This window comes from Neovison vison, chromosome 12, assembly GCF_020171115.1.
Source record: "Neovison vison isolate M4711 chromosome 12, ASM_NN_V1, whole genome shotgun sequence".
Taxonomy (NCBI): Eukaryota; Metazoa; Chordata; class Mammalia; order Carnivora; family Mustelidae; genus Neogale; species Neogale vison.
In genome coordinates this window covers 103,717,202-103,852,775 of record NC_058102.1, presented here as the reverse complement: position 1 = coordinate 103,852,775, position 135,574 = coordinate 103,717,202, and the positions used below count along the sequence as shown (strand labels likewise).

At 40.8% G+C, this 135,574-nt stretch overlaps 3 protein-coding genes across 4 annotated transcripts; 2 read left to right on the top strand and 1 right to left on the bottom strand.

Moving 5' to 3' along the window:
- Window positions 1-22,404: 22,404 nt before the first annotated feature.
- On the top strand, window positions 22,405-50,744 carry DYRK4 (dual specificity tyrosine phosphorylation regulated kinase 4). Of its 2 annotated transcripts, none has more exons than XM_044226949.1 (11): window positions 22,405-22,537; window positions 24,212-24,375; window positions 27,276-27,412; window positions 27,732-27,872; window positions 29,783-29,921; window positions 33,945-34,026; window positions 36,594-36,766; window positions 43,030-43,090; window positions 46,657-46,786; window positions 49,609-49,784; window positions 50,500-50,744. In XM_044226949.1, the coding sequence occupies exons 1-11, from the start codon at window positions 22,420-22,422 to the stop codon at window positions 50,742-50,744; spliced, it is 1,566 nt and encodes a 521-aa protein (XP_044082884.1). In that variant the 5' UTR covers window positions 22,405-22,419. The 2 variants fall into 2 exon arrangements, with proteins under 2 accessions (XP_044082884.1, XP_044082885.1); XM_044226950.1 differs by having other exon boundaries at window positions 49,609-49,805; window positions 50,515-50,744.
- A 2,080-nt stretch (window positions 50,745-52,824) lies between these two features.
- Window positions 52,825-76,348, bottom strand: AKAP3 (A-kinase anchoring protein 3). The gene is made up of 3 exons (XM_044227788.1): window positions 76,253-76,348; window positions 68,347-70,668; window positions 52,825-52,980 (listed from the first exon to the last, which is right to left on the bottom strand). The coding sequence occupies exons 1-3, from the start codon at window positions 76,346-76,348 to the stop codon at window positions 52,825-52,827; spliced, it is 2,574 nt and encodes an 857-aa protein (XP_044083723.1).
- Window positions 76,349-85,665: 9,317 nt separating this feature from the next.
- On the top strand, window positions 85,666-121,206 carry NDUFA9 (NADH:ubiquinone oxidoreductase subunit A9). Its single transcript, XM_044226544.1, has 11 exons — window positions 85,666-85,759; window positions 92,719-92,889; window positions 93,234-93,331; window positions 97,521-97,612; window positions 98,749-98,890; window positions 104,612-104,714; window positions 108,816-108,883; window positions 110,071-110,147; window positions 115,503-115,598; window positions 118,223-118,289; window positions 120,911-121,206. The coding sequence occupies exons 1-11, from the start codon at window positions 85,711-85,713 to the stop codon at window positions 121,079-121,081; spliced, it is 1,134 nt and encodes a 377-aa protein (XP_044082479.1). The 5' UTR covers window positions 85,666-85,710; the 3' UTR covers window positions 121,082-121,206.
- The last annotated feature ends 14,368 nt before the right edge of the window (window positions 121,207-135,574 follow it).

Genomic DNA, 135,574 nt, shown 5'->3' with positions numbered 1-135,574 from the left:
CTCTTCAGGAAGCTTAGATGTGAATTTGTTATAAATAAAAATAGTTATAGATGTTTTACATTTTATGGTGAGAATTTCAACCAGCTCCTGATCACTGTTTAATAAAGACTCTTCAAATCACGTTGACGATTAGGGGCACCTGGATGGCTCAGATGGTTAAGCATCTGAATATCAGTTTCAGCTCAGTCATGATCTCGGGGTCATGGGATTGAGCTCTGCCCTGAGCATGGAATCTCTTGAGATTCTTTCCCTCTCCCTCTGCCTCTGCTCCTCCCCTACTCTTCAAGTTCTCTCTTTCTTTCTCTTGCTCTCTCTCAAATGGATAAATAAATAAAACCTTTAAAATCATGTTAACCATTAAAACATGTATAATATTATTAGTTTTGTTTTTTCCTTGGTTTATAGAAAATCTGTTAATGTGAAAATAAGGAATTTAGGATTATAATTAAAGTGAGCATTTGCAGGGGCACGTGCATGCCTCAGTCAACATCTGCCTTTGGCTCAGGTCATGATCTCAGGGTCCTGGGATCGAGCTCTTTGTTGGAAATCCATGTGCAGCAGAGAGTCTGCTTCTCCCTCTCCTTCTGCCCCTCCCGCCCCTGCTCATGCTCTGTTTTTCTCTCAAATAAATAAAATCTTAAAATAAAGCGAGCATTTGCTTATTGCTTGTATGGTTTTTTTTTCTTGTGTTTATTTTTATATTGTCATATACCACCTCTCCTACCCCACTGCATCCCTTTCTTAAAACATGTATTTAGTTATAAGGTATTAAGGTGCTCTATATGGTACAGTTTAACAGTAAATATTTGTTAAGAGCCTACCCTGTATTCGGTACTGATATCACTGATTAATCATCGGGCACCAGCCTGATGAACCTGTTTCCTCTGTGTTATTCCAAGTAAGTTTGGGGGCACCTGTGTGGCTCAGTCGGTTAAGCATCCAACTCTTGTTTTTATTTTATTTTATTTTATTTGTTTGTTAGAGAGAGAGTACAGGCAGGCAGAGGCAGAGGAAGAAGCAGAGTCCCTATGGAGCAAGAAGCCCAATTCGGGACTCGATCCCAGGACATTGGAATCATGACCTGAGCTGAAGGCAGCGGGTTAACCCATTGAGCCACCCAGGCATCCCCCCAACTCTTGTTTTTGGCTCAGGTCATGAGCTTGCATTGGGCTTGCACTCAACGGAGAGTCCACTTAAGATTTTCTCCCTCTTCTTCTGCCCCTCCCTGACTTGTACTTGCTTTCTCTCTAAAATGAAGTCTTTTTAAAAAAGCAAAATCTTTTTAAAGAAGTAATAGCCTGCACTGAAAATTACCTTAAATAATATTAAAACTGGCCTTTCAGAAAGCACGAATGACCTTTCTGTTGTCAAATCCAGTGTACATTTTCTCACCTAATTTTATAGACCCTATTCATCATACCCTCCCTATTAATGCATTTTATTTCCTGGGCTCACCTGACACTTTTCTCTTGTAGTTTTCTCACCTGCTCTTAATTATTTTGCAGCCTTATAAACTTGTGTCACCTACATCCACTCTTTCCACCATTGAGCCCTATTCTGTGTGATTCCATTCCATTCTTTTCCCCTGCCCGTTCCCCCCCCCCCCACTTTAAGCTTAGGTGACTTCAAACTCCAATGGTCACATATATGACAATGACTGCCAAGTCGGGATTTATTTTTAGCCCTGATCTTGCTCTACGAAAGAGCCTGGTCCGTTGATAATCTGATGCAGTAAGTAATCAGTAAATCAGTAACATCCTTCCTACCCTCCGTGTTTCCCCCACTAGATTTTCTGTAAGTAAAGGGCACTGCCATCAACTGGAGGGCAGGGGGCACTTCCACCCTTCACATCCAGTCACTGAGCTCTTTCCCATTTTGGAACTGTTCTTCCACCTGCTGTCCCTTACTCTGAAACATTATCACTCACTACTAGCGGGCATCTTTGCCTTGATATTTAACCTACTCTAGCCTACCCTCCATTACTATATTGCCAGAAAGTTTTCTAAAATCTGAGCATGAACACCCCTCACCTTAAAATCAAGGTACATACACCCTAGCCTGTTTAGTTCACGAGCTACTTCAAATCTGCCTATCCCCTGTCTGCTTCTTCAACTGCTCGCACGCTGCCCATAGGCACTTTTGACTCCTGCCACACCAAACGCGGCCAGCATCCGCGATACCACGTGGCCCCCTAGTTCCCGGCCTTTACACTGGCTCTTATTTGCCTGCTTTACGTGGCTAATTCCTATTTGGCCTTGAAGACGCAAATTCAACTCCGATCTTTCTAAAAGCTTTCTCTGAATGTCCGTTTCCTCCAGAGACCAGACGCTATTCCTCCAGGTCACTCTACTGTCACTCGGCTAGAACTTTTGTTTTCATGCATTTAAAACCTGATTCAGAGTCAATGCTCAAACAGTGCTCATCTGATCACTATTTTATATCCGGAACTTTTGCTATGAGCTACCAGGAACCACAAACGTTTTGGAGGAGGGAGAAAAGTGGGGATAATTTCATGAGCCTGGGCAGTTCGGGGAACTCCAATCTGCCTATCCTTGGGATGTCCTTCAGCTCTACCTGGGGCGAGAGAACGGGAGTAGGGCGGAAAAAGAAGTGTTCTTTATACCGCTGTGAACGGTGGTTAGGGACGGGACTCAAGTCCAAGTCCTTTCGCTGCCGAAGTCACAAAAAGGGCTGCCCGAGTTTCTATGGCGACGGGAGGAGGGCGTGGTCCCCCACCGGCGCGGGCAGGGAGCCCCAGCGAGCGCCCCGAGGCGGCCTCCGGGCAGTCTGCGCCAGCCCAATGCAGCTCTTCCCACCTCCTGCCGGCGCCCGAACCAAGTAAGGCAGTGCGGGGCGCTAGCGGGGCAGAAGGTACCGCGGTGAGCCAGAAGCCTCTGGGGCAACGCGGGAAGAAGGAGGGGGAAGAGGGGAGAAGGGAGGTACAGACAATGCAAGATAGTAGGGGGAGTGTGGTCGGAGGAGAGAGAGGGGCGGGGTGTGGGCGCGGACCGGAGGAAAAGTGCTCTGAACCGCTGCATCCTCACGACTTCAGCTGAGTGCGGGGTGGGGAGCGATGGGATTTTAGGGAACTCATAAAGACCTGAAATTGCTTTCAGCCCTGACCCCGGCAACATGGGGCACAAAACTTTCCTCCCCCTTTATCTCCAGGGCGTGACTGGTCCTTTGGGAGGTCAAAGGTGAGCCTACAACCCCACACCTGCTGGTTGTCCTAGGATGTGGCTGGTACCAGACTATCCTGGCTCAGCCCATAGGTTTGCAGCCTCCATGCTCAACCAGAGCCAAGTGCAGGACATCTTTAAGCTGTGTATGGATCATAGGTCCGTACAGGGCGTCACTTTCCCTCTGGGTGGTCCTTGCCACTTTAAGGTAATACTCATCCTAGGAAATGTTTTCCTTAAAAGGGGGATGAACAATGCAAAATTTGGATTTTTAAAAAAAAAATCTGTAGTTGATTCGTGGTGCTTGCTATATTTGAAATGTCCATCCGCCAATTCAAGGCTTATGTAACTTGTGACCCCTCTGACCTCTATCTTAATTCAAGCTTCACTGTTCAGGCTTCAGTGGAGACAACAGAGAGTTCAAACTATGAAAGGAAAAACGTGTCCCTTGCTGCCATCTACATGTGTTCAGTATGTAAAATCCAGGATTTAGTCGTCTACATGTGTCAATTACATAAAATCTAGGAGTTCTGAGGAATTCTTCAAACCTGGACTTTGCCTAATTGATTCTGGGACTTAGGTGTATTCCTTCCGTCCTTGGTTTTAGTCCTTATCAAGAGGATAATGATACACCTGAAAGGCATCTCCCGCGGTGTGGCAGCCACTCTTTGACTTCTGCCTTCTCCAGCTCCATGCTGTCGCCAGCAACTTGGCTACAACACATGCTTTGCAGACTTGTGGAGGACCCTGTGCTGGGGGTCCATGGTTTTAGCCGATCCCAAATCCAACATGACTGTGTTGTTACAGCTGAAAAGGGCAAACACCAGTCTAGTCTTCATTAATAGAAACAGAGCAACCAGGCGAGTGATGTGGAGATCTCACTGCCTGTACATAATCTAGACTCTAGAAAACTGGAGCCACTTAAAACAAGGTCATAAAAAAACTAGGAAGTAGAGAGGGACAGTAACGGTACAAGTTCTTTTTTTCCCCCCAAAGATTTTATTTATTTATTTGACAGACAGAGATCACAAGTAGGCAGAAAGGCAGGCAGAGAGAAGAGGGGGTGGGGGGAACCAGGCTCTCTGCTGAGCAGAGAGCCTCAATGTGGGGCTCAATCCCAGGACCCTGGGATCATGACCTGAGCTGAAAGAAGAAGCTTTAACCCACTGAGCCACCCAGACGCCCCACAGTATAAGTTCTGTCATGCCTGAATACTCTGTCCTACCAAGATGTACTTGAAATAAAATGACAGAATGCCTGGTGATGGGTGGGTGCGGAGGCAAAAAGGCACTGTTCTGAATATTCAAGAGCTCTTGGGGTAGAAGGGTGGGTAGATGTGTTCTTTGTTGTTCTGCAGAGGATAGCAAGTATCCCTGGAGGACATGTTGCTCAATGTAATTTCTTCCCACCAACGTTTGCTGAGCACCAGCCGTGTGTATAAACAGCCCGATGGGAAATGGGTTGCCTAGATAAACAGTGAGCTCTGTCACTGGAATATTCAAGCAAAGACCCAGTGGTTGCCGGGAGTGCTCTAAAGAGGATTTCTGCTAGGGTGGGAAAATGGATGAATGGCCCCTAACACCTCTTCCAGCTCCAACCATCCATGGACCATGAAGGGTTTCAAGGAAAACGGCAGAAGGGCCAAGGAGTTTCCTTGCGGCAGTGAGAGTAACTTACATACTTGAGTACGTTATCTCCTATTCACAGAAATGCAAAGGGAGTCCCTGCCAGTCCCACACAGCCACAATTTCTGCCCCAAACATAGCTCCCCAGGGTGTAAAGATCAATCTGCTCGGCAGCTGCAGTAGAAATACTGAAATCGTAACAGGTGACCCCTGTGCTGGGCCTTGAATATTGGTGTACATAGATAACACATTATGTAAAAATACTATGTATGCAGAATGCTGGCCCCAGTGTTGATGGGTCTGTCATGCCCACGAGACCTTGAACTCCTTGAAAGCAAGGATTCTGTCTTATCTCTCAGTTCCCCATGCTTAGCATGGTCTCTGGCATTCAGATGGTGGTCTCAAGTTTTTTGATGAATTAACCTAAACTATCTTAGATTTCTCTTTCTTCAACACATTTGTACCAAGAGCTTTCAGTAGACAAGCCATGGTCCTTGTCCCAAGGAGGACTATAAGAAACAAAATAAAATCCAAGCTCATCATTCTTGCCTCCAAGAGATTCACAGTCAAGAAGAGATGAAACATATGCCCCTAAAACAATTAACACTCAAGTTGTTGACCAAGTGACAAAATGATCTTCACACACAAAAGTGCTGAAATCTGGAGGAAGGAGATGGGTCTGGGTTGGAGAGGAAGGTAAACTGATCTTGGTGTGACATAATAGGAGGAAGTTTTTAAATTTTAGTTTCAGTTCTCAAAGCAGTATTCACTTTAGCTCTGAGATGCGTTATCTTTAACCCTTCATGCAGCAGTTATAAACAAGATATAAATATTCTCCTGGTTCACCATTTATTTTGAGGATAAAAGGTGGCATTTGGGAAGCTTTGAATATAGCTTCTGTGTCATAGATTAAATTGAAGTCAGATTGAAAACATTATTAGGGGAAATGGCGTAAGAGAGTCTGGTGACCGTAGAATTCTCCAAAGGAGGGAACTGGTGGCATAAGTCACAATAGACCTTTTCCAATCTGTCAGTATTTAATACAGTGTAGAACTGGAAGGGACATCAGAGGTCATCTAGTCCAGTCCTGTCATCTTGCAAATGAGGAGACTGAGTATAGACAAGGCGTAGGACTTGCTCAGAATCTGAGGGCAGAAGGGAGAATAGACTCCAAGATCCCTCAACGTATTCTTCAGGTCTTCATGTTCTCTTCAGCTACATGTTCTCTTCATCTGGAGCGCTACCAGAAGCTGAAGACAGAAAAGAGCTCCACTTGCTGGCAAAGATACAGGGGGACTTGCACTGTCTCCCACATCCCTGTGAAGTAGATGGAGGAGGCCTTGTAAGGAAAAATTGTATTCATTCTTACCCCATGTTTGAATTTGGCAACCCTCACATCGAACCGATGGCCCAAATTCTACCAGTTCTTTCTCCGCAATTATTCCCAAGTTCCCACGTCCACTGTTTCCTCATCCTCATGGCCTTGATTGAAGGTCCTCATCATCTCTTGCCTGGATGTTCAAGACAGCTTCCTACTTGAGCTCCTCCGAACCTGGCTCCATAGTATGGCCAGAGAGATGACCCTAAGTACAAATCTGATTTTGTCAGACTTAGAATGGCCCATGTGACCCTTTCTTTAGAGTCTAACCACATCTCTGGCCCTCCACCGGCAACGTCCGTGTGCTCGCACTTTCTGAAGAAGACAGAGCTCTCTCCTACCGTTGTGCCTGCAGTCTCGTCCATCAGCTCTGGACTCCATGCCTGTCCTGTTTGTTCTTCAAGGACAGTTCTGCTGTGCTCAGGTGTGAAGGCTTCCTCAGCTCTTCTAACAGATTCAGTCACCCCCCTGCAGTGCGCTCCGTTAGCTCTTTGCACTGGCCTCGGTTACTGCCCTGATTGTAGGCATTGTACTGGCCTGTCTCCATGTGTCTCCCTCCTAGATAAGGACAAACCAGAGGCTATGTCTGGTTTGTCAGAGGAATTATCTCAGCAGATGTTTATAGAAAGGAAGGAAGGGAAGAGAGAAGGGACATTATGATCATTTGAAGAGAAGCAACTAGTACTTTTTGTTTACTTTTGCGTAGGATTTTTTCATATTGTGTGTGTGTTAAAATTCATGTTTCCACTCACCTCTCCCTGCTCTACCCCTCAAAGGTAATTATTTTTAGTTTATGTTTTTCTTTATTCTTCAATATACCTGATTAAGACATGCAAACATCTTTTTTTTCTCTCTTTTTCAAAGATTTTATTTTTTTGAGAGAAGAGAGAGAGAGAGGGAGAGAGGGAGAGAGAGAGAGAGAGAGAGAGAGCATGATCAGGGGGAAGGGTAGAGGGAGAGGGACAAGGAGACTCCCCGCTTAGTCCCTGCCTCAGGGCCCAGTCCTACGACCCTGAGATCATGACCTGAGCTGAAGGCAGAGGCTCAATGGACTAAGCCACCCAGGTGCCTCCGTCTTGTTTTTTTCTTAAACAAATGTGGAATCATACATATTGTTCTGTTGTTAATGAATACATTACAAGGTATACATAGAGACTTACTTCATTTTTTAAAGTGCTTGCATCATATCCTATAATACATGTGTACCATATTTTTTTAACTTCTTATTTATATATAGACAAGTAATTTCTGGGTTTTCAACATTATGAGGCCAAAATAGTGGGAGGAACTTGTCTTGAGTCCTTTGAATAACTTCAGAATTGTGATGCTGTCACCATTTAGTATAGGATCTGCAAGAACCTACCAATGGAGTGGTTCGCGGGAGCCAGGATAACGTTTGCACCGATCCCTGTTCTGTCCTTGTTCATATGTCCTTGGCTCCTTTGGCTCTTGCTAGAGTTAGAGGCTGAAAGGAGCGTCAAAGGGACACAAAGCAGAACCCCAGTCGCTGTCTGTTAATGAAACAGGCTTGTAACAGTGGATTGAGAGCCTCTTAGACTCTTCCATTTACATGAATTCTCGCTTTAACCAGATTCCGTATACTTAATGGGAATTAGTTTTTCATCTTGCAGTGAGTTCATTATTCATACAGATCTGCTTTGAATAAAGAAGGTGCAAAAAAATGGCTAAATGAGATTGAGGCAAAGCACTTCTACCCATTGTTCCTTTTTCTTTTTCTGTAAGCAGTAACCTACCAAGTAACCACTAATATATTTATCTTTCAGAGCAAGAGGTGGTTGTGGGAAAAGAATGGTTTACTTTGCAGTGAGCTGGAGGAATTGGGTCTTTTTGTTTGGTGTCCTAAACTGCTGGCCACCTCATTAGCTCATCTTCCTCCTTTGGCTGCTGTCTCCCTCTGCCCTGAGCACCCAAGGACTATGTCAAGATGCCCTCTCTCCTGACATCATCAGCCACCAGGACAGAAAAAGGGAGTTAACAGATAATCTGCCATTGCTTTTAGGCCTGCCACTGTATTTTTTTTTAAGTATTTTTATTTATTTTTGAGAGAGAGAGAGAGAGAGAGAGAGCACGAGGACAAGCAGGGGGAGCCGCAGGCAGAGGAAGAAAGAGAAGCAGGTTTCCCCCTGAGCAGGGGGGAATGCAGGACTCAATCCCAGGACTCTGGGATCATTACCGGAGCCAGAGGCAGACCCTTAACAGACTGAGCCATCTAGACACCTTAAGCCTGCCACTTTTTATCTCGAGGCCTGCCTTGCGTTCTTCCCATCCTTGGGTGCAGGGGCTATATTATACTTTGCTCCTGCTGCCAATGCACTTTTTACTGTTCTTCCCACAGGACTATCATGGATGCTAAAAAACCAAGGAATAGCAGTTTGACATCCTTCCCAATTTTGAAAGCAAGAAAGAAACAGAATCTCAACCCTGGGAAGGTAAAGATCCTTGATTGTCATTGGGCAGGGGAGGTATCATCATGAAGACTTGGGGACCTGAGACTAGGAGTGACTGTTTTTTTCCTAGCACCTTTGATGACAGGATGAGGGGAAGTTCTGGTGTGGAGGGACCAGGCTGGTTGGCAGAGACAGGTCTGGGTGGGCTTGGAGGGATATTGGCTGCCGGGCCAGGGTGTAGTTTTGTGAACTCCAGAACTGCAAGGCCTTCATTGAACAGGTGGCTTGTGTTTGAGGACACCTTGGATTGGTGTCTGTACTACAGTCTTTTGTATTGGGCTCTGTATTTCTGGAACCACATAGGAGGTGTCCCAGAATTGTCCCAAACATTTCCAGAAAAGGTCTGTGTGTTTTGTTTTGTTTTTCCCTAACACAGACATAGTGTCTTTCTTTTTACCCAGCCTCAAAAACTAGTGAAACACTACAGCATAAAGTTAATTTTGTTATGTGGTCACAAGATTACTTCTTAATCAGATGTACTTTTCATCTAATGCCCTCAGTTTGAATTTCACACCTGACTCAAAAGATCATATTGGATCTTTGCTCTGAAAGTTCTGTGGCCGACTTGAGCCCATGGCATTCAGGTTTGACTTTGAATCCTGCTTGTGTCACTGAATGGAAGAGCCAGAGTTCAGTAGCCTATCTGAGATCCGATAAAAATTCTCCCCCCTGTAGATCACACACCACTTCCTTAAAATTAAGATTCTTACATCACCTCCTTCCAGCAGTGTTCCTGATTTAGCCTTAACATTCTCTCCCTCTGGGTTATAACTCATAAAAATGAATCCTAATGCAAAGCCCACTGCCCCCCAACCCTACCCTTGGCATTACCACATACAACAGAAACTATTATTTTGTGATTCACAGTCACAAAAATTTACTAATTCCTAAAACATTTCTTTTGACAAAACAATATAAAATATTTAAAAGAATAAGTCTACACCAAAACAGGATAATATAATAAAGACAATGTTCTGTCCAAATTTAAAAATATTGTGCAAACAGATGGTCTTGGTTACGAATTAGAAAAATCATCACAAGTTTTACAAATTGTATCTATTTTCTTTCCTTCTTGAGCTCATATTTATTGAGTGTTTGGATGTCTCTCACATGAACTTTAGAGTCAAGTTCAATTATTATCCTCATTTTACAGATGGGAAAGCTGAAATTCAAGTGGATTTAACCAGCCATTGCCATACAACATTGTGTGGCAGATAGAATGCAAACCCATAGTCTTAACTACTCTTTTCCATGCCTCTTTGTTGAGTAAAGTCATTTAACTCTGTTAAATGTTGTTGTATAAAATTCCATAATATATTTATATTAATTTTAAGGAAAGCATATTGTGCTATAGTTGCTATGATAGGAATTTTTAAAAAATAAAAAAAAAACACACTGAAAATAAATTCATTGATGTTATATTTTTTTAACTGCCAACAATTGCCAGTACCATTTAAAAATACTCTCTAGGGGTCCCTGGTGGCTCATTTGGTTAAGTGTCCCACTCTTGGTTTCAGCTCAGGTCATGATCTCAGGATCATAGGATCAAGCCCTTCGAGGAGTCTGTTTGAGATTCTCCCTCTCCCCCCTCTCTCTCTGCCCCTTCCCTGGCTCATGAGGACGTGCACATGTTCTCTCTCTCTTTCCCAAAATAAAAAATAAAAATAAAAAATGTTATCTAAACTTACTGCTATTGTCTTTACATTGGTAATTATTCTTATGGGCCCTAAATAAATGTCTTTTCACCATATGTTCATTTTTCCCAATGGACTTCTCCTCTAGTTGAGCTGAATAATTCTAAGTAAGGAAAGACAAACAAATCAATAACCATTCTCAGCACATGAAATCTTGGGTTTCAGTGGATAGTTACAATATTAATTGGAGAATGAAAAGAAGAATGAATTATAATCTCTTCACCTTAAGAAACTTGGACGATGAGAGTACTATGGGTCTCAGCATATCAACTATCCCAAGCAAGTGTTGAAAAAATATTTTACGTAAATTGATAGTAATTTATATTTACGTCATGGCATTTAATGTTATAACATTAAAGTTATAACTATAATATTTACAATAATAAATACTTAAGTATTTTAAATATAGATCTTGGGGGTGCCTGGGTGGCTCAGTGGGTTAAGCCGCTGCCTTCAGCTCAGATCATGATCTCAGGGTCCTGGGATCGAGTCCCATATCGGGCGGGCTCTCTGCTCAGCAGGGGGCCTGCTTCCTCCTCTCTATCTGCCTGCTTCTCTGCCTACCTGTGATCTCTGTCTGTCAAATAAATAAATAAAATCTTTTAAAAAAATAAATAAAAAAAATAAATATAGATCTTGGTAGTGTTTCAGCTAAGGAAGTTTTAAAAATGTTGTTTTAAAACAACATGTGTGATCCTCTAGATAGTAGTATATGCTTCTATAAAAGATGCCCCCATTCATTTGGCTAAAACACAGTGAAATATCAAAGAGCCATCTGCAACAGAGAGATCTCCACAGGGAGTGCTTTGTCTTGGATGCCTGTGGAGAGTCCACATCCTTTCAATTAGCCGGCAAGGATCACAGAGTCTCCCAGTGGCTTCCAGTGACATAGGTTCTCTGTGCACTTGAGGAAAATGGCCTCACGGTAGCGTTTATCCGAACTGCCAGCAGAGGGACCGTCCTCTCTTCCGGTCCTCATTATCTCAGTGAGTGAGTCCATTGCACAGCATTTGGCTTTTCTGTCACTCTGTCCGAAGGAAATGTGTTGTCTCGTGGCCAGCTTCTGGGACTGAAGACTCTGTTAATTTAGAGTGTGACTTTACAGTTTTTCTGTCAATTAATGAACAAGTGCTAGAAAATACATCCTAAGCCCTCTAAAGGCACGCTTTCTATTTTCAGCACAGGGATTTCAAAACAGGGATTTGCTCTTTCATTTCTCTCCTACTCATCCAACCATTTAACTGCTGAGTACCGCCTCCTTGGACGTGCCGCCGCTCACCATTCTTTCTAATTATATTATGTAGTTGTTTGTTTAACTTGTTTACTGTTAGCCTCGCCCTCTGGAACCATAAGGTCCAGTATTGCAGCCACTGGCCACGTGAGACTGCGGAGCCCTTGAGCTGGGGCTCGTCCAACTGGAGCTGTGCTGCACATGAAAAATACACACCACGTTTCAAAGACTTGGTGTGAGAAAAGGAATGTGAAATACCTTATTGATAGCTTTTGATAATTGGGTGAGTTTTGTAGTATGTTAATAACTCAATGACATGGATAATCTTCTTAACTTCCCTTTCTCCAACTAAAATGAGGGCATTTGATTACAGATTCCTTAAGGTGGCTTCCAGCACCATAAATGTCCAAGCTCCACTCAACAGAAGTCTGGAAGGGGAAACGTCACCCCCAAGGCCATGCACTGGGGACAATAGAAAATGTCTCCAAGTACTTGGGCTTTCGGGCTCCTGCTCTTGCCCTCCCTTAAGCCCTAAAGACATCCAGGCTCTCCTTCCTCCACCTTCACCAGGGACATAGCCTGGTGGGCAGGGCTCCAGAGAGGACACTGCATCAGTGAGATGAAAGCCTCAGTCTTCCCAAGTGGCTGGCCACATTCACTCTGTTAATGGGTCTCCTGAGTCCAGGCTTGGCTGTGGGTATAAGCAGGAGGCTACTCTTTTCTGTCCAGACATCCTGGGCTTCTTCACACAGCAAAGGGGCTTTCATGGCAGAATCTTATTTACAAGTGGCCATGGAGAGATGCTGCAGTTTGCTTAGGCTCTGTGCAGCGACAGTAGCTTAATGCCTTAGCTGGGGATGTGAGGAGCCTAGCAACTGTCTCCCCCAGCTCTCTGCAGTGCTCGGATGATCCTAATTGTCAAACTTGTTGTGTTCTGTTGCGAGTCCCCAAAGATTTATTTTCTCTCTTCTTGTCACACCTTCTCTCTGCGTTAAGGCATTTGTTTTGGACTCTCAGTTGCTCTGGCTTCTGGGAAGGGATTATGGAGCTTACAAGGAGGAAGCTGTGATTTGAAATCACAGAACTTGAGTTTCATCTGCCCACCCAACCTTGATCATGCGCTTGGAATTTTTTTTTTTTTTTTTAATTAACAAGAAGGAGGAGGAGACAAGGAGGAGCCAGCTAAGAAAATAGAAAAATAGCGGTGAGGTATGATCGAGGCAGGTGTTTTGATAGAGGTGTCTGCCTTTCTGAAACATCTGGGTGGCCCAGGGGCAGGAGACCAGGTTGGCCTTGATGCCTGCTGAGAATCTGTTTGTTTTCTCCCCTGAACTTTGCAGATGAGGACATCTGGGGCTCAGTCCAAGGTAATAAGACAAGACAGTGTATCTCGAGATTCTGTTCTAACTAACCCTACAAGGAACCCTATCAATGAGGGGGCAGGAAATGTACTCCCTTGTGATTCATGGTTAAACTGTGCATGTTGGGGATGGGGGCTTGGCATGAGGAGAATGCAAAGTAGGGAAGGGGAAGACACAGTGGTACCAGGGAGAGGACACCGATGCAAGACACGGGATTGGTGCAATTCTGTCCGCCATTCGGACGTAGAAATTACATGTCTGTGTGGTTGATGATGAGAATGTGCTCCTGTCTGATAGGATTTGTGAAGACCTTCTTTCCTAAAATGAACGATCTCTTTCACCTAGCTCCCCAGCACCAGGAAGCCTTCTGTGAGTAGAGATTCATTTATTTGCACCAAAACACTTTCTTTTCTTTCTCTTTGAAAAATGCAGTTACCTTTGAGAAGAGGGTATTGGCAGGGGAATTCTCTTATGTGCTTTTGCTGATTAGGAGGCATTCCTTCCAAAAGGAAGTGCTGGGGAGCAGGACAGCACTAGCTCCCCTGGTGAGAACTGAAGCCACTAGAAGAGGGAATATGGAGATACATGGGGAGAGTGTGGACTACCAACCAGGAACAGAGTCTTTGAGGACAAGGACTAGGGTTTCCTCTTCTTCAGTCTCTCCCTTTTCTTTCCCTTCCTTCCTTTGGCAAGTATTTAAGGCTCAGAATTCTGAGATAAGACTCCTATTTTTTTTATTAAAGGGGACCATTGCAACAGCCGCCTAAACTAGGGATATGGTGGGCAGAGTCTTGGAGGAATATTTATGGAGGAGCATAATTATGCTATCCATGGTAGGAAACCATAGATGACAATTAGCAAGTTTGTGAAAACATTCTCATTCAGTCCTGTAAGTGGGAGGTTGTGCTAACTGCAGCCAGCTTGTGTTGAATAATTTAGATTTATAACAAAGGCACCTTCCTGTGACAACATACACAGAGGCAGCCTTCATTAGAAACAGCCTATAACTAATCCTATTATCCCAGCAAGGAAGATGGTATGCGCAGTCTCTGCAGGTGGTCCCAGGTCAGTCCAGGCTCCTATGACTATAGATGCCATGGATGTTGACACCTGGCTAGGCACTCTGGGGAGCCCTAAATGAACCAGCCAGAGGGAATAATCTTGAGAGGCCTCCTGTTTCCTGCCATAGACTCTTGTTGAGGGCAGATAAGAATTCACAAAAAATTAGGAAGTATACATACACATCAAGGACATAAAGGAAAACCAAGTTCAGAGTGGGAAGGGATTAATTCCAAAGGAGGGGATGTCATTAGAGTGTGGTTTCCATTCTGGCTGCAAATTACTCACTTGGAGTGCTTTTTTTAAAAATATGGGTTTCTGGGTTCCACCACTAGTAGTCTGGGGTCAGGTTGGAGATGATGTATTTTAAGAGCTTTTCAGGAAATTTGAAACGCCTGGACTCTGTGCTTTAGCATACTGCCTGCCACATGGAGGTGCTCAGTAAATTTGTTAAAAATGAATGCGTCACAAAGGTCCATCCAAACTCTGTGGTTCCAGGTATCACCCCAGCTTGGGGAGGCAGGAAGCAGGTGTTCCTGGGATAATTCTTGAGTCCAAGTCACAGGAATCAACAACCGGAATAGTTTGGCATCTTTTAACTATTTTGCCCGATTGTTGGGGACAAGGCTGGGGGGTGCAGAAGCTGGGTTTCAGCTTTCCCACCTTCCTCTGAATCAGGTTTTAAGCCAAACTCAGCTTTTATTTGAGCTGGCTTTTGCAAAGTAGTGAGATGGAATTTGCCTTTTCTTTTGCTGAGAAAACAAAAGAAGTGTGAGAGCCCAAGGGATTCCAGTTCAAAAGCACAAGAGAGGTGGAGGAGGGGCCCAGGGTCAGAAGTTGAGACGCCAGGCTTCTGATCAACCTCCCTAGTCACCGTGCATGTTGGTGCAGGGCCTGGACCCTCTGCGGTCTATTGCCAGTGATGGCAAGCTTAGCTGGAGACCCTAGGGGAATCCCAAGATTCAAATGTGGGCCTTGATGTGGAGAATCTTAGCAATCTGAGCCCACTTGTGAGCAGAGGGGTCTACCTCCCTTCGTGTGATCTGCACAGTGCAGTGACCATGCTCTGAGATTCTGAGTCCAGGTTCCTTGACAGTGTCTCCTCAGATCTAATTTTCTATGCTTCAGGCTCTCAGGGAAAGAGTGCGCCCTGCCAATGTCACTCTCTTTCCCCACTAGTGTTGCAATGAACCATGTAGACTTCTGTGTTGTAATATTGCTTTTTAAAACAATGATATTTTCTGTGTTATAAAAGCAGTACATGTTCATATAAGAAGCTTGGAAAATAAAGGAGCCTCACAGTTCAATTCTGGCTATTGAGGAGACCTCCAGGAACAGTGATGCACACAGAAAAGAGCCATGAAAGGACCCCGGTGGCATTCTCAGATGCCCTGCCTTTTTATCTCCTGGCTCCTCCAGAGGTTTTCTCCAGCCCCAGACCAGTGTCCAGGTCTTAGACAGCATAGGAATCACTGCCTATGCTAGGTACCCCTGTGCAAAAAATCTTTTTTATACTGAGGACTCTAAATTTGGATAGAGAGCTCATGACTATTAGAGATTCCCATTGCAGTGACTCAAAGGTCAGTGAGGGACCATAGTACAGTGTTACAAAGCTCCTGGTCTTAAAGGAAAAAGTCTTTTTTGCCACTGTGCATGTGGGAGATCATACTCTCTTCTTCCTGCCTTCTGGGGATGTTGTGATAGAATGAAATGTTGTTGTGGGACATCAGGTCCCTCTTGAGGAAGCTGCTGGAGACAAACAAGCAATGAGTTGGTAAAGTTGTGTGACCCACTGGTAGAGGTGTGCACGGATATAAAGGCCAGCAACCCTTGGGGCAGACAAGCCTCAGGCAGCATCCTGTGCTGGTAGCATCTGTCTGTGAGTTGCCTTCTCTTTTTACCCTGCGTTGTCACACAAAGGTAATTTTTTATAGTCTGTCATGACGTAACAAAGTTCAGGAGGCACTCTTCTATACAATGGTTCTCAGTATTGGTTCCATGAGAGGATTAAGGATCCATTCAAGACACTCCCAAGGACCACTTAAATGAGTCTTCCAGACAAATGGGACTTTAGAGGTTGCATCTTGTCCAACCTTCTGAGTCCATGCATATTTCTCACAGTGGCTTATTGGTGGACTTGGCCTTTCCAGTGATAGAGAGCTCACTAGCTCCTAAGGACTCCCACTCCATTTTTGGACAGCTCTAAGCTCTAGAAAATCCTGTATATTGAGCTAGAAACTACCTCTCTATAAATTCCACACTTTGGCCTCATTCTGTCCTTCAGATCATGTAGAACAAGCTTATAGTGAATCATAAACTATAGCACTTCTGATACTACCCCTCCCCTCAGGAGTTTTGTTTGTTTTATTAATACCCTTCTCTTCTTTTTAAGATTTTATTTATTTGACAGAGAGATAGTAGGCAGAGAGGCAGGCAGAAAGAGAGGAGGGAGTAGGCTTCCCGCTGAGCAGAAAGCCCGAGGCAGGGCTTGATCCCAGGACCCTGGGATCATAACCTGAGCCGAAGGGAGGGGCTTTAACCCACTGAGCCACCCAGGCGCCCCATTAATACACTTTTTTAAGAACAGTTTTATACTTGTAGAAAAATTGAGCAGATAGTACCGAGGCCCCATATATCGCTCTATACCCCACACCCAGTTTCCCTTATTATTAAAATCTTGTATTTGTGTTGTACTTCAGTTGTAATAATGAACTGATAGTGATACACTTTTTTACATTTTTAAGATTTATTACTTATTTTAGAGAAAGAGAGCATGCATGGAAGTACAGAGAGGGACACAGGGAAGAGGGAGAGAGAGAGAGAGAGAGAGAGAGAGAATCTCAAGCAGACTCCCTGCTGAGCATCAGCGCCCAACATGGGGCTTGATCTCACAACTCTGAGATCATGACCTGAACTGACATCACAAGTCAGATGTTTAACACACTAAGCCATGCAGACACTGAATTCTTATTTATTTTTATTTTTTTAAAAATTCAGATAATGAGGGCACCTGGGTGGCTCAGTTGGTTGAGCAGCTGCCTTTGGACTTCTAGGACTTCCAGGATTGAGTCCTGCATCAGGCTCCCAGCTCCCTGGGGAGTCTGCTTCTCTCTCTGACCTTCTCCTCTCTCATGTTCTCTCTCACTCATTCTCTCTCAGATAAATAAATAAAATCTTTAAAAAAAAAAAACTAAAACAATCTTCTAAAAAAATTCAGATAATGATACTTTTTTTAGAAGATTTTATTTACTTATTTATTTGACAGAGAGACAAACAACGAGAGAGAGAACACAAGCAGGGGGAGTGGGAGAGGGAGAAGCAGGGTTCCCACCAAGCAGGGAGCCTGATGCTGGTCTTGATCCCAGGACCCTGGGGTCATGACCTAAGCTGAAGGCAGACGCTTAATGACTGAGCCACCCAGGCGCCCCAAGATAATGATACATTTTTAACTAAACTCCACACTTTCGGCAGATTTCCTTGTTACCTAAGGTCCTTTGTCCACTCCAGGTTCCTATCTAGGCTGTGACAGTTTCTCAGACTTTTGTTATTTTTGATGATCTTGACAGTTTTGAGGATTACTGGTCATGTATATTGTAGGATGCCTTTCTGTCAGAATTTGTTTTTCTCATGATGTCATTGGGGTTGTAGGCTTTGGGAGGAAGCCTACTTGAGGTAAAGGGCCATTTTCATCCATCATATCAATGGTCCATGTTATCCACATGGTTTATGGTCGCTGATGTTGATTAGATTACCTGGCTAAGGTAGTCTTTGTCTAGTTTATCCTGTAAAGTTGCTTTTATTCCCTGCTTTCCATGCCATACTTTTTGGAAACAAGTCACTATGCACAGCTTAAAGGGTGGGGAGTTATGCTCTCCTCTTCCAGGGTGGAATGTCTGTGTAATAGGAACTCTTCTGCATGGGAAACTTGTTTCTTCTCCCCTATTTATTTCTTTATTAATTTATTTACATCAGTATGGATTCATAGATATTTATTTTAAACTTTGAGTTATATCCAACACTACTTTATTTTTTTTGTTATAATTTTTCCAGCTTTGGCCATTAGGAACTCTTTCAGTTGGTGCCTGTGTCCTTTTGACACACTTTCATCAATGTGTTGTAATTTAATTTTATTTTTTCTGTGTTCCAAGATTCATTGTTTATGCACCACACCCAGTGCTCCATGCAATACATGCCCTCCTTAATACCCACCATCAGGCTCACCCAACCCCCACCCTCTCCCCCTCCAAAACCCTCAGTTTATTTCTCAGAGTCCACAGTCTCTCATGGTTCATCTCCCACTCTGATTTCCCCCAACTCCCTTCTCCTCTCCTTCTCCCAATGTCCTCTTGTTATTTCATATGTTCCACAAGTAAGTGAGACCATAAGATAATTGGCTCTCTCTGCTTGACTTATTTCACTCAGCATAATCTCCTCCAGTCCCGTCCATGTTGATATAAAAGTTGGGTATCCATCCTCTCTTATGGAGGCATAATACTCCATAGTATATAGGGACCACATCTTCCTTATCCATTCGTCTATTGAAGGGCATCTTGGCTCTTTCCACAGCTTGGTGACTGTGGCCATTGCTGCTATGAGCAATTGGGGTATGGATGGCCCTTTCTTACTTTACGTCAGTAGAAGATTCTCCAGGCTCATCTTGTGCATTTCCAGACCCAATCCTAGAATCAATCATTTTTCCAAGGAGCCTTGGTTCCTTTTACTAGAGAATGGTATTAGAAACCAAGTTGTGAGTGTTGTGAGTGTTAGGTGTGCTTGTTCTGTACATTGGGGTACAGATGGCCCTTCTTTTCATGACATCTGTATCTTTGGGGTAAATACCCAGGAGTGCAATTGCAGGGTCATAGGGAAGCTCTATTTTTAATTTCTTGAGGAATCTCCACACTGTTCTCCAAAGAGGCTGCACCAACTTGCATTCCCACCAACAGTGTAAGAGGGTTCCCCTTTCTCCACATCGTCTCCAACACATGTTGTTTCCTGTTTTGTTAATTTTGGCCATTCTAACTGGTGTAAGGTGATATCTCAATGTGGTTTTAATTTGAATCTCCCTGAGGGCTAATGATGATGAACATTTTTTCATGTGTCTAATAGCCATTTGTATGTCTTGATTGGAGAAGTGTCTGTTCATATCTTCTGCCATGAGAGACTATGGACTCTGAAAAACAATCTGAGGGGTTTGAAGTGGCGGGGGGGGTGGGAGGTTGGGGTACCAGGTGGTGGGTATTATAGAGGGCACGGCTTGCATAGAGCACTGGGTGTGGTAAAAAAATAATGAATAATGTTTTTCTGAAAATAAATAAATTGAAAAAAAAATAAAAAAATAAAAAAAGAGGAAAAAAAAAAGCACACTCTCTACCCATCCTCCCAGATAAAGCCCAGAGCAAGCCAAGCCCCTTCCACAAAGCCTCCTCACATCCCTTCTATCAGATGCATTTGCATGGATCTCTTCCTTCTTTGTCGACACTCATTATTCATACCCTTTGTTTGGTATTTAGTTGTGTTTTAATAATATACTTTTCATTGGTGTCTCCAGTCTCCCTAGTTGTTTTCAATGCCAGCTTGTCATTGTTGATGACTGTTATAAGTTTAATTCCCACATGACTTATTTCATGAGAAGTGGGGACTTTGTGAGATTTGTGATTGCAGTATTTGCTCAGATATCATCATTGTCCATTCAATAGATAATTAAATCCTGCATTAGTATATGTTAGCCAATCAAATTAGTTTGGTCTTAGGCCATGAACCATGCTCTATGCAGCCCCTACTCCCTCAGATCATGTCCCTATTCTAGGAGGTCAAGACAGCCTATTCTACATAGTTCCCATCATTACAGCTCTGTATAGGGCTTAGATATTAAGTGGAAGAACTGTCCCCAGTTCCTATTTCAATGTGGCTAGTATGCCAGGTTTTACAGGAGTGGGTCTGGCACCAGCTGTGTCTCAGATTAATCTCATTCAGCTCCCTAAGAGGGGGCTGGAAAAGAAGGAGCACCCATGAGTTCTGCTTCAAAGAGAAGAACCTAAATTCAAACTGTAGTCTATACTTGCTAAACTTTAGTAATTTTAGTGCCACCTTCATGGTTTTTGCCATATCTGCATAATGCTCACATTTTTCAACTTAAATTTTGGTCTCATTTTACATAGTAAAATTGTATGTTCAATAAGTTATAGTTTTTCAAATGGATATTAAAATAAATGTATAAACATTAGATAGCTGTTATCTTGTATCACATGCAATTATGTCACATCCCTTGATGGTGTGTCTGCGACACTTTGGGGGACACAGCCCTGCTGTTTTGGTTTTTCCTCCTGACCCCTTTTTAGGTGTGAAGTCTGTTCTGATCAGGTAACAGGTGTTCAGGCTGGGCTCCTGTATTCTAGTGGGTTCCACAGGGGCAGAGCCACTTCAGAGACACTCTGAGGGTAGAGAGAGTCCCTGGGCAAGACTGTGGGCATTTTCTTCTCTTCAGAAAGAGGAGCTCAGCTTTTAGTTCTTCCCCTGTCCAGGGTGCCTAGTTAAGATTTTATTTGAAGAAAGGCTTCCATGGATTTTTTTTTAAAGTTTGAAAACCATAGGACAATTCACTCTAGGATAGGTACTGCCAGAAAGATGACTTCATCCGTATATTCATTCAAAACTTCTCTAGGCCTCTCTTAGCTCTTCCTAGCTTTGGCATCAAGAGAGCTGGCTCCAACTGTGTCTTGATTGTTGTAATGAAGCAAAATATTTCTCCAGATCTTGAGATAATAGCATGCTAAATACTATTCCAATACTGTTCTACTTGACCTAGGTTGAGAGTAAGCCTTTGGTTCAAGCCCAGAAGCCACCTTCCAAGATCAAGGACTTCAGAATGACTCGATTCTTGCCTAAGGTGGGAAGTGATGTTTAGTGTCTTTTTTCTAGGAAAGGTTGAAGATAGGTGGGTGGCTAGGATAGCTTTTCAGAGGCATTTTTCATCAACTCAGCATAACATGATGCATATGTTCTTTCCACATCTCCACACTATTTTAAATGTTGCTATTCACCGACAGACTACCCCTCTTGTAATCAATCAGTGTGTGAGGGCAGGGATCCAAGTGAGGTCAAATCAATAATATAAAGGAAATGTGAGCTTATGTTGCACCAAAGGAGATGTACATTATATAGCAGGAAATGTTTTCCCATATTAGGATGATAAGACATTGGAATGATGATAATAATGGCTAACACTTACAGAATACTCTCCATGAATTGCCTCATTTACCTCACAAAAGCCTTATGAGGTAGACCCATTTTTGTCCCCATGGTAGTGGTGAGATAACTGAAGTTTAGAGCAAGAGATGTGTGGCCTATTTAGGGTCTGCAGTCATATGTGGTGGAGTAGAGATTCAAACCCAGAGCTCGTCTGCTTGACCACTCTGCTTTTCTCTACAAGAGCTTTGAAAATAGATTTAGGTCTGGATTTGGTTCAGACTCATTCTTGCTGTAGCAGGGGAGCTGGGAGAAATGACTACCTGGAGACATAGATTTCTTGCCTGAGGCTTCTGCATCTTATCCACTTTCTCCTTAGAATCCAAACACCAGCATTGCTTCACTCCCTTTTGTGGATACCAAGGGGAAGAAGAACATGGTTAACTTTCCACGCATCAGCAACAAAGTCTTGCTAAAGCCACCCCTCCTGTATCAGGTGAGTACAGGGCAGTGGACATGGCCCTGAGCAGGCAGGTCAAAGAGTCTGGTCCGGAACCAAGTTTAGAAAGGCTGAGGATGGTGGGAAAAGCACAATGTCACCTGAAGAGTTGGGTTCTCGTCCTGTTCTTACTCTACAATGAATGTAAACCTTAGCAAATAAATCACTGACTTTATCTACAAAATGGGCTCTCCATATGGTTGTCTTGAGGATTCATTGAGGGAAAGAAGAATGAAATGTCTGGTATATAAATGGTAGAAGCATATGAAATGATTGTTTTCCTCCAATGTCTCCTATATTTTTTGATGGAAAGACCAAAAAGAAAGAGTATAAGAACGTGCCAAGTTAAAGAGGTATTACAGACACAAAAGTTGAAGAGTTTGTGCCCTTGGGCAAATCACTTTATCTAGTTATAAATGGCCTTCTTAAGAGCAGTAGTAAAAAAAACTATTCCTATTTTTTCCTGGAGTAAGATGTCACTGGGGCTATCAACTGCATAAGGTATTGTGAATGGCCTCACAGAGAATAATGTGCGTCAGACAGATTCTTCCTTTGAGAGGAAGACTGAGAAAACCTAATGCCTGATGATTATCATTTTCTCCCTGGAAAGCTAGGAGAAGAATCTGGCTGGACGTGGGTGTTCTTGGACTGATCAATGGTTTGTGACACCCAAAAGTCTAATCAGTCCTTTATTTCAAGTCTCTTTGTCTGGACAGGAGAATCAAAGTCACAATCAGATGCCAGCTTCTGAGCTCAAGGCTTCAGAAATGACTTTTCATTCAAGCATTAAAGCCGAAGATCCCAAGCCAGAGGAGAAACCACCAAGAAAGCACAAGGTGCCTCTGACAGCGGCAGGTATACCTTTTGGGAAGTAGCAGGTTATAGGGGGTTGATTCTAGATGGTCAAGTTGTCCTGAGCTGAGCTGAACCAGAGAGGGCTAAGCTTCGAGGTGTTGGAAAAGTCAACTAAGACAACAAGCCAAAATGAAAGTGACAGTAAGCTTCTCATCACTTACTGTGATCACTTACTTCTCATCGCTTACAGGGGAAAACACCAGCTCCTCAGTGTTCCATTTTCCCTGTGGACTGGCATCACTCCAGGTCAGATGTATGAGCTCAGTCAGAGTTCACTGCCTAGGGAGCTGAACAAGCCTCCTGTCATTTTACGCAGGAGAGGGAGGGAGAGGTGGAGGGGAAGGGTTCAGAGTGGAAATGTACTGAGTACTGAGTCAGAGTAGGGCAACTGTCTTGATGTCTCACTTCCTCCTCTTGATAAGGAGGTCTTGGCAGAAGTACCTGAGGAAGGCATCTGAATAGGGGCTCCTGGGTTAGAAATGTAGATGTGCATAAGTGCATGGTTGCTTAGGGGAACCTGAGCCCTTGACCGCAACTTCTCAGAGATTTCATGCACTGGCTCTGCACCAATGCTGGTATGGGGAGGGCAGCTTACCCATGAACCCTGCCAGGAAGCCTTTATAATTACCTATTGTTGGGCCTGAAAGAGCACTCATAGTTTTTGGTCAGGACTCCAACTCCTCACAAGGTTTAGAGATGCATCCCCTATTAGAATTCAAAGGAAGAAAACCAACACCCACTTTGCCATCACTATCTTAACGCTTGGAGCTCTTTACCCACAGCCTTTAAGTCGTTGTCCTTCCTCTTCTTAAACAATCTGAGGAACTACCCACAAGGAGACCACTTCAATCTTGAGCTAGTTCTGCCTTTATAGAGCTCATACCTGCTTCCTTGCTGTCTTAGGTCTTGGTTCTGTCTTCTGGGCTAAGAATATGCCTTACGTAGCTTTCACATGACTGACACAGGTCTTGCCTTTATGTCTTTCTTCCTCCTGGCAGTTCTTTCTCCAGCTCTTCAGCAGTTTGTCATATAACATGGTGCCTTCCCCTCCCACTCCCAATCCTCAGGACTCTCTCTCGGCACTCTCCAATTTAACTCCTTCAAGTTTGAACCCCACCCTACCTGCTGCCAAACCAAACACCAGACACCTGATGGGGGCTGGCCAGAAGAGGGTGGAGAAGAGCAAACACAAGTTTCTTCCTTGCAGTCTGAGCTGCAGATTTGAGTGGGTACTACCTCCTGGGCCTTTCAAGTTGCACTTTAGTAACCTGCCTGGCCCTTGAGGACATTATAGTTTGCAAACCCTCTTGGGAAAAACTGTGTAGCCCCAAACCATATCAACTTGGAAACTGCTGCCAGTAGTTTCATACTACTGTTGACACCAGCTTTACTTCCTGAATTTTTTCCCATGCTGCTGCAACCCATAGCTTTTGGGGGCTAAATTCTCTCTTTCCTTTCCTTTGTGTTTCCCTCCTGATTTGTTGAAATCAGCACAACACCTTAACATTTATCCTTTACATTTCTACCTGTGAGATTCGAGACATGTGGTCCTTAGGAAGCCACCTAGTTGAGGGCAGGAGTGACTGGCTCATGAGCTAGAAGGCGTGCCATCATCAGGACCCTGGGCAAATCCCCACGTTGCCTCAACTGACAACTATAGTGTCTTTCACACAGAGGCTCTTAAGTTTTTTAAGAACGAGCTATCTTCATATGAGCAAAGTGAAATCCTGGGCTACACGGAGCTGTGGTTCCTGGGGCTTGAAGCAGAGAAGCTCCACGTGACTCCTGAGAAGTTCAGCAAAACGAGTTTTGATGATGAGCACGGCTCCTATATAAAGGTGATGGGGAAATATGTGGTGGTAACTCCAGGGGCCTGGGGCTCAGGGACAGGAAGTAGTCTGGAAAGAAAAAAAAAAGTGTGGGTTTTTTTCTTTTTTTTTGAAATAACATTTGGTGATGATACATCTCAATCTAGGCATCCTGAAGGATTCTAGTAGGTGCTAAACCAAAGAAATGTCATATTTAAACATGGGAAAACATGCAATTAATATACAAACTACTCTGCTAACAGAGTACTGATTTTTCTCCAAGAGTATTTGGGGAACAGGCTTGCATCCTGAGCAAATTCCCACAGGTTCTTTTTTTGCACAACCTTGTACCCATTGGAAGAGCCAGACTCCAGGGGAAAAATGCAGTCTCCACAACATCCTCTTTTTTGTCTCCTCCATACATTCCCACACATGGACCTCTTTTTATTTCATTTTAAATGCCATTTCTCCACAACCAGAAAAAGTTCTTGTCACTGTAGTCCCTTGACTCCTTTCAATTTCCCAGAGATGGATCCTGGGAAGGGGATCTCTCCTTCTCCTCTTCTGATTGCATCTCTGGGGTTAACCAGGACAGTGCCTCTTATCAGCCTGAAGGCAAAATCTGGGCAGTGGAAAGTGTCTCTTTTGCTTCAGAAAGCAATTTCCACTTCTGAAAATGTCCAGATACATGATGCTTAGTCCACCAGTTATAGGCTGCTGGGAATTTCCTCCTCTGGACATTTCCTCACAATGTGGTTACATTTAAAGAAGACAAGATTGGTCTTCGATAGCTTCAGAGAAGAACATATTTCTTATAAGTAATTAGAGCCATGTGTCTCAAGCTTTACTATGCACACAGTTCCCCTGGAGATCTTGTTAAAAATGTGGATTTTTATACAGCATGTGTGGGGTGGAATCTGAGATATTGCCTTTTTCAGAAGTTTCCAGGCAATGCCCACACTGCTGGTCCTTGGGTCACACTCGGAGAAGGAAGGCTTTAGAATTTCTGGCACAGATTCTCATCTAGTGCCCTGGTTCTCAACATTTTTAGGCCAAGGATCCCTTTGGGAGTCTGATATATGCTATAAGTCCTCATCCTAGAAAAGGCATCCTGAACATACATAAAGTTTCAAAGAGGAGTGGATTGTTAAGGGATCCTTAGTTAAGAATCTCCAATACAAACCTTAGTTCAGTTCATCTGGACACCTTTAGCTCCTCCACCCCGACCCCACCTGGGCGTAGGATCTCTGGGAAATTCCCCAGCAATGTCAGCAATACCTTTATATTAATTCACTGCAGTTCAGTTCCTCAGTCTCAAATATTAGGGATCAATGTTACTGGTGGAGGCAGGCACGGGGATAATGCATGCTCACTGCATAATCAAAATCTCCATCTCCATTTCAGTCCAACGCATGCCAAATTCCCAAACAAGCAGCACAACTGCGTTCTCATTTCTATTCTGTCAGCCATTATTAGCTGAATACTTGTTTGAGAACCTTTCATACACTTGAGCATGTGCCAGACTCTGGAAATATAAAAGGAACTACAGAAATGAGTACAACCTGGTTCCTGGCCTCAAGTAATAACAATCAATGTCAAAGTTGACATGTAGATGAATAATTATGATACAGCCAAATTGGTGACCCGTGCAAAATACCTTTATGCCAACATGTGCAGAACTTGTCCATTGCCCTTTCCCTGTACATTGTCACGACAAACTTTTGCAAGTAGGGTAATCCATGTCCACGTATTAGTAACATACCTGTTGATATGCATGATCCTGATTCTTGCTGTATAAATGAACCAGCAGCATGGAATCACAAACACACCCTGAGGACTTGTGCACAAACACATGTCTTTCACCTCTCCCAAATTCCTGAGGGCAAAGCTGGGAATCAGAGATTCTCAAAACTAGAAGGCATTAGAGGTTGTTATCTAGGACCTTCAGTTACAGATGAGGGCACTCAATTCAGATTGGGAAAGTGACTTGTCTGAAGATATGGAGATAAAGTCTTTTTAATTAAAAATTTCCTGTTGCTTTGAATAAACACCTGTTCTCTAGTTCCCAGCCCATGGAGGGGCGTGGGTGACTCTGGCTCTTGGAAAATCTTTCTCCTCTTAGTTCAGGAAGGTTCAAGTTCTGTACTGCTAACTCTCACATCAGAATTAAATCTGGGTAAGTCAAGAGGAGAACCAGATCTGACCAGGAAGAGGCAGAACAGACAGGAAGCCTTGTTTGATTGCTGGAGACACACCTAGGGTCTGAAATAGAACTTTCCCCAAACTGAGGCTGCTGCTCAGCTGCATTCAAGAATTATGAAATATCCAAACTGAAAGGGACCTTAGAACTACTTTGTTCACTCATCTTAACTTTACAGGTTCCCACATAGGTGGGTTGTTTCCCACCGACCAGAGATGATAGCAGGACTGGGACTAGAACCCAGTTTTTCCTTTTAAAAATTTTTTATTTTTAAAGATTTTATTTACTTATTTGTCTGAAAGAGTGAGTACAAGCAGGAGGAGAGGCAGACAGAGGGAGAAACAGTTTCCCCATTGAGTAAGGAGCCTGATGTGGGACTCGATCCCAGGACCCTGAGATCATGACCTGAGCCCAAGGCAGACACTTAACCAACGGAGCCATCCAGGCATCCCTAGAACCCAAGTTTTCTAAAGACCATCCAATGTTCTTTGCACTGCCTGACATGGATAGGGCCTTGTGGGACCTTCCTGATGCCACATTGGAAGCCTGGGATCTGAGCAGCCACCTGACCAATGCAGCAGTAAGGAGAGGTGGTTTGGAGTTGCACAAACACCTGGTGCAGTTCAGAAAGTTCCCCCGGGGGTAAACCAGGGCCTGACACAGGGACACCACTATCAGGGACACCCCAGAGCCTACGGCTCTGTTCCTTACCCTGGTCTGGCTTCTGCAGGTCCTGCATGACCACATTGCCTACCGCTATGAGGTTTTGGAGATGATCGGGAAAGGGTCCTTTGGACAGGTGGCCAAGTGCTTGGATCACAAAAACAATGAGTTGGTGGCCTTGAAAATCATCAGGAACAAGAAGAGGTGTGGTTTGGTAGATGGCCTGGGCCATGGGAGGGGTGGTCTACATGATTCTGGCCCCTTCACAATGCCAACCCTTCCTGACTCTGCCTTTTTCTCTGATCTTCCTTGTCCTTTCCTCTTTCTCTAATTATCTGATTCCACAATGGGGCAAAGAGGAGACAAGAATATGATGCTTTAGTGCTTTCTACCCACACCCCCTGGACTCTTGTTGGTGCGATGGGGAGGGGCTGGAGAAAGGGGCTAACAGCTGCAGTATGACGTGACTCTGTGAATTTTGTCCCCATTCCCTATCCTCCCTGCCACTCCCCTGCCACTTCAGATTTCACCACCAGGCCCTGGTGGAGCTGAAGATCCTGGAAGCTCTCAGAAGGAAGGACAAAGACAACACCCATAATGTGGTGCACATGAAGGACTTTTTCTATTTTCGCAATCATCTCTGCATCTCCTTTGAACTCCTGGGGTCAGCTGCTTTTTCTTTTAATTTATTTTCTTTTGAAAAGTTGCTTAAGGTGACAGAAGAGAAACTTTGAGGACAGAACCCTAGGTTTTTCTAGATGTGGGCTTTTGATGACTAGAGTGGACACGATGGGCAGGGAGCCAATGGAGCTGACACAAAGCTGTCTATCTCACCCCATCCCTCAGTCACATCTGTCGCCTGCCAGCATACTCAGGATGTGCTGCCTCAGTTTTGGGTGCCAAACTGGGTGACATAACCAATACAAGTCCTCTTCCCTCAAGACTAAAACAGAAATATATTGAAAGGGATTATCCTATGCCACCATGTCCCCACTCACTGGCTTTATAATCCTGTGGTGCTGAGTTTGGAACCCAAGGGAGCAGGCAGCTAGTATTCCCGGGGGTGGGGGGGGAGGACTTTGATTTTGAGCAAATCAGGATAGGAGCAGATATTTTTGGTCAGGAAACAGAATCTGACTGAAATAGATTAGCATCACCTTTCTGAATATTGGAGCCAGAAGGGTGTGCTAATTGGAAGGGCATGCTAATTTAATTACTTGTCTCTCTGAGAAGATCATCTTCCATAATTTGAACAAAACCAAAAACCCAGAAAGAATTTAGCAAAGGGGCATAATTAGGGTAGACTCCCAAGGGGCTCAGTAGTATGGGATTCACTGAGCCGGTAGCTTGGTGCTCCCATGACACCACTGCTGTTAGTAAAATTCTAGGAACCAGGGAAATTTGAATCAGAAGGAACATTGATACTTTTCTCAGCACCTCTGATGACTACAAAATGTGGTCCACTTTCCAGTATGCAGAGGTGAATTATCTTTCTTCTGTCAAAATGAACAAGCCAGGATGCCTTTCTAGACCATTACTCACATTCACAGTCACAGTCAGATATCTTTGTATTTAAAAGAGCTTTGAGAAGTGAGGAGGGACAGGAGTGCAGAGGGAGAATCCAAAGACCAGAGAGGTTAGGAGTTTCCCAAGGTCACACAGGTAGTCAGGATGAGGCTAGAGCTTCACATCTCCCCTGTGCTCCTCAAGAATAAATGGCTTCCTTTTTTTTTTTTTTTTTTTTTTTTGAATAAATGGCTTCCTAAATACTTCCAGAGTTCAAGAAAGCTTACAAATGGAAGATCGGGGGAAACTGGGAAGAAGTTGATGCAGAGTTGTCTCTGGGCTGTGCCCTTCTTTCTCTCCTCTTCCGATCTTAACAGTTTGCAGAGTCACAAACTGGTAGCCCACAGAACCGTTTTTCTTGTTAAAATGCTTTGCATTTGTTTCCAATATTTGTAAGTCATCAGATTTCACATAATATAAAAGGTTTTTATACAATAGTGCAGGCTTCTGCCTGTCTAGAAAATTTTAGGATAATCTAGCAAGAGTAAATCATTTCTGCAAGGCTATAGTTGGATGGGACCAAGCATCCAGGCTCACTTGAGATAGGGTAGGGTTTCTCCATTTGCCTTAACCCCCACCTGCCCACTCTCTTATCCCCTTACCATCAGGAACCTTTAGATGTTTTAGATAGCCTTATTAGCTCGGGGGGTAGGAGTGGCCACTTGTTTGGGTGGTGGAATTCCTGGATCTCTTTGAAGGGCCTGAGAAACTACGAATATCTCAGAAGTTTGGCCCAACCTTTTAACACCCACATGTGTAACAAAGTGGTTAAATGATATTGCCACATAAGAAACAAGGGGACATCTGAGAGGCCAGCACAGTGATTCTTGGGTCCCCCAAGAATCATGGGAAAAGTTGAGTATGTAGGACATGGAAAGCCCTGCCTCTGGTCTGAGGCTTGCCTACTCCCAGAGGGAAACAAGATGATATGGGATTGCTTGTAGACTCAAACTCAGCAGTATATCTTCTGCACTGATACACACACCTCACGTTCTCTCCCTTTTTCAGAATCAACTTATATGAGTTGATGAAGAATAACAGCTTTCAAGGCTTCAGTCTGTCGATAGTTCGGCGCTTCACCCTCTCTGTCTTGAAGTGTTTGCAAATGCTTTACGTAGAGAAAATCATTCACTGTGATCTCAAGCCTGTGAGTACAAGCTCTGTCCTGCCAAGGGAGCGGTTCCGACCCTCAGAAATGGTTCGCCCCATTCTGTTCTCCAGTGGTAACTGGGAAGCCATCATGGCCAAGGTTCCAGGGCGGCAGCCAAGGAGTTATGTTTTTATGTTGTGTAATCCAAGAACAGTGCAATGAAGACTAAGGGGCAGATATCAGGACAATGCTTTATCATCATCAGGGCAATGGTTTATCATCAAGACAGACGGGAGCAGGAAGGTCTGAGGGCTTTCCTACAGGGAGCTTAGGGGTGTTCAGAGACATATGTTATGTGGGTAGATGGAGAACCTCTGTACTAAACCCTGACTTTATCCACTGTACTCTGAGTTGGTCCTAGGGTATAGCAAATCCTTTGCTCCAAATGACGTGCCCTTCCCACATGTCCTGCTGGTGTTCTATTCTTAGCTCTATTATTGCTCTGGTTGCTATGTAAGGATGCTTTCTTTATCTTCCACTGACTGCAAGCTCCCCCAAGGTCAGGGACCATGTCTTCTCACCATTTAATTCCCAGGATCTATCATGGTACCTGGCAATAGTAATGGTAGGCAACAAGTAAATGCTTGTTAGAAGGGTTAATGACTGCAGACTTGAGGAGTGTGGGGAGGTAGCTAGGGGAAAGGGATAAGGATATGAAGTAGGCATTCAGGATCTGGTTCCAAAAACAACATGGCTCTCACAGATATGTAAATATCCCTTAAATTTTCCTCATTCCCTCCCTTCTCCTCACACTCCCTGAAATAGTTAATTTTTTATTATTTTCTGTTCCTGTATAGTTTATACAGCATTATATCAGTTTCACGTGTATAATATAGTGACTCCAACATTTCCATACTACACTGGTGCTCATCATGATAAGTGTACTCTCTAATCCCCATCATCTATTACCCCCATCCCTGCACCCACCTTCCATCTGATAACCATCAGTTTGTTCTCTGTGTTTGAGTCTGTTAAGAAACATCTTGGTTTGTCTCTCTCTTTCTTCCTCTCGTTTTTTTGCTTTGTTTCTTAAATTCCACATGTGAGTGAAATCACATGGTATTTTTCTTCATCTCACTTATTTCCTTTAGCATTACACTCTCTAGCTCCATCCACATTGTTTCAAATGGCAAATTTCATTCTTTTTTATGGCTGAATAATGTTCTATTGTGTGTGTGTAATATCTATATCTATATCTATATCTATATCTGTATCTATATATCTCCCACCTTTTCTTTATCCATTCTTCAGTTGATGGACTCTTGGGCTGCTTCCATAATTTGGTTATTGTAAATAATGCTGCTATAGACTTAGGGGTGCATACATCCCTTTGAATTATTTTTTGGTAAATACCCAGTGGTGGATTATAGGGTAAATCTATTTTTTTAAATTTAATTTTTTTCAGTGTTCCAAGATTCATTGTTTGTGCACCACACCCAGTGCTCCAATGCAATACATGCTCTCCTTAATACCCACCACCGGGGTCACCCAACTCCTCAACCCCCTCCCCTCCAGAACCCTCAGTTTGTTTCTCAGAGTCCACAGTCTCTCATGGTTTGTCTACCCCTCCAATATCCCCCAACTTACTTCTCGCCTCCTTCTTACAAATGTCCTCCGTGTTATTCCTCATGCTCCACAAGTAAGTGAAACCATATGATAATTGACTCTCTCTGCTTGACTTACTTCACTCAGCATAATCTCCTCCAGTCCTGTCCATGTTGATACAAAAGTTGGGTATTCATCATTTCTGATGGAGGCATAATATTCCATTGTATAAACGGACCATATCTTCTTTATCCATTCATCTATTGAAGGGCAACTTGGCTCTTTCCACAGTTAACTTTTTGAGGAACCTCCATACCAAAACAATATATATATTTTTTTAAAAACTGTAACTCATTGGGCAAATTTGGGATATTTTTACAATCCAATATTGACAAGATAGAGATATTCTCTCAGGGCTTACTGGTGGAGTCTCACACGACTGGTGATACATTGTTTTATTCTCACATTCAAGTTCCTAATCCTCAGCTTTGTCGCTTCAAAGGGTCACTACATCCATGGTTTTGGGCTTAGAAGACTGACCTTAAGCAAGGAAATTCACATGACATAGTGGATTTCTTTGAGAAATAGTAAACTAGAATATACATACCCAGTAAAAAAGTGTGCATGCAACCAGGAGAGTGCTTGGTGATGGTAGATCAAGAATCGGGGGGTTATACAAAGATACAAATGTAGTGTTGTGAAGGGACATCTGCACCCCAGTGTTTAGAACAGCAATGTCCACAATAGCCAAACATGGAAAAAGAGTCCAGATGTCCATTGACAGATGAATGGATAAAGAAGATGTGGTTTATATATACAGTGGATATTACTCAGGCATCAAAGAAATGAAGTCTTCCCATTTGCAATTATGTGGATGAAGAAACTAGAGGGTGCTAGGCTAAGTGAAATAAGTCAATCAGAGAAAGAGAATTATATGATTTCATTCAATGTGGAATTCAAGAGACATAACAGATGAGCATAGGGGAAGGGAGGGAAAAATAAAACGAGAAAAATTAGAGAGGGAGACAAATCATTACAGACTCTTAATCATAGGAAACTGAGGGCTGCTGGAGGGGTGGGGTGTAGGGGAATGCAGTAGCTGGGTGATGGGCATTAAGGAGGCACTTCATATAATGAGCACTGGGTGTTATATACAACTGATGAACCACTGAACTCTATTGGAAATGAATAATAGACTATATGTAAATTAATTGAATTTAAGAATTTTTTAAAAAAGATTCCAGGAGTTATTGACTCAAAGGATAGTTTTGATGAGCTGTTACGGCTTGATGCATTGATCCCCTCTCTAGAGCTATATTCTGTCAATATGATGGGAAGGCCTACGCCATTCAGTTACGGAACATTTGCATTGGTCTGGAGATACACCAGTAATGTCTGTTTTTTACAGACTTTGGCTGATTGAAGTCTTCCAGTTAATATAGATATTCTTTAGGAAAGGAATATGGACTAAATTTGATTTGTGGTGCCAGAGGCTTCAGACCTGGCCTGCTGGGTCATATCTAGAAAGTTAAGGGACTCAGTAAACAACTAATTCATCTGATACTCATGATAGTCGATTCATCTGATATTGAGAACTGTGAAAACATGACTTTTAAACTCCAGCCCGAGGTAGTACACCCTCGTGCTCGGAAAGCCCAGGGGCTATGCTTCCTTAACCACAGCTCTCTGGGGACCCTGGTTTCACATTTTCCCCAAAGTCAGTGAAAGAATCACAACTCAAAATGAATTATTGACTTTTTTTTTAAATCCATTACTGACATATCAGTATGTTGGAGGAACATTTACTAGAAACATTAGACTTAGGCAATGATATTTCTAAGGCCTTATGCAAGCAAGAGATAGAGTCAGGTGCTAAGGAGATAAAAATGGGGTTCAGGAGTTACACATTCTCTATGGGGAAGGAGACAAAATATGTTCAAAAGAAATACTTCCAGGCAGTCAATGCTGGGTCAAAATAAGAGGTACAGACCACAGATTGAATGGAGTCAGAGGAGCGGGGAGAACATGGTGTCTGGAGATATGGGAGGAGGCCAGCTTGGAGCTAGTCACGTTTTGAACTGGGTCCCAGAGGATGGTAGGCATTCTGGTAAGTAGCTTGTGTAGAGCAACATTATTAAAACCTGACATCTGGGCAGCTGCATCTCTGCCTGCCCACGGGTCCTGTCCCCGTGCTCTAATAAACCACCTTTTTGCACCAGAGACGTCTTAAGAATTCTTTCTTTAGGGGCGCCTGGGTGGCTCAGTGGGTTAAGCCGCTGCCTTCGGCTCAGGTCATGATCTCAGGGTCCTGGGATTGAGTCCCGCATCAGGCTCTCTGCTCAGCAGGGAGCCTGCTTCCTCCTCTCTCTCTCTCTGCCTGCCTCTCTGCCTACTTGTAATCTCTCTCTGTCAAATAAATAAATAAAATCTTAAAAAAAAAAAAAAACTGACATCTGTCTTTCTCCTTCTCTCTAGGAGAATATAGTGTTATACCAAAAGGGCCAAGTCTCTGTTAAAGTCATTGACTTTGGATCAAGTTGTTATGAACACCAGAAAGGTAGGCCCATTCTGATCCCTTTCTGAATTTTCCTATTGTGATTTCTTTCACTTATTGAAGGACCACTTCTGATGTGGGGTCACCTGGGTTCTAGTATGGGCTCAGCCATAACAATTGCTGGTGTGATTTTGAACACAGTGTTTCACTTCTCTGAACCTAAGTCTCCTCATCTATAAAATGAGAAGATTGGACTCAAATTCTACAAGGGTCCTTTGCAGCTCTTAAATTCTGTATCTGGAATTACCCCAGAGCCCTGACCCCCAAAACTAACTAGATGTGCATCTAAATTACTAGAGGCCTCTGAAAACTTACAGCTCCCAGGGCCTCACCCCAGATGTACTGAATCTAAATTTCTGGGGGACACCTCAGCAGTCTGCACTGTAGAACACACAGCTATTCTGAGGTTTGGGATTCATGGCCCTAAGCTCTCAAGACTATTTTCTCCCAAGCTAGAATGCAGAAAACAGCGTTGGGGTACCTTTGCACAAACATCACTGAACTTGATTTAAGTGCCTCTTCTTTTGACTTCTATCAAGTTCAATGGCAAGAACATGTACCATTTAATAAATGCTGATGGAGTATCTTCTCCAGGTCTGTTACCATTCTGGTTACAGGAACAAAAAAACCAAACATGTCCTGTGCTCTGTTTGCTTACAGTTCAGTGGAAGAAACAAAGATATGAAGGTAACAGGTACAGTGATTATGAGTATGGGCAGACTGTGCTAGGAGCAAAGCAAAGAGGGGCTTGGGACCTGCCTTCAAGGTGGCAGGGCATGTCAGAGGAAGCCTCCTGAGGCCAAAGACAAGACTACCAGATGGCTGTTTCCACATATTCTGCAGTACTACTTTTGAAGACACACATTTGTCTTTTATGTATAGAACCCATAAGAAATTCCAGCTAGAAAACAGGCTGCCTCCCACAGAGTACCCGTCTGCTTACTCTTCTCAGCCACGAAAGCTGTGCAGCCTCTTGCCTTGGCTGCCAGGATGCTCCGAACAGAATGTGTAATGATCCTGTCCTTCCTTATGGATAGTCATTTCCCCCTTTCTGTATCTTTTGAGTTCCCTTTATCTTTATTTTAACCATGAGGCTGTATAGAGTATGGATACTAGACTTGAACAGCCTGAGTTCAAATCCCAGCTCTGCCACTTATCACTGAATGACCTTGATAATTTCCTGAATCTTTGTATGCCTCAGTTTTCTCATTGTAAGATGGGGACAGTAATAGCACCTACTTCACAGGATTGTTGAAAGACTGAGAGTTGCTTTCTATAAAGCACTTGGAATAGTGCCTGGCACATGGTAAAGATTTCTCTTTTAAGATTTTATTTATTTATTTGACAGAGAGAGGGAGTGAGCACAAGCAGGGAGAGTGGCAGGCAGAGGGAGAGGGAGAAGCAGGCTCCCTGCTGAGCAGGGAGCCCAATGAGGGACTGGATCCCAGGCCCTGGGATCATGACCTGAGCCGAAGGCAGATTGCTTAGCTGACTGAGCCACCCACACGTTAAGGATTATAGGAGTGTCCATTAAATCTATTTTTCAAAGTTATGCTGGGTATATATGTCCTTTGATTGCAAGGTACATCAAATGCATTTTGTACATAGGCAGCATGTTAAAGTCATTTTTGTTATATCTTTACTTTGTTTTAAATCACAAAATTGTTGTATTTTACTGTAACCAATCCAAACAACAGAGAAGTGACTACAGAATCCTTGCCCTGCCAGCATCTAGGTAAAGAATGTTAGCTTGCGGAAGTAACTATAGTGTCCCGTTTCTCTCACCTCTGAAAAATCTAGGCTTCCCACCATACTGTCTTCTGTACGGCTTCATCTGTTGAGACTCTGGGGCCCCTTCCTCCTATATGTTATACAACACAATGCACACAATATACTGAAGACACACTAGGAGAGTACACATTTTGTGTGTTTCTTTTTCCATTTTACTATGACTCTTTCCTTGCCAAATCACAATACTTCCAGAAGATAGCTACCCAAAATTAACATGATAGTTTGAAAATTTAGCATTATATTAATCTGTTTCCTTTTTTAATACAGTTTGGTTGATTTAAATGTCCTTCCCTAGAACAATGCCTACGTTAAGAGTTCTTGACCAATAAAGTGAGCATAGTAACACCATATGATATTCAGGTTGCTATGAAGATTTGATGAGATTATACATGTACCTTGACTCAGAAGTGCTGGTCAGGGGCTCCTGGGAGGCTCAGTGGGTTAAAGCCTCTGCCTTCAGCTCAGGTCATGATCCCAGGGTCCTGGGATCGAGCCCCACATCGGGCTCTCTGCTCAGCGGGGAGCCTGCTTCCCTCTCTCTCTCTGCCTGCCTCTCTGCCTACTTGTGATCTCTCTGTCAAATAAATAAATAAAATCTTTAAAAAAAAAAAAGAAGAAGAAGAAGTGCTGGTCAGCTGTACTTCCATCTCCCTGCAAAGCCTGGAGAGTGAAAAGGGGAGGGGAGTCTTAGTTATCCTCGACCTTCACCTGAGAAGGTATACTGGAGAAGTGTGTTTTGGAGAGAAGGATTTTACATGCTGGTTCTCTTTCTTTCCCAGTGTACACCTACATCCAAAGCCGGTTCTATAGATCCCCAGAGGTGATCCTGGGCCATCCCTACAACATGGCCATTGATATGTGGAGCCTGGGCTGCATCATGGCTGAGCTGTACACCGGATACCCTCTGTTCCCTGGGGAGAATGAAGTGGAGCAGCTGGCCTGCATCATGGAGGTGAGGGGAAGGCTGAAGTGCTACAGGATAGTAGATAGCTTGCCCTCCCAAACACTGGGCTACATCACAGTCGTTGTAGGGCAGTGGCCCGTGTGCTTTTTTGTTGTTGTTGGATGTTCCCTAAAAGTATCTTTGGAATTACGTGCACCTCTATACACTTTTGCCTTAACATCAAACATTTTTATCATACATTTAAGTAGTTGCAGAGGATGAAACTTCCACCATATTATGACATTTTATTTTTTTATTTCTATTTGTTTTTATTGTTTAATCATTTCAAAAATCTTATATAATTAACATACAGTAATATATTAGTTTCATGTGTAATGACTTAGTAATTCTATAGATTACTCAGTGCTCAACATGAGAAGTGTATTCCTTTTATTTTAATTTATTTATTTATTTAGTTTTTGGGAGAGAAAGTACTCGTAAGCATGAATCGAGGGTGGGTCGATGGGGAGGGGCAGCGGGAGAGAGAGAGAATCTTTTTTTTTTTTTTTAAAGATTTTATTTATTTATTTGACAAACAGAGATCACAAGTAGGCAGAGAGGCAGGCAGAGAGAGAGGAAGGGAAGCAGGCTCCCCGCTGAGCAGAGAGCCCGATATGGGGCTCAATCCCAGGACCCTGGGATCATGACCTGAGCCAAAGGCAGAGGCTTTAAACCACTGAGCCACCCAAGTGCCCCGAGAGAGAGAATCTTAAGGAAGCTCCATGCCCAGCATGGAGCCCAACATAGGGCTCCGTCTGATGACCCTGAGCTTACATCCTGAGCCAAATTCAAGAGTTGTATGTTTAACTAACTGAGCCATACAGGCACCCTGATAAGTGTATTCTTTTTTTATTATTATTAATTTATTTATTTTCAGCATAACAGTATTCATTATTTTTTCACCACACCCAGTGCTCCATGCAAGCCGTGCCCTCTCTAATACCCACCACCTGGTACCCCAACCTCCCACCCCCCTGCCACCTCAAACCCCTCAGACTGTTTTTCGGAGTCGATAGTCTCTCATGATTCACCTCCCCTTCCAATTTCCCCCAGCTCCCTTCTCCTCTCTAACACCCCTTGTCCTCCACGCTATAAGTGTATTCTTAATTCCCCTCATCTAGTTCGCCCATCCTTCATTCACCTCCCTTCTGGTAACCACCTGTTCTTTATAATTAAGAGTCTGTTTTATTATTTTTTTTTGGTCTCATTTATCTTCGCTCATTTGTTTTGTTTTTAAAATTCTGAGTATAAGTGAAGCCATATGGTATTTGTGTTTATCTGACTGACTTAGCATTATATTCTGTTCATATATTCTGTTTATATTGTGTTTTTCTGACTTAGCATTATATTCTGTAAATCCATCCATGTTGTTGCAAGTGGCAGGATTTCATTCTTTTTTGTAGCTGAGTAACATTCTGTTGTGTATCTGTATACCACATCTATATATACACACCACATCTTTGTATATGTATGTATACCGCATCCATACATATACCATAATATATATATGCACCACATCTTCTTATATGGATACATCTCTCTCACTCTCTCTCTCTAAATACACACACACACACACACACACACACACACACACCGTATCTTTATCCATTCATCTATTGATGGACAACTTGGGTTGTTTCCATAATTTGGCTATTGTATATAATGCTGCAATAAACATAGGGGTGTGTTTATCTTTTCGAATTAGTGCCTTTGTATTCTTTGGGTAAATACCCAGTAATGGAGTTACTGGATCATATGGTAATTATGTTTTTAATCTTTTGAGGAACCTCCATACTGTTTTCCAGAGTGGCTGCACCAGTTTGCATTCCCTCCAACAGTGCACGAGGGTTCCTTTTTCTCTACATCCTTGCCAACAGTTGTTGTTTCTTGTGTTTTTTATTTTAGCCATTCTGACAGGTGTGAGGTAACATCTCATTGTGGATTTTATTTGCATTTCCCTGATGATGAGTGATATTGAGTATCTTTTCATGTAACTGTTGACCATCTGTATGTCTTCTTTGGAAAAATATCTATTTATGTCTTCTGTCCATTCTCAATTGGATTATTTATTTTTTAGATGTTGAGTTGTGTAAATTCTTCATCTATTTTGGATACTAACACTTTATTAGATATGTCCTTTACAAATATCTTTTCTTATTTGGGAGGTTGTCTTTCAGTTTTGTTGATTGTTTCCTTTGCTGTGCCGAAGAAGTATTTTATTCTGATGTAGTCCCAGCAGTTTATTTTTGCTTTTATTTCCCTTGCCTTAGGAGACATATCTAGAAAAATGTTGCTATGGCTGATGTCAGAGAAATTACTGCTTATGCTCTTTTCTAGGATTTTTATGGGTTCAGATCTCACATTAGGTTTAATCCATTTTAAGTGTTTTTGTGTATGGCGTAAGAAAGTGATCCATTTTCATTCTTTTGCATGTTGCTGTCCAGTTTTCTTAACACCATTTGAGTCGATCTAGAAAATAGAAATTTGGGATGTATAGATGCATAGATAGATAATAGGTAGAAATTAGATATATAATTAAGAAGACTAACATATATACTACATATACTTATACATATAGAATATATAAATAAATATGTGTATATATATATATATATATATATATAGAGAGAGAGAGAGAGAGAGAGAGAAATTAGATTTTTGTTCATAGTCCAAATATCTTTGTTCACTGGTATAATCCTGTCTTTTTTCCATGCATATTCTTGCCTCTTTTATCAAAGATTAATTGACCATATAGTCATAAGTTTATTTCTGGGCTTTCTATTTGGTTCCTTTGATCCATGTGACTATTTTTGCACTAGCACTGTACTGTTTTGATTACTATACCTTTATAGTTTATCTCAAAATCTGGTATTGTGAGATGTCCAGTTTTGTTCTTCTTTTTCAAGATTGCTTTTCCTATTTGGGGTCTTTTGCAGTTCCATATAAATTTTGGGATTATTTGTTTTAATTTTGTGAAAATGCTGTTTGTATTTTGATAATGATTGCATTAAATTATATATTGCTTTGGATAGTATAGGATACACACACACACATACACACACACACACATACATATTTAACAGTTTTTATTCTCCTAATCTTTGAACATGGAATATTTTTCCATTTGTTTGTGTTGTTTTCAATGTCTTTCATCAGTGTTTTAGAGTTTTCAGAGTACAGGTCTTTCTTTTTTTTTTTATGTTCAGTTAGCACTGTATAGTACATCATTAGTTTTTGATGTAGTGTTCAATGATCCATTAGTTGCATATAACACCCAGTGCTCATCACAACATGTGCCCTCCTTAAACCCATCACCCTGTTACCCTATCCCCCAATGACCCTACTCTCTGAAACCCTCAGTTTGTTTCCCAGGGTCCATAGTCTCTCATGGTTTGTCTCCATCTCTAATTTCTCCTCCTTCAGATTTCCCTCCTTCCCCTATGGTCCTCCATGCTGTTGCTAATGTTTCATATGCTAATGTTTCACATATGAGTGAAACCATAATAATTGTCTTTCTCTGCTTGACTTATTTCCTTCAGCATATTCCTTTCCAGTTCCATCCATGTTGATGCAAATGGTATATATTCATCCTTTCTGATGGTTGAGTAATATTCCAGTGTGATACACACACACACACACGTAAATAGAATCACATCTTCTTTATCCATTCATCTGTTGAAGGGCATCTGGGCTTCTTCCGCAGTTTGGCTATTGTGGACTTTGCTGCTATGAACATTGGGGTGCATGTGCCCCTCCTTTTCACTACATTTGTATCTTTGGGGTAAATACCTAAAATTGCAATTGCTGGGTCGTAGGGTAGCTCTATTTTTAACATCTTAAAGAACCTCCATACTGTTTTCCAGAGTGGAAATAGAACTAGCTTGCATTCCACTAACAGTGTAAAATGGTTCTCCTTTCTCTGCATCCTCACCAACATTTGTTGTTTCCTGTTTTGTTAATTTTTGCCATTCTAACTGATGTAAGGTGGTATCTCATTGTGGCTTTGATTTGTAATTCCCTGATGGCTAATGATGTTAAGCATTTTTTCATCTTTTATCTCTTTGGTTAAGTTTATTCTTAGATATTTTATTATTTTGGTGCAATTGTTTTCTTAATTTCTCTTTTTGCTAGAATAGTGACATTTTAAAATGAAACTATTATACCAGTCTTTCAAATGTACTCAGAAATACGTAAAAACCAGAGATGACACCTATCCAAATCTATGTATTGTTCAGTCAGTAGTCATTCACTATCCCAGCTTTCTGGAAAGAATATCTTCCAATAAGAAGTCTTTCCAAGACTCACTAAGTCAAACTGAGAAGGCCAGTTATCATATGGTTTCACTTACTTGTGGAACATAAGGACTAGCATGGAGGACACTAGGAGAAGGAAGGGGAAAATGAAGAGAGGGAAATCAGAGTGGGAGATGAACCATGAGAGACTATGGACTCTGGGAAACAAATTGAAGGTTTTAGAAGGGAGGGGTGTTGGGGGGGATGTATAAGCCTCGTGAAGGGTATTAAGGAGGGTATGGATTGCATGGAGCACTGTGTGTTATAAGCAAACAATGAATCATGGAACACTGCCTCAAAATCTAATGATGTACTGTGTGGTGACTAATATAATATTAAAAAAAGACTCATTGTATGATGATTTATTATGTATTCTTAAAAACATCGTGTTATGGAGCTAAATTAGACAAAACAGGAGAAAATAGCCCTAAAATTTAGAAATTTCATATTTTAGATATTTTTACTATGAACAAAGATCTATTTTCCCTCTCTCCATATATGTACATGTATACATATACACATATATATATACATATATATATCTATGCGTGTGTGTGTATGTGTATGTTAATCTCCCTAATTATCTAATATCTGTTTATCTGTCTATCCATCCCAAATTTCTATTTTCTAGATCGACTCAAAGTAATAGCTGGTCAGAGAGACACACACATAAACTTGAGAATTATTATTATTATTATTTTTTCAATTTATTTATTTTCAGAAAAACATTATTCATTATTTTTTCACCACACCCAGTGCTCCATGCAAGCCGTGCCCTCTATAATACCCACCACCTGGTACCCCAACCTCCCACCCCCCGCCACTTCAAACCCCTCAGATACATCCCCTCAGATACATTTCTTTTTTTTTTTTTTTTTTTTACCTTCTAGCTCATTTATTTGAGATCTATTGCCTTACTATCATTGACAGGAGCTACTCCAAGAAAGTGGGTGTCTCACAAAATTTTGTCCCACAAAACTGAGTGTTCCACTGCCTCTGGTACATAAGAATAAAATGAATCTGGTTGCCTTACTGTTTTTCTGAAAATAAATAAATTTGAAAAAAAAATAAACTTGAGAATTATTAAACATAGTTTCATTTCATGATTAAAACTAATAAGTATTAAAATAATTTAGGTGATAGTAGTTATAAATGATATCTATGATGGAATGAACACTGCCCTGGGAATCAGGAAAATGGAGCCTAGTCTTAGCCCTTTCTCTTGGGCAAGTCAGTTCCCCCCTCTGGACCACTCTAAAATGAGATGATCATAGTACTTGGCTTCTAAGGTTGATGATGAATGATTTAATGAATCATTCCTGAACCAATCCTTTTTCTAATACCAAGAATAACGGGAGAGTATGGGATCTGGGTTGAGGTCCCCCTGGCCCAGAACTGATTTAGCTTCCTCCTGATCTCAGTGTCACTGAGAATGAAGAGGAGGAGGATAGGGTTGTGCATGGATGTGGCTGGGAACCCAGCTGCAAGGATAGGTAACCCAGGGCTGAGGATGACACCTGTGCTCTGTCTCTGTGTATCCCTATAGGCTGCAGTGGGTAAAGGTGAATAAGTAAGTGGTGCACATTTCTTTTCTAATATAGTAGACTGAAACTCATCTGGTGATTTCTACTTCTCAGAGTTGGGCTATGTCATTCCTTAATTCAAGGGTGGTCAGCACATATAATGGTTTATTTATTCTGACACTGAGATCTGGCCGCCATTAAAAGTTGGCTACCTCCAGTTGGTCTTAATGCTTATTTAGAATAACATGACTGATATTGATGCTCTGGATACTCTAAGAGCCCTAAATTAGGAGTCAGAAGACCTATGCTCTGGGCCTTTTTCTCATTGGCTTGAGGTTATCACTTAATATCCCCGGATCCGGATCCTTATCTGTAGAAGCAAAATTTGGCCAAAGTCCCATCCAGCTCTAATGTGTGACTCCACAAGAATGAACCCACTGCATTGTACTTGTTGAAGGTGCTGGGCCTGCCACCAACCCACTTCATTCAGACGGCTTCCCGGAGACAGACATTCTTTGGTAAGTCCCAGGTCTAATGCTCTTTCTCCAATTGTGATGATGAAGTCTCATAGACCTTGGAGGTACCCCCCCATACCTAAACATCATTCAGTGCTCTTGCGCTGGGCCCATCCCAAAGGCAACCTGTGATTAGGAACTTCTGCTAGAAAAGGAAAAAGCTGCTGAAAAGTGGTACCAGAAAGTATGATGGAAATGAGTTGGGGGAGTCACATTGGGAAGGAGGTCTTGGCGTAAAAATGACCAGGTTCCTGCTCAGAAGATCTATCAGCAGAAATTGAAACTTCAAAGCCTATAATGATGCCCTTTCCTGTAAAGTCTCCTTACTTCTGCAAGCAGCTTGCCCCTTCACACTATGTACTGTGCAGGGAAATCAAAGAACAGAAGCTTCTTTCTAAGAATAGTGGGAAATTTCTTTGCTACATTTTATGATTATTGAAACATCATTCTTTCCTGCTGAAAAATCTCTTAATCCTCCAAATCTTTTCTATGCCAGAATCATCACAACTTTGCTATAAAATGGGTAAATAAAGGCTGTTAGAACAGTTTGGCTGTGCACATGTTGCGACTTGCCAGTTATGTATAGGACAGTTACATAATTGCTGGAATTAAGCCTCCTCCATGGCCCCATGCTGCCCACCCCCCATCATAGTTCCCAGGCTCTGGATTTTCTGATTCTCTGCCTTTCTATTTGACTGGTTCTGTATGAGATGGACAGGTAGATCAACAAGGTCCAAGGAGGCAGGGCTTCCAGAGCATTATGTACAAATAGATAAAGTCAGTCCCATATCTAAAATCCTTTTAAAGACCCACAAAAACCTAAGGGTTTATTGTGTAGAAAAATCCATAGTGACTAGAAGTTCAGCCAAGTGGAGTGAAGCCAGACATGAGATAGACACAGATGCGGGCTCTGCGCCATCTGGAATGACATTTTTGACCAGCCAGTCTCATCAGGATAGTTTCTAGGCTTCTATTGGTTGTGGAATCACCATCGTTCCTAGCCCTCTCACCTCTTATTTCCACTCGAGTGCCTTCAAAATGGGGCAAATCTCTTACTTTCTTTCCACAGCTTGCCCTATCAATAAAAGAGTTAAAAATACCCTGATGGGGGATTCCTGGACAAAAAGGTTTTAGTCATGTTGATGGTCAGTCACTATACATTGGTTCGGTCATGTGGGAATTAAAATGTAATCTACTTCTGCACCATTTGGTAAGAAGCCCCTTCCACAGCTACAGGTTCCCTGGCCCCCTTTCCCAGGACCCGTTGGACTCACCATTATCCAGAAACTAAAAGTTTAAGCCCTGGCAAGCAGGGAGGCCTCCATGACCCTGTTTCAGTACCAAAGCTATCATCATTTCTGATTGGTTAGTCCCTTGCCATTCTAAAGGTTAAATCGTTGAGACATCATCTTGTAGTCATGGTTGGAGCTTCAAAACCTTCTGTTTGGGCACAGTCAGCATCCTGGCTGCCTTTGAACAGTACCCATGCACTAACCCTTCTTCTGGGGTAGTCTGATGGGAGGCAGGAAGATCTAGCTGACTTGTTTGTAACATACATAGAACAATGGAACTGGTCTTTTAACCCCAGATACGCTTTTAGCATTCACCACTTCTAATTTAACCTTCTGGATTTCAAAGGATTTAGGGGGAAAAAAGAGGATATTGTTGTTCCCTCTTGCCAAAGGCATTGTGGGAAGAGCTATATCTTAAGCCTATAACACTAAATTTAAGATTATACGTTGTGAAGGACACTTCAGTGTCCTTCTGAAAGTAAAGGGATATAGGGCATCTTGGTAAGAGGGTCTGGTTCATAGATAATGGTTTTTATTATCAGTGAGGCTTTAGAATAATGATGTGGTTTTGGTAGCAATATCCACATGACTTCAATTCCTGCATAAGAAAGGGCTTTATCGGGATGGGCATCTTCTTCAGCATTGCCCAAACTTTATCTGATTATAAGAATCAGTTGGAGACATGACAAAAATGCTAAACTTTATGATCTTCCTGTGTAACCTATGATATAGTAGATTTGAGGTGGGGTGCAAGAGTCTGTATGTTTTTGACGAACGATCTTTGTGATTCTTTTGATAAGTTTGAGAAGCACTTAGTTCACCTCAACTCTTGACTCTCCCTTCCCCAGATTTGGGCTGCCAACAGCTCCTCAACCCCCAGCTACTTGTAGTTTACACCCCCTGTTAGCAGCAAAATGATGTTGCTTCAAAGGCAGTAAGATATTTAGGTGCTCCAGGTCACAAGAAGGGGATGGAGAAATAAAGATTTATTAAATATGGGGGAGTGTCAGAGAGGTGAGGGAAAAATGTACAAGAAAAACAATTACATAGTGATTACTTCAGGAGCTGTCATTTATGCCTGTGAGCCTGAATATCCAGTCTTTTGTAAAAGAGAAACGTAGGATCCAATGGGAGCACTGGTGTCATAGTCAAAAAGGAAAAGGGGTTTGTAGGAGTTCTGTAGGAGTTCACAGTACCTATGCCCTATGCAATATCCCCAGCTCATTTTTATGTCTGTAAATACACATACCCATGTTTGTCTATACACACATATACAAATTCGTGGTCTCTTCTAGGAATTCAGTGTGAGCAGATGTTCTTTTTGAGGCCCCACATGTTGCACTGATTACAAAAGTAATAGAAGGGCTTGAAGCCCTTCTAGAATATGTCATGTGAATCCCACTGAGTTTTTGTGAGGAGTCAGTACAATGTGTAAACTGTGTGTGTATATTCACATCTATCCATATGCAGATTTACAAGGTGTGAGCATAAGTGGTCACTTTTTCTAAACATGCATAACTTTTCTGAACATGATGTCCAGATGAGTGACCTCACCTTCAAAGCACTGCACAGAATATTCTAGGGAAACCTCTGGAGCCATCTCCAGGACTTCTTTCCATGCATGATAAATACATTTGATGAGAGTTTTAATCAATAAAAATAACTGAAGGAAGTCATTTCCAAGCTGTATCTTAAGCAACAAACCAAGTTTAATCATTCCAATTTATGGACAGAATTTTGATGTGGCTATAAAAAAGTAATGAGATTAGTTTTCTTGTGTGGCTTATAAAAGAGTTCTGAAAGCAGATGATTCTCCTACAATGACTTTCTTTTTATACTTCCATATTCTTATTTTATTGGGTTAGTGGGAAAGGAACAAGGGCATAGATAATCCAAGAATAGACAATACCTTTTTTTGTTCAGAGCGGAGGGTTTTTGTCACTTCAGATTTATTTTTATTATTCATTATAATTATTATTGTACCCTGGTTAAGGTTAAGCCATTTGATTTGGGGAGGTGGGAAGGAGGCTCAGAACATACTGAGTGGGGGAAAATTATTTGTAAAGTTTAATTGCATTCATTGCATAATCTACATATGACTCTTTCCGTCTAACTGAGATGGAAGTCATGTGTTTGTGTGTGGTGGAGGGGGCTAGTGTAGGACAGATCTAGAGCTGCAAAGACCCCTCCAAGAAACAGCATGGTTGAGTGAACAGTTTGATGTGACTAATGTATATTAACACATGGAACTAAACACAGAATGTTGTATTTCTAAAGATTCCAAAGGTTTTCCTAAAAATATGACCAACAACAGGGGGAAAAAAAGATACCCGGATTCCAAGGATCTCACGGTGGTGCTGAAAACCTACGACACCAGCTTCTTGGACTTTCTCAGAAGGTGTTTGGTGTGAGTTTGCAAGGGTGTCTTTGCCTCTGGGTTTCCTCTTAAAACACTGTATTTTCCCACATGTTTGCTGGTGAAAAGTCTGGGGCTGGAACATAGTTATAAAAATAAAAAATACTGACCATAGAGCTTGAGAGTCTGTAGAATACTTTCCCTTATCAGACTGTTCTCTTCTGTTCCTGGGTGATTAGCAGGGCAGAGGATTTGCTTCATTTTGAGATTTGGAAGCTGAGGCTCAATGACTTACCCTGGATTAGTGTGTGGGTAGAGTTTGCCTTCTTGTTCTCAGACTGCCTGGGCAGCAAAGTTGTAGACCAGTTCTAAATAGCTTCTGCTTCAGGAACTGAGGTAAACCTCTTGCATGTTGTAACTGTTTGCATACACACCCAGTGTATGGTTTCCGCCCCTCCTTCCCCTAGGATTCACAGCCTAAATGAAAGGATTAGGGAAGGGATGGTTTATAAAGCATTTATTATGTACAGCTTTTTTAGAATCTATATGCTAATTTTGACTCTTAGAAATTAGTTCTGTATTTTGATGAAGTCATAATGAAAAAAAGGAATAGTACATAAAGCATTTAGAATAATGCCGAGTGTTTCAAAAACACTAGCTCTTGTCATTCTTTTAAAAGAGGTTTTGCAAGTGTTTCTCCACTAAATGGCAAATAGATTAGCCACGTGATATTTGGTCAGTCATTGTCTCTCTCTGGGCCTCAGTTTCTTTCTCTTTATAATGAAGTATTCCTAAGGTGCCTTTTTAGCTGTATCAATCCTATAATTGTTAAGCATTTTTGAAACCATATGTTTATATTCTCTCATTCCTCCAGTGGGATGGAGTAGTTTTAGCAAAATACTCTTCTTGTATTTGTGCTCTCTGGGAATTAAGCTACTGGCTCAGCGGATAGGCCACCAAGTACTGCTAGAAGTTTTCCCATCTAGAGAGTCATGCTACTCATCTTAAGAATGGAGCTAGAGAAGGATCCTATCCATTATCTCCATCCCCCTACCCCAGCCTTTTGCTGAGGCTAGAGAATGAATGTGCATTAACATTAATGTGCATTAACTACAGAATGAATGTGCATAACAGAATGAATGTACGCATCACATACAGTGACAGAAACTCACTACTGAGATGGTGATGAATTATCCAGAAACCCCAACCATCCAGAACACAGCTCAGAACCAAGAAAGAAATTTTCTTTTTTAGTGTGAAGGGCTGGTTGCTTACAACTTGCAAGAGGTGATCAAGCTAATGGAGCCTATTACCTTATCCTTTTTTTTTCCCTAATTAGCATATTTTTGGAATGACAGACTAAACATTTTGAGTTAAATTTAATAAGGGTATATGTAAAGTCCTATGTCAAGTTTTTGTAGGCCAACTTGAGAAATTCAGGAGAGGGGAGTTATAGCTCAGCAGCAGTTCATTTGAAAAAGAACTGGGAGCTTGAGTTGCTTATGACCTTATGAATCTAGAATATTAATGCCATCTACCTGCAGCTAGAAGCCATTCCCAGCATAATGGACACCAGTAAGACAACAGCTGAAATTTCCCTCTAGAAAGGTGACAATCTAGGAAGGTGACAACCCTATTATAGGACCACACTTAGTAGTGATGTACATGTGTTTGGATAGTTGGACGATTGTGACATAAAAGATTAGTTGTCTCATTCTGTATACAGTAGGCACCCCCCACCTCTGCCCCAGTTTTGCTTTCTGTGGCTTCAGTTACCCGTAGTCAAGTGCAGTCCAGATGCAGATGGACTTTCTGATGTCTTGTCAGAAAGCCACCACTAGCCTAGCACTACGTCACCCTGCCTCTGTCACTCACCTCACTTCATCTCATCACATAGACATTTTATCATTTCACATCATAAGAAGGGTGAGTATAGCACTAAAAGATATTTTGAGAGGGAAAGACCACATTCACATTTTTACTCTAGTATATTGTTATAATTGTTTATCCCATTATTAGTTATCATTGTGAATATATTGCTGTGCCTAATTTATAAATTAAGTTTTATCATAGGTATGTATGTATAGGAAAGAACATAGTATATGTGGAGTTTTATCCTATCTGTGCTTTCAGGCATCCACGGGGTTAAGTTACCCCATGGGTAAGGGAGGACTATTGTAATGTTAATGGGTAAAATTAGAACCTGGGTCAAAGTTACTAGTGTAAAAGTTCCTGGGAAGTGTGAATTTTGGATCAATAAAAATGAACTTTGAAGAACTGGTTTTTATCAAGATTGGTATAGCTAATTCTGTGACTAAGCTCCTTGTCACTAAAAATACTCCAGAATGGCAGAAGGATTCAATGTTGAAGGTTCTGTCAGATGCCTTTTGTTTGGCTGGATTATACCCAAATCTCCTTATAATATTAATATTCTAGCACTCCGTAATTTTGTATAGGATATATTTGAAGGCCCAGATTTTGTAGTTTGGAACTTGAAATTAAGCATCTCTTTGTTTTGATCTCAGTTTATTTAGATGGTTAAGATTGGTTAAGATATGGTTAAGATTTTCTGTAATATTTCTTGAGAAAGAAATCCTAAGAACCCTGGAAGACTTGGGCTCTAATATATTCCCTGGTTCATCATGCAAATTTCACACAAAGATTGTCTTCACAGTCGCTTCCAGGTACTTTTATATGTTGTAATCTCTATTCTACAATGATATCTTTGAGTTATAATATGGTTTAAATGGGTTCTTTAAGAATGAACCATTTTTATTATATCTTATTTAGGTTCTTTTTTGGGGTCTTTTAAAATGTTTTCAACATTAGAAAGGGAAGCAAAACAATAACCCATGCTGGGCTTTGTTATATAGATGGGAACCTTCTCTTCGCATGACCCCTGACCAGGCCCTCAAGCATGCTTGGATCCATGAGCCACGGAATCTCAAACCACGGTCCAGGCCCCAGACCCTGAGGAAAACCAGTCTCTGTCTCCCCTCTGAGACTCGGAAGGCCAAGGTTCAAGGGCATCATCATTTGGACGTAAAAGGTACAGCCCTTCAAATAGCCAGTCCTCCTCCTGTAGTCCAGGGCTTGGTTATCTCTAGAGGATTCCTGTCAATTTCTCTGAACTCAACCCTGGATAATTATTCTGACTACATCACTACTAGCCAGCCATTTCTCACTTTTGAGATTTAACCTGTTTCAGGAGACTCGTGGGTTTGCTTCTTTCTTGCCCCCTTATCATCACAAATTTCCACTTTTCTCATGTCCTCAATTCCCTTTCTCCTCCTTTCTTTTCTTTCACTGTGTCCTCCTCTGCCCAACCTATAACTACCTTTTGAATTCTTATCAGACAGGGTATAGCATTATGCAGGTATCTTTTATATGCAATATGGCCTCGTGGTTTTGTTTATGGTTACCGGGTCAGGTTGCTTGGGATTAAATTCTGGCTCTACCATTTACCATGTGTGGGCCCTTAGGTAATTTAGTTAACCACTCTGTGTCTCAGTTTTTTCATTTATGAGAAAGGGGATAATGTCTATTTTCTATGGTTGTGGAAAGGATCAGAGAAATTAATAAATGTAAAGTGCTTAGAATAAGCACTGGCATTAGTCTAAGCATTATTCATTTGTAAAGCACATAGAATGTGTGTTTTCATATCATTAAAACCAGGATTTTCCCAAAGTGATTTACAGTCTAATGGGGAGAATATAATTCACATCTGAACATGTGTTCTTTCTGTCTTCTCTCACCTTCGGCAGAGCTGATCATCAAAGAAGACACTACAGACAAAATAAAATGTGGCCTCACTAAGCAGGTTCAGAATTCGGGTGATCAGCAGGGCTCTCTGCAGCAGGCAGCTGAAGTTGTCCCACTGCCTCAACTAACAGAAGCTTCCGGAAAGCCAGAGGCATTTGTTGGACCAGAAGAGTCCAAGACCTCCCCAGGAAAACAAAGTAAAAACTCATCACCCAAGAACATGAATATTTTACCACCTATTGTATGACCCTTGCTGAAAGTGTGTCCTGTTCCTTTCCACCAGTGATTTGTATCAGAGACAGCACTTATATTGTACAATATTTCAGATTGTTTTTTAACGCATAAAGGTTTGTTTTAAAAAAAAACTTTATTCACATGGCCAGTTAGCATGATTCCTATTATGATGAGAATGTCCTTGCACCTACACTCCCTCCTTGTGCCCTGAACCAGATAAAATGATGTATGTATATGGGGGGGAGGGGTAAGCACTCCACGTCATAGCATCACTAACAGAACTCTAATTTTTTTTTCTTTTCTCTAAGACAGCTAACCTGTTAGGATTCTTGTTTGAAAATGAAAAACTAGTTTTTCACAATCTCTATATGATTCTAATTATAGAACAGATACAATTTTATAAGAAATTTCTTAAGATCATAACCTCATAAACAACATGGAAAATATACCTGGCTTTAGAGTTTTCATTTTAATTACTGTGTAATATTTCATGAAGGAAGACATCAGATAATTAAAGCAGTGGGTTTGGATAAAATCGCTGAATTTAGCTTGTAACTAGGTTCAGCAACAGAGGACATTTATTTGTTTACGTAATTGGGGAATCAGGGCAGGTAAGTGTAATTTCAGACATTGTAGAGTCTAAAAATTCAGACGAGGTCATAGGGCTCAGATTCCCCCTCAGCCCTTCTTCTTTTTGTGGTTTGCATTCTAAAGACAAGTTCTGCCCAGAAGTTAAAGTGACCACCATTGTCCAGTCAAAAGATGCAGTGCTGGCAGGAAAGTCTCAGAAATGACTGGACTTGAACCAGGCACTATGTCTGAGATATTGGGATCCTGTGATCGGATGGGATGGGTTGCAAGTCCACACTATGAAGATGGTGGCACCACGTAGTAGGGGACAGATTATTTCCCAGAGAAGGGGTAGCTGAATAAACAACAGGATATATTCACTCATCCATCATCCTCAAAATCTTTTATTTGGTTTTCTAGTTCTTCTCTATATGAATATATAATCTCTATATGATTCTAATTGTAGAACAGATATAATTTTATAAGAAACTTCTTAAGATCATAACCTCATAAACAACATGGAAAATATACCTGGCTTTAGAGTTTTCATTTTAATTACTGTGTAATAGTTCATGAAGGAGGACACCAGATAATTGAAGCAGCGGGTTTGGATAAGATCACCCAGGAGAGGTGAAACAGAATGAGAATAGCAGAGGGTCAAAAGAGAGTAGGAAAGATAAATATGCCGGGGGTGATGGAGTTCACTAGAGTCCCCAAGAGATGTAAAACAAAACCCAAAAATTAGAAACCAAAGGAGAAAGTTTCTAGAAAGATCAAAAATATAAAATTCCATAGAAAGGTCAGGATAAGAATAGAAAATGCCCTATTAAGTGGGGTGATATGGATATTAAATGGGAGAAGTGTCATAACAGGTGACCTGTCCCAGGTCCTAGAGCCAGAAAAGTACAGAATTGGCAATAGAACTCAGATCTTCTGGATCTTTTGGACACTATCTGGACACTATCTATCTTCAACTATGGATAAAGTGGAGGGAGACAAGTGTTCTGCAACTCTACAGAGACAGGAGAAGCAGCCATGTCCTCAATATCATAATTAGAATGATTTAGGTTGAATAGAGAATATGCTGTGATTTACATGGTTATAAAATAAATTGTAACTGCTTACTCTTAGGAACACTTTAAGGCAGGGGATCTTCAAGTGGCGGACTCGGTCGGATACCTAGAAATAGGATGAATGACCTTAGCCAGGGCCTCTCAGGACAGCATTATTTTTCTTCTGCTATCCATCTGATAATTTTTTAATCCCTGGAGTTTCTTTACCTCATTGTCCCACTGGATCCCAAGGAAACGAAACACCGGGAGCCCTTTAATTGTAATTTTTTTAATCTTGTGTCCTTGCTTGCATGGACAGGAAAATCTGCAAAATCCAGTGGCTAGCATAAGATGACATGTCTTTGATGTGAGTGGTATGAAGATAATGTTAGGCCTCTGTAAGGATATGGAGAGGGGAGCTGTGGAGGTACTAAGGGAGGGGAAGGGGGGAAAGCAGTAGGTGGGCGCTGATTACAGGTTCACCATCAGCCAGTCCAGCAGCTGCAGTCGTGTAACATTTCCCACCGCCTCATCCAGCTGTCGCTCCTTCTCATAGCGCAGCACTGACTGCAGGACCTCACCTACGCTGCGTCCTTTGTCCACAGCAGCAGCCGAGAGCTGAAGTAGCTGTGGAAAGGAAAGAAAAGTAGTAGTAGAGGGGCAGAGCTTCCTGGAGCAGACGAGAAAGGGCCTGCCAAGGCTAGAACAAAGAGGCTGGGCAGACCGTGGAAAACAGCAGTGATGCTAAGACGACCTCCATAACTGGAAAGTGTGCAGCCTGTCAGACAGAAGAGAGTACTATCATCCTTAAAGAAGGGATGTTAGCATCCACCTGGCCATCATAGGGAACATACAATTTCCCATTAAGACTAAATCTTTCTGCTTCCAGTGGGTGTTTGGTCAATGGTGGTCCCGTTTTCTAAGAATTCTAAAGTTCTTAAGTTCACTGTAATGTCACAAAACAGTCTCCGTCATCGTCCCAAAGCCAGACAAGGGCGGGGGGAAATAGCCAGAGGACAAATGCATGTGGTGCTTTCCAGGCCCCACAGAACAGACAGACTAGAATGCTAGAGCAGGAAAGCAGCTCAGAGATCCATTCAGGCCCTGGAAGGTGCAGCCCAGAAAGGTGAGAGACTTGTCAGTAATATAGTGCTAGAAATTAGCAGAAGCAACATGCATGCCCAGGTCTGGGAACCCTATGTTTAGCTCTCGCGCCAAGCTCTAAATGGGAAAAATGAGCCAAAGCAAACATTCTAGCCATATGAATACAGTACACTGGCGTTCTTCTAGGTAACCAGATTTTTAAAAAAATATTTATTTGTCAGAGAGAGAGGAGCGAGAGCGAGCACAGGCAGACAGAGAGGCAGGCAGAGGAAGGAGAAGCAGGCTCTCTGCCAAGCAAGGAGCCTGATGTGGGACTCGATCCTAGGACACTGGGATCATGACCCGAGCCCAAGGCAGCTGCATAACCAACTGAGCCACCCAGCCACCCAGTAACCAGATTTTTATTTTGTGTATTCTGCACCTGACTCTCGGAGACTGAAAAGGAAAACAAACAGGCCAAATATTAGGAGCTTTTCCAAAAGGGATGTTTCCATGAGAAAGACTGAAAGTACATATGGATGTTCTTAAAACAAATGGAAGGACGAAGTCTGAAGAAAGAAAGATAAAAGAAGAACCAAATGAATATTTTAGAACTAAAAACCACAAAATCCAAATGGACTAAATAGAATGAAGATAAGAGAGGAAAGTCAGTGGTCAGTGAACTTAAAGACCGATTTGTAGAGAAAAACCACCACCACCACCACCACACTGAGCAACATGAGTGATTAAACTTTCTTCAGTTAAACCTCTTTGAAAAAATAAGAGCTCAGGGGCCTGTGACAGAATACCAAAGGTCTTACATTTATGTCATTAGAATCCCACGAGAGGAGAAAAGGGTGGTGCAGAAAAAAATCTTAAAGAAATAATGGATGAATGTTTCTCCAGTTTGCCAAAATATATAACTGACAAATTCAAAGAGCTCAGTAAGCCTAAAATAAGATAAACTCAAAGAAATCCACTTTAGCACCTGTCATAATTAAATTGCTAAAAATTAAAGAAAAAAATATGAAAGCAGCCAGAGAAAACACTGCATTATTTATAAGAGAACAATTCAAATAACAGCAGATTCCTGATCAGAAACCACAGAAATCAGAAGGAAATGACACACCACTCTGAAGCACTAAAAAGAACTGCCAAATCAGAATTCTACATAAAAAATTCTACTTCAAGAATAAGGTCCAAAAGAATGTTCAGATTAAAGAAAACTTAAAATGTGTTCTAATTATTTAGATGGAAGGAAAATGATGTTAGAAGGAAGCTGGGAACATCAGGAATGAATGAAAAACATCAGGAACAGTAAAAATCTCATTATAAATAAGCTATTTTTTTTTTTTAGTTCTTTAAAATATAGGCATACCTTGAAGATACTGTGGGTTGAGTTCAAGACCACACAATTAAGTGATATCACAATAAGGTGAGTCAAATGTTTTGGTTTCCCAGTTCATACAAAAGTTATGTTTACACTATTAAGTGTGCAACAGCATATGTCTAAAAAATGACGTACATAAAATATTTAAAAATATTTTATTGCTAAAATATGCCAACCATCATCTGAGTGTCCAGTGAGTTTTAATCACTGATTACAGATAACCATAACAAATATAATAATGAAAATTTTTGAAATATCGTGAGAATTACCCAAATTGACACAGAGACATGGAGTGAACAAATGCTGTTGGAAAAATGGTGCCAACAGACGCTCTTGACATAGGGTTGCCACAAAACTTCAAATTTGTAAAGAACACAATATGTGCAAAGCACAATAAAGTGAAGTGAAATAAAATGAGGTAAGACTGTATGCTTTATAGTTAAGAGCAAAAATAATATTGTCCAAGGATGTTTTCAATATATGTAAGGTTATATAAAATAACCACGATGTAAGGGGGAAGGTAAAGAGGCCTATGTATTAGTAAGATTTTAGCACCACCATTTAAGTGTTAACTATTGATTCTATGTAGACTCTGGAAAGTTCAGAGTGTATACTGTAATCCCTAGAGAAACAACATAGAGTAAAAAACATGATAAATTAAAACGGAATAGTAAAAAATTTTTTTAAAATAATCTAAAAGAAGGTAACAAATAGGGGAAAAGGAAACACATTAGAGAGAGCAGTGGACCCAAATCCAAACATATCAATAATTAGGCTAAAATGTAAATGGTATAAACACACCAGCTGTCAGAATGGATTAAAAAAAAATGACCCAACTATATGTTACCTACAAAAAAACTCTCTTCAAATGATACATGTAAGTTAAAAGATAATAAAAAAAATTTATATCATTGGAACACTAATCAAAAGAAAGCTGGAACCTCAACTTTTATGGCCAATTGATGTTTTATAAAGGGAAGGAGAATTCGAAGGGCCAGATATCCAATTGTCTTTCCAACAAATGATGCTGAGACAACTGCATATCCATATGCAAAAAATGAACTTAGATGCCTACCTAGTTATACACAAAAATGAACTCAAAATGGATCATAGACCTAAACATAAAAGCTGCAATTATCAAACATTTAGAAGAAACCAAAAGAGAAAATCTTCATGGCATCGGGTTAGGTCAGGGTTTCTTAATCTTGTACTATGTACCTTGTGGGCCAAGTCATTCTTTGTTGCCGGTTGTCCTGAGCATTCTAGGATGCTTAGTGGCATTCCTGGCCTCTAGCAACTCCCTTTAGTGTTGATACAACAAAATATGTCTCCAGACATAGCCACATGTCCCCTGAAGGCAAAACTGCCTCCAGTTGAAAACCACTGGGTTAGGTAAGAATTTATTGGATATAACATCAAAAATACAAGCAATAAAGGCAAAAAATGATAAAGTATATTTTTATCATTAAAAACTTCTGCTCTTCAAAAGACTCCATTGAATAAAAAGGCAAACCAGATAAAAAACCAAATACCAAATAAAAGGACAAAGAGGAAATGTGTGCAAATCCTATATACCTGATAAAGGCCTTGCATCCTGAATATATAAGGAATTCTCTTTTCCTTAATTCCTTAATAGGATTATTTTTTCAGGATATATGAGGAGCTCTTATAACTTGATAAGAAGAAGAAAGCAACCTAGTCAAAATATGGACAAAAGATGTGCACAGACAACTCACCAAAGAGTACACCAAAGAGTATCTATGAATGGGGGCACCTGCCTCTGCCTTCAGCTCAGGTCATGATCTCAGGGTCCTGGGATCGAGTCCCGCATCAGGCTTGCTGCTCAGCAGGGAGCCTGCTTACCCCTCTCTGTCTGCCTCTCTGCCTACTTGTGATCTTTCTCTCTGTCAAATAAATAAAATCTAAAAAAAACCCCACAAAACAGAAAAAGAGTATCTATGAATGGCTAATGAGCACACAAAATGATGTTCAACCTTCTTAAGTCATTTTAATGTCTATCAAATTAAATCTACAGTGAGATACCATTATATAACAACTATAACAACAAAATAATGTTGATGAGAATGTAGAGAAACTTAAGTCCATATAAATTGCTAGTGACCTTCAGATATAGCAACCCCACTCCTTGTTAGCCAAGAGAAATGAGAACATATGTCTGCACAAAGACTTGTATGTGAATACTCATAGGAGCATTATTCATAAGAGCAAAGGACTAAAAACAATCCAAATGCCCATTAGCTAGTGAATGGATAAACAAAACACAGTATATCCATTTCATCAAATATTATTCAGCAATAAAAAGGAGTGAACTGATACATACTACAACATGGGTTAACCTCAAAAACATTATGCTAAGTGTGAAGAGCTAGATGTAAAAGAGCCACATTTTATTTTATTTATTTTATGGCTCCATTATATAAAATGACAGAGAGGTAAATCTATAATGATAGAAAACAGGTAAATGGTCACTTGTGGCTGGGGGTTAGAAACAGAAATGTACCCTAGAAAGTTTTGACATAGAGAAATAAGGAGTCCTTAGTCTTATCAGATATTAAAACACATTATGGAATAACAGTAATTAAAACAAGATGCTATTAAAATAGTAAGAGTAGATAATTCAATGGAACAGAACAGAAAGTTGAAGAAAATAACCAAAGACAGGTAGCTATCTGGAAAAAAATAAATGTTTGCATCCCTACCTCACATCTTGTATAAAAATGAATTGAAAATGGATCAAAGTCTTAACTATTTTTTTTATTTTTAAAAAGATTTTATTTATTTATTTGACAGACAGATCATAAGTAGGCAGAGAGGCAGGCAGAGAGAGGGGGGAAGCAGGCTCCCCACAGAGCAGAAAGCCCAATGCGGGGCTCAATCCCAGGACCCTGAGATTATGACCTGAGCCGAAGGCAGAGGCTTAACCCACTGAGCCACCCAGGTGCCCCAAGTCTTAAATATTTTTTTTTAAAAATCACAAAAGTACTAGAAGAAAACATGAATAAGTTTTGTTAATATGTTGTAGTGTAGAATATTTTCTTCAACTATGACATAAAATCCAGGAAAAAACTTGAAAAATTAGATTTGACTACATAAACATTTTTTTTTAAATTTTATTTATTTGACAGACAGAGATCACAAGTAGGCAGAGAGGCAGGCAGAGAGAGAGAGAGAGGAGGAAGCAGGCTCCCTGCCGATTGAGTTCTGGGACTCAATCCCAGAACCCTGAGATCATGACCTGAGCTGAAGGCAGAGGCTTAACCCACTGAGCCACCCAGGCGCCCCTTACATAAACATTTTTAGAATTCTATATAGCCAAAACAAAAATACAAGTGACAAAAATTGTGCTTAATATCATAAAGACTAATTTTCTTACATATATAAAACTCTCACAGATCAATAAGGAAAAGACTAGCAATCTAGTAGAAAAATGGGCAGAGGTTATGATCATCCATGAACAAGGACATTCAACTGGTTCTTAAAATATAAAAAGATCTTTATCCTCATTCCTAGTAAGACAAGTGCAAAGCGAGGCAACATTCAGCAAAGATGAAAAGTCTGGCACAGACATTTGGATAAAACATGGGAAATGGGAAATCTCATAATTTTTTAAAAAGATTTTATTGATTTATTTGGCAGACAGAGTACAAGCACCGGGAGCAGGCAGAGGGAGAGGGAGAAGCAGGCTCCCTGCTGAGCAAGAAGCCAGCCGTGCAGCTCAATCTCAGGACTCTTGGGATCATGACCCGAGTCGAAGGCAGACGCTTAACTAACTGAACCACCCAGGCACCGCTTTCATATTGTTTTAAAGGTATGAAAATTGGTGCAAGTTCTATGGAAGGCAATCTAGATATATATCTAATATACGAATACATTTTTCATTGACATTTAAAATTCTTTTCCTAGGTGTTTAACACATCCAGAGATGTTTGAATCTGTGCATTCAGCACTGCTTTTGGACAAAATATTAGCCACTGAAATGTCCATACAGAGGTTAAATACAGTATCTTCATAGAGTTATATGTAGCCACTAAAAAATGTGGCAGGGAGCCCTGGTGGCTCAGTCAGTTAAGCATTTGCTTTCCGCTCAGGTCATGATCCCCGGGTCCTGGAATAGAGTCCCACATTGGGTTCCCTGCTCATAGGGGAGTCTGCTTCTCCCTCTGACCCTGCTCCCTCTCTACTAATTGTACACTCTCTCTTTCTCAAATAAAAAGTAAAATCTTAAAAAAAAAAGAATGTGGCAGCTAAATATGTTGCAGAACAGAATATATATATAGTAGTAACATTTGTGCCTTAAAGAAAAAAAAAATATACCTGTAAGTATTTGCTTGTGCATGCATATGTATTTCTAGAGGGATAAAGAAGAAATTGATCAGAAAGGTAGGGAGGGAAATGAGAGGGGAGATACGGATAGAAAAAAAGCTTTCATTTTCCCTGTGCCTTTGGATTTAGGACTATGCATATATTATCTATTCAAACATGGACACCAATTTGTTTAAAGGAATTGGGTTCATGGGCATTCCAGCATTACTATCTCAGCACGAGAGTATTTCCATATATTAATTAAATCTCTTTCCAAAAAAAAATCTCAAATTATTCTTAGGTAGTTTCTTTGATGTATACGTCACCCAACTTTTATTAAAAACACACTGATATTCAATGCAAATCTACTCATTGGTTGACATTTGGATGTGCTGTTACCTATCTTTTCTATTCTTTTAGATGTTCATCTTTACCTTTACAGTGGGCAGAGATGTGTGTGTGTGTGTGTGTGTGTATAAATCAAGTATATTGTCTTCATTTTGGATAAGTATATTATAGACATTCTAATTCAAAATAATATAAAACAGAATGTTTTATGTATATTATGTATGCTGGGTTTGACTGAAAAGATGGATATAGAACAAAAATATATTCATGCATTATACACATGGAACCTACGCTCCTTTTTAGATTTTTTTTCATCAGCTTTTGTGAAAATAGCCCCCTCTGTTAATTGTTATATACCAAACTAGTTGCTTTACAGACTGGGAAACTATAACAAGTCAGAACTTACCAAGAACTCAGGGATGTATCTCAGATCGGAACCCCATGTTCTGTGCTCTAGCCCAAACTTAAATGTGCACACATATGACCGGGGGATTTTGCTAAAATTGAGTTTCTAGTTCAGTAGGGCAGGAGTAGAGCTTGGGATTCTGTACTTGTAACAAGCTTCCAGGCGATGCCAGTGATGTTGGTCCACAGACCCACTTTGTTAGCAAGTCTCTAAATCATACAGTTTCTTGTTTAGTAAAGTCTTATCTGGATATTTTACAATCCTGTGTCTTCCCAGGCATCAGATAAACCAAGTAACCCAGTTATAAGGATTACTAATACCACTTACTAAACAGAGAAAAATCTCTTCTTCTACATCCCCTGGTTTCTATGAGGATGAATTACTTTCTCATAATGATAATAATTTTTATATTTCCTGTGCCTGCTTACTACCTATTTGGTGCTATTCCACTTCTCTCAACTGAGATTAAATTATAAAGTCCTAAAAGTGTGTCGTGTGTGTGTGTGTGTGTGTGCGTGCGTGTTTTAGAGATATTTGTTTCTTAATTCCTCTACATTACCCTGAAGCAGCTACTTACATAAATACTCATGTTTTCCAGTCTCAGAATTTCCTTTCAGAGGAGGACTCAGAATGACAGCATAAAAGGATCCTGAACTCATCTCCTCCACAAACACAACAAATCTACAGCTACATATAGAATAATTCCCTCTGAAAAGGACCTAAAAACGAACTAAACAGTGCTTCCAGAGAGCGAATTAAAGAGGGAGAACAAAAGAGCCACATCAAGATGGGTAGAGGAAACAGAGATATGGTCTAGTAATAAAACCAACCCTAGGACAGTGACCTACAATTAGGAGGAATCTCAAAAATGGACCTTGTCCCTCAGGAATGAGAGGGTCCATGCCCCATATCAGGCACCTCAACCCTTAGAACTGCACCAGAAAAATAAGCCAATAAAGTGTCTGGTCTTAAAAACCAGGTTTTACCGGGTTTACTTCCAGGAGAGCCAAAAGGCTATAGGGAATGAAAAATCTTTTAAAGGGTTTGCACACAAACCCACTTGGCCTGGAACCCAGCAAAAAAGCAACAGTTTGAAAGGGTCCTGGACTACATGCAGAGGAGACTCACTTCCTCATCCTCTAGGGAGGCAGAAACCTTCTGGTACTCTCTGGGGATGAAGGCACTGGCAGAGGCTGTTTTTGTGTTTTCCTTCTGCTTTGTTGGTGCCGGGACTGGTGGATGCCATTCTCACACCACCTCCTAGCCTATTGCTCCAGTGGAAGCACCCTGTTTCTGCACACTGAAGCCACAGCTCACCAAGCCACAGCTAGTGGGCAGGCACAAACCACACAGGGGATGCTCTTTGAGAGCCTGGCTCTGGGGACCAAAGGGGACTGCATTTCTGAGTCCTATGGGTCTGAAATAATCAAATAAGCTACCGTCCCATGGCACTGCATAGAGAGCAGACTAAAACACATCTCCTTCATGAGGAAAAGGCCTATATTCTTGTCCTGGAACTTCAGTCTGAGGGTCAGGCTTCAGGTCTGCCATACACCCAGAGGTTACAGGCACCCCAAGGTACATGGGCACGGAGACATCATATTTGCACAGTCCCTTGGCCTTGCCACAGTCTGTTGATACCTCCTTAAAAGGAGCATATGCACATGTCTAAATACATGATTTCTGCAAGTGTGCCCAGCAACACCTCCAGATCTCCTAGTCTGGAAGTCATCAGGGATTGCAACTGTGGATCAACAAGATTGTATGTATTTACATATCTTAAACGTTGTTGCCTGAAAGGAAACAAAAGGGAAAATGATTTTGGGGACTTCATCAAGATCAAAAGCTTCGGCATATCAAAGGAAATAGTCAACAAAACAAAGAGGCAACCCATGGAATGGGAGAAGATATTTGCAAATGACAGTACAGACAAAAGGTTGATATCCAGGATCTATAAAGAACTCCTCAAACTCAACACACACAAAACAGATAATCATGTCAAAAAATGGACAGAAGATATGAACAGACACTTCTCCAATGAAGACATACAAAGGGCTATCAGACACATGAAAAAATGTTCATCATCACTAGCCATCAAGGAGATTAAAATCAAAACCACATTGAGATACCACCTTACACCAGTTAGAATGGCCAAAATTAACAAGACAGTAAACAACATGTGTTGGAGCGCATGTGGAGAAAGGGGAACCCTCTTACTCTGTTGGTAGGAATGCAATTTGGTGCAGCCACTGTGGAAAACAGTGTGGAGATTCCTTAAGAAATTAAAAATAGAGCTTCCCTATGGCCCTGGAATTGCACTACTGGGTATTTACCCCAAAGATACAGATGAAGTGAAAAGAAGGGCCATATGTACCCCAATGTTCATAGCAGCAATGGCCATGGTCGCCAAACTGTGGAAAGAACCAAGATGCCCTTCAACGGACGAATGGATAAGGAAGATGTGGTCCATATACACTATGGAGTATTATGCCTCCATCAGAAAGGATGAATACCCAACTTTTGTAGCAACATAGATGGGACTGGAGGAGATTATGCTGAGTGAAATAAGTCAAGCAGAGAGAGTCAATTATCATATGGTTTCACTTATTTATGGAGCATAAGGAATAACATGGAGGACACGGGGAGGTGGAGAGGAGAAGGAAGTTGGGGGAAATTAGAGGGGAGATGAACCATGAGAGACTATGGACTCTGAAAAATAATCTGAGGGTTTTGAAAAGGCAGGGAGTGGGAGGTTGGGTGAGCCTGGGGTGGGTATTTTGGAGGGCACGTATTGCACAGAGCACTGGGTGTGGTGCATAAACAATGAATTCTGGTACACTGAAAAGAAATTTAAAAAATAAAAAAATTATGAAAAAAAAAGTTGTTGCCTGAGGATCTGGCTTACAATTACCTTGAAACTAGGTACTGTCTGAGATCCCTCCCTTTGAAAGGCTGAAAGATCTTGGCATACATTCAACAACTGGGATCTGTTAAGAACAAATCAAGCTACAAATCAAAACCACAATGAGATACCACCTCATACCAGTCAGAATGGCTAAAATTAACAACTCAGGAAACAACAGATATTGGCAAAGACGTGGAGAAAGGGGAACGCTCTTACACTGTTGGTGGGAATGCAAACTGGTACAGCCACTCTGGAAAACAGTATGGAGTTTCCTCAAAAAAGTTAAAAAAAAAAAAAGTTAAAAATAGAATTACCCTAGGACCCAGCAATTGCACTACTAGGTATTTATCCAAAGGATATAAACCATGATTTGAAGGGGCACAAACACCTCAATGTTTATAGAAGCAATGTCCACAATAGCCAAAATATGGAAAGAGCCCTGATGTCCATTAAGAGATGAATGGATAAAGAAGATGTAATATATATATATATATATATATATATATATATACAACGGAATACTATGCAGCCATAAGAAACCGAAACCTTGCCATTTGCAACGACGTGGATGGAACTAAAGGGTACTATACTAAGTGAAATAAGTCAGAGAAAGACAATTATCATATGATCTCTCTGGATATGAGGAATCTGAGGGCCAGGGAGGGGGGTTTTAAGGGGAGGGAGGGAAAAATGAAACAAGATGGGATTAGGAGGGAGACAAATCATAAGAGACTGTTAATCTCAGGAAACAAACTGAGGGTCGCTGGAATGGAGGGGAGTGCGAGGGATGGGGTGGCTGGGTGATCGACACTGGGGAGGGTATGTGCTATGGTGAGTGCTGTGAATTGTGGAAGACTGATGATTCACAGACCTGTACCCCTGGGACAAATAACACATTATATGTTAATAAACAAAATAAATAAATAAATAGAAGAACAAAATATTGCCATTTGCAATGACGTGGATGGAGCTAGAGAGTATTATGCTAAGTGAAATAAGTAAGTCAGGGAAAGAAAAATACCATATGATTTCACTCATATGTTAAATTTAAAAAACAAAACAGATGAACATAGGGGAAATGAAGGAAAAATAAGATAAACACAGCGAGAGAGAAAAACCCTAAGAGACTCTTAACTATAGAGAACAAACTGAGGGTTGCTGGAGGGGAAGTGGGTGAGGGGATGGGCTAACTGGGTGATGGGCATTAACGTTGGCACTTGAAGTAATGAGCACTGGGTATTATATGTAATTGATTAATCACTGAATTCTACTTCTGAAACTAAGAGTAATACAGTATAATTGATTAAATTGAAGTCAAATTAAAAAATTTAAAAAAAAAGAACACCACTAAGGTCGGAGAAGCAACCAAAAGCTAGGGCACAGTTAAACAATAAGGTTCATCTCCTTCAACTCTGGGAAAGATAGCTGTTTTACCTAATACCTATAAAACAAACACAGATACCTATAGAGTCACACAAAATGAAAAGACAGAGGAATATGTTCTGAATGAAAGAATAAAAACAAAATACTAGAAAGAGGCCATAGTGAAATGGAGATAAGTAATCTACCTGATAAAGAGTATAAAGTAACTGTCATAAAGATGCTCACTGAACTCAGGAGAAGAATGAATAAATACAGTGAGAACTTCAACTAAGAGAGGGAAAACATAAGAAAGTACCAGACAAAAGTCATAGAGTGGAAGAATTCAACAGTTAAGCTGAAAAATACACTTGAGGGATTCAAGAGAAGATTAGGTGAAACTGAACAGGTCAGTAATCCAGAATACAGAACTGGAAAGGACCCAATCAGAGCAGCAAAAAGAAAAATGAATTTTAAAAAGTAAGGATACCTTAAGAGACCTGCAGGACAGCATCAAGCAGAATAACATCTTCATTATAAGGGTCCCAGAAGAAGAGGAGAGAGAAAAAAACAGAGAGAAAACTTATTTGAAAAAGGAACGGCTAAAAACTTTACTAACCTGGGGGAAGGAAACAGACATCCAGCTCCAGGAAGCAAGGGAAGTTTCATATAAAATGAATCCAAAGAGGGGCGCCTGGGTAGCTCAGTGGGTTAAAGCCTCTGCCTTCGGCTTAGGTCATGATCCCAGGGTCCTGGGATCAAGCCCCACATCAGGCTCACTGCTCAGCGGGGAGCCTGCTTCCCCCTTCCTCTCTCTGTCTACTTGTAATCTCTGTCTGTCAAATAAATAAATAAAATCTTTAAAAAAAAAAACAAAAAATAAAATGAATCCAAAGAGATAATTAAATTTATAATAAAATATCAAAACTTAAAGATAGAGAATATTAAAGCAGCAGAAAAAATTTTTTTTTCTCTTAGAAGAGAAAATAGAAGGGAGCCCCCACAAGACTATCAGATTTTTCAGCAAAAACTCAGCAGGCCAGAAGGGAACAGTATCATATATTCAAAGTGCTGGAGGAAAAATCTTCCAATTGAGAAGTGTCTACCTTGCAAGATTATCAAAACGGAAGGGGAGACAGTTTCCCAAAAAAGTAAAAACTATAAAAGTTCATTACTGCTAAACTAAATGATGATGAGCCTTATAGAATGAAAAGCCTTATAAGAAATGTTAAAGGAACTTCTTTAAGCCAAAAACAAAAGGAACTAACTAGTAACAAGAAAATACATGAAAGCAAAAATCTCACTGGTAAATGTAAGTGTAAGTAAAGGCAGCGGATTAACCACTTATAAAGCTAATATAAAGGTTAAAAGATGTCTTGAGGAACCTCCATACTGTTTTCCAGAATGGCTGTACCAGCTTGCATTCTTACCAATGGTGTAAGAGGGTGGAACATAAGGAACAGGGAGGAGGACCACAGGGGAAGGGAAGGAAAACTGAATGGGTAGAAATCAGAAAGGGAGACAAACCATGAAAGACTCTGGACTCTGGGAAACAGGGGAGGGGTCTGGGGTGGGGTAACCAAGTGATGGGTTGGGCAAGTGGGGTGATGAGCACTGGTGGTTATACCCAATTAGTGAATCATTGAACACTACATCAAAAATTAATGATGCTGGCAAACTGTGTGGGCAAACTGAACATAATAATAAAAAATAAGTCAAGACAGAGAAAGACAAATATTACATGATTTCACTTATATGTGGAACCTAAAAAACAAAACAAATGAAGAAATAAACAAACCAAAACCAAACAGACTCTTAAGGAGAACAAACTGGGGGTTGCCAGAGGGAAGAAGGTTGGAGGATGGGCAAAATTGGTGAAAGAGATTAAAAGGTACCAAGTAACAGTTATAAAGTCACAGAGATGAAAAGTCCAGCAGAGGGAATATAGTCAATAACACTATAATAACCTCATATGGTGAAATATGGGGACTACACTCATTACAGTGAGCAATGAGTAATGAACAGGATTGAAAAGTTACTACTTTGCACACCTGAAACTAATACATTGTGTGTGGACTGTATTCAATAATAATATATTTTTAAAATACTGTAACAAACAAATGGGCAGAAGATTGGAATAGATATTTTTTGAAAGAAGACAGATTGCCAACAGGCACATAAAAAGATGCTCAATATTACTAATTATCAGGAAAACACAAATCAAAACCACAATAAAATATCACCTCACACCTGTCAGAATGGCTATTATAAAAAAGGCAAGAAATAACAATGTTGGAGAAGATGTGGAGAAAAAGAAATCCTCATACACCGTTGGAGGAAATGTAAATTAGTGCAGCCACTATGGCAAATGATATGGGGATTCTTCAAAAAATTAAAAGTAGAACTACCATATGATCCAGCAATTCTACTTCTGGGTATTTATCTGTAGAATACAAAAACACAAATTTGAAAAGCTATATATATACTTCTATGTTGATTGCATCTTGTAGCAAAGACCCAGAAACAACCCCAGTGTCTTTTGATGGATAAATGGATAAAGAAGGTAAAGGCCCTGTGTGTGTGTGTGTGTGTTTAATGGAATACTCCTCAGCCATAAAAAGGAGAAAATTTTGCCAGTTGTGACAACTTGATGGTGTTATGCTAAATAAAGTAAGTCATATAGAGAAAGACAAATACTGTATGATTTTACTTATGTGATTCCACTTATGTGTGGAATCTAAAAAAACAAAAACAAATAAAACAAACAAAAAATTCCAAACTCATTCAGAAAACAGACTGGTGGTACCCAAAGGGAAACTGGGTTAAGGGTGTGTGAACAGCTGAACTGTGGGATGATGGGTGGTAACTCAACTTATGGTGATGATTATTTTACAGTAGATACAGATATCGAATTAAAATGTACACCTGAAACTGACATACAGGCATACTTGTTTTATTGTGTTTTGCTTTACCATACTTTGCAGATACTTTGTTTTTTTTTACAAAGTGAAGGTGCTTTTACAAAGCACCAAGTGAGTCTATTGGTGCTCTTTTTCCAACAGCATTTGCTCACTCTGGGTCCCTGTGTCATATTTTGAGAGTTCTTGCAATATTTCAAACATTTTCCTTCTTATTATATTTGCTGTAGTGATCTTGACTAGCAGTTATATTTACCAAGAACTCAGATGATGGTTAGCATTTTTAGCAATAAAGCATTTTTTAATTTAAGTATGCACTTATTTCTAAAGAAATAATGCTACTGCACACTTAATAGACTACAGTATGGTGTAAACGTAACTTTTTATATGCACTGGGAAACCAAAAAATTCACCTGACTTTGCTCTATTGCAGTGGTCTGGAACAGAACCCACAATGTCTTTGAGGTCTGCCTGTAAAGTTACATACCAATCTTACCAGACACATGCATGATTCTCTTCAGTAAGCTGTTCCAAGGCCTCATGGGGAGAAGCAAGGAGTTAGAAGGCACGCACTTACCTTTATCAGTAATAACAGAGATAAGTTGATTTCCCATCTGCCTTACTCTTTAGTCTTACTTTGCAATTGATTCAGAACTTAGAGTAAGGGGAAGAGGGATGTTATTTACTGAATCCTGTCAAATCCCCAAAACTTCCTAGACAACCAGCTGAGAGAGTAAGGACAAGTTTGGAAGGGTATAAGCCTAGATCCTTTACACTAACCTCCCGCCCCCTCAATACATTCCTGGGATGCCTCCTAGCAGCTCCTTCTCATTCTTAAGGCAATATGCTGTCCTATCCAAATTTCAGGCTGAGGTCCAGACCTTTATCTGACTCTTTTCCCAAGTCTCTTTGAGGTTTTTCATCTGTGCATTCCCACCACTGTATGCAGAAAAAAGGATCAGATTTGATTTACCACATATCATACACTTATGATAAATCAACAGCACATTTCATATATATACACATATATATGTATATATATACACACACTTTTCCTCTTTATCCCCTTTAATATGCCTCTTATTGGGAAAAATCCCATTTTACTTTATCCATTATCTCTGCCAGGAGGCATCTTCAAATTCTCACTATCCTCCTCCTACTCTTCTTATAGCCAACATCCCATGCAGAAAGAAAATAGAACTTAAAACCCCAATTAATCCTTAACAAATCTTCCCAAATCCCTCTGACTCTACCTCCTTACCTTCTCCTGGATTCCTTCGTCATCACCAGCAAAGTACAAAATAGGGACATTGAGTTCAGAGGCGGCGACCCACTGAAGTACGGCTTGGAGTTGCTTGTTCTGAACCGTATCACTTAGGCTCTGATTGCTGACAATCACTTTGGGTGCTGCATACCCTTCAGGGGGCTGTCCTGACATACCTCTCAATTCGTTATGGATAGCTTGATAGGCATTCTGCAGGACAGTCTCTGCTGTCCCTGTGCCCTTGACTGGTAAGCACTCATATAAACTATCTGGGAAGGCTGAAGTTGGCCTGCTTGCATCCCCAGACTTATCATCTCCCAGCTCTGCCAAGGGAGAGTCAAAGGATTTGGCAATAATGAGACATAACTTCATCACTGAGTCCATCAGATGTTCTACCATTTGCCCATTCATGTGGCCATCTAGCTGGCTAGCAACCATCTTGGTCAGCCCAGCAAAGGGACCACCAGCCTCATCACCTTCACTTAATTTGATGGGAGAAGGGGTTACAGGTCTTTCACTCTGGTGGCTACATTCTTCCTTAATTGGCTTTTCTGGCACCTTGGGTTCAGAGCTACGGTCACTCTTGAAAATGGTCTCACCAAGTAAATTCCGAATGAAGTTAAAGAAAACACTCATCAGATCTTTCTTTTCTGCTTCCTCTTGGTTACCTCCCGTTTGAGGAGACTTGGGGCTGGACTCATCAGAAACTACAGGGGACTTGTTGGCAGGCAAGTTGGTACTGCCAGCTGCTTCAATGAAGCTCTGTGCATCCATGCTTCCTCCCTGGGCCAGGTGGTATTGAATCAGAAGTAAGGCAGATACGATCAGGTCCTTGGCCCAGGAGTCTGAATCACACATAAAATTCTCAGGTTTCTCTTGGTGATGCACAGGGGGGCTGAGGCTGGAAGTATCCAAAGGATAGTCCAGAGGAATGTCTGGTACAGGCTTGTACTGTTTGTTGGGAGCTGCAAATGTTGCCCTTTGGAAACCTGGAGATCTTCCTTCTTTTTGCTGACTTTTACGCCAAAGTGTCAATCCTTCTTTGATAATGTGTTCACCCAGAGTTTCGACACAAGACTTCTCCTCAGGTTTGGATGCAGGACAGTACACTTTTTCCCTCAATTTACCTTCAGATTTCATGGCTGCAAAGTTTGCATTTTGGTTTTTAGGGTCACCCATTCCTTTCATGGAGACAAGGGAGTAACTCTCAGACCTGTCCTTAGTTTTCCTGACATTTTCAGGCGGTTTCTTTGCAAACATTACAGTGTATAGCTTACCAAGCATGGCATCCATGATATCTGTGGCCTTCTGGCTTCCGTGAGAGAACAGACTTCTTTTTACAGCTGAGACAAAGTCTGTATCAGTCATGAGGGTCCCTGTGACATTGTGGAGGTTCTTCATGAAGGAGTCAATAAGATCTGAGACGACCTCTTTTGCATGCTTGAGCAGTACCTTCTTTAGCAGAATGGTGGCAATGGTTGTGTCCTTCACGTGGATCTTCAGTGTCTTCATGATGGACACCATCATATCAGATACCACACTATTAGCATAGGTCATGATCCCTTGACTAACAGAAGCTGTAAAGTCATTAGGCCTTTCTTGTCCTCTGAACATCTTTCTCTCCCCAGGTAAGGACCTTCCACCCTCTTTGGCATCACCTGCATTACGAGATTCAAACACCTCCTTGTAGAAGAAAGACTTTCTAGAAGGAGGCTTATCATCTGCACCCTTGCTTTCCTTGGTGCTCTCCTTGATCTTCAGAGTGGTCTTATATTTCAAATTTGGGGGACTCTGTAATAATCCCAAGGCTCTGTCACCAGAGCCTGGAGCCTTATCTGAGGTAGCATTCTTGGAACATGCAGAGACAGTCTCATTCACCAGTTCTGATGCCACTGTACTCAAGCTTTTGTTGGGTGTGGGTTCATCTCCCACGTATAATGACTGATGGACACATTTGTTTTCAGAACCATCTATCCTCTCATTGATCTCCTTGCGGGCCATGGCTATGACTAGATTTGTGAGGCGATTAGCATAGAAAGAAACTTCATCTACTGAACTCCCATTGCCAAGTTGGACACTGGGGCCCTGGATGGGGTTCTCTCTGTGAGTCATCTCAAAATGCAATCTTCCTGGACTGCCCTTGTTGGTGGCATTGTAATAGTCCACAGAGAAACCCTTGCAGGGGTCTCCTAAGACACTCACTTCCCCACCTAAGGAGGATTCTCCTGGTTTGAACTTAACATCTTGGAATCCTGCTGTACTTTTTTCCAGGTCTCTGCGGAGCCAGCTGAGCACTCTGATAGGATCAGTTGAGGCTTCCTTAAAAATAGACAAGGATTCATCCGACTATAACAAAGTAAAGATATGGGACATTCAGGACAACCTCAAAGACTGGTTACAAAAACGGTCACCTTTCTCAAGCCTTAACTGCCGTATCATCACAATAAAAGTAACCAACATTTATTAGGTACTTAGTATGATATATCAGGCATTATTCCAAGTATTTTAAGGCTACTATCTCACTTAGCAGTATTCTTTTAAAAAAAAAAAGATTTTATTTGTATATTAGAGAGAGTGCATGAGTGAGGGGGAGGGGCAGAGGGAGGGGGAGGGGCAGAGGGAGAGGGAGAAGCAGACTCTCCTCAGAGCAGGGCTCCATCTCAGGACCCTGAGATCATGACCTGAGCTGAAGGCAGATGCTTAACTGCCTGAGCCACCCAGATGCCCCTCAGTTAACATTATTCTTACAGTAAACTTAAATGTTAGTGCTCTTATTATCCACATTGTACAGAAGAAGGAACTGAAGAAAGGAGAGATCACTTTAGTTACTTATCTGAGGTTATACAGCTAATCACTGATGGAGCAGGAGTTCCAACCCAGGCAGTCTGACTCTAGAGCCCATGCTCTCAGCCACTACACTATAGCGCTTTTAAAACATATACCCTTAAGGGGCACAAGGGTGCCTGGGTGGCTCAGTGGGTTAAGCCTCTGCTTTCGGCTCAAGTCGTGATCTCGGGGGCCTGGGATCAAGGCCTGCGTCGGGCCCTCTGCTCAGCGGGGAGCTTGCTTCTCCCTCCCTCTCTCTGCCTACTTGTGATCTCTGTATGTCAAATAAAAAAAAAATAAATGAAATCTTTAAAAAAAAAATACCCTTAAGATCTGACACTCATCTGCTATGTAGCAGAGTTAGCATTTGCACTGAATTTGCACTGAATCCAATTTTTCTTATCTTTATATTACTTGCTATTTTCCATGATTTATCTGTTTTTATTTAGATCTCTTATTAAAACTATAGTTTAAAAAAATTAGAGAATTCAAGGACAACTGTGCATCATTAATCACTTTGCTGGGCTATATAAGCCAGTCTTGATATGTTAAATGGCTTCCAATGAACTATATGATATCATTTAAGTGAACAATCAATTTTTAATTGAGGAGTTAATATCTGTGGACAATTTATTAGTTTTGAATGAATACAGATTCTTTAATGGACACTAGCTGTAATAAGCACATATACATATTTTTAGGTTCATATATTACAATCTATAGTTTTCACTTGAGCATAGACCAAAATAAGAAGTATGTGTCCTGTGGCTCAGTGGGTTAAAGCCTCTGCCTTCAGCTTAGGTCATGATCCCAGGGTCTTGGGATTGAACCCCGCATTGGGCTCTCTGCTCAGTGGGGAGCCTGCTTCCTCCTCCTCCTCCTCTCTCTCTGTCTGCCTGCCTCTCTGCCTACTTGTGATCTGTCAGTCAAATAAATAAATAATAATAAAAAAATCTTTAAAAAAAAGAAGTATGTGTCCTATTTGCTATCAAATGTAAAGGAACACTGTAATTATATTAGAGAAATGTCTATCTAGGAAAGACTACAAGTATTGCCCATTTTTAAAGAATAACTTTGCACTTTATTTATCAAGTGTCACATAAGTTACTAGCTACTATTTCTTTCTTTCTTTTTTTTTTTTAAGATTTTTTATTTATATGTCAGAGAGAGAGAGAGAGAGAGAAAGAAAGAGAGCACAAGCAGGGAGAATGGTAGAGGCAGAGGGAGAAGCAGGCTCCTCCCTGAGCAAGGAGCCTGATGTGGGACTTGGTCCTAGTACCCGGGGATCATGACCTGAGCTGAAGGGAGACACTTAACCAAGTGAGCCACCCAGGCATCCCTCCTAGCTACTATTTCTTACATACTTGTGTTTGCCAGGCACTGTGCTCCCGCTTTACATACATTATTTCACCTAGTCTGAGCCCCACCGTGAGTTTACTTTTATATATACGTGGAAGTCATTATTTCACCTTCTCTGAAAATGATCTTTTAACAGTTTTGGAAGTCTCTGCCAAGATGTCCAGCAGATCCACCTAACAGAGATAAATATTATCTGGAGGGAAGGGTACGAGGTGCATCTTTCCTTTGGCCTCAGAGGTGAATCCAAGGTGGCAACAGAACTTTGCATTCTGTTTTTTCAAGATTTTATGTATGTATGTTTGTATGTATGTATGTATGTATGTATGTATGTATTTGAAAGAGAGAGACAGAGATACCAAGAGAAAGCATGAGTGAAAAGGTGAGAGAGGAGGAGACTCCCTGCTGAGCAGGGTGCCCAATGTGGGGCTTGATCCCAGGACCCTAGGATCATGACCTGGACTGAAGGCAGCAGCTTAACCGACTAAGCCACCCAGCCATCTCCATTCTGTTTTTTCTAGTTTTAATTTTTCTCTGTACTAATTTTGCTTTTGATTTTCAATTTGGCTCCTTGATGGCCAATAACCATTAGTGACAGTGGTGAATAAGAATTTGGTTTTATTGTTTAATCATTTGGTGATCTCTTTTTTTTTTTTTTAAGATTTTATTTATTTATTTGAGAGAGAGAGACAGTGAGAGAGAGCATGAGCGAGGAGAAGGTCAGAGAGCGAAGCAGACTCCCCCATGGAGCTGGGAGCCTGATGTGGGACTCGATCCCGGGACTCCAGGATCACACCCTGAGCCGAAGGCAGTCGTCCAACCAACTGAGCCACCCAGGCGTCCCTGGTGATCTCTTTAATGGACTGATTGTTTATAGAGATCTATTCTCTGTTGGTTAAGAAACAATGGAAAATTTGTGTTGGTAGCTTTTTTTTTGTCCCTCTCAAGCTCAAAGTAATTAAGAATTTTGTGCCCACTTGGAAGCAGAAGAGTTCTTTGATTTCTGGACAGGTGAGTCTTGTGTTTCTGTTTACTTTTGATGCATGGCTGAAAGCTTATTATTTTTTATGGAGATTTAATTGACATAAAATATTGTGTTAGTTTCAGGTACACAATATAATGATTCAGTATTTGTATATATTGCAAAATGATCACAATAAGTCTCATTAACATCCCTCACCACACCATAGTTCAAAATTATTTTTTCTTATAATGAGAACTTTTAAGATCTACTCTCTTTGCAACTTTCAACTATATAATACAGTATTAACAACTATTGTTGCTATGCTGTACATCAAATTCCCAGGACTTATTTATCTTATAGTTTGAAGTTTATACCTTTTGAATCTTTAAACCCATTTAGCTTACTCTCACACCACACACCCCTGGCAACCACCTGTCTGTTCTTTGTATCTAGGAGTTTTGTTTTTTAAGAGTCTAAATGTAAGTGAGATCATACAGTATTTGTCTTTCTCGGACTTATTTCACTTAGCTTACACCCTTTAGGTCCATCCATGTTATTGCAAATGGCAAGATTTCCTTCTTTTTATGGTTGGATAATATTCTATTGTGCATATACCACGTTTTCTTTATTCATTCATCCATGGATGGGCACCTGGGTTGCTTCCAGGTCTTGGCTATCGTGTATAATGCTACAATGAACAGAGGCTGAAGTTACCACTTTGAAATAGTGGTTTTGTTTCTTTCAGATTTGCACTTGGAAGTGGAATTGATGGATCATGAGGTAATTATTGTTAATTTTAATTTCCTTATGTGATTGCAATTATAGTAAATGAGAGAATATGCACAAAATTTGTACTCCTATAGTGATGTACATAAGATACTTCTCATCTGCAGAACTTCTCTGCATTATCTCTAGGTTTTCTCTTTATTGATATTTGCATTTTGTTCATACTTTGTTTTCTTGGGTTTCTCCACGTGTTTCTTTTTGTTCTTTGAGCATCTTTAAGGCAATTTTTTTTGTTTATTTCTTTTTTTAGGAGATTATTTTCATTTTCTTTATTTATTTGAGAGGGAGAGAGAATGTGCGCGCAAGCAAGCAAGCATAAGTGGGGGGAGGGGCAGAGGAAGAGGGAGAAGCAGACCCCCTGCTGTGTGGGGAACCTGACATGGGGCTCAATCTGAGGACCCTGGGACCAGAACCTGAGCTGAAGGCAGATGCTTAACTAACTGAGACTACCTGGTGCCCCAAGTTTTTAGTCTTTGTCTAGTGGATCTGCCGGATCTGCCATCAGGTCTTTTTCAGACATAATTTCTGTTGATCTACTTTTTTCCTTTGAGTGAGCTATACTTTCCCATTTCTTTGTACATCTTGTGATTGTTGTTAAAAACTGGACATTTGAATCTAATGGCAGAAAGTTTAGAATTGAGGCTATAAACTATCAGTACTTGTCATTCAGAAAAGCACTAACTGTAAGCAGTAATGTCTTTCCATTTCCACATGATAGCAAGGGTTCTTCTGCTCCAGTACCTTAGTTTGAAGTCAACATATTTACCTACCATCCTCTTCTTCTTCACCCTTCTCTCTGTTAAAGATACTTTATGAAATTTTCTGTGACCTCTTCCCACTTTGATCTGTTCTTTAAATAACTACAGCAATTATGGTCAGAAAAGCTGTTTGGTATATTATCATGAACTTCTTATATTTGGGGTCTATCGGTTATTTAGAACTTTTCAATTATTTTTATATTTTCACACATATATTTTTTATTTTCCCAAATTAATAGTAAGGTCTGTGAGGGCAGAAATTTATTTTCTTTCTTTTTTATTTTATTTTATTTTTTTTAATATTTTGTTTATTTATTTGAGAGAAAAGTGAGAGACTGAGCAGTGGGGAGGGTCAGAGGGAGATGGAGAAGCAGGCCCCCGCAGCTGAGCAGAGAGCCCCCGATGTGGGGCTTGATCCCAGGACCCTGACATGACCTGAGTGGAAGGCAGATGCTCAACCGACTGAGCCACTCAGGCACCCCTCTTTCTTTTTATCTTTTCTTTTCTTTTTTTTTTTTTTTTTTTGCATCTCCCGGAGTGCTTCTTCCTTAATGAGAAATCATGACTTTTTTTGTTTATTTGATTTAGTATTGAAATTCATCTATCTTTTGTTTTTCTAAATGAAAGAACAGAGGTAAATAAAATATGTAATAAAAGCAGTTTTGTTTGGTACTAACTCTATAGTAACTCATATAATATATATAGTAACTCATATAATGAATTATTTGTTTCAGGGGTAGACTAAATTTTTAAATATCACATTATTTGCTATGGTTTCCATATTCTGACTGGACCCTGACTTACAATGCCTGATATTAAGTACTGAATAAATGTTTGTTGAATGATGACAACAGAATGATAAAGTTCTGAGAATTTTGAGGCATCCTACATTTCAAAATAGTTTCTATGAACTTTGTAGACATTTATTAGAAATCAAATCCCCTTCTATTTAAAATCTAAAAAAATTTACAGCTGTTAATATACAGGTTTTGCATTAATTATATTTCTTCTATGAAATTACCATATATAGGATGTTCTCCCCAAAACAATATGGTGAGAATTTTTTATTCTAGAGGAGTTCATGTTATTCCCGAAGAATTCTGAGTGAGTAGTGAGTAACTAAAAAGTAGTGGGTCAGAGAGATGAGTAGTGGTGGTGGAGTATTCCACTTATTCCTAAATCCGTCCCTATTTCTAAAGAAGTTCGACCTTACCATTTTCCAGTCCTGGGGCTGGCTGTCTCCAGGTGAATAGACATCAACTTTGCATACTCCATTTTGGCTTTGTAACCAGTCAACCCTTTCTGACATCTGGAGGTAGAAAAAAATGAGAAAGGGCCATCAAAGGACCACTTACATGAAATGAAGAAGTAAGACAAATGACTCGGGTGTGCCCAACAGGAGCAACGCTTTCAATAGAGACTTGTCCCATGAGCTATTACAATGCACGAACCTCTAGATCTCTCCATTCTCAGTTCTCAATTGCATGAAGATTTCTTAAATATTTGTATCTCTAATACTGAGGCCGGTGCCTGGTATATGCTAGAGGTACTTACTACAGATTTGTTCATGAATGAACCTATGTAGCCATGTCCTGCTCTATGTGTCTTTGCTTGACAGCCTTTCCACATCCTGGATTTCCACTAGACACTCAAAACTCAATGTGATCAAAATAGAATTAATTTATATTTTCCCTGCCCATTCTTGTCCCACTGACTTACTATTTTTTGTCCCACCAACTTTTACTTTTAAAGTAGTAGATGTTTCATTTTCATTAACTTCTGGAGCACTAACTTAACTTATATTAGCAGTAACTCTAGTAGTTCCTCCTTAAGAGGAGCTTAATCCCTCCTCCAGATAGCTAAGGGTGGGGGAAATTCTTAGTCTCCATGGTTCAGCCAAACTTCTGGTGCCAGGAGAAAAGAGATGCCACATACACCATTCAGCGGACCTTTGCATGGATGCCCCTGCTGTTGTTGATTGTTCCATAACCCTCCCAATACTTTGCTCTACTCCCTAATCTCAGTAAAGGCACTGCCGTCTAGCTGGTCTTCCAAACGAGAAAAATGATAATCATTTTAGTTGTCTTCTTCCACCCCAAAGCCTCCCTCTAGCTGCTACCACTTCCTTTTTTCATTTGTTGACAATTTTCATGAAAGAATTGCTTATACTTGCTTTTTGCTAACCTCAAAATTTAGCGTAACAGCCCCTTTTCCTTTGGCCTTAGTCTTGTCTACCTTCCTTAGCATTGCATCTTATTTGAGAGTCTTTGAAAACATGGCTAATTATAATATTTGTCCACTGATAATCTACAAGAAGCTTTTCTTTGACCTCTTTTTCCACACCAGACTTCCATTACTAGGCTTCCACACTGAAGTTCCCTTCTTTCATTATAAACTTTGCTTAACAAGGTGGAATAAAATGGCCAATTTTTCTCAACAAGGTGGAATAAGATGGTCAATTTTTCCTCTCTAAAGGAAATGTCTTTTAGAAGTGTGTGTGTGTGTGTGTGTGTGTGTGTGTGTGTGTTCTCATATTTGGTTTGAAGAAAATAAAACATTTATTTAAAATTGTTATAGGGGTGCCTGGGTGGCTCAGTCAGTTAAGGGGTTAAGTGCCTGCCTTCAGCTCAGGTCCCATCCAGAGATCCGGATTGACCTCAGCTCCCTGCCTCAGTGGGGAGTCTGCTTCTCCTTCTGCTCCTCCCCCCTGCTTCTGTGCATGCTCTCTCTCAAATAAATTAATTTTAAAAATTCTAAAATTGTTGTAAGTTGTTTTAAACTGTTACAATAAAGTCCAAAAGCTTCTCCTTTTTTTTCCACAGTGAAATTAAATTTTATTAAAAATTGCTTGAAATAAGTTAAGCATTATGAAGGGCTGAATACATTGGTTAATTGGAAATGTTTGTTTTAAAGGACTTTGGGCAATGGTGGGGACTGACATCCTTCCTCAAGATAAAAACCAACACAAATCAAATACAGATTACACAAGATTTAAGCTTATTTATAAATGGATTTACTATTTTTCTTATATAGTGTATTACAAGTAATGATTTAAAAAAAAACAAAAACCTTTTAAGAGCTACTTGTCCTTTGCTCCCGCAAAGATTTGTACCTGTTTTCACACCCTAATCACTAACTCAGATTAGGGACAGTTTCTCTTACTCTTCCTGGCATTGTAATACAATAGTTTCCTTGGGAACACAGTGGGTTTTCCACCTTGATGAGATGTTAGAATCACCCAGAGAACTGTTTAAAGATACTGACTGAAATATTACCTCCCATAGAACCTTACTTCATTGGTTTTGGGTGGGGAAACTTAGCCACTGAATATCTTAAAAGCATCCTGGGTGATTCTGAAGTACATCTACATAAGAATAAGAACCCCTGGGTCTGGGGATTCTGAGAAAGACTTCCTGGCTCCAGATTCTTTATTATTATTTATTTTATTTATTTTTTATTTATTTATTTTTATTTCTTTTCAGCGTAACAGTATTCATTGTTTTTGCACCACCTCCAGTGCTCCATGCAGTCCATGCCCTCTCTAATACCCACCACCTGGTTTCCCCTACCTCCCATCCCCCCGCCCCTTCAAAACCCTCAGATTGTTTTTTAGAGTCCATAGTCTCTCTAGATTCATTTTTATTTATTCTTTTCTTTAAAAAATTTCCAAGATTTCCTAACATTCTTTGGTATCTTATTTCAATTTTTTTAAAAACCATAATAAGGGAGTTCTTAATGTCTATGAAGTCAAGCCTTTATTGTCTCTCAGCATCTATTATCTGCTAATATTCTTATACTTGAGTAAGCATAGTACCATGAACAAAGGAATGGATGTTACTATTACTTGGACAGAGAATGAGAAGACTCAGAAATAGACTGCTCTGAACTGTTGCTAGAACAAGTGAAAGCCAGAAGCTTACTTTTCAATCTCCAGTTGATATTTTCTCTTAATGAATTACATCTAATAGAAAATGACAAAATTGATAGGGGCTCCTCACTTATTCAAGCTATCTATTACAATTAAAAAGCCAGAATGAAAATTAAGTACATAAGGAAGGAAATTAGGTGATCACTTACTCTTACTGAGGACAGGTTCTGAGGTATGAGGAAAGCTCGTGATTAATTTGTTGTTGTCTTCACTAGCCCTAAATTTACCCACCCCTCCTGCCATGAAATATAAGGGATCTGCAATGGAAAGACACAGATAAAAATGACTAATTTTACATATGAACCCTATTGCTCTTATTACCAAATAATGATTTTGACTTTACTCATTATTTTTCACATGTAGTGCGCAGGTAATGAGCACAAAATGACATTCAATTTAAAGGCCACATCTTATTCTGGGTGCAGTCTGATGGTCCCAGATGACAAAAAAAAAAAAAAAAAAAAGGTTCCATCTTCTGGCCAACACTGTCTGAAATGACTATTGCTATTCTCTACTTTCAAATCAGTGGTATATAGGGTTATTTAACAATGACAAAACTAGAAGTTTTTAACTTCATCTCAAACTTCTTGATTAGGAAGTCAGAAAAGTAGTAGCTAGGATGAAGAATAAGTGTCCTGAATTCAGGGATCTCAAAGCACTTTGTAAATATTCTGTTGAGGACTTGAGAGAAATATACATCTTCATGTTGCAAAGAGCATATATAGTTAATGTTAGCTTTAGCTTCCAAATAAAAAAATTTTCCCTGTATTTCCTCTTCTGAGACATTTTCATAGAAGACATTAGGGCATTGTACTCTCATATTGGAATATCCATGCACACCCCACCCTCCTGTGAAATCTCTCTAAATCCCACACTTGCTTGGTAGCTCAGGACAAGCTTACCACGTCTATAAAGTATTTCCTAAATATCTAATTGAACATGATTGCTCCTCTGCCAAAGTTTCCATCATATTTTGTTTCAACCTTTACATCCCATTTAGTCCTTTAACTGCCCACATATATTTCCTCTCTGTAATTATTTTTTAAGTGAAAAAAAATTTTATTAGGTTATGTTAGTCACCATACAGTACATGATTCGTTCTTGATTATAAGATGGTGTTTTGAGGACAGATGCATTTTCTTACTCATCTCGGGATCCCTCATAGTAACTAATGTCTTAAAGTTGGTGCTTAATAATTATCCACTGTAGAGAGAGTCAATTATTATATGGTTTCACTTACTTGTGGAGCATAAGGAATAATATGGAGGACACTGGGAGTTGGAGAGGAGAAGTGAGTTGGAGGAAATCGGAGGGGAAGACAAATCAAGAGAGACTGTGGACTCTGAGAAACAAGCTGAGGGTTTTGGAGAGGAGAGAGTGGGGTGTTGGGTGAGCCTGTTAGTGGGTATTAAGGAGGGCACATATTGCCTGGAGCATCGGGTTTGGTGCATAAACAATGAATTCTGGAACACTGAAAGGTAATAAAACAAAATAAAATGAAAAAAAATTATCTGTTGAAAGAATGAATACAGGAAAACTGCCTATTTCGAATTCCAGATAGAATAATCTTTCCTTTCTTTCTTAAATAGGAGAATCTGAGAACAACAAAAAATGGTTTGCTCGAGTTTGCTATGGTGTTAAGCCACACATTCAGGCTTTCTTGAAGCTTGGTTCCTTTTGGGGATAAGTTCATCCCAGAAACACATTCAAGGTATAAATAATTATCTAACGATTTATTAACAGAACTTCCTATCCCAATAACACCAATAAATCAACAACCTTTTAGTCATATATATCCAACAAACACTTCTACTTACACATACTAATGTTTTTATTCTATTTTGTATGTTTTTGGCATTTTTATCTGCATCCATGAATCTTTTTTTAGATTTTAAATGCCCTAAATGTCCTGGCTAGTTGTATTTATATGAAGTACTTAAATATCTTTTGATGATAATGATATTCATACTTCTAAATCTGTATACATTTCCCATAATGAAATTTGAAAAAGAGGAAAGGAAAATCTAGAGTTTAATGGACCCACTGAACAGATTCATAAATATCTTTTTTTTTTTAAAGATTTTATTTTTTTATTTATTTGACAGACAGAGATCACGAGTATGCAGAGAGGCAGGCAGAGAGAGGAGGAAATAGGCTCCCTGCTAAGTAGAAAGCCCGATGTGGGGCTCGATCCCAGGACCCTGGGATCATGACCTGAGCCGAAGGCAGAGGCTTTAACCCACTGAGCCACCCAGGCGCCCCATAGATTCATAAATATCTTAAGCTCAACGTTGGTGAATAATATCCTGGAGTTAGGGTAGAAAATAAAAAAGATGTTTTGTATTATCTATTAAATTTGATGAAGAAAGAAAGCTAACTCTATACAGTGTATAGATAAATGGACCCTAGAAACCATTTATTCTAATAACCTTATTTTATAGATTAAGAAACTGAGTCCCAGAAAGGAAATGTTAAAAACACTGGATATATTCCTATAAAAAATACAGCTTTGCAGGTTAACATCCCAGAAGGTATGAAATTTTTCTATAGCCAAGAGTGATCCTGTGGCCCATAGAAGGGACAGCCCTTAAAAAGTGCCAGTGTGGTTACTGCCTCAGTAACAATCGAGGAGGAATGCAAATCGTGAATGCCAGCCAGAAAGGGCATAACACAGGAATTTGGTTATGGTTCTTGTACTTCAGACCACAGCTCTATCTCAAGATATTTTTCTCCTATATCCATCATAATCAAGAGGCTCCTGTTTATTCAAGGTTCTTAAAGTCACAGAAAAGCCAAATTACAGGCAACATAAATAAAGCTTTTGCTGGGTTGATACCTATCTCATCATGTTTTAAAGTTTATTCAACCAAGTTTTATTACTAATTTTAAAAAGGAAGAATATATTCAATTATATTCATTCTCTTTTTCTCTCTCATTCCCTTCTTTTAAGTGCCAGGTACATTGTACACACTCAATAAATTTGGTTATTCTTAACAATCAGTTACAATTGATTATTTAAGGATTAGAAGTGTGTGTGTGTCTTTTCCCTTGGAGATACCATTCACTGTTAGCTTCTCTGTGGATCTCCTCCATTTTCACTTTCCCTTAACTTCTTCTCCTGGTGCCTCATAAATACAGATATTTCCTCCACAAGGCTTTATATATATCCTGACTTTTCCATGTTCTCTATTGTCTAGCCAAGGTTTCAGAAATAACAGTAGAGATGAGGAAAGTAAATGAGAATTAGGATGCAGGACTCAGAGCTACACTGGTCTGATTTTGTTATTAGAGCACAGGGAGAAAAACAAAAAACAAAAAACACAACTTTTGGAATAGTTACACAATGAAGAGAAGTCAGCAGGTAGTTAAGCTTCCAGACTCATCAAATTGGGAAGTGAGGAGTAAGTCCCCTTCGTGATCCCAAAAGGATGGCCAAGGAGAGCTCGTTAAATCTGCAATTAAGTTAAAATTTCAGCAGCAAAGACGATAGGTTTAGCTGTTACACTACTGAGGGAGAGGCTCATTTATTTCCAGAAAACCCTGATGTAAAATTTAAACTGTGCAAGAAGGGAGGATGGGTTGAACATTAAAAGTTAACCATCACTTGTCACTGAATTCTCCTTTTTAAGTACAGAGGCTCAGAAAATGGGCTGTTTTATCAGTCCAGTGGATTTCCTACCTCTGTAGCACTGGAAGAGTGAACCACAGAAGACTCCAGACTATACGTTAAAAGTCAATGAAGATGCTGGGATGTTCTTGCTCAGCTCAAGATCTTGTTTCCTCCTCCAGCCTTCCATGTACCACCCCCTTGTTGGGACTGAAGAGTGACATCAGAATCACAACTGGTGATATCATTGTCTCTATAGCAACAGTAGTGAGGCTATCAGAAACTGAGTTGTCAAAGGACAAGGGGGATAGGTTAAAATACACTCCATGTCTCTGATGCTTAGTTTGGAAGGACTGAGCTTGCTTTCCCCTAATTAATTTTCTCCTTTAAGTAATTGGGCAGGGAATATGGGCGGGGAAAATTTTGCCATTGGATCGTACTTAAAACAACAGAGTATTATATGCAAACAAATTCAGATGGGTAGAGAGGGAGAAATAAAAATTCAGTATCAACTAAATTTTTTTGTGCAAAGCCCATGAAATCACCTCATTTTGTGGACCCAGCCTTGACTCTGAGTTATAAGCATCTTAACTTTTGTAAAAACAAATAAACAATATGCAGATATTTTGCCCAAACTGACTATCTCTGGGTTATAATTTATCTTCAATGGTCAGAGACAGTAAATCTAATCCATTCTCCGCAATGCCTCAATCTGAGGAAATGTACTGGGATAAAACACACTTAGAGACATTTCGCTGACAATTTCTGTCCTTGAGGAGGACTTTATTCTTGGTACATTCTCTTTGGAAATACTACCCTATGAACTTTTTTTTTTTTTTCCTAAAGATTTTATTTATTTATTTGACAGAGAGAAATCACAAGTAGACAGAGAGGCAGGCAGAGAGAGAGAGAGGGAAGCAGGCTCCCCGCTGAGCAGAGAGCCCGATGCGGGACTCGATCCCAGGACTCTGAGATCATGACCTGAGCCGAAGGCAGCGGCCTAACCCACTGAGCCACCCAGGCGCCCTACCCTATGAACTTTTAACTAACGATTAAGTATAGGACTAGTACATAGTTTTCATGAAACAAAAAGAATCTTGATCAAGGCCACAAGGTAAAAATTAAAATTTTTAACAAATTCAAAAGTGACTGGTTTGTTACAGGCTTCCTTCAACAAGGTTTTTTTTTTTTTAATCTACTGATGGTCTTTTATACTGTCTGTTTCTTCATCTTTAAAATAAAGGAATTGGGCTTAGTTATCTCTTAAGATCCCTTCCAGCTCTAACAGTGTAGAATTTTTGAAACTTTGGTGGTATGTAAATAGACCTGCCCAGGGGCTGGCTCAGTGGGTTAAGCCTCTGTCTCACCCCCCCCCTGCTGCTCTGCCTACTTGTGACCTCTCTCTTTCTCTGTCATATTAATAAATAAAATCTTTAAAAAAAAAAAGAAACCTGCCCAGATGACAACTATTAACTGATAGAATGAGGACTGGGATCTAATATTCTGAGTTTTAAGTCAGTGCTCTTTCAACAATATGTCATCTTGAAATTATTATTGAGAACATGAGCCAGTGTTCGACTCCAAGATGTAAAATAGTAGCCTTGCCATTTTACACAGGGGTTAGGAGGCCGCTCATGATAATGGGGTCTTCCAGTTTATCAGAACCAGTCAAGTATTTTATATTCATATTGACTCCAGAAGCAAATATTAGAGAATTTTAAGTGCTGGGTGAACACTGGATGAGGCCAAGAAATATAAGACTGTAACATTATCGAACCTCTCTGATAAAATTTCCTCAAGAAATTTTCTTTTCCTTCAAGAGTTTCTTTTCTCTTCCAATTCAGTTTGGCACAGGACACTTCAAGAAATAGTGGGGGTGGAATGGGAGTGGGAAACAACGGATCTCACAAGCCCAGTAACAGGCAACCACTACTCATTAGGGGACTTTTGTCCATCCAAGCAACTCACACTACTTTCCTCTTGACAAAAACAAAGCACTGAAAGAATTACCAAATATAGAAAGATCCCCCAACTAGTTTGTTTTCTAATAAACCTAAGGCAGATGTCTCAGGACAGACTGCTTGTTGCTGTCTCCCACGCAGAAATTTTGAGCAACCAGAATTGCATTAAAAATGCAAGTGTTTAATCTTTCTGCAATCTCCCCAGGCTCTAGCTAGAACAGTGCACATTCTCAGAGTCCACGGTTAAGAAAATAAAAATTATAAACTATGGTTCTAGACTCGTCTTGAGTTTCCTTCTAGAAAAAAGTGCAGTGGCATACATACCCGCTAAATTTTACTTAACATTTCAGGAGGTTCACAGACTTCCTTGAGCCTACTCATGAATCACACCCCAGGCTAAGAATCCCTGGAGTCATATGTCAGATGGTAATAAGTGCTTTCATATTAAATAAAAACAACAAAGAGAGGACGGAATGATGACCACCTGGGGTGTCAGAGTAGCTTTCTCCCAGCAGAAACTTGAGCTGGTGTAGACTTTTGAGTGAGCATCCCAGGTAAAGGGTACAGCAAGAGCTAGGGCTCCGAGGAGACAATGTGATTGGCGAGTTGGACAAACACATCCTGATTTCCAGTTCTCTTCCTTCCCTTCTCTACCCTCCCGCCTCACTTCTTTCTCGTTCAACCTCTCCTCTGGACCCCGGTTCTTTCGTTTGAGAACTTCCTGAGTGCCGGGGCCACGCCTCCATTTTCCCCTAGTCTCACCAGAGCTGCTCTGACATTTTCAGGAACTGAACTGAACTCAGAGTCAGGAAAGTTGGGGTCCCTGCAGCTCGAGTTCTGCTGCCATTTTGCACGCCCTTCAGTCAGTCACTGGTTGACTCTGAACTTCACGTTCTCTGGCAAAGAGATTATCTTTACGGCCCACCCCAGATCTGAGATTCGAATCCCAAGATTCTTCTCTATTTCTCTTCTCTTCCCCACTCCTTCACATTCCCTCCCTTGCGCCTTGCTCTCTCTTCCCCCAGCTCTTCTCTCTTCATATCCCACCCGTATCTCCGATCCACGCCTTCGCTTCTCGGTTTGCGACTGCGCAGACAGACGTGGACGATGACTTTTAGCCCAGCTCAGTTGCCGTAGTGGGTCGGAGCGCCGGCCGTGGGGGATTGTGGGAGAAGATGGCGGCCGCCGTTCACCCCCGGGTTGTCCGGGCCCTGCCAATGTCACGTAAGTGTCACCGGGAACAGCGGCCCCCGTTTGGGATTGCGAGGCGGGGATCGGAAGTGTTGAGAGTGGCGCGGTGCCGCAGTGGTCACGCCGACTCCCGACTACCTTGGTCTTTCTGGGTCCGGGACTGCCTGTAGTTTTCTGCTTTCCTTCCCCCCTCCTTGGCTCATATTGCACTGTGCACTTGGGAAGGGGTCTGTGCTGAGCGAACGTGAGCAGTGGGAAGGGAAAAGGAGGAAGTGCGGGACATGTAAAGGATCGAAAGATCAGTTCTCATAGGGTTGTAAGGGTTTGAGGTTATGAAAAATTAGTATGTGTGGCCGGTGGCGGGACGTTCGGGGGTTGGGACGGGGGTGAGATCTGAAAAGGATGGAAGACAAAGGATATAGAAGTTTCTTAATGAATTAACTGTACGACCTTGTGCAAGCCCTTAATCTGTCTCAATTAAAGATTCTTCATGGTATCGGGCTCTCTGCTCTGCAGGGAGCCTGCTTCCTCCCCTCTCTCTCTCTGCTTGCCTCTCTGCCTACTTGTGATTTCTCTCTCTCTGTCAAATAAATAAAATCTTAAAAAAAAAAAGATTCTTCATGTTACAGTGGGGATGGTAATACCACAATGTCAGGGAGTTTACGAAACGATTAAATAAAGTAATATTTATTAAAGTACTTTCTGAGTCAAAAACATACCTGCATATGTAGAATGTGTTAGGTCGAGACACTGGGGTCTGGGGGAGGGAGGGATACTGGAGAGAACAATCAGGGGCTTGGTGGAAAGGAATGTGAAGCAGAGTAAAGGATATCTTAAGGTTTGTCTAAGCATTGTTCATTTTTCCTTCTATTCTGATTGGATCTGCTGTCATGGTCCTCAAGTTGAAAATACACATTTGCTCTTACACTCAAGAAACGAGACAAAAAAGCAAGGAAGTTGGGAATACAGTTACACTTTATTATCATTCTTCCCTTTCCACCCTTTCACAAATTTGCCCCAGTCAGCCTCCAAAAGTTGTGTTTTTCCATAGTGTGTTCAGGTCATTATCAAATATCATTTGCCCTCAAAGTTAGCTGCATGTCAGAATCATTTTTAGTGCTTTAGAAAAAACAGAAATGGGGACTCATTGCAGAGCTATTGAATCAGAATTTTTGAGACTGACTCCTTGCACCTTAGGTTTTAAAAAAGCTCCATAAGTCCTTTGATGTTTAGGGTGAGGAGCAAGTTACGAGTATTTGGAGGACACATTTCTATTTTCCATCTTGGGTAGAGCTGCTACATACCAGTGGAAAGGTGATTGGTTCACATTGTTTATAGTGGGTGGTTTTGTAGCTATGACTTTTTTGCAAAGACATTTGTTGGTTCTTGTGAAAGTATTACATAGGTGGGACATAATGTAGATCATGAATGATAATAACTGCTATTTTTGTGTATTGGCTATTTGCTAACCACAGTCCTAAATATTTTAAAATAAATATTTATTAAAATAAGTATTTTAAAATAAATATTTTCACTTTAACTTCTTTTTAGTTGAAACCATAGCTTGTTCTGTTAACCTCTATGCTTTATTGTCTCTGGGAAGTAAGCTTTTGCATCAGCTCTAGAGAGGCCAGTCTAGTGTATAACATAACAAAAAAACTATAGGACGGAACTGTGTGAAACAATTATATATGGTGAGATGTGGAGAGACTACTAAGTACTATAGGAAATCAGAAAAGGGAAAGATTAGTATCATTTGAAGTAGGGAAGATTGGAAGAGCAGTGGAGAATTGCAGTGCTTCCACTGATTTTTCTTTTTGTTTTTTAGGATCGTTATGATTTGGAAAGTGAGAGAAACTAGGCATTTTCCTGGCATGGGCAAGGACAAGGTGGTGAGAATGGAATCACAAAGTGATTAGGAGGCAGTGAACTGACTACCTGTAGATAGGGGATAGTAGGAAAGAAAGTTGAATATGTTAGGTAGGATCAAATAATGGAGGACTTTGAAAGTCAAGCAGTTTTGTCCAGTGTTCTGGAAAGTGGGTTTTGCAAGAGCAATCAGTGAGATACAAAAATACAGTATTAGAACTTAAAAAAACATTTTCAGTAATAATAACAACAATAGCTAACACGTAGTTCAAACTATATACCAGACACTATTCTAAGTGCTTTAATATGCTTTATAGTGTATATGACAAATTGGTACTACACAGAATGTATGTGTGATTTATAAATGTTTAAAACTTATGCAGTGTGCAAGCAAATATGTTTGGAGAAGATTGGTTTATATATTATAGTAAGAAGCCAATAGAGGTTTTTGAGTAGAAGAATATAATGAATAAAGACTATTACTCTCCTAATGGTGTTCATAATATATGGAAGAAAATAGAGAAGTTGGAGCCAAAGAAGGTAACAACTTAGATTTATTAAGTACCTACTAGTGCAAGGCACTGTGATAGGTACCTACCCATATATTAATTTTCAAGTCAACCCTCTAAAATGTAAGCTCCCTAAGACCAGGGACTTTTTTATTGTGCTAGTCAGTTTCTAGATTAGTGGTTGGCCTGTAATTGTTGGGGAAAAATAAACAAATAATCTCATGAGGTTAGTGTAACATCACCTGAAAGATTTTGAGGTAATAACAAGTGAAAGCTTCTATTACTCATTGAGTGCTTAACATGCGCTACATAATGTGCTAAGTGCTTTATATACATTTACTATAATACTTCTAACAATCATTTGTGGTATTAATTCCTTGAATGTAGTCATTCTTCCTGCCTTATCCAGTGTCCTCATTTCCTTCCTTATTGAACATTCTAATCATTCCCTCATATATTCTTAACTCCTCAGCCCATCTGCCTGTGGCATTTAAAACAGAACAAAACAAAATAAAACAAAGCACTAATTAAACCAAGCTTTCCACATATTTCCTGCATACCCCTGAATAGTAGAGAACTGAGCTACAGAAAACTCCAAACTGACCTTATTTTAAATTCATGAATACAAATATCAAGTAGATTTTCTTTTCTTTTCTTTTTTTTAAAAGATTTTATTTATTTGCCAGAGAGAGAGAGTACACACAAGCAGCAGAGAGGCAGGCAGAGGCAGCGAGAGAAGCAGGCTCCCCGCTGAGCAAGGAGCCCGATGCGGGACTCGATCCCAGGACCCCAGGATCATGACCTGGGCTGAAGGCAGCAGCTTAACCAACTGAGCCCCCCAGGCATCCCTCAAGTAGATTTTCAGTATTCTGTTTTTCAAAGAAATTTGTTTTCCCTTTTTCATATGATTATTTAACATTGTCAGTTTCCTAAAACTTGTAACATGTGCTTCTGTCTCATTCTCACCTTTACCTTGAAATCGGAGGAATCAGATGAGAACGATCTTTTTCCCCACCATAAAAATCTATTAGCTGAGCTGTGATAATTCTCAGCTTTCCCTCCTGTGATAGTGGATAAACCCCTCGTACTTTGATCTAAAGCCAGTTCTTTTGTTTTGCATTCCATCCCATCTTCAATTACCTGTGTATTCCCTCTCCTGAATCATTCGTTTTCCCCTTCTACTGGGTCATTTCTGTCAGTGTATAAATATGTTATAATAGCTCATATGGAAAAAAAATCCTTCTTGGCCTTATGTTTCTCTAGTCCTCCCCCTACCTTTTACATCATGTCTCCTCAGAAGAATCCTCAATACTCCTTTTCCCACTTCCTTTCCTCACATTCTCTCCTGCCTGCTCGAGTTAGGCTGTCATTCCCACAGCAATAAAATTGCTCTTATTGGGGCCACTCAAAACCAACATCTAGGTCTATGGTCCTCTGTCCCCATCCTACTTCACTTTTCAGCTGCCTTTGATAGAGTTAACTATTACCTCTATCAGTCCCTTTCTTCATTTACCTTCTGGGTACCGTTTCCTTGTGTTTTCCCCTTACTTACTGTGCTGCTGTTCAGTCTCCTTTGCTGGCTTTTCAGGCAAGTCACTTAAACTCTCTGAGCCTGAGCTTCCTTATCTGTAAAGGGGCAGGAAGAATAGTATTAAATAAAGTAATACCTACTGAGCACTTAGAACAATGCCCAGCATCTGCTAGCAGTTTTGTAAATTTAGCTGTTACTGTAGTTTGTTGGTTATGTGTCTGATCTGCAGTGCTTGTTTTTAATCTTTGTGGTTTCAGTCACTGTTCAGTAAGCTGAAAAAGTGGGCTTTTTCTCTAATTTCATGCTTTTGGGTAGGGAAAAACCATGGTTTCTGGGCAGAGTGCCCCTGGAGAATCATATGCAGAAAACAGACACACTTACTTAGTTACTCACTTACCCACCCTTCCTCTCTTCCTCCCTCCTTCCCTCCCTCCCTGCCTGTCTGCCTGCCTGCCTCCCCCCCCAACACAAGTTTTCTAAAGCAATTCCTATTTGTTTCAGTGTTCCCCAAGTTTACAGAACACCAGTGCTGATGGTAAACAGTTTGTTGATTCTAGCAAAAGTTTATTAGCATTTTAAATGTTTTACTTGTTTTTTACCTATTCCCTGAAGGTTAGGTAACCTCTAAAACTCTGCCATTATACGTTTCAAGGGGCTTGAAAATTAGGAGTGTGATTCCAAAGGAGTTTTACACCTCTGTGGAATGCAGAATAGTTGGTGGAACTAGGGGTGTGTAACCTGGAGAAGACTTAGAGATATACTTGCTTCACTTAAATGCAGGAGAGGGATTAGATTTGTTTTCTGTCATTCCAGAGGAGCAAAGAAATCAAAGCTGCTGGGAAACAGTCATTAATCTTCCATGTGGTGGAACCCTCTGTTAGAATGGCTCAAATAAGAATGGTCTGTGATGGGAAGTCATGTTTCCCCACCTTGCAGATGTCTAGGCTAAGGCCACATGGTCTCCTTGTGCATATAAAGTGGAGATGTAAATAGTGAGAGGTTTGGCAAATTAACCTCTCTAAAGGTCGGAAAATCTTTTTCCAAACATTCGATTTGTCATTACATTTGATGATTTTCAATAGCTTTATATTGTCTGAACTGTACTCTTTTTAAGAAAAAAAAAAAGTTCTCTGCTAGGAGTCCTCTGCCGCCAGCATGTATCATCAACTTTATTTTTTTCATTCATTATCAGTTTCAGAGTCTGTTTCAGGTAAATCTTCTCTTCCCTGCACTGGGCTTATTCATTTCCATGTCTACATTGTTGTATGTGTAATGTGTTTCACACAGAAATCTGTTCTTTCTGTTGTTCCTCTTTACAACCTTACTCAAATTAGTTTATTGCTTGATAGCAAAAATCCCGCGAATTGCTTTTAATAAGCAATTAAAAAATGGGCAAAGAGGATATGTGAAAGGCCAACAGGTACATGAAAAGGGGCTCAACATCACTTGTCATCAGGGAAATGCAAATTAAAACCACAATGAGATACCACCTTAGACATTAGAATTGCCATCATGAAAAAGGCAGGGGATAACAAATGTTAGCTGTGATGTGGAGAAAAGAAAATGGCTACTGTGGAAAATAGCATCGAGGTTCCTCACAAAATGAAAAATACAACTACTGTGGGATCTAACTGTTCCACTTCTGCTGCTTTGTTCAAAGGAAATGAAAATACCAACTCAAAAGAGGTATCTGCACTCCCACATTTATTGTAGCATTATTTACAATAACGGGGACATGGAAACAACCTGTGTGCATCGGGGTTTGAACAGATAAGGAGTTCTGGTATTTATATGCGATGGAATATTTGGCCATAAAAAACTAGGAAATTTGACCATTTGCTGCAACATGGATGGATCCTGAAGGCATTACACTGAGTGAAATAAGTCAGAGAAAGACGATGCTGTATGATCTAAACTTTGTATGTTCTCACTTATATGTGGGATTGAAAAGAAACCCAAATTCATAGAAAAAGAGCACAGACTTGTGGTTTCTAGAGAAAGAGGGTTGCAGGAGGGGGGTTTGGAGGAAGGTGGTCAAAAGTACAAATCTATAGTTATAAATAAGTACTCGGGATGTAATGTTCAAGATGGTGACTATAGCTAATGCTGCTGTATGATTCATAGAAACATTAAGGTAGTTAATGCTAAGAGGTCTCATCACAAGGAGAAAATTGTGTTTTTCTTCTTTCCTTTTTATTATATCTCTGTGAGATGATGAACATAAGCTGAACCTGTTGTAATCATTTTATAATATATGTAAATCAAACTACCATGCTATACGCCTTAAATTTAACACAATGATGTATGTTATTTCTCAGTAAAACTGGAAGAAAAGTCCCCCAAATCCATTTTATCCAGGAATCTTTCCTTGTAATTATCTAAATTTTTGCTTCCTTCCTTTGCATTCTCTCTGTGTTCCTTTTTACTCTGGGGGTTTATACTCTCAATATGTGACTTCTATTTTTCAAATGTGATTTATCTTCTTAGGTATATTGTATCCTATAGGGCAGGGAGTTTACCGTTGACTCTTGAACAATGCAGTAGTTAGGGTCACTGACCCCCCCCCATCCCTGCAGTCAAAAGATCATGTATAATTTTTGGTTCCCCTTAAACTTAACTACTTATGGCTTTCTGTTGACGAGAAGCCTTACTGGTAACATAAATAGTTGATTAACATTCTGTGTGTTTTACGTATATGTATTATATACTGTGTTCTTAGTAAAGTGAGAGAAAAGAAAGTGTTATTAAAGAAAGTCATAATGGAGAGAAAATACAGTATTGTGCTTTATTTATTGAAAAAAATCTGCACCTGAGTGGACGTTCAAACCTGTGTTGTTGAAGGATCAACTGTACTTTCTAATTTTTATATATTTCCTTACAACACATGGATTCTTGGTTGCGGTGCTTTGTGTTTATTGCTGTCGGCACTTAAATTACAATTTTTGATTTAAAAGTTCATTTTAAACTTAAGCATATGAAAGTAGTGATAGCAAAATAACGTTACCAGTTTCAAGGAAAAGAGGTTATTCACGCTCACTTTTGTATTAACATTTGCCATTTTTGTTCTTGGGGTTTTGTCTAAGGTTCTTCTATTGCTGCAAGAGCCACTGCTGTGTTTCATGGCCCTCCCCGGCGCCAGCTTCATCATGCGCTCATACCTCATGGCAAAGGTGGGCGTTCCTCAGTCAGTGGGATTGTGGCCACTGTGTTTGGAGCAACAGGATTCCTGGGCCGATACGTTGTCAACCACCTTGGTAAGTAAAGTTCCTTGAGTTCCGTATACTCCAGTGCCATTTATTAGGTTTGCCTAATGAGAATCCATGAAGCATGTTTCTTTTCCATTTAGCAGTGTTACAGATTACTCCTGTCTTGGATTTATGTCATCTTGATCTGCTATACATTAAGAAGCATACCATACTTACTGTATAGGATGTAGAAACAGGAATGTCGTCTCTGTAAAGTTATGGCATCTCTAGCACAACAAAATAGGCTTTTTGTTAAACATGGTATCCATTCATTTACCATACTAGAAATTAAATATTTACCAAATTCATATTTCATTGATCTTGATCCTTGTTTCAATCCATTCTTTTTTTAGGACGTATGGGGTCACAGGTGATTGTACCCTATCGGTGTGATCCGTATGACACCATGCACCTTCGTCCCATGGGTGACCTGGGCCAGATTATCTTTTTGGTAAGAGCCTGTGTTGACAGATGTAAATTATTGAGATAATTTTTAGGAGAGAGGCAGTGTGATAAAGAAGCAGTTTCACCCAGACTGAACCAAGGGCATCCTTCATTTATCCCAGTCTCGTAAACTCTTGCCCAGCAGTTGACAAATGTTTTCTGTAAAGGGCCATGGGTAAATGTTTTTATCTTTTGTAGGTCACAGAGTCTGTTCATGATTACTCAGCTCTGTCCTTCTAGCCTGAAAGCAGCTCTAGATAATATATAAATGAATGGAAGTGGCTGTGTTCTAATAAAACTTTACTTATCTAGTTAGACTATAGGCTAGATTTGCCTGTGGGTCATGGTTGCCAGCCCCTGCTCTAGGCCTCTGCCATCCAGTATGATAGCCAGTAGCCGCATGTGGCCATGGAACACTTGAAATATGGCTAATCTTAATTAAGATGTCCAGTACTTACACACCAGCTTTCAAAGATGTAGTACAAAGAAAATGATATAGATCATTAATAATTTTTTACATTTATTTTACATTTTTACATTTAATTTTTTACATGTATTGGGTTATTTCAGCTATATTGGGTTAAATAAAGTATATTATTAAAATGAATTTCACCTCTTTCTTTTTACTCTTTTAAATGTGACTGGTGGAAAATTTAGAATTGCCTATGTGCCTCGTGTTATAATTCTGTGGGACAGTGCTTCTGTAGATGGTGAGCATCACAGATAGGGTGTTTTATAACTTAGTTTCCTTGGCACAGACTGAATTTAGAACAGCACTTGCTCTGCTTCCTTATTGTTATTCTTTAATCTGCAGGTTCTTCCTTTAGGCCAAGAGTTGCCAATGGGGTGAGGTGGTGAGGAATGGGGTGAGGGGACCTTTCAAGGAGGTGTTTAAAAACTTGTGGGCCTTTTTGGTTGCCACCGTGACTGGAGACCATCTTGGCTTATTAGTTAGGAGTCAGGGATGCTAAATATCATACAGCTCCCAGGGCAGTCCCTTTCCACAAGAATTAACACTGCCCCTAGTGCCTACAGTTATCCTATTGAGAAACACTCTGGGCCTTGATGCTCTGTTTCCTGTTCTTCTGGCTAAATTGTCCAGCTTTTATCATTCTGTATGGACTTGCATTCTTCCATGGACACACTTCCCCTTTTAAGGGGATCTTAAGCATCCTTAAGATCTCTGATATATTCATGTAGATTATTTGTGATTGCTTTTAAATTTTTACTTATTTTTGATAGCTTTTTCATTTATTCTTACTGAATGTTCACAAGCTAAGTATAATACTATGTTGGAAACTATTGTTTCTGAATTTTTTTTTTTTTCTCTAAAATCTTGTTCTCAAATATTTTCTTGGTCTTACAGGTAGAAGAGCTTAGCTTTTTCCCTTGTTTTTTTGTGACTTGACTTTATCGGTCACTTTGTCAATGCTCTAAAGTATTTCACAAATAATAGGTGAAAACGTTGACTGGTTTGCAGATGCTGAGTCATTGGAATTAAGCTATATGATATATATCCCATGCTTTCCACAGGTATTTATAGAGTGCCTGGCATTGAGTTATACTCTGATCATGTCTTCACGAACAAGACCACAGGGAGCTCTCAGTGTTAATAGAGAACGCAGAGACTAAACCTAACAACTTTTTGTTGTTGTTGTTTGTTTTTTAAGGAAGGGGAGAGAGAGAGTGCATGTGAGTGTGGTCTTGGGGGAAGGAACAGACAGACAGAGAATCTTTTTTTTTTTTTCTTTTCTTTATTTCTTTTTTTTTCTTTTTTTAAAATTTCTTTTCAGCATAACAGAATTAATTGTTTTTACACCACACCCAGTGCTCCATGTAATATGTGCCCTCCTTAATATCCACCACCTGGCTCTCCCAACCTCCCACCCCCCGCCCCTTCAAAACCCTCAGATTGTTTTTCAGAGTCCATAGTCTCTCATGGTTCACCTCCCCTTCCAATTTCCCTCAACTCCCATCATGGAGAGAGAATCTTTTTTTTTTTTTTTTTTTTTAAAGATTTTATGTATTTATTTGACGGAGAGAAATCACAAGTAGATGGAGAGGCAGGCAGAGAGAGAGAGGGAAGCAGGCTCCCCGCTGAGCAGAGAGCCCGATGCGGGACTCAATCTCAGGACCCTGAGATCATGACCTGAGCCGAAGGCAGTGGCCCAACCCACCGAGCCACCCAGGCACCCCGATGGAGAGAGAATCTTAAACAGGCTCTGTGCCCAGCATAGAGCGTAATGTGGGGCTTGATCCCACCACCTTGAGATTACGACCTGAGCTGAAATCAAAAGTTGGACGCTTAACCAACTGAGCCATCCAGGCACCCCAAACATATTACTTTGAATATAGTATTGTTTATAAAAGGGGAAAGGCAAGAAAGATAAAATGGGAAGACTTCACTATATTGTTGTTTATTTTGGAGGAGGGTGAACCATACTAAGTGTGAGGTACTGATTTCCCTGCTTTAGTCTCTGTTGGAAACTGCTATCTGAATTACCACCTGGTTTGCTAATTTGACTGTGCTCCCTGAGCCTTATCCCTGGGAATTTGGTTTCCTTTTAATTCTTTTTCTCCAGGCTTCTCTCTTGCACCATTCTTACAGGTATGCCCCAAGCTCAAGCTCTTCTACTCTGAGTCTTCTCGGATTCTTTTTTTCTCATCTTTGCCCTCTTTTCTAAAAAAAAAAAAAAAAAAGGCCTTTTTTTGCTCTTTATGTGTAGAACTGCTTTTTTTTCTTTTTTTTTTATTAGCTATGTCACTTACCATGTTGTAGATTGTATGTCTGTTTTTCTATTTTACTTGATCTTCATAGCGAATCCTTGATATGGGTTGTATTTTCAAATTTTCCATGGAGGTTGGAGAGATAACCTTGTACACAGTTCACAAAAGGCAAATGGAATTCCTGTCTGACTCCCCAGCTGTCACTCTATATGTCTCTTGTACCCCCTCTTCATCAGTTGTACCTAGTTTTTCCTGCTGAGGGCTTCATCTTTTGCTCGTGAGTCTGGTTTCTGGAGCCCTGTCTTTTATAAATTGTGCAGGTTGGTTAGTGGGCCCCACCTGCTTCCTCCATCTCCACATCATTCCTTTCTCACTCTCTCTCTGCTCACTCATACAGACCCCTTAGTGTTTTACTCCAAGAACTTCTTACTAATTATTATTTTCCTTTGAAATGTTTAAAAAAATCCAATTTCATTTTTTTCTTTTAATTAATTTTTTTAAATTAACATATAATATATTATTAGCCCCAGGGGTACAGGTCTGTGAATTGCAGGTTTACACACTTCACAGCACTCACCATAGCACACACCCTTCACAATGTCCATAACCCCACCACCCTCTCCCTAGCCCCCTCCCCCTGGCAGGCCTCAGTTTGTTTTGTGAGATTAAGAGTCTCTTATGGTTTGTCTCCCTCCCGATCCCATCTTATTTCATTTATTCCTTTCCTACCCTCCTAACCCCCCACGTTGTCTCTCAATTTCCTCATATCATTTTAACACAGAAAATGCTGTACCTTTTTCTGAGGTCATTTAATCCCTGGTCTCCCATTTTGGACAAGAATCGTCAACCTGACTGTAGCCTGAATCACTCAGACATTTAGTTCTACACTGAAATCTTCCATTGACTCAGCCTGCACTTTTAGGCAGGCCACTCCTCCCTGAGTGTTGTTTTCATGTCTTTAAAGTAGAAATGACTAGATCTGGGATTATAAAGAGGAAAGAGTTAAGAAGAAAAAAGAAAATAGTCATGAATGCTCCCAATTTAATGTTAGCCTTTCAGAGATACTCCACCTATCTTCAGTCTGTATCTGGTTGCTGCAAAAGGGAAAGTCAGTTTTCCTCCCAAATGATCCTTGCTCATGGGCTCTATTTCAGGAAGGGAGATTTGGTAACCAGAGTCCCTTACAAACTTGCAGGAGGCGGTTGGATGGCCAGAAATGGATGTTCCCCACTAAAAGTGAATACTGTCTTTTCTAATTCTATCATTTAATTACCTGAATAAAATAGATACACTGTGACCTGTTTATCTCCAGGAGAATCAGAGAATCAGCAGGGAGTTCGAGACCTCATGACCATTTCTCTTGTAATAAATGGAGCCTGTATGAAATGGTACCATATTATACCTACCACAGATGGCCTAGTTTGAAACTTGCCCTAATGTTTGCATCTGACTGGCTATTGTTCTTACAGGAATGGGACGGGAGAAATAGAGATTCTATCCACAGAGCAGTGAAGCACAGCAACGTGGTCATTAATCTTGTTGGGCGAGAATGGGAAACCAAGTAAGTTTTTGCTCTTATTTTTTCTTTGCATATGCTGTCTTAGGGCTCAGTAGACATTCGCTGGGTACCTTCTAATGTCAGGAATTGTAGTTATCACATTTTTAATTAGTCCATCATAAAGCATTGATTAAACAGCTGTTTACCTACTGAAAACCCCCCTCTCAGGAGCTGCCGTTGGCAGTAAGTCTGGAATAAGTGAGCAATGCGATGGGCTGCCCATAAAAAGTCAGTAGAGATCGTGTCAGTGTGGTTGGTGTCATCAGCTTGCAGGAATGACCAATTGGTTCATGAATGGCCGATCCTTTGTTTCGATTTGTCCAGCTGGGATGGATTAGGCAGGATGATTTTGCCCATCCTACTGTTCATCCAGCTGAACATTGGTTTTCTTGTGTGAACAGTGTTCTAGATCTAGTGTTTCCATTATTAATCAAAGATGGTGGGAGTACTGGTTCAAACAGTTCTTTAGCCTTTGTGGGTTGTTTATCAACAGGTAGTGTTTTAACCTTGCAGTTTCACAATACTTTGTTCATACCATTTTCTTAACATTTATGAAAGTTTGAAAATCTATGTCTGCCTTAGCACATTTTTCTAAGTTCCTTGGTGACTTGGAGAGTCGCATTCAACTTTAAATCTGTAGTGACTAATAACAGTGCCTTGTACAGCTTAAGCCTTAATGTTATTGTGTAATGTTAGTGTTAGTGGGTTAAACCAGTAACTGATTTTTTTAGTTTTTTTTTTTTTTTCCCCTGGGGGAAACAAAGGCCCCGGGGATAAGAAGTGGGTCCCTTTTCGGCTCCCAACACTCCCCCCTTCCTTTCCAACCACTGCAGCCAGATGTTCTTAAAGGGTCCCAGCCTTGGGATTCCTTGAGGACAGAGAGTATTATGTGTGCTGATTTACAACTTACGGTAAGGTTTAAATTATGTACAGTAATGATGATGAGCAATAGAACTTACATGTATATAAAATACACATATATATATATATTAATTTTGACTTTGGGTTAAATCATTGCCATTTAAAAGTTTAACTGTGACAAATTCCAGCAATAGTATGAAAACGAGCTTACCGCAGAAAGCTTTGGAATCCTGAGTCAGGTGTTCTTAACTGATCCCCCCTTTTTTTCCTTCTTCCAGAAACTTTGATTTTGAGGATGTTTTTGTGAAGATTCCCCAAGCAATTGCTCAAGTGTCCAAAGAAGCTGGAGTTGAAAAATTCATTCATGTTTCGCATCTGAATGCTGATATTAAAAGCTCTTCTAGATATCTGAGAAATAAGGTAAGTGACAAGTTGGCTTGGGAAGTGGTTCCCAGAGCTGGAGTTTCTTGGCCCCTTTGAACCTTTGAAACATGAGTTAAGTGATAAGGATTTCTCACTGACATATCGAGAAATAAAACGGGTTTCTAATTCTCTGTATCCAGAATAGATTGATGTGTGTGTTGTGTTCTGACATACAGAAGAGTGCCTTCTGTATGCAGGGAACTATGGTAAGGGGCTTCAGAGAAGGATAGAGCATTCTTACCTCTTCTCAAATGCTGCAGGTTGCTTGGGACATAGTAGAATTATATAGTAAACCTCATAAAAAGTAGAGTATTATTCCTGTCTAAAGCATCCTACCCATGTCACCTACAGGTAAAAAGACCGTCTTTTTTTTTTATCAAACATCGTGCCTAGACGTGGTCCTGTGCTGCTCTTAGGGGGGTAATGAAAAGGCTGAGAATGACAGGGACAAATATTTTTCAAGGAAATCTAGTATTTAGGTTTTTTTTTTTTCCATTTACCCCATAACACATTTAATGCTGTGCACTAGCCAAGATGCTTCTCAACCCTAAGAGTAAACTTCCATGCTTTCGTGCATCATGTTCATTTTATACATTTATTCCATGCTTTCTAATTTTGCCTGGAAAACTCTTACTTGATTTTTTTTTCCCAATTTATTTATTTTCAGAAAAACATTATTCATTATTTTTTCACCACACCCAGTGCTCCATGCAAGCTGTGCCCTCTATAATACCCACCACCTGGTACCCCAACCTCCCACCCCCCCGCCACTTCAAACCCCTCAGACTGTTTTTCAGAGTCCATAGTCTCTCATGGTTCACCTCCCCTTCCAATTTGTGGAGCATAACCAATAGCATGGAGGACAAGGGGCGTTAGAGAGTAGTAGGGAATTTGGGTATTTAGGTTTTTTATACTTCCAGAAAGCACACTGTCATCCAGATTGTACCTAGGGATTGACCATTCTGATTTGGGGTCATTCTGTAGCCCGAAATGTCTTTATTATCAGGGACTCAAAGGAATTGCAGTGTCTGGGGCTGTCTTTAGCGTTTGTTTTCTGCCATCATGTACCTGCTTTGGGTCAGATTGTTCAGGACCACAGAGTTCTTTGCCAGTGGCCCCAACTTTTTGATCCCCTGCATTCTTTTATTGAACAAATGATGTATTAAATATCTGCTGTGTACTGTATATTGTATTGGGTGGTGGGGATGCAGTAGTGAATAAAACTGACACAGCCTTAGCCCCTGTCTGTTTTCTAATCCATTGAGGAAAATAATTCCACTTGCGCCTGGTGTTGCAAAGTAGAGAACTGTGACATAGCATATAATGGGAAGAGAGGGCATCTGTCAGTTTGGAGGATTTAATTATTAGCATCCGAATATTCAATGTAAACTGGCTCAGACATAAAGGAGGTTTATAGCCCCTCTATCTGAAAGATCCAGCAATAAGGAGACTTAGTCACATTGGTGCCAGTGTTCATCAGAGTTTTGGCTTTGTTTCTCTGAGATTCTTTTTTTTTTCCTCTGTGATTCTTTCAGCTCCTCCTTTTGTGTAAGCTCTGTGTCTCATAGTCATGAAGTGGCTAGCAGCATGTCCAACCCTCACTGTCTTCATACCACATGGATGAGGGAGAGGGAGCGTATTCAGAGATGTCCAGTCCTGTGGCTTATACCACGAGGTGGATAGTAGTGCTGGCAAATAAGGGGAGAGACACTTGAAAAGGACAGGACTGTTGGGCAGTGGTTCTTAGCCTTAGCTGCCCATTAGAAGCGCTGATGGAACTTTGAAAAATCCTGCACCCTGACCAATGAAAATAGAATCTCTGGAGATAGAACTTGGGCATCAATACTTTTAACTCTTCCTAGGTAATTCCAAAGCACAGCAAAGATAAAAAATAGTATATACAGAGAAGGAAGAGGATGATCCAATGTTGGACTCAGGTTGTGTTTCAGGTGTGTGTCCATCATCCAAGTAACAATGGTGAATGGGGTTTATGATACTGGAGCTCAGAAGTGAGGTCAGGTTTGGAGATATAAAACCAGTTAATTGGGGGCGCCTGGGTGGCTCAGTCAGTTGGGCATCTGCCTTCAGCTTGGGTCACGATCCCGTGGTCCTGGGATCAAGCCCCTTCAGTGGGCTCTTGATCAGCGGGGAGCCTGCATCTCTATCTGCCCTGCCACATGCTCATGCTCGTTCTCTCTTGCTCTGTCCATCTCTCTCTCTCTCCCCCAAATGAATAACAACATCTCTAAAAAATATAAAACCAGTTAATTGAAGCAGTGTTTGGGAATAAGATTGCCTAGTGAGGAAGTGTAGATTGAGAGAACTTTGAACAGGCCTCAGAGGGATACTCATGATTAGTGCTCTGATAGCCGAGGAGCAAAGATCCCAAACAAAGGGATCAAAGATCAAGAAGGAGTGGATGTGGTGAGATGGAAGGGAAACCTGGAGAGTACAAGGTCATGGAAGCCAAGGGAAGACAGTGTCGCAAGGAGGGAGTAGTTGCTTATGAATGCCAGTGAGAAGCCGAGTGAGGTGAGAACCGGAAAGTCACCTTGGACTTAGCAGTGTTGAGGTCATCTGTGATCTGATCGAGAGTGGTTTGGGTGCAAGTGTTGGGGCAGAATCTAGAGCACAGGTGAGCAAAGAGTGAGCGGGAGCTTAGGTGGTGGGGACAGTAAGAGTAGATGGCAGTTTTAAGTGGTTTGGTAAGAAGAGGGAGGGGCAAGAAGCTGGAGAACCATGTGTACTTGGGAATCTTTTTTTTTTTTTAAAGGTGGAAGGTCTTGACATTGTGTAGGAGCTGGTGAGAAGGTGCTGCTAAAGAGTGAGACTGAGGATAAAGGAGAGAGTCAGTTGGGCAGGTTCCTGAGAAGTTGAAAGGAACTGAGTCCTGGAGCAGGGGAGGTAAGAAATAAGAAAGGGGGAGAGTTGTGGATTTTCTGGTAGGAACTTTTAAGGTGGTTTTTGTCTGCTGCAGTGTCTTCTCTTTGGATGAGAAGGTGAAGTCATTTACTGGAAGGAAAAGAATAGTAAGGGAGGAATTTGAATAGAATAGAGAATGTTTGAAATTGTCACGGGAGAGGATAGCTAATTAGAAGAAAACAGTACTTGGGAAATGTTGAGTGCCCAGTTAAAATTAATGAAGTGAGAGCATAATGGCACCAGTTTATGATTTTTTTAATTCAGGTGTAATTGACATACATCATCTTAGTGTTAGGTGTATAATGGAATGATTTGACATATGTATATATTGTAAAATGATATCCACAATAAGTCTGGTTAACATCACCACACAGTTACAGATTTTTTTGTGATGAGAACTTTTTTTTTTTTTTAAAGATTTTATTTATTTATTTGAGAGAGAAGGAGAGAGAGAGAACATGAGTGGGAGGAGGAGCAGAGGGAGAGGGCCAAGTGGACACTCCCTGTTGAGCAGAGAGCCCGATGTGGGGCTCGATTCCGTGACCCTGAGATCATGACCTGAGCCAGAATTAAGAGTCTGATGCTTAATTGACTCAGCCACCCAGCAGCCCCTTGTGATGAGAGCTTTTATGACCCACTCTTTTATTAGCAACTTCTAAACATACAATATAGTCTTATTACCAGTAGTTGCCGTTCAGGATATATGTTATATCCTGAGACTTAATTTCTTTTATGACTGGAAGTTTGTTCCTTTTGAGCCCCTTCACCTCTGTCTTTGGCCGTCTGTTCTCTGTGTCTGTGAGTTTGGTGGGGTTTTGCTTTTTTTTTAACATGTAGAAGTGCGATCATATGGTATTTGTCTTTGTCTGAATACTTTGATTAGCATAATGCCTTCAGGGTCCATCCATGTTGTTGCAAATGGCAAGATTTCCTTTTTTAGTGGCTGAGTAATATTGTGTGTGTGTGTGTGTGTGTGTTTATGACATCTTCTTTAACCCTTTATCTCCCACTGGACACTTAGGATTTCTTCTGTGTCGTGGTGATTGTAAATATTGCTGCACTGAACACGGGGATACAGTGTCAAGTTAGTGTTTTCATTTCCTTTGGACATACTAGCAGAAGTGGAGTTTCTGGACCATATGGTAGTTATATTTTTAAGTTTCTGAGGAACCCTCATGTTGTTTCCCATAGTGGGTGTACCAATTTACATTCCCACCAACAGTGCACAGGGGTTCCTTTTTCACCATATCCTCACTAACATTGTTTTGTGTCTTTTTGATAATCGCGATGCTAATAGGTGTGAAGTGATATCTCATTGAGGTTTTGATTTGCATTTCCCTGATGATTATTGATTCTGGGCACCTTTTCATGTACCTGTTGGTCATCTGTATGTCGTCTTTGGAAAAATGTCTGTTCAGATCCTCTGCCCATTTTTTAATTAAGTAGTGTGGGGTTTTTTTTGTTTGTTTGTTTGTTTTGTTTTTGTTTTTGTTTTGCTTTAGAGTTGTCCAATTTGTGATTTTTTTGTGCATTTGTTTTCCTCCAGCTCTGCAGGCAGCGGGAGTGCATGGCTCAAAGAAGGTAGCTAATGTGGTTCTTTCAGAATTGGAATTTTGCCTGGTGGGTGGGGGAGTAAAGACAAAAGGGCTGAGGTAGTTTACCATATTGGTAGGAGAGTGATTGAAAAGTTGGGCCGTGGAATCTAGTCTGAGGTAAGTTAGGAGGGCTTGATGTGGAGGAAAGTAGCGTCAGACTAGGGCTCTGAGAGGGTGATGACCAGACATCTCAGGAACCGGTGATGAAGAAGCAGCAGGTAGAAGTACGGGAGACTGCCATCTGAGAGCAGGATGTCTTTATGTAGTGCTTCAGAAGGGCAGTTGCAGTTGTTGATGTGGGCCATGGCCTGAATGAGTTGAAGGGGCAGAAGTGGAGAGAGGAGGTCACTGGAGTTGAGAAGCTCTAGAAACTGAGAGGTTCAAGTTCATCTGGAATGTATGTCACTCTCAGTCTCAGTGCAGGTGGAGAGGAAGGCTGGACAAGGTGCTGAAACCTGCATGGAAAGAGGCCTTGTCTAGGAGGCAGATGGTAACAAGCGAAGGTATTGAGGTTAGGAAACTTCCTGGCCTGTCCCCACTCCTTTGGATAAGTACATGTGCTGCCACTTCCATATCGTGACCTCTAACCACACTCTCCTTTCTCTGGCAGCCTGCTATATTGTTGATACCATCCAGGGAACCTGTGGTTAGGAAAAAAAATGGAGGCTGGAAAAATTCTACTCTGATTTTTCTCCTTTCTTCTGTGTAGGCTTCCCTAGGATAAATATAGGAAGACGCCTAACAAGAACCATTAGAGGCAGGACAAAGGAAATGTTAAACAGTGTGAAATGAATTACGAAAAGACATTTCAGAGCTTTCAAGACCACAAACTTAAAATAAGTAAAGAAGACAGTAACTGGGCCTGCTCAAAAAGGCCTAGAAAGATGGATTTTTACATGAAATGCTTCTGGACAGGAGAGTCAGGTTGAAAGCTGATAGATACTGCAAATGACCAGAATTGTGTTTCTTTCTTCTCCTTTTTGTTTTTTTCCAAATAAAATAATCAGTGAAAGTGTTTTTACAGAAAAAGAATGTATGTTATTTAACAAAAAAAATTCTGTGTAACTGACTTTCATGAATCCTACCTTAATCTGGAGAAACTGACCTTTGAAATACAAGTAACGTCCTGATAGTGGAAGGAATGCAAGCTCTTGTCACTCATCTCTGAACTCTGTTTTTTTTTTTTGTTTGTTTGGTTTAGGCTGTTGGAGAGAAGGAAGTGAGAGATGTGTTTCCAGAAGCCATTATCATAAAGCCATCGGACATCTTTGGAAGAGAGGATAGATTCCTCAATCATTTTGCAAGTATGTGTTCTTTCTTAGTACTAGAGAAGAGGATACAGATTAACCAGACTGAAGCTAAGCGCAAGCTAACAGTGGTTCTCTGACTTGGCAGACTGAGGTATATTTTCTGTCCCCCAGAAGTGCCTAGTGTGGTCTTCATTACTGTCTATGAAAACAAGCACTTTAGATTCACAGGAAGAGTGCAGTCTTGGGAGGCAGAGACTGGCTGTGGCAAGGGTATCAGGGGCAGCTTCCTTGTATGTTGAAATGGAGTTGAAAATGTCTGTCTCAAGAGTGGTGTGTTGCTGAAATGAAGTAGCGCATCTCACCATACTAGTCAATGCTTCAGTGTTGGCCTTATTTACATTTTTCACATGAAGCCCTTCTTAACTACTTCCTCACTTTAGTCTGATTGCCAGATCCCTTGGATATTGATTTTGAAAGACAAAGAGACGGCATTGTAGTTTGTCACGTGCATGTAATGAGTCTCCCTTGTTTTTGAAATATTTTATTTATTTTAGAGAGGAAGAGAAAGTGAATGAGCATGAACAGTGGGGAGGGGTGGAGGGAGAGAGAATCTCAAGCAGACTCCGCACTGAATGCAGAGCCCGACATTGGGCTCAATCTCATGATCCTGAGATTGTGTCAGTCTTCCTTGTTAATAGGAACTTCTGTGGAATGGGATTAGGGACTAATAAATAGGAATTTGACCATTGCTAAACTGGTATGGAAACTGCTTTCATGGGCTGGGCATCGAGATATGCTTGCTGTCAGGCTTTCTTTGTGTAATGATTTGACTTGTCTTGGCAGAGGAAATCAGTCTCCCTGACTAAGTGATGAGAGTTTGAGATTTTGCAGGTTAAAAAAGTAACTTCCCTGTACATTTTTGGGAGTGGGAAGGGAGAATACATTTTTAAAATCTGCGATAAGAACCGAGCTTTAGTTTCTGATTCTTTCGAATTATCAATTACCTCTCAGTGTACTCACTTATGTATTAGGAGAGGATTCTGACCCTCCTGGGAAGTACTAGAAAGTACTAGGAAATACTAGGAGGTACCAGGATGGTTAATGAGGTGCAGTTTTATCAGTAGCTTCCTGTTTCTCCTTGTTAACTACTCATATTTTTTCTTTCCGTTTTCTTTGTACAGCCTTTGCCTATGTGTATTTGTCGTTTTGCGAGATTTTTTTTTTTACTGATTTATTTAGACTATATATTAAAGGTATACATCTTTTGTTATATTTACTTTTATTTTTTGTTGTTGTTGGTTTATTACATTGCTTTAAATTTATAGATTTTATTTTATTTTTTTATAAAGATTTTATTTATTTATTTGACAGACAGAGATCACAAGTAGGCAGAGAGGCAGGCAGAGAGAGAGGAGGAAGCAGGTTCCCTGCCGAGCAGAGCGCCCGATTCGGGGCTTAATCCCAGGACCCTGGGATCATGACCTGAGCTGAAGGCAGAGGCTTTAATCCACTGAGCCACCCAGGTGCCCCCAGATTTTATTTTTTAAGAGTAGTTTTAGGTTTATAGAAAAGTTGAGTGGAAAGCACCGAGTTCTCACATACCTTTTAACCCCTTGATCTCTGCCCACAACAGTTTTCTCTGTTTTTTTTTGTTTGTTTGTTTGTTTCTTTCTTTCTTTTTAAGGTTTTACTTATTTATTTGACAGCACAAGTAGGGGGAACAGCAGAGGGAGAAGGAGAAGCAGACTCCCCACTGAGCGGGGAGCCCATTGTGTGCTCGATCCCAGGACTCCAAGATCATGACCTGAGCCAAAGGCAGACGCTTAACCTACTGAGCCACCCAGGCACCCACTTTTCCTATTATTAACACCTGGCATTAGGGTGATATATCTGTAAAATTGATGAGCCAATATTGATACATTATTATTAACTCAAGTCCATAATTTACATTAGGATTCATTCTTCATGTTGTACATTCTGTGAATTTTGACAAATGTATAGTGACATCTACCTACCATTAGAGTATTACAGAGAATAGTTGCATTGCCTTAAAAATCTCCAGTGCTCGACCTACTTATCCTTCCTTCCTTACCCTGCGACACTCACTCCAATACCTGACAGCCACTCATCTTTTTCTGTCTCCATAGTTTTCCTTTTCTAGAATATCATATAGTTGGAATCATGTGCTGTGTTGCCTGTTCATATTGGTTTCCTTCACTTAGCCTCTGCATTTAAGCTTCCATCATGTCTTAATATGGCTGATAGCTCATTTCTTTTTTTATAGCTGAACAATATTCCATTGTATGTATGGACCACAGTTCATTTGTCCACTTTAGATATTTTTATCCTGTGTTTTTTCACCCTGATTGCTCATGTCTTTTCACATTCTTTGTTAATTTCCAATTTAAGAAAAATTGTGATGAAAAACATATAAAATTCATTGAGCTGTGTGGATAGCTCAGTCGGTTACGCTTCTGACTCTTCATCTCAGCCCAGGTCCTGATATCGAGAGTTGTGAGTTCAGGCTCCGTGTTGGGCTTTGCACTGGGCAGGAAATGTCCTAAATGAATAAATGAATTAATTAAAATAAAACAAAATTTATCTTCTGCTTTGGACTGAATTATGTCATTGTCTTCCCTCTGTTCCCCAGATTCATTTCTTACCTGTTTTTACTTTTGTTTCCTATTTTATAGTATCATAGCCAAGAAATCATTGCGATATCCAGTGTCATGAAGCTTTCCTCCGTATTTTCTTATAAGGATTTTGTAGTTGTACCTCTTATGTTTAAGTCTTTGATCCAGTATGAGTTAATTTTTGTATATGGTGTGAGGTAAAGGTCCAACTTTATTCTTTTATATGTGGATATGCAGTTCCCACAACACCATTGAAACTGATGTCATTGAAAACACTGTCATTTCCCCATTGAATGGTCTTGGCACTGTGTCAAAAAAATCATTTAACCATACATATAAAAGTTATTTCTCCCTATTCTATTCCACTAGCTTATATGTCCATCTTTATGCCACTGTTCGGATCTTGATGACTAGTTTGGTACTAAGCTTTGAAATCTCCCCCTCCCTGCAATAATCTAACTTTGTTTTTCTTTCTCAAAATAGTTTTGGCTATTTGGGATCCCTGAAGATTCCATATGAATTTTAAAATGGAGCTTTTTATACTTTTGCAGAATACAGCATTGGGATTTTGATAGGGTTTGCATTACCGGTAGATTCTTTGGGTAGTTTGACATGAATATGAGATGCATTTCTATTTATTTGTGTCTTCATTAAATTTCTTTCAGGAGGAGTGCCTGGGGGGCTCAGTTGGTTAAGCATCCCACTCTTGGTTTTGGCTCAGATTATGATCTCAGGGTCGTGGGATAAAGCCTGTGTCAGGCTCTGCCCTCAGCTTGGAGTCTGCCTGACATTCTCTCTCTCCCCCTTTCTCTGTCCCTCTTCCCATTCCCTTTCTTTCCCTCTCTCAAATAAATAAATAAATCTTTAAAAAAATTTTTTCAGCATGTTTTATAGTTTTCAGTGTGCAAGTTTTTAGCCAACTTGGTTACACTTATTCCTGAATGTTTCAATCTTTTTGATGCTTTTATAAATAATGTCTACTTTAAAAAATTTTTGTAAGGCTTTTTTTTTTTGCCTTTACTTTTAATCCATTTGGTATTTGCTTTGGTTTATGGTGAGATCTAAGCCTTTTCTCCCTCCCTCTCATCCTCTCCTTTTTTCTTCATTTTAATAAATGATTGTCTCAACACCATGTATTAAGTAATCTTTTCATTTCCCACATATTTGTGGTAATGTAGTCGTCATATTATAAATTCCCATTTTTTTATCAGAGTCTTTTTCTGAGTTACCCATATGTATTGCTGATCTGTTGATTCCCATGTTCCTCCTTGGGATGGGGTGCAGTAATTGTCCAGTCTTGGGAGTGACTGTGCACCAAGTGGCCAAGCCATTTGACCATTTTCCCTTCCTTTCCACATCCTTCAATATTTGGCCTAGCTGCCCATTAGCTTTCTCAGTGTCAGCTACATTTATTCCGTTATTTCAGTTATGCTGAATGATTCTGCTAACCTGGAGCATGTGGAGTTTGGTGAGGCTTCTAGTAGTTGAGGACTTCTTAGCATACTTCTCTTTCTTCTGCCAGATATTCGCTGGTTTGGTGGTGTACCTCTTATTTCCTTGGGCAAGAAGACGGTGAAACAACCAGTATACGTAAGTACCCTGGATGAAGGGGCTTTGGCTGGATCCAGATTCAGGTGATCCATTTTCTGGTTTTAATCTACTCCTGTAGCTCCATCATTTTCTTCTTTTCGACTTGCTCCAACTGCTTGCTTCTCAGTTTACCTAAGAGGCACGCGTATCTCTGTGTTCACTTGTTCACTCACATAAGAAAAATAAGTTGAATGTGCCAGGCACACTGTACACATCACTGGGAACATCGAGATATGAATGAGACACAAATTGCTCTCCTCACATTGGCCTCAGTCAGAGGCAGGCTTGCAAAGCATTTGTCATGCAGTGTGGTAAGTGCTGTGATGGGGAAAGGAGTATGTAATTACAGCAGAGGGACACTGAATCCAGGCTTCAGGGTCAGGGACGGCCTCCCACAGGGAACATCTAAGGTGAGACCTCAAAGATGACTAGTAGCATGTCAGACGAAGGGGGTTGGGGAAGAGCATTCCAAGCAGAAGGAACAGAAGTACCGGGGTCCAGAGGTAAGAGTATGTTGGGTTCCATAAGAGCTTGTCGAAGCCAGGCTTTCTTATCTGTGGCACTGTTGACATTTTGGGCCAGATAATTCTTTGTTGGAGTGGCTGTTGTAGAATGTTTGGCAGCATTCCTGGCCACTAACCACCAGATGGCAGTAGCACTACCTCCCTAGTTATGACAGCTACAAATCTATCCAGGCATTTTGCCAAAAGGGCCTTCCAGGTGAGGCTAAGATCACCCCTGTTGAAAACCACAGGGTCTGTTTATATGTGCCCATATAAAATGGGCAAGTCAGAATAGTAGGATATTGGCAGTTCCGGAGGATTCTGCCTACTAACTTGTGACAGCTTGGTAACAGCGTTAAGACGAGTGTTAAGGGGTGAGATTGCAGAGATAGTGGGCACAGTCCAATCAAAGGGCCTCAGCAGCCGTCTGAGCGTGAACATGTGCTGACCAGAAAAAACATTTAGGTGAACCTTCCAATATGCAGATCATTTGAGGCCTTGAGGAGTGGGTTTTTTAAGGAGCTTTTTCAAATGGACAGTGCCATTATTTTAATTTCTTTTTATTATTTTTTATTTTTTGGTTGTGACTGATGTGGCCTGCTTTCCTTCCTCCCACCCTCCCTTTCCCCATCCCTGTTTTTCTCTTTTGACAATTACTTAAACATGTGTTACGATTTCTTACAGGTTGTAGATGTATCAAAAGGAATTATTAATGCAATTAAGGATCCAGATTCCAGAGGGAAATCTTTTGCCTTCGTTGGGTAGGTGACTAGAGTTTGACCTTAAAATTGTGCTCCCTGTTCAAATGAACAAATTGTAATGATTTATAAGAACAGTAACTTCTAAACATGTCACTACAGTTTCATTTGTTGCATTTTTAGTTTTTTTCCTCTATGGTATTTATTCCAGAAATTTTATTCACTAGCTCCGAGGTCAGTGTGTTTCAAAGAGCTGTCCAAAGTCCACTATAGTCAGAATCTCCTGAATGATTCCTTTAAATCAGAATTTTGAGTGAACTGGGGAATCTGCTTTAATAAGTGATTTTTCTGTCATCAAAGTCTGAGAGAACCAACTGCCCTAGACTGTTACATATACTTTGTCCAATGATCACCAGGGATGGTTTTGTACTATTCCAGTGATGTTTTTAACATATAAAAGGATATTATTATAGATTCAAAAACACAAACAGAACACTTGTAGGGAGTAAGTACAGTTGCAAAATTAAATTGCTTTTGATAGAGTATCGCACTGTGCCCAAACAGTTGGAGATGGCTGGTTTGGGGTACAGTAGTGTATTGTGACGCTGATCATTCATGATATGCCGTCTTTGCTGTTAGGACACATGGGGCACAGTTAAGCTATGTGACTTGCCTGATTTTCTTAAATCTTGCTACAGCTGGGTTTAGAACCTCTTTTCTGACTTAATTAAAACTAAAAAGTGAAGATTCAGTCTTCCAGGTTGATAGATACTAAATCCACCTAAAAATTGGCCTAGAACCCTATCATTCTTTGAAGCAAACTGATGACATCTGATGTCCATGAAGGGTGAGAATCTGATTAACAATTAAGTGATAGCGTAATTTCTAAGAAATATTTACTTCCAGAGAAAAGATGCTTTTCTTTCTAAGCCAGGAAGCATAGTATATATTCTGAGAATTATGAATTCATACATTGTTATGTTTTTCACTTGTTAAAGGCTTAGTTTAGTAAAATTTTTGTCAGTGTTAAAAACCATATTACATTTCCATATCTAGCAGCTGCAGGATGTGTGCCTCTCTCTGAGTTTCTCATTCACTGTGTTAGCACAGTTACATACGCCAGGAGAATTAGCTACAAAAACTGTGTTCAGCTCAGGGTCCATAAATCACTAGACTCAAAGACATCTGATTCCAGTCAGACTAGGATTCCGATGAAAAGAAAATAGAACTGGCTTTACAGACTTTGCTTACTACTTGCTGGAAATAACTCTTAGCCCTTTCCCTTTTTACCTTGAGGGAAAGAGACCTCCAGTCTCTTTGCTAGGCTGTTGTGCGCCATACTTGTTGGGCACATTGGTGGGAGAGCAGTGCTCGGCACGGCAACGTACGTATTTTGTGACTGCTGTAAGTGTAGCCAGGCATCTGCGCTTCTCTGTCTATCTCTGTAGCACAGGGGAAAACTTGGCATATTTCTCGGACACTTTGAGGTGAAGACAGAAGCATAAGACCTTAATTTTGCTCCTAGTTTTTTCATAGTTATTAACTATAGGATCTTGGTTTATTCCATCATTTGTTCATTAAATACCTATTATAGACCCATATATACATAAAAATGTGAGAACTGATAAAGTCAGCAAGGTCACAAGGTACAGGATCAGCATATGCAGCTGGGTTTCCATATATTTGCAGATGAACAATCTGAAAATAAATATAAAATAATTTTATTCACAATAGCATCAAAAGAATAAAATACATAGGTATAAATTTAACAAAAATAAGACTTGTATCTAGAACATTGCAAAACACTGCTGAGAGAAATTAAAGAAGAGTTAAGTAAACAGAAAGACATCTCATGGTCATGAACTGAAGGAGCCAATATTGTTAAAATGGCAGTTTCCCCCAAATTCGTCTGTTGATTCAAGCCAATCCTATCCATATTCCAGGAGGTTTTTTGTTTTTTTTTTTGTTCTTTTTTGTTTTGGCAAAAATTGGCAAATGAATTCCAAATTTATATGGAAATGCAGAGATCCACAATAGCCAAAACCAATTTGACAAAGAAGAATAAAGTTAAATTTCCTAATTTCGAAACTTACTCTAAAACCATAGTTATAAAGACTGATATTGGCATGAGAATAGAATATAGATGAATTATCAGAACTGATAGTCTGGAAATCAACCTTTGTGTTTATAGATGTTTGATTATTGACAAAAGTGCTGTGACACTTCAGTGGGGAAAGAATAATCTTTTCCTTAAATGGTCCTGGGAGATCCATATGCAAAAAAAGTAGAACATGGGGCCTTAACTTCAAACAATACATGAAAAAATTAACTCAGAATATATTAGAGACCTAAATGTAAGAATTAATGTTATAAAACTTTTGGAAGAAAAATGATCTAGACCTTGGGCGAGGCAGAGGTTTTTTTTATTTTATTTTTTTAAGATTTTATTTATGTATGTATGTGTGTATTTTAGAGTGCGAGTGGGGCGAAGAGCAAAGGGGGAGGGGGAGAGAGGGTGAAAGACTGTCAGGCAGACTTGGCATTGAGTGCGGAGCTGGACACGGGGCTCGATCTCACAACCCAGAGACATGACCAGAACCAAAACCAAGAGTTGGACGCTTAACCGACTGAGCCACCCAGGTGCCCCTAGGCAGAGATTTTTTTGATGTGATATCAACAGCATACTTCATAAAAATAGATAAAAGTGATAAAAATCATAAAAAGTGATAAAAAATAGACTCCACCAAAAAGAAAAACTTTTGTACTTCAGAAGGCACCGTTAAGAAAATGATGATAAGTGGGGAGATCATCTGCTAAAAGGCAGGGGGTAGGTCAGAGAGGTATATGGAAACCTTGAGGGACTGGGGAAAAGACAGGAAATTTTCCCGGGGAGCACAGAAGAACAGCTCTTAGGAGAGCAGAGTAAGGTAGCACAGCAGAACGGAGTCTTCTGTTCGAAGTTAGTGATCAGAAATATAGGTGAAGTCAGTTAGCCCTGTTGTATTATCTCTCCAGTTCTGTCTTTCTGGGGTTCTGGCACAAAGAAGGCAGATACTTGCATGAACCAGAAGAGGGACTTGGCTATGCTAGTGTAGTGGAGAGACAGCTGGGGGCAAGGTTTTGCTGAGGGTATTTGCAAAGGAATGACTATAATGCTGAACCATGAAAGCTAAGCTGGGAAGGACACGGGCTTCAGTGTGCCTTTCTCTGTGAGCGGAGGCACTTAAATGGGTCTTTGAGTCACAGTTAATGGAACACAAAGTGCTTCAGAGCAACTGAAGAGCAAGTGTATTACATATAATTAGTTTACCCCTGATACCAGTATTGCTTGTCATAGTGAAGATTACAGATTTTTTTTTTGGCATAGCATGTATGCCCTGCAGTGATCCTTGCACATCCTTCTGGAACTTGAAGGAAGCTATTTGAGGCCTTTGTCTGATAGTTCCCCTCGCTGACATTTTCATGGTTTTTTTGTTTTTGTTTGTTAAAATATTAGAATGAGGAGTTTCTCACTTATTAATTACGTTTATTCAGCTCTTGAGCTCTCACAGACTTTCTGAGGCAAAAGGGTCTAGGCAAATGGGTGAAGAGATATTACAATGTATTATAAGCAATAATAATTATTAAAGCTAGGTTATACCAGGACAAAACTGTTCAGATCTGTGGAATAGAAAGTCCAGAAGCAGCCTCAGGTATATGTAAGAATATAGTATGTGACATTTCAAAATATGGGGAAAGGGTAGATCATTCAGCAAATGGTATTATATCTTTACCTTATGTAGATATAATACCATTTACTGAATGATCTACCATGTTATGGATTAAAGAATCTCAAAACATTAGAAAGATACGTGGGGGGGCACCTGGTTGGCTCAAGTTGGTTAAACATTTGCTTTAGCTCAGGTCATGATCCTGGAGTACCAGGATCGAGCCCCACATTAGGCTTCCTGATCAGTGGGCAGTCTGCTTCTCCCTCTGACCCTACCCCCTCTCATGCTCTCTTTCTCAAATAAAATCCTTTAAAAAAAAAAAAAAGTGGGAATTTATGTCACTAGTTACTAAAGAGGGATTTTCTTTTCTTTCTTTCTTTTTTTTTTTAAAGATTTTATTTATTTGACAGACAGAGATCACAAGTAGGCAGAGAGGCAGGCAGAGAGAGAGAGAGGTGGAAGCAGGCTCCCTGCCAGAGAGCCCGATGCAGGGCTCGATCCCAGGACCCTGAGATCATGACCTGAGCCGAAGGCAGAGGCTTTAACCCACTGAGCCACCCAGGTGCCCAAGAGGGATTTTCTAAATATAAAATCAAACCATAAAATATATCAGAACTTTTGCTTAAATGAAATATTTAAGCTTGTGTATGTCACAAAACACTTAAACATTAAAAAGCAAAATAAAAACAGCAAAAAATATTTCCAACTATGTCATTAAAATGTAAAGAATTCTGGGACACCTGTGAGGCTTAGTCAGCTGAGTGTCTGCCTTTGGCTTGGGTCCTGGTCCCCAGGTCCTGGAATCGAGCGCCGCATCAGGCTCTCTCCTCGGTGGGAGTCTGTCTCTTCCTCTCCCCTCCCCCTACGCATCATCACATGTATGCACAAGTGCGCCCCCCCCCATATAAAGAATTCTTAGAAATCATTCTTTATAGACAGGGCTTCAGGAAGAAAGAGAAATGAAGTGTATGTGGCCAAAACTATATAAAGAAAAAAAAAAATCTCTGTCGTTAAAGTAATGCAAATCAGAATGTTGGGGTACCATTATTAGGGCAGATTGGCAACAGTTTTATGACTAAACTCATTTTTGGTGAGGGGGCTGCTAGCATCTTATGTGAATTTATGTGAATTGATAACGACCTTTTTGGAAGGCAGTTTGGAAATATTCAATAAAAGCCTTAAATTTTCCAAGCATAGTTGGAGCCAATTCCATTGTACAATACACTATAAATACATAATTATGGATAAGTACAAATGTTTACTGTAAGAGTGCCATTGTAGCATTATCTCATAAAAGAAAAATATATTTTAATTACTTAAATATCCCCGAGACTGGGAATTTATCCAATAGTTATGATTGTATGCAGTGCAATTTATGTGACTGTTAAACATGCACTAGAATATTGAGTGACATAAAAAGGTGATTGGGATTTAATGTTAAATGAAAGGCATTACAGAATAGGAAGACCTGTGTAGTCTTACATTTGTAAAAATAAAAAAAGGTATATATGTAAGGGGATGAGAAGGCTGCATTAAATATATTAACTTTATCTCTGATGGGATTATGGGTGAGTTTTCTTTGTGCCAATCTGTATTAACTATAGTGCTATGTGTTTCGTCTTTCATAAGAAAAATGTTAGTTTGTTAAATTTAAAAAAAATTTGTAAGGAGCGAATAATTTGGGGAACTACAAATTTTCTTTTTGTAGGCCCAATCGGTACCTCCTTTTCGACCTGGTACAGTATGCCTTTGCTGTGGCTCACAGACCCTTTCTGCCATATCCTTTGCCACATTTTGCCTATCGGTAAGTAAAGTGCTTCTTTTTATGCCTTCTAAAATAGAGCTAACGCCATACATTTGTTTGTAATGCTGTCATCTAGGATAAGTTATAGGGAGAATGTTTGTTACAGTAGAGCTTCTGAATCTCTAACTCGGAGGTGCTTCTGATGTCTTGGTGTTACTCTAGGACAGAACCAGAGGTGTCAAAGAAAGGGAAATGTGCTTAGTGTGGGTGAGAAAAACAATGTGTTTTAAGAGGTTAAATCTGCAGTTCTTCAAATTCCCTCATTAGAAACCACTGGTTTTTAATTTGGAGAAGTGTCTTGCTTGGCAGGTTGTATAAAGGAACAATCAGGTTTCCCTTTGTTTCATTCCTCTCTCCCAGATGTGGGAAAGGATCTTTCTTTATTAAACCAATCTGGTCACGTCACTGGGGAAAGGAGCTGGGTTGATTCACACTTGATTTTGTGATACCTTATCTTCTTTCTTCATGTCTTGCTTCTTGGTTCACTTCTTCCCTTTGCAGGTTTAGAATATCAGAATGATCATGTCACATACTCGTGGTCTGGTCGGGGAGACCTTCACATCCAGTTTGCCAGGGATTGACTTACAAACCAACATGGCATTTCACTCCTGAATTCATTCAACAAATATTTCCCAAATGCCCTCTATGTCTGAGGCAAGGCACTAGGGACTCAAGATATTATTCTAAACCCTTAAAAAGCTTGTGATCTAACACAGGTATTGGAAAAATAGGCAGACTGCAGCGTGATGATACTGGTCATTGGGGTGTTCTGTTTGTTAAGTCGTCTCCTTCATCCTCAGTACTCTGTGAGTGACGTGGGTAGGGAAGAGCACATAGCGCACATGAAGGAGTAGAGTTGGGGGCCAAGCAGGAATACCTCTGTTTAAAGGACCTGCAGTGTCAGAGAAATTTATCAAGAGGCTCAAAGTGAGTCATCAGACATTTAGGTGAAAGAAGTGGAACATTTTGGAAGCCTAGATAGGGATAGGAGGGGGTGTTTTAGGGAGGAAATGACTGTTTCAAGAAGGGGATCCTGGCTATTTGTTCACTTCTGTGTCTCCCACACCTGGAAAAGTGCTTGGCACACAGTAGGCACTTTGTCAGTGTTTGTGGAATGAAAGGCTACAGAAAAGTCAGACGAGGTGAAGGACTTAAAAGTGTCCACTGGAGTCAGTAGTGAGGTCATTTTGATAGTGGCTTTGGTGCAGCGCAGGGGCCATAAGCCAGACTGCAGGGAGCTGCTTTCTTGGCTGAGCAGGAAATTGAGAATTACCGCGTAGTGGAGTTGGCATATGTACACGGAGTGGCCTGTCGAGGACACAGAAGCGGAGAATGGAAGTTCTCTGGTAACACCCAGCCAGAGCACAGAGTTGGAGGTTTGCTGGGGGTGTTTTAATTACGCTGTAATAGCCCAGTATAGTGCCATCTGGACCGGTTGTCTGGACTCGGAGACTTTATTTGCTCCTGGGGAAATTCTGACCCACCTTCAGCTTGCTTTTTTATTTTTTTACGCATACTAGAATGATGTTTTTAAGTTTTTAGAAAGCCGTGGAGCCCCGCATTCAGTGACCCACTGGAGACCTACGAGGTAAATCAGATAGAGGCAGAGCTGCTCTAGCTGTAGTGATGGGTGTCCTTAGAACCTGCACACCCAGCCTTTGCCCCAGTGCTCTGTGGGGAGCCTGAGGAATTCCTAGGATTCCCCGGACTCAGGGTGAGACCCCCTGCTCTGAGGATACTTAACAGGAGCTCGGCAGATAAGGAAAACCCTATTTTCATGAGTGGAGAGATGCCATTAATTGAGGCAGGTGGCACTCTTGTCCTGGGTTTTCTGTTTGCTTCCTGATTTGAATCATTTTTGTCTTTGGCATCTCCTTACTTTTCAAGTTTTTTGGTTCCCTTGGGATATTTTTTGTTTGTTTGTTTGTTTGTTTTTGTTTGTTTTGTTTTTGTTTTTGTTTTTTTTTGGCAGCAGGGGACCCTGTTTTTAAGGATTACAGTTTGCATCTTGCTTACTACTTGGCTTGCCCGGTGTTTTTAACAGAAGCATATCTGAATGTGTGAGGTTTAAATTAGATTAGATGGCATTGACTTCTCTGAACGTCAGATATTTTTGTTTATTTTGTTGGTAGTAATGGCTTTATTTTAATTTTCATTTGTTCGGATTTGTTGTATCTTCCGTGGAAAACAGGACTGCCACAAGCTACGGCAGTCGGGCTGGGTTAGCTTAAAAGGAAAGGTAAACTCACATGTAGGGGTGCCAGGATATTGGTTATTTTTTTTTTTTTAAGATTTTTTATTCATTCATTTGACACAGAGAGAGAGAGATATCACAAGTAGTCAGAGAGGCAGGCAGAGAGAGGGGGAAGCAGGCTCCCTGCTGAGCAGAGAGTCCGATGCGGGGCTCGATCCCAGGACCCTGAGATCATGACCTGAGCCTAAGACAGAGGCTTAACCCACTGAGCCACCCAGGTGCCCCATTGGTTATTTTTTTAAAAACAAAACAAAACAGTCAGTGAGCTTCCGCCTGTATGGTAGCCTTTCTCCTGGTGCTTCTTGGAGGCCAGCTTGAGTACTGGGTGTGGAAATGCTATCACATGCGCCGTATTTATTCCTTTTTCTAGGTGGGTAGCACGACTCTTTGAAATGAGTCCGTTTGAACCCTGGACGACAAGGGATAAAGTGGAGCGGGTGAGTATGTGATGAATATCTCTCCGGCCAGGTACTGAGCAGAGAACTACAGAGATGGATAAGTTAGAATTGATTTTTGTTTGCTTGCTGGGTTATTTGCATGCTGTTGTCCATTATCCTTATATCTGAAGCAAGCCCCGCAGCTTGGGCCCTGAAACTCACCCCCCCTCAGCCTTCTTGGGCTGTGGGGATGCTCCTTTGGCTTCTCTCAGATGTGATCTGTTTTCCTTCTCGGCTAGATCATTCCCAACAGCACACAAACATGCCTTCAGGGCTCTATTTTTTTTAAAGGTGAAGCCCTCCCTTGTCCCTTCTAACCACCCTCCTGTTGGTCTGGGTCCCTTTGAGTCGTTACTCTTCAGAAGAGCTCTCTGTTCCTGCTGTTAACCATTGCTTACCTCAGTCTTTCTAACCCACTCCATTCAGGCTTTTATTCCCACTTCTCCCCACAAACTGCTCTTTGCCAGGTTATATGTGATCCGGACTACCTATGACCATCCCTTCTCCCTGTGAACCCTCACTTGCCAGTCTGTTTCCTGGCCGTCTCCATATTCCCTTGCTTTTTCCTCCTCTCACTCGGCCATGCTTTTCAGTTTCTCTTCCTGGTTTACCCTCTTCTCCCTGATCTGTAAATGTTGGGGGACTGACAAGCTCTGTCCTCAGCCCTTTTGTATCTTTGCTTAACCTCTGAACGACTCTCCCCTCCTCTCGTGCTCCAGCTGCTATCTGTGAGCTCACGGCTGCATTTTTATCTCCAGCCTTGAATTGCCCCTCACCCTTCCCAGCTGCAGACTCTTACATGTATTTGGGTCTTATACAGTTTTTTGAAACTTAACATCTCCGCAATTAGAACTGCAAACCTGCTTCTCTCCTGGCCTCTCTCCTTTTAATTAATGAGATCACTGTTCTCTCTGTTGCTCAAGCCAAAAATTTAGGAATTCTCCCCTGATTTATTACTTTCTCTTACCAGTCTAAACCAGTATTGTCCAGCAGAACATTCTGCAGTTATGGAATGTTCTGTAATCTGCAGTGTTCAAAACATAGAGACTAGCAACGTACAACTGTTGAACATTTGAAATAACGGCTAGTGCAACTGAAGAAATAAGGTTTGAAGTTTATTTAATTTTAATTAATTTAAACTTAAATGAAGACTACCACATTTGTCCAGCAGCTGCTGTTTTATGGAGCACAGCCATAGACCATCAGTGGGTATTATTCAGGCAACCCTCAAAATATATGCCAAATATTAACTACTCCTGCTTCTCCTGGCCCTTTGGTTTTTTGTTTGTTTGTTTTTGTTTTTGTTTTTCCAACTTTGTATTCTGAAAGTGTATGTAATAGCATTGAACATTTTTGGCTTAAAGAAAGGTCTCCACTCTGCCTACCCTAATCCAAGTAGGTCAGTTATTCCTTTCGTATTCTCTTGACCAGTTTCGGGGTGCCTGTTTTGTCCCCTTACAGAGTGTTGGGTTCCAGAGCTTTGGTTCTTTCTGTCTTGCTGTCTCCCATGCTAGTCTCCCACACTGCATGTAGAAGTGTTTTGAAGAAGAACACAAAATAAAATAAAAATTCCATATTGTCTCTACATTTGAAGACCTGTTGACCTTTCTCAACAAGAATAGTCAAATGATCCTTTGAGTGTTACCTAAAAGTTAAAACAGAGAGAAGATGAGAAAGTAGTCCTTGGGGAACAGATGTGGATGGGACAAGCATGATCCTCCCTTCTGATCAGCTGTGTCCAGAAAGCTGAGACTGTTTTCAAGATATCCCTTCTACATTCCTGAAAAACTGGACAGGAGGACTGACTGTCCAAATACTTGAGAGTGTCTTGTGCAAATGTGCCTCTTACACTGATAATGGAGTGGGCTTTGATAAATACAGTAGGCTGAATGGGCTTTCGATTTGGAGGCTGCTTCTTAGCATTTCAGTAAAAATTGCAGACTTAGTCAGGTGGGGAGGATATAGGAGTGAGGTGCTTTATATACACACTGATTCTCTTCATGCGCTTGTGGATGGTTTGGGATCGTGGAAGTCTTCCAGCTCATTCTCCTTCTCTACAAACAAGATGGGTTTGGTGTTTTTAGATCTGTGGCGAGCATCGGTCAACCAGGCAAAGTATAGTAGAAGCACAAAGGTTAATGGATTATCTCTTAGCAAGGAATAAACACCAATTATCTCCCTAATGCAGCAGTGCAAACGGAAGCAGGAAGCCCATGCACAAGGGAGAATTGGGGAATGGGCTGGTTCTGCATTAGCCTCTGTTTTATTTTCTTCCTGGACCTCCTGTGAAGCCACTGTGATGATGTGGCTGGCGCTTCTCCATTGCAGATTGATTTCTCGTTCAGTCTGGGGAATGGCTCATCTGGAGCCAGTGTTCCTTGTTCGTGGCAGTGCTGGGGACCTTTACGCTGATATTTGGTGACCTTGCCTTTTTCTTTTTAAAGCTCTTTTTCTGTGGTCTACTTTTAGTGAGGTCCAGGAATCAAAACCAGCATGTGTCCTTTGGAAACAAGTCTCGGTAATGGGACTCAGGCCAGCTTGAGTGTTTCAGGGGTCAGTGAGATAGCACTTTGTGTTCTTGGTCAGTTCTCAGAGTTCTCTGTGGTTCTGTGTGTCCACAGCTTCACATCACAGACATGCTGTCGCCTCACCTGCCTGGCTTGGAAGACCTTGGAATTCAGGCCACACCCCTGGAGCTCAAGGCCATCGAGGTGCTGCGGCGCCACCGTACTTACCGCTGGCTATTGTCCGATATTGAAGATGTGAAGCCAGCCAAGACTGTCAACTTTTAGTGGCCCCTGTGCTGCCCCGGGCTTTCCGTGTCTGTTGGTTTACCCGACTGGTGACCAGCCCACTGTCGTCAGAAAATCCTGTATATAATGAATAAGATCCGTCTATTAAATCACCTGAGGATAAATTCTGCTGCAGCTTTTTCTTTCCTCACTTACAAGATGAGAAATTCAGTCATTTAGAATTTATACATAATTTCTTTAAATATATATTTAATAATGATATATATCACTTATTCTTTGAGATATTGAAGGATTTGAATTTCCCTATGTCAGGCTATTTCTGGCACATGTTCTGGAAGATAAGGACCCCTTTTTAATGTCCAGCTATTGTGATGACCCTGAGTGATATGTGATTGTCTTTTAATATCTATTAACTGAGAAGGTATATAGTATCCCATAACTAACCTGAATTATTCACACTTAAGGTATTTTCAAAGATTTGTCTTAATGACATCTACATACACTTAAAAAACTAATTAGTACATGTAGAAACATTGTCTGTAGACGTGGGTTCTCCAATGACTTGCAGTAATTCCTCAGTCCTCTGCTTGGATCTGAACTCCCCGAGGCCTTTGTCCTGCTGCTGTCTGGACAACATCTAGGTGATTTCAGATCTGTGGGTGCGGGTGGGTTCTCTCCTGTGCAGAGGCAAGGCCGCGGCTCTGTTCGGTAATGCCAATGTTTAGGAATTAAAATTTTTTATAAAAGTTGTTAACATCACAGCCAGGATCCATGTGAACAGTTGGTGTGGTGAGGGCAAGTCCCTCAGTGCAGTACGATTAAAAGCTCCCGTCATTTGTGGCGAAGCCAGCACACTACGATTTGTGCTGACCCAAGGTTGGCCCCTGCATTCCACTGCCCTGCAGCCCCTTGGTCAGTATGATGGGAGTGACCAGGAAAACCCTGTTCAGTTCTGGTAATGTCCATCTCATCCTCACAGAGTAAGGAGCGTGAATGTGGAGGGTGAGTTCTCTATCTGCACTCTCGCGTGCTCCAGAATCTTTTGTCCCCAGATGGACAGAAGTGTGCTGTTCAGTGCAATCATGGACCAATAGCATCTGTATCACCTGGGAGCTCGTTAGAAATGCAGAATGCCAGGGGCGCCTGGGAGACTCCGTCAGTTAGGCCTCTGACTCTTGATTCCAGCTCAGGTCATGATCTCAGGGTCCTAGGATTGAGTCCCGTGTCGGGCACTGTGCTCAGTGGGGAGTCTGCTTGTCCCTCTTCCCCCCTTCTCCCTCTCATGTACGTTCTTTCTCTCTCTCTCTCATATAAACAAATCTTAGAAAAAGAAAGAAGGAAAGACATGCAGCAATGTGGAATGCCAGGCCCTACCTCTTGGATCAGGATCTGCATTTTAGAAAGGACCCTGGAAGATGTGTATGCACATGGGTGGAAAAGCACCGATGTGCAGAAATGCTGTAACCGAGTGGGGCCATTCCCATTACTCAGATGGCTGAGGCCCACCCAGACATTTTTTTTTAAAGATTTTATTTATTTATTTGACAGACAGAGATCACAAGCAGGCAGAGAGAGAGAGAGAGGGAAAGCAGGCTCCCTGCTGAGCAGAGAGCCTGATGCGGGGCTCGATCCCAGGACCCTGGGATCATGACCTGAGCCGAAGGCAGAGGCTTAACCCACTGAACCACCCAGGCGCCCCCCCACCCAGACATTTTAAATCAGAATCTCTAGAAAAAGAGACCCAGCAATTTTATTTTTATTAAACATGGCAGTTTATTCTACACAGTAAGATGTGAGAATCGTGTTCTAGGGAAAGGAACCCAATACCAGCTTTCCTTTTTGTCTTCAGTGCAGATGACTTATTTCGGATGACACCTTGGTTGGTCACAAGCCAGCCGTAGGCACACAGATGGGCGGGTGCTCTCTGAAAAGAAATCATAATTCTATAATATAGAGCATCTTCTCTTACAGAATCTACATGTTCCAGCAGTGCTATTTCTCATTTGTATCATAACTCATGGTGCCACATACTTGCTTTCTCTAAAAACCATGATTCAGTCAGGATAGTTTTTTCTTTCCTGTCATGGCCAACACCTCCTGTGTGTTTCCAATGTGTCCTTTATTATCCTGATATGATATGAAAGTCCTAGCTTCTACAACATGTAATCAAAATACAATGTCCTATTAGTACAAACAAGAGATGGAAGTAGTACATAATAAAACAACATGCACTCCCGTGTATCGATGTGTGCACAGCCATACAGAAGGCATGAGGGAGTTGTTGCTTTCTCGCCTCCGCTAGGCGGTCACAATGGGCACAGATGTAAACTGGCCTGTCATCACAGGGGAGGGGTCGTGTTGGTCACCGAAACACTGTGAGCACCCCACTGTTCTTGGTACCAGCTTCTGTATTTAGTGAACAACTACTTGCAAAGTTCGGAACAAAACAAAATATAATCCCTTCTAGGTTTATAGTGATCGTATTCTCAGAAAATGCAGTGTGGGGGCACCTGGGTGGTTGAGTCAGTTAAGCATCTGTCTTTGGCTCAGGTCATGATCTCAGGGTTCTGTGATTGAGCCCCTGGTCAGCAGGGAGTCTGCTTCTCCCTTTCCTTTTGCCTTACCCCCTTAACCTCCACTCATGCTCACTTGCTCTCTCTCATGCTCTCTCTCAAATAAGTAAAATACTAAAAAAAAAATTTAAAAATCAGCATATATTAAACCCATGCCAGATGTTTCTTATATCTGTAAAATAGAGGTAGATTCTAGTGTGTTTCAATTCCTACCATTCCTGATTCCTGCTGCTGGTGCTCCTCAGTCATCGCGATAACCAGAGATACCCACAGGGTTTCTAGATGTCTTAAGGGGACTCTACCACCCCTGTTAAGAACTATTGCTGTGATCCATGCACAGAAATCTTTGAGAAGTATGTTGTAATCTTGTCTTGGGGGTCAAAGGTGGGTTTGGGCATTGTGGCAGTGCTTGAATTTAAAGATCGGAAACAGCATTGAGCAGAAGTGTAGTGTTTCCCCTCTCTTGCCTGCCAGTTGTGCGACACAAGCACCTCAAGTTCTCTGCTGGCCGTTCGACCAGGCAGGCAGGCCTAGGCCACACCATGGGTCAGTCTTCCAACTTGATCTCTGGTTTTCCTCCCCCGCAGTACACTCTTGGACAGAGTGCACAGTTGAAGTTCAGAATGCAAAAAAGCTGCCATAGTACCTCTGGTGCTGACTCTCGCTAGTTACAGAAATTGTTATTCATCATTCATGGTTTTCATGAATTAGCACAATAAACAAACTTGTGTGATTTTGACCCTTCCTGGTCAGCCAACCCCTCTGATACTGTTCCTTTGGGCCGTCCCCCTGGCTTATCCTCTCATACTTCTTCCTTAGGCCAGTGCCAGAGATGTTCCTTTTCATTTTCCTTGGCTCCTGAGAATCTTGTTTAATCTGGGTTACCTGGCATTGTGCCTCAGCTCCAAATCAAAATGCCACGACAGTCAACTGACCATGAAGGAAATGTCCGTGGGCGTTCATTGAATAAATCATGACCAGACAGTACTTTTCCTAATCCTCTTCTAAAGGAAACTATTTTCAAAATCAAAACTATTTTCTTCCTCTCTGTTACTTATCTCCTCCTGTCCAGACTCTTCGTATTTTCTGTTTCTTAGGGAAGACAGCCTTTCTACTTTTCTCAAATTGTTCCCAGGAGGCTCCACTTGGATCTTGTATCTCTGTCCTGGTCACTTGTCCACAGGGGACAATTTATGTCCATGTCTAGCACATGCATATTGTCCTCCTCAGCTCAAATAATACTGTCCAAAGTCCCAGCATCCCAGCATTAAAGATTGTTATCCATTTGACTAGTAACATAAAAGTTAAGGGAAGATGCAGCCCCTAAAGTTAGCCAGGGTTCCTCCTGGGCTCCAGCTCTCCGCAGCTGGGTGACTGGGTTGTTGCTATTCCCTCCCTCCACTGTAGGTTGTGGTGAGGATTTCTTGAGAGTATACGAATAAATCACAAATCACAGTCCTAACAGAGAGCAGATAATATCAGCTGGTGTATGTCTTACCCTTTGGGCCATTCTTGTGTTGGATGATTGGCATGTAAGGATGCTTTCCACTCAGTGAATTCACAGTTCAGCCAGGAAAAAAGACATAGAAGTAGTAGTTACTTTACTTCAATATCAATTTTTAGGTTTCTGGGAGGGCAGTTTATCAGTCCATCATTATTTTGGGAGAGGGAGGAGGGGGGAATGTGACCATTTTAGCAGGTAAACTCTATACAGACTTAGGTCCCAAGGTGAACTCCAAGACTTCTCAGCTGGAAATTTGGACAGATTACCTAAATTCTCTTTATCAGCCTCAAAACTGTCTGTAATATGGAGATGATGAATACCTAAAAATACCTAAGTCATAGGATTGTGGTGAGGAATTAAATGTAAAACACTGAAGTTGGCACATAGTAAGCTCTCAGTAAACATTAGCTATAATCATTTAAGTTGGAAATACCGTGACTATCTGAATCCGTTTACTGGTTTCCTGACTTCATAAATAATGGCTGTCTTTCCTGAGGGAGGGAGTAATCCCTGTTTTCCAAATAATGGAAACAGGGATTTAGAGAAAGTGAATTGCCACATTAGTAAGTAGCTGAGCTGGTTTTCGAACCTGGATCTCTCTGGCTATAAAATGGGAGACTTGTTCCAGGAAGGGTTTAAGGATGCTCAGGAGAAAAACACAGATAGATTTATATCCTAGAAGGTTATGAAATGAGTGGGAGCTATAGGGAATGAAAGGCATATTTGAGGAAATCTGTCTGGTGAAGGAAAGACCTAAGAGAGAATGGAGTAAGAGCAGGGCAGAAGTTTGAAGGGTGTCAAATAAAAAGCAAATTCAGACTTAGGGAGAAGTTTTATTGAAAGGATTATTGCAAGGGAGGGAAAGAGACTATCAATCAAAGGGAGAGACCGGAGCTAAGTCTGAGCTCAACTCTGCTAAAGCAGAGTGTGGGAGGATTCTTAAGGGCTGAGGGTGAGCTGGAGAAGAAGTCCTGGTGGACAGTAGGCCATCTGGATTCCACGAGGCCCAGGGTAAAAGGAGGTCATCGGTTATCTTTTTTGTTCACTGGCTTTATCCAAAGGGAAAATAAACCGTTCTAAACTGTATGACAGGATGTGGTTCTACACATTGGAGCAAGGTGCCCAAGTCACAATACAGAGACTGGACATGGGGTGCTATCTTCTTGATAATCACATTTCAAAGGGATGTCCTTGAGGAAGACATTCCTGGGTTGTAAAATTGACTGAAAGCTTTTAAAAAATATTTACATATATCCCAAAGGGGCAGAGAAAGACTTTACACATTCTCTAAAGGAAATGCTCTAGGGGAGGTCAGGGGCCTAGAGTCAGGAAGAAACCCATCCAAAGTTTAGTCAGGCTGAGGGAGTGATAAGGCCCTCTTATGGGGTGGGGAGAAGGGCAGGGGGTTACATAGATGCAAGCACCTTAATGTTCTGGGATGATGCCTGTGTAGTCTGGGGTGTCTGGTCCTGAAGGAAGTGGATGGGATAGGAGTCGGACCACAGATGGAAGATTAGCTTCAACACTGGACAGTGTGGGCTGATAGTAATGGTGGTATGATAATATATATTAAACAAAAACTTTTCCCAGTGTATCCAAAATGCAATGCTGATTTCTATCTCTCAACTTTTCCTTAAAACTGACTGGGCGTCTAGGTGTCTGAATCGGTTGGGCATCTGCCTTCGGATCAGGTCATCATCTCAGGGTCCTTTGCTCAGTGGGGAGTCTGCTTCTCCCTCTACCTCTTATGCTCTCGCTGCTTGTGCTCTCTCTCTGTCACATAAATAAACAAAATCTTTAAAAAAAATAAAATAAAATCTCAATACTAGAATGTAACCACATGAGACCAGGACTTGTTGTCATATTCACTGTGATGTCCCCAACATCTAAAACAGTGGTAGAAATCTAGTCAGCACTCAAGTATTTGCTGAATGAATGGGGTAGGGAGAGTCTCATCTTATTCTTAGGTGAAAACTCCATCTGACCCCAAATTGTTCTAGTCTTGATCATATAAGAATAATTTTTAATTTTGTAATAAAATCTCAAGGCACAATTTCATCATGAGGATGCCTAGTCTCAGGTAATAATTAAAAGCCTGGTGGGCATCTGGGTGGCTCAGTCAATTAAGCATCTGCCTTCGACTCTGGTCCTGGGATCAAGTCCCGCATTGGAGGGGGGGTGGTCTGCTCAGCGGGGAGTCTGTTTCTTCCTCTCCCTCTGCCCCTTCCCCCGGCTTGTGCTCTCTCTCATGCTCCTTCTCTCAAATAAGTAAGTAATTATTTTTTAAAAATTCCTAGCTTGGTAACCTAAATCTCTTCTGTGCTCCTCGGCTGGGGTCCAGGAAGATGGTGTGGCTGGCCCTCTCTCATCTTCATCCTCACTTAGCCAGTAGAGGTTTTCTTTCCTCTAGGACTGGGCCATGGGTGAGGGAGTATGGGGAAAGGTATGGTCTCATGGGACAAGGGTCTTCACTGGCAGATAGATTTGTGGACCTTCCCAGCAGCAGCTGATATTTAAACCTGAATATTGGGGGAGGGGGCATGCTTTCATACAAGTGATGATGGTTTGCAGTAGTAATTGAAGCTATGGAAGCAGATGCTGCAGGAGATAAAGTAGCATATAATTAACACATCACCTATTCACACCTTAACAGAAATTGAGGAGCCTACGGCTCACTGATAAGGACCCGAATGCCCGAATAAGGATGAATAATTTATGGAGTGATATGTGTATGGAGTGGGGATTCAGATGGAAGCAGTACTAAGAAATGCGAATTAAGGAGTTGTGAGGGAATGCAGACATTATCGGGCATAACCTCCACATGTCATAACCAAAGAAACCGAATAAAAACAAGAGATAACAGCTCTATAGGATCTGGGTGAGCAAACACTTCTGGGGCCAGGCAGTCCATAAATAGGATGACAGGAAATGGAAGTGTAGGGGAAAATGTGTACTTCCTTGGAAAACAGAGCATCATCTGGAGTCTAGACTGCAGAAGAGAACTCACCCTCCCCAGCTATTTAGTTCAGATTCTGTGGGGGCTGTTTCACAACTGTGAACGGGAAGTAACTGCTAGCAATGCAAAAATAATTCCTATCCAGAGACAACGTGAATTCTGTCCAGCAGGAGTTCAGCAGACCTCCCTCCCTAATTTTGCCTCCAAAGATACCTTTATTTCAATATTCTGGATCTTTGGATCTCCTTTGAACTGGATGTAACATCTCACCACTTGGCTCATTATGAATTAAATACAGTCTTTAACATGCGTTCACTTTTATATCCGTATGGGAGTCGTGATTGGTACCTTTGTTTCAAAATTATCTTTTAACTCAAGGGACTGGGGCTAACTGGGGCAGTACCCGGGCTTTCTCCAGATGATTATTTCTAGATGGGGATGTATTACCAGCTCTCCACAGATTTTCAAGGGAAGCTGAAAATCCAATTCTTATACAGGTGTAAAACCTCTTTATTTTTAAATATTGATGACCGAATATTAAAAAAAAAATCTGTGCGTGTCCCCCAAATTTCAGTGGCCCAATCCAGCTTAATGGCTGCTGTATTGGGTTAGGACAGCACAGAAAACCTGGATCCAAGGAGTACCATGTGTACTGACCTGAAGTAGACCCTGGGCTCCCTCATGCATTCCTCACCTCCACCGCCAACCTGGGAAGTAGATATCACTCCACGTCACAGGCAGCAGCCAGTCCAGACCCGGCTTCTCTGCCCAGCGCTGTTTTCCCTATGACCAGGAACAGTGGGTGTTGAGGCGAAAAGGAATGGCAGTCCTGCTTTATCTGGGGCCAGCATAAGCCTGAGCTGTGAAATCATCAGGTTCACAAGAAATTTCAGTAGGGAGATCCTCTAACAGAGTGGGCAGGGTGGGTTTTCAGAGAAGCTTTCATAACCCACCACCTTCTTCAAATGATTTGTGCGATTTCAGTGCCAACTAAAGAAATACTCCTAGGTTCTTTAAACCTAATATGTAGATTCTTTCTCAAGGACAGTACTAATCGGATGGTTGTAAATCAAAATGCAAACAACAGCATGGATGGATTTTTAGGAAAACTGGCAGGATCATAGGATGGATAAAAAGCACCGTTTATTTACTTTTGAGTTTCCTGAATAAGTTTCATGAGAAGAGTATACAAAGCAAACATTCATTCATCCAAAAAATTACTGACCTTCTCCTGAACATGTCTAGCACTGTACTAGTGTCTACTTGGCATATCACATACATTTAACACTGTCTCTGCCCTCCTCATTTCACTTACCCCAGGAAACATGGCAGGCAAGACCCTGAGTTAGGCTCCTAACCACTCTGAGAAGGAAGTATTATATCTCTGTTATACAGTGAGGGTAAGCAAGGTAGATTGACCCAAGGATGCACAGCTGATATCATAAAACAAACGCAATGGTCTCATAAAACATAATGTGATTCTAAATCCAGAGCTCTAGTCTTTGATTATAGCATTTCTGTGGGGCTCATTATCAGACACTTTGAAATAAAAACAAAGAAGCAGAATATATGAGCAGCTGACCATTGATAAAAATATAAGCTTTTGATGAGCCGAGTTCATTTGTCTTCTTGGGTATCACAAAGTTTTCTGTTCAATTCGATTCAGCAGAACTCTGTATATTTCAAACATTGTGCTAGGTATTGGGGAGTCAAAGACAAGAAACTCAAATGGTTCAGAAGGGGACCCTCTAGCTGTTTTGTTGTTGTTGTTTTGTTTTACCACCCCTCCTCTTAAAATAATTTTCTCCTATTTGGTGTTTTCATCTCTGTACTCATTCTAAATTTCACCATTGTCAGAGTTTTCCTCTTCACATAGAAGCTTGTATTTTTATTCCCTTGCTTCAAAATGCTAAATGGTGGGGGAGTCAATCCTAGTTTGATAGGGATAATGTTGTTCTTTTTAGGTGTGTGGATTCTGAGGTGATTGTGAGGAATCAGACAGGAAGTGGTTCAAAGTTCATTACTGGCATTTTGTCTAACATCAGAACAAGAAGGTATAGATTTGGGAGCTCTCAGTACTGAGGGAAAGCTAAGGGGGAGAAAAGACCCCTTGAAACCAGTCAGAATCAGGATTCATGAGGAGGCTGCTGGAAGCCTAATCTAGAGATAAATTGGCAGAGCACTGGGGGCTCGGCATGGCCATCTTGAGTCTTTCTGCAGAAACCACTTGGTTTCTTTGTTCTTAGTGAAAATGACAAAATTAATATTGAAACCAAGTCCCCTGCATTAAAACTCCAGAAGCCAAGTTGAGGTGTTAAGTTGTCCCGTTCCCAGGGAGACTGTTCCAGAAATGGAGGGAATTTGCCATGATGTGAACCTTCAAAGCACATATGCCCAGTTTGGATAGGAGAGTCCGTTATGGTGTGACCAAGGATGCTCTCTCATAAATGGCCTCAGCATTGTAAGTAATTCTGCAAAGAACATTCTTAGACACATGACCCACATTCCTGATTGTCTTGTCAGCAAATGGAATTACTGGGCTGAAGAAAGTGAACATCTTTTTGATAACATCCAGAACACATGATTAACTGCTATGTGCATGTTAGTTATTATCAGATACCAAATTCTGTCACTATTAGGGTCCATTTTGGAGCTCTTCTGTTTCATCAGTATACCATATTCTGTGCCAAATTGGATTCTATTTTAATTATTCCAACTCTATGGCACTTTTAATATCTAAAGTACACCTGAAGTTCACCTTGGTATTTGAGGAATATCTTAGTTCTTTAGAAATCCCAGCCAATGAGGTGGTGCTCCCAGGGCAATCTCAAATATATGATCTGTACTCTCTCCCAGTCTAGCTACTCAAATTTGAAACGGGGCAGTAGGAGGTGTTGGTAGGACTAAACCTCAATCCTTGGCAATGTGGAGGCCTGAGAACCACTCTCCTGAAGGGAAGGAGCTAAGGGAGGAAAGCAGAGCAGCCTCAGGGCCCACTGCGGGTCCTTAGAAAGAATCAGTGGGGACGTGGGCATTTGATGCTGCTCTCCACCAGGAGGAGACTAGAAGAGAAAGGGCACTAGACACCCAGCCTTGTCACTGCATCCCAAAGTGACTGCCAGGAGATCCTGCAGAGGGGACCAAAAGATTTAAGTGCTTACTGTTTTCTGTGGCTGTTGTTATAATGCTAGAGGCAAATAGAAAACTATGTGGACAGTGGCTTGTGTGAATGTCCTGGGCAGAGAAACTTCTCAGGCTGGGTTAACCTTAACTTGGAACTCAGGCAGGATACGGATTCCTTTGGGGAGAGTATGAGTACTTACCAAAGGCCCTTCCCTCTGACCAGCTCCCAAGAAACAGAGCTTCTGTAAAAATAACTCTTTTTTTTTTTAAAGATTTTATTTATTTATTTGACAGACAGCGATCACAAGCAGGCAGAAAAGCAGGCAGAGGGAGAGGAGGAAGCAGGCTCCCTGCTGAGCAGAGAGCCCGATGCGGGGCTCCATCCCAGGACCCTGGGATCACGACCTGAGCCGAAGGCAGAGGCTTCAACCCACTGAGCCACCCAGGCGCCCCAAAAATAACTCTTACACACTGCCTACTACCATGTATTCAGTTCCTACCTTGGAGGTTTTGGAGGCCTGTTGTAAAGCCAAAATAGTTTTTGGAAAGTTTTTCACCTATGAACGTCTTGACAGTTTTAAGGATAATTTATGTGCTGCCCTTACAACTAACTAATCCTGATGACAGATCTATGTTTCCTGGTGGAATTAGGGAGAGCTGTGACACTGACCTTTAACAAATAATTTGGTTATCATGTGAAGTCTTAGAATTCACAGCTGTAAACCCCATAGTGCATCATTACCTGTGTTGACTTATGACAGTATGTGGTCACTGCTAGGGTAGGTGACATAAGAAGCTGGAAGAACCATTGTTAAGTCCCAAAGGTGTAAGTAAGTATTCGTGTCTTTTGGCCATGTTAGGGGAGCAGAACTGTAATCATCAGCTCAAATCCAATAGGTATATAGAATGTGTGTGCAGTTTCTGACAGGTTAGACTACAGAGCCAAAATGTGGGCATTGTAGAGAATCTTGTGTTTTATGTAAAAACACTCCCAAGGAGCAGAGAATACTGTGGCCTTGTAATATCTAAAGGTGCTTCTCTAAAGACTACATCAATTAATGTACCTACATTAACCTTTTTTAAATTTCCTCTGGATTATGGTTGGTAGTGGACATCAAAGATGACAATGTTGACATGGGGGGCTAATTTTAATGATGGTGATTACTGGGAGCACACTGGGTACCAGCAAAGAACTGTGTTCACCCTGGGGATTTAAATCTAAGTTAGAAAAGGCATTACAAGTCAGACATAAAACATGATAAAATGAGGACACCACAATACAATCTCTTTCCATTTGGGATTACTTCCCCTGGTTTGGTGTTTGTCTTCTGGGTCCCTTGAGCATAATTCTTGGTATCTTTGGACAACATCTCATGTACTGTACTGTATAGGTATTCAATAATACTTATCACAAGGATAAAAGGTGGGTGATTTGCTAGATAAGTTGCTCTTCCTCAGGGAGGTGGCCTAGGTGTTACAGATACAACAAAATCAGTATTTGAGGGAAAATGCTTAGAAAATTATTTCACACAAAACAATGTTAGAAGTTTTAACTATGTGTCCTCTTAGCTACAGAGCAGGTGCTCATTTTCCCTGTTGGTCTATCCTCAGCTCTTACCAGTGGTGCTGCAGCAAGTGCTTCATGACTAGACACCTGCCTTTAGAGAACTGGCCTCTAACTGACAAAATAAGTGATCGCTACATAAAAAAGCCAACTGTTGCCTATTTTTAAATTTTGATACTAGCATTGTAAAGGCTGAGGTTGAAGGATTTGAAAGGCCAGGAAAGAGAAGGCAATCAACAGTGGAGGATATTTTTGATCGTACCCAATAAAGAACAATTAGAGTGACGGAACTGGAATAAAATACCAGCAAAATGACATTTTTTTTTTCTTCTTAGGTCCCCTAGGTGTGAGAAGCGAACCATAAAACTCAGACACAAATGAGAAATGATTTTTCTCCAAACTGTCCAGGTTTGAGAGGAATGAAGAGTACCAGTTTCTTTCTTTCATTTTTTCTTATCTTCATAGACTAGATACAAACTCCTAGGGAGCAAATGTTTTCTTATGACTTATACAAGATACTGGGCATTGATGCTCAGTAAGAATAAAACTGATTGTCATATTCTTCACATGAAACTACTGATACATATGGTGGAGATATTCCCCATTTATAATTGTTTCAAGTTAAAGTTGTGGAATGAGTCAGTTTCTGAAAGTCATGGGAAGGATAAGATCCTAGACCAGATTATATTCTTCCTAATTTTAATCTTCACTTTCTTCTCTTTCCCCCTCCCTTCTCTGTCCTCAAAACTTGACTAGTTAATTAGAGCACCTTCTGTTGTTTTCACTGTACTAACCACATGATATTATGTGGTAGTAAAATTGACAGCAGAAACATTATTTAAATTACCACAGTTATCCAAATCTGAGGAACTGTGAACTGGGTTTTCTTTTTCATAAGCTGAGAGTGGGAAGTTCTGTTATGTCTGTCAAGGATAGAGACAGATTTTCCTCACTTCGTTGTTTTGTTTTTTTTTTTAGGAAAAGTAATGTCTGCAAGTAATCTCCTTGAAGTCAGGAACTTTGTCTTATTTTCTGTGGAATCCCTGACACTTATATCAAGTACATTAGAACTCAGTAACTCCTTGTTGAATTGAAATAAAAGAAGATGAAAAAAGGAAGAACACTTTCTTTAAGAAAAATTTTGGAGGGGTGCCTGGGTGGTTCAGTCAGTTGAGGACTCTTTCCCTCTGTCCCTCCTCCTATTCATGCTTGCTCTGTCTCTCTCTAAAAATAAATAAATAGAATCTTGGAAAAAAAAAAAAAGAAAACATTTTGGAGATTCATCAATTCATGGGTTTGTTTTATTTATTAATTCTTTTTGTTCAGTATTTATTTATACCCCAGTATGTCCAATTCTATACTAGGCTATGGAAATCAGAGATGAAGAAGACATTTTCTCTGTCTTTAAGGAAATAAGTCTCATTGGGAAGACATATGTGTAAACAGATAAGTTCAAACGTAGCCACGTGATGCTCTTTTAGACATAGAACACATACACCATGGGCACACAGGGAGTACTTTCATAGTTGAATGGAGAGTTGGAGAAAAAATTACCTGGAAGGTGTTTACACTGGACTTTGCAGGATGAGTAGGATTTTACCACACCAGGAAATGAGAGAAAAGAGGAAGGATATTCTAGGCAGAGGAAACAGACTCAAGACATAGTCTGCAAAGAAATTTTGCTGTACAAATAGCAGAGATTAGTCATGTAGGCTTTGTATAACAGCTTGACACTTGGACCTCATCCAGCTAAAAATAGAAGCCACTAAAGGGCTTGAAGAAACATGGCAATATAAAATCTGTATTTTAGAAGGATTATTCTGACTATACCCTGTAAAGGGGTCAAAAGGGAATGGAACTAAAAGCAGGGGGAACCAGCTGGCTCTGGGGAAGTCATCTAGGCAAGACATCCTGATAGTTGAGAATAGCGAAGAGACAGAAGTGGATCAGTTTAGAAGATAATTAGGAAATTCTGTTAACACATCTTGGTCATGAACTGATTGTAGAAGATGAAAGGAAAGAATCAGTGATGGTTGGGAATCTGGCTGGGTGGTGGTACTATTGATCAAGGCATGGAACATTGGAAGAGGAGAAGATTTACAAGGGGAAGAAGGTGAGCTAACTTTTCTATGTATTAAATTAAGTTGTGTGTGGAATATCCAAGTAGAAATCTCCAAAAAGCAGGAAGATATTCAATTAATAAACCATAAAAAGTCAATATAATTAGAAATCAAAGAAATACAAATTTAAATGACAGTATTTTCCATCTAGTATATTAATGAATAACAACAATAACAGCAACAATAATATAATAAGAGAGTTTGCAAAGATTGATGATATGGGTAATCTTCCATACTGCTAGGAGGTTGGGGTGGTGGTATATAAAATGAAATGAAGAACAATTGGGGAATATGTATGAAAATAATACCTCAAAGACATAGGGAAATAATCCTGAGTTTTGGCAAAGAATTAAATTTTGTTTCAAAGATGTTTATTGTTGCATTGTTTATAGTAGTAAAACATTGAAAATAACAATCAAGGCTTGGATGAATGCTTGTGATAAAATTTTATTCCACCTTTTCTTTTTTTTAAAGATTTTTATTTATTTATTTGACAGAGAGAGACACAGTGAGAGAGGGAACACAGGCAGAGGGAGTGGGAGAGGGAGAAGCAGGCTTCCCGCTGAAGCAGGGAGCCCAATGCAGGGCTTGATCCCAGGACTTTGGGATCATTTGGGATCATGACCCAAGCTGAAGGCAGACACTTAACAACTGAGCCACCCAGGCACCCCTATTCTACCCTTCAAAATAAT

Bases quoted from the DNA above. Each gene is read 5' to 3' on its own strand.
- DYRK4 (XM_044226950.1), top strand. From the start codon at position 22,420: ATGCCAGCTTCTGAGCTCAAGGCTTCAGAAATGACTTTTCATTCAAGC. The intron at 27,413-27,731 runs GTGTGGTTTGGT...CTGCCACTTCAG, and splicing joins ATCATCAGGAACAAGAAGAG to ATTTCACCACCAGGCCCTGG. The intron at 49,806-50,514 runs GTCCTCCTCCTG...TGATCATCAAAG, and splicing joins TACAGCCCTTCAAATAGCCA to AAGACACTACAGACAAAATA.
- AKAP3 (XM_044227788.1), bottom strand. From the start codon at position 76,348: ATGTCAGAAAGGGTTGACTGGTTACAAAGCCAAAATGGAGTATGCAAA. The intron at 70,669-76,252 runs GTAAGGTCGAAC...TCTATTTTTAAG, and splicing joins AGCCCCAGGACTGGAAAATG to GAAGCCTCAACTGATCCTAT. The intron at 52,981-68,346 runs GTAAGGAGGTAG...TCCTTTCCACAG, and splicing joins ACGAAGGAATCCAGGAGAAG to CTACTTCAGCTCTCGGCTGC.
- NDUFA9 (XM_044226544.1), top strand. From the start codon at position 85,711: ATGGCGGCCGCCGTTCACCCCCGGGTTGTCCGGGCCCTGCCAATGTCA. The intron at 92,890-93,233 runs GTAAGTAAAGTT...TTCTTTTTTTAG, and splicing joins ATACGTTGTCAACCACCTTG to GACGTATGGGGTCACAGGTG. The intron at 115,599-118,222 runs GTAAGTAAAGTG...TCCTTTTTCTAG, and splicing joins TTGCCACATTTTGCCTATCG to GTGGGTAGCACGACTCTTTG.